Source organism: Hoplias malabaricus, chromosome 5 (genome assembly GCF_029633855.1).
Source record: "Hoplias malabaricus isolate fHopMal1 chromosome 5, fHopMal1.hap1, whole genome shotgun sequence".
Taxonomy (NCBI): domain Eukaryota; kingdom Metazoa; phylum Chordata; class Actinopteri; order Characiformes; family Erythrinidae; genus Hoplias; species Hoplias malabaricus.
In genome coordinates, this window is record NC_089804.1 from 15,882,282 (window position 1) to 16,004,177 (window position 121,896).

General features: G+C 42.5%; 2 protein-coding genes across 4 annotated transcripts; one reads left to right on the plus strand and one right to left on the minus strand.

Annotated features, from left to right (window-relative positions):
- The first annotated feature begins 3,443 nt into the window (after positions 1–3,443).
- syt6a (synaptotagmin VIa) lies at positions 3,444–97,163 on the plus strand. Of its 2 annotated transcripts, none has more exons than XM_066670972.1 (8): positions 3,444–3,600; positions 69,209–69,384; positions 72,063–72,280; positions 76,893–77,451; positions 87,199–87,319; positions 89,699–89,870; positions 92,995–93,145; positions 93,604–97,163. In XM_066670972.1, the coding sequence occupies exons 1-8, from the start codon at positions 3,444–3,446 to the stop codon at positions 93,673–93,675; spliced, it is 1,626 nt and encodes a 541-aa protein (XP_066527069.1). In that variant the 3' UTR covers positions 93,676–97,163. The 2 variants fall into 2 exon arrangements, with proteins under 2 accessions (XP_066527069.1, XP_066527070.1); XM_066670973.1 differs by having other exon boundaries at positions 69,215–69,384.
- Positions 97,164–97,519: 356 nt separating this feature from the next.
- Positions 97,520–121,579, minus strand: olfml3a (olfactomedin-like 3a). 2 transcript variants are annotated; one of them, XM_066672270.1, is made up of 4 exons: positions 109,946–110,359; positions 107,863–108,269; positions 102,673–102,955; positions 97,520–99,304 (listed from the first exon to the last, which is right to left on the minus strand). In XM_066672270.1, exons 2-4 carry the CDS (start codon positions 107,977–107,979, stop codon positions 98,514–98,516), a joined length of 1,191 nt encoding a protein of 396 aa, XP_066528367.1. In that variant the 5' UTR covers positions 107,980–108,269; positions 109,946–110,359; the 3' UTR covers positions 97,520–98,513. The 2 variants fall into 2 exon arrangements, with proteins under 2 accessions (XP_066528367.1, XP_066528369.1); XM_066672272.1 differs by lacking the exons at positions 107,863–108,269; positions 109,946–110,359 and adding an exon at positions 121,551–121,579.
- Positions 121,580–121,896: the final 317 nt, after the last annotated feature.

The following is a 121,896-nucleotide window of genomic DNA, read 5'->3' on the forward strand; positions in this document are numbered from 1 at the left end:
TTAACATCCTCCAAGTGTGATGAATCCAAAAGGTAGTAGGCTCTGAGTTGGGTCGGTGTGCCTGTTGTTCTCATTCCTGTGGTGGGCGTCATGTGAAGTGAAAAAGAAAAAGAGGCCAGTGATTGCTTAATGGCCCTGCCATGGATAAAATCAGTAATTCAATACGTCATGACTCAGTTGTCTCAATGTCTGACACAATGATTTACAGCAAGAGTCACTTTATTAAAGTCCACAGTTATGTCCTGCTGGGAAACCTTCATCTAATAATACCTCGCTATAGGGCATGAGTGCACACTTAAGGAACATAGCAGTAGGTGGCTATTGGAGGTCATCTAGGGTCTGCATTGACACGTTATAGAAAAGAAACAAGCAACAACCTCTTGATTATAAGAGATTGAAAAAGTAACAGTCAGTTGAAGAACTGGTTCTGCCCCCATTAAGCTGTAAAGCAGGGTATAAGAAAGGCAGCAGAAATCTTTATTAGTCAGCAATAGTTTCTACATTTTGCACAACCGATAGAATATCCGCAGAAGCAAGTCTTTGGAGAAGTGCCATTTAAAATTAACCATGCAGAAATGGCTGATTAGACTTGGACACTTGGGATCGCACTGTGTTAATTCTATAGTCTTAAATGCGATTGAATTGTTACATATTTTATCCCAAGTTCCCTGTGAGACTTAAACTATTAAATGAGTGTAGAACATTCCAGTCATAACAAATTGGCGAGTGTGAGTTATCAGGGAATTAAGAAAATAGGAAGGTGTGGGTTCACTTCTATTCTGACAGGAGCGAATAATGAAGTGTTAAAGAAGCATTAGCTGGAGTTCTGATGTGATCCCACGGCTTCAGATGTGGGTATTAGCCTGACGCCAAGCAGAACTAAAGTTCCTGTCAAGTTATAGGTGGGTGGATATTATGCAGGTGTTTTTTGTTTTCATATCATTGATATGTATTTTATGAGTTGACAGATCAACTTTCGAGGTGTTTTGGCATGGATTACTTTTAAAGGTGGCGTTCCTAATTTGAATACTTTTTATAAAGTGCAGATGTTTCCTCAGCATTTGCTTGCTCTCTAATGTTTGGTGGTCTAATGTTTAATGAAAGTGTCAGTAAACAGATAAAAAAAAAAAAACAAAGTGGCTCGGTCAGACGTGCTAGGTTTCCTCTTGCCACTCATGACACAGAGACGTTGAAACAAATGTTGAAGATCCTGAAAAGTGATGAGGACATTGCTTTATTCCTGCTCCATAGGTAGGTTATATACTGATTGTTTTTGCTGCTTCAGATTTTTTAGGTTGGAAGTGTCTCTAAATTCAGGAGAGTGCTAACTTCATGAAAGTAAACACAGACAAAAAGAGTTTCTGTGGTAATTCAAAGAGTGAATAACAACCTACAGACAAGTTTATTTTCAGTTGTCTTTTTCCCCTTCGAACATAACCTCCCACCTTAAAATACACAGAGCTTCGGAACGTAAACAAACCAGAGAGAACTGCACTACCCCACAATCATAGACATTGGTGCACACCAACATGTGTTCTTAAAGCTGTCTCTCAACATGTGTTCTTAGGTTCTCGTGGTCTTGCTTGATGTCATATTCCACGGCTGAAATTACATTCCAGTGCTCAAGGACACAAAGGGAGCGAAACGGTGGTGCAGCCGGTAGGTGTCGCAGTCACACAGCTCCAGGGACCTAGAGGTTGTGGGTTTGAGTCCCGCTCCTGGTGACTGTGAGGAGTGTGGTGTGCTCTCCCTGTGTCTGCGTGGGTTTCCTCTGGGTGACTGTCTGTGTGGAGTGTGGTGTGTTCTCCCTGTGTCTGCGTGGGTTTCCTCCAGGTGACTGTCTGTGTGGAATGTGGTGTGTTCTCTCTGTGTCTGTGTGGGTTTCCTCCGGGTGACTGTCTGTGTGGAATGTGGTGTGTTCTCTCTGTGTCTGTGTGGGTTTCCTCCAGGTGACTGTCTATGAACAGTCTGGTGTGTTCTCCCTGTGTCTGCGTGGGTTTCCTCCGGGTGACTGTCTGTGAGGAGTGTGGTGTGTTCTCCCTGTGTCTGCGTGGGTTTCCTCCAGGTGACTGTCTGTGAGGAGTGTAGTGTGTTCTCCCTGTGTCTGTGTGGGTTTCCTCCGGGTGACTGTCTGTGAGGAGTGTGGTGTGTTCTCCCTGTGCCTGCGTGGGTTTCCTCCGGATGACTGTCTGTGAGGAGTGTGGTGTGTTCTCCCTGTGTCTGTGTGGGTTTCCTCCAGGTGACTGTCTGTGAGGAGTGTGGTGTGTTCTCCCTGTGTCTGTGTGGGTTTCCTCCGGGTGACTGTCTGTGAGGAGTGCGGTGTGTTCTCTCTGTGTCTGTGTGGGTTTCCTCCGGGTGACTGTCTGTGGGGAGTGTGGTGTGTTCTCTCTGTGTCACATTAGTATATGGGAGGGGGGAAATTTTTCATGATGGGTGGTGACCATGGTGGCCATTTTGAAGTTGGCTATTTTGGATCCAACTTTTGTTTTTTTCAATGGGAAGATGGTCATGTGACACATCAAACTTATTGGGAATAAGTTTGATGTGTCACATGACGCATATACTAATGTGCCACAAACAGGAAGTTAATATCACCAACCATTCCAATTTTATTAAGGTGTATCCATATAAACGGCACACCCTGTACATACACAACTGTAAACTGTGATAAATTATGCAGTGAGTATATTACATTACTATAGCAATGACAAGTCTGAACCTTTTTCCCCCTTCTCTGCTTCTCAGAACACATTCACCCAGAAGACAGGGGAAAACAAACAAACACACACCCATTCACACACTCCTACAACAGGCACTCACAGGGTGCTGAGCTCTGGGGACAGGCGCCGGGGGGATGAGGGCACAAAGGGACGGCTTGACCTGAGAAAAACAAGCCCACTGCTGAGGAGGGGAGACCTTTCATTAGGGAGCATTAGAAGGGGAGTGATGGGAGGGGAGAAAGTGTGTGTGTGTGTGTATGTGTGTGAGGGGGTGTGGTAACCAGAGGGGGACACACACTCCAACTTACCTCTGCCCGTGCTCCTAGAGTTGGCCTCATCTGTTGCTTTTGTTTTGCTCTAGATTTGAATGCGATGCAATAATTCTTTCTGAGGAATACCTGAGGGCACAAATGAATCATTAAACACACACACATACATACACACACACACACATGCATATGTAGGGGGCACACACACACTCCATACACGCACAAAGCGACCTCGCAGTATCTCAGTTCAGAAGACTCGCTCAAGCACAGAGCCACCATCATCAGCACGAGAGAGAGAGAGAGAGAGAAAGAGAGAGAGAGAGGGAGGGAGGAAGAAAGGGAAAGTAAGAGAGAGACATAAAGAGAGAGCAATAAGGCAGAGGGAGAGTGAGAGAGAGCTGGCACTTATGTGGATCGGGAACATCCCTCCGGAGCTGAGGATGCGTCTGGGAGCATGAGCGCCGGTGGGAAGGAGCATGACATGTTGTGTCAGAAAGCAGTGGCCCTCATAGCTGACCTCTGCATCCAGGACAGTCCACTATTAGACCACAACACTTGTGAGGAGTTCCTCTTGCTCCTCTCCAACCAGGACTTCAGCCTCAACCAGCCCGGTAAATACAACTCCATTTCTACTGTGTTTTAGTGCTGCCTTTTGTCTGGCTGATTTTCTATTTGCATCACATTTTACTACACATGACTCTTACTCCAATTGACTGGTAGACAGATGTCTCGGCTGGTTTCACACATTGTGAACACTTCAACTCCAAAAAAATCAGGCTCAACATGTACCTTTTACACTATGTTTTAGTGCTGGATTATTATTTGTCTTTAAATTCGTTACTGCATTTCCAATTATATCACTCTTTGAAAACCATAGCTCCAACTAAAGTAGAACAGTGTACTTAGCACTGAGTTGCCCTGCTAATTTAAATTACTTTAACACTCCAACCAATCAGGGTTAAAGCCTAAATAACCAGTTATATATGTCAATGTTTCAGGACTGGCTTGTCCTGCTGCTCCTATTACTGTTACACTCTTATTACTGGACTCTGCTATGTGCAACTGGATTTCATACCCTGTATTATTTCCCTAACTATACCCTACAATGACAACTTTTACTTCCACCACCTTGTAAACATTACATTTAGCCCTGGAAGATCAGATTCTGAACCTCTGCTGTTGCTGATTTTACATTACTGTGATATGTGATGTCAAGTGTAGCCAAGAGCAATACTAGCATTGCCAATTAAAGCTCCCTCAGGAACTGTTTGGTGGGTGGTTCTTCAAGAAACACAAAGCCCCACAGTTAAAGTGTACTTCAAGGTATAGCAAAATCTTGACACCTCTATACTTTATTCTAGAACCTGTCTCAGTGAAGCTGCAAACACAAGAACGGTTATTCAGTGGTTATTGAATAAAGGCCGTTGCTATATTTACAATAATGGTTTCTACATAGAACTATTTGCATGCATAATGCTTTCTTTCCACAGTGAAAACTATTTAAGAGACGGATAGAGAATGGGATTTGAATGTTTCTGTGAATGGTTGTGTGTAGCACCCAAAAGGGTTTGGTTTTTTAGCACTGCTTCCACTTTTCAACAGTAGAAGAACATTTTTGTTGTTCTGTAGAACCATATACAACATTTACCATCTGGTTGAAGACTCGTTTCAACAGGCAAAACCAATTTATACATACAAACTCTTATATACACTCCCTTAAACCTGACTTCTTCTACCACTAGAAGAACCATTCTAATCCTTACAAAAATGGAAGCTTCTTCAAAACTCAGTTGGAAGCAAATGAAATGTTCTTGAAGGAATCAAAATGGCGTCCATATATTCTTTAATAAGAGTTTTATGTGGGTTCTTGAAAAAAATAAGCTGTTTCCTATATAATTATGAGCTTTCATGATACAATTGTTCTCCAGACTGATGGAGAACATGCTGTATATGGTTCTATATATAACATCATATACGTTCTCCATCGTTCTGAAGAGCTGATTATTTATGCAGATGGTTCTATACAGAGCTAATGCCTTTATTAACAACAACCCTTGAAGAATTCTCTTTATGAGGGTAGGAAAAAAGGGTTCTATATGGTACCAGAAATGTTATAACGTTATTAAGAAAATAAACACTTTTGGTGATATCTAGAACTATGTGTATTTTAATTTAGTTATAAAACCTGGTAATCGTTAATGGTGAAGTATCACGGTATTCAAACGGGGCAAGACACGTGCGGGGAAATCAATGGATTAATTATTAATAGAGGAAAGAATGCTAATAAACTGCAGAGACCAGAATTAAAAAAATAAACCAAAACCTTAAAGTAGTAAAGAAGCTGTACATTAAGTTTTTCTCTACGTTTATGGGGTCCTACACACTTGTATTTCTCAGTTGGGAAAACAATGGTTTAAATCTAATTTATAAAAGAAGTTAAACATGAGCAGCTCTTCTATGGCATCAAAAAACCATCTGTGACACAAATGGCACGAAGTGGGGTGCTTTGGAGTGATGGCAGTGTTAGATCCTTAAAGAACCTTTTCCCAGTGCTGAAATGTACAATTGAACCACTGTAAATTTTTAAGGACATACTTTAAATGTTATGTAATGTTTTTAAAGCTGAAACCAAATAACCCAGTACATCTCCATGACTCAAGTGGATCACTTTGTGCTATGCGGTCAGCAAACACAGGAGAGTAGCAGTGGGCTGTGCAGTATACAGCAGTACTGGACATTAAGGGGTTTTTAGGGCAGCGTTACTCAGTGTGTGATTAAGCGCCTGTGTCAGCCGGCCTGATGTTTGACGAAAATGAATTGTGAGGTGCAGCTTTGCGAGGCAAAAGGGTAAACACTCACGTCTGACAGATATGAACTTCTCCGCAGCCTCCTATCACAAACAGAACAAGTCCTGAACCACTTCCAGCTTGAGGAAATGCGCATAAACGAAGCTTCAGAATCAAGAACTCAAAAAAATCTCCAATGGTTGTGCTGAAAAAGCTGAGTTATCTGACTACCCGTCCTTAGGGCGGACAATTGGGGGCTGTGGGTTACACACGGATGGCAACGTTGCACACTTTCTGTCTGGGAGTGAGTCAGACAGTTTTTCATGTCTGTGGGACCTTTAATGGGTTTTCATGTCCTAGGGGCTGTGAAAGAATTGTCGTCTGGAATAAAACAACTTCTTTTTAAATCCTATTCAGAGTGTACAGTGTTTTTGCAACTGTTCTGAGAAATGACTTATGCCAAAGTCGTGAAGAAATTAAATACTAATTTATTTTATATTACTGCTGTGATATCAAACAATTATCACCTGAATTTTTTACACACTAAAGGAAAGTGTTAAACCTGTCTTAGGATGACATCTGTATTAATAATTTAGTTAAAGAGGAATGCTACTTATATAATTCAGACATAGCCTAAATCATTCACTGTGAAATGGTTAATTGCATGGAAACAATCCAGTGAAATTCCTTTGTAGCATGAAAATAAGTGTCATAATATCTACGACTCAGCTTAATCCATGTACAAATGCTGTTTTTTCCCCTCAAACACACTGTTCCACCTTAAAAGACGCTTGGCTTCCAAATGTAAACAAACAGAGAGAAATGTGATTGCCCACATTTGTACCATTATCATTATCTGTAACCCTTATCCAATTCAGGGTTGCGGTGGGATCATTGGGCGCAAGGCAGGAACACACCCTGAAGGGGGCGCCAGTCCTTCACAGACACACAAACACACATTCACACCTACAGACACTTTTAAGTCACCAATCCACCTACCAACGTGTGCTTTTGGACTGTGGGAGGAAACCGGAGCACCCGGAGGAAACCCACGCGGACACAGGGAGAACACACCACACTCCTCACAGACAGTCACCCGGAGGAAACCCACGCAGACACAGGGAGAACACACCACACTCCTTACAGACAGTCACCCGGAGGAAACCCACGCGGACACAGGGAGAACACACCACACTCCTCACAGACAGTCACCCGGAGGAAACCCAGACAGACACAGGGAGAACACACCAACTCCTCACAGACAGTCACCCGGAGGAAACCCACACGGACACAGGGAGAACACACCACACTCCTTACAGACAGTCACCCGGAGGAAACCCACGCGGACACGGGGAGAACACACCACACTCCTCACAGACAGTCACCCGGAGGAAACCCACACGGACACAGGGAGAACACACCACACTCCTTACAGACAGTCACTGACTTTAGGTACTGACTTTATATGGCAAAATGAGAATGTAAAAAAAGACAACAAAGCAAATGTGACTAAAAGCCAGTGTTTCTGCCTCTCAAAAAATGAGTGATGTCAATTAGGAATGTGTAAAGAATCCTGAAGCTGGACCTCCATGTTTGATACTACAGCATCTACCTATAGTACATGCACGACAAACAAGTTTTCATTAGCCATGTTTAAAAATAAACCAGCTGTCGTCTCTTGTAGTAAAATCATGTCGCAGACAATGCTCGAGCAGCTGTCAGGAGAAGGGGTATTTTTGGGGGGCGACTCCATGGCTGTCACTCTCTGATGACCTGAAGACGGATCCCTGTTTGGCAGCAGTCACGCGAGTGTGGACAAAAATCCACTGTCAGCACGCGTTAGGCTCAGCAGGCCGGGTGCGAGGGGGCCGGACAGTGCCTCGGCTAAAGCTGGGGGGGCACTAAATGCCATGATGTGTTATCGGCCCGTCGCTGTGAATCAGCTGTGCCACACAAAGGCTAAACAGCTTCCCTCCTCTTATCGCAGCAGAGATTTACAGCCATGGAGGCAGCCTCGCCTCAGATCACTGGCCACCTGATCCTGAAGGAAATGTCAAAAGTGCTGGAGGTGTACTTTCCTTGTTTTCTCACACGTTTCTGACACAACATCTCACGCTGGGTCTCAAAAGATGCATTTGGCACCGAGGGAAAAATCCAGGCTCTTTTTTAAGCTGAAAAGAACAACAAAAAAGGCCATATATTCTCAGTCTGAGGACCCACACTGTGCAATATATTTATCTGCCGTCTAGCCCTTAGATGCAAGCTTTGTTCATATAGTGCTCAATTTGTGGCTACAATAAAGGGTTGTATCGTTTGTGAGAGCTGATTGAAGTCATTTCTATTGGCTGCGTCAAAGCCAGTGTTTTTCTCTTATCAGAGGCGACATTTCTGTCTGCATTGCATTACAGCAGAGATATGACACAGCCAATTACTTCCTCAAAACAGCCTTTAAAAATATAACCATGGCGAACCCAGTTTCCTTTCAATTTTTGTAATAACAGAATTTGAACACTGTGCCAATCTTGCTAAGTACTCAAAACATGCCACATATAAATATAACCAAGTCTATATTTGGCAGCTGCAAACAGCCCATTTTGATTCCACTGGGTTTGTGACATCACAAGCACAAATACATACACAGCATATGGTATGAAGTGTGTTAGGGCACTTAATTTAAGAGTTTTAGAGAAGGCCATTGTATCAGTCAGAGGTCCTTGATTTGTCAGTGGCAACCAAAACTACTCTTTGTGTGTACACAAAAATGTAGCCCCAAAATAAAGCTCTGTTGAGTCCACATATATGTTTTCAACTGGAATACTTTTAGATCTACAGCTCAAACTGTCAGGTGTTTAGGGACTGGGGTGGTAAATATATGATTAGAAGCTGTTCAGAAAAGGATGAACATTGTCATTCATGTAGTGTGAAAGGCTTCTGTGCAGCTCTGTTAGAGCACATCTGCACTTTGGGAACGAGAGGACACTGCTGCAGGGGAATGATTGATGGAGAGTCCAGTGCAGGTCAATTAACAGTCTGCAGATGTCTATAGACGGGACTCTAGCAACAGAGGCCTAACAAACCTCCTCTAACCAGGGTTGCATGTTTTTTTTTCCAAAGGTTCAACACACTGTAAGTGTACTGCAGCTATGAAAAGACCAACACTCACTTGGAACTCTCTGTAATGGTGTTTGGGCCTGAAATTCTGAACAGAGCCTAGATATAGCCCAAGTACATTATGCCTTATATATATATGTCTTTGCCACTGCTACTAGAGGACTATGGAGATTCTCTTAAATTCCATACTGACCAATTCTCATTAAAGTTGCATGTTATGAATGGTATATTAGATGTTTTTTTAACAAAAATGTTCTCCCTAATTTGTCATTTTGTTTGTAGATTAATACGTACTACTCAGCTGCTTCACAATGTGCTTGGAGAAGAACACTGTTTTTTACTTTAGCTAACAGATACTGGCCACCACTGTGCTGAGTAATGGAGGAGAGGCTGGGAAACATTCTATGCACTTAAAAAAGAGTGAGACCCAGTAAATAAGGAACGTCCCTGGACGTTCAAAATAGGCCTAAAAGTAGTCTGTCCGTCAAGGACATATTTTAAACGTCAATGGACTTCCAAAATCCATCTTAATAAGTTAGTTAAGTGGTGACCAATCGATAACGTCAGTGGACGTCCAAAATGCGTTTTATACAAGTAATTTTTTTCGGGACCAATTAATAACGTCAATGGACGTCCAAAATACGTCTAATAGTCGTCTTTTCAATGTCTGTGTTTGGACGTCTTTTCAACTTTCATTTTCAACCTTAAGAGAACGTTGATTAGACGGCAGTCATTACGTTATTTCAACGTTGAATCAACGGCTAAATGTTTGCTGGGGAGCTATATGTCTTTATCAGTTTAATTGTGAAATATCAACATATTTTTAACCCATGCACAAGGAAGTGCAGAGAAACATATCCATGTAGTTGTTACTGAATATACTGACTGAACATATACTGAGAGATCAGGATCGAGTTCAACTAAACAGATCCCATAGAGTTCACGAAAAGCTGTTTGATGCTTAATCACAGGGGAAGCCTGAAATTGAAGTTACAGCACTGGCGCTTATTAGTGCATATCTCATCTTCTTGGGCTCCTGTTAGATTTTATTAAGCCCAACTTCTTGCTGCTGGTGAACATTAGCATTGCTAGATCATTAATTACACGCTGGGCACCTACTGCTTTGTGTGACGCGGAGAGGACTGTAAGAAGCTGTGCATTGCAGGTAAGATTCACATGCAGCAGAAGTGGAGAATCAAATGAACTGTACAGTGGTGAGGCTCCACAGCCCAATACCCGCACTGTATCGTCAAAAAAAAAAAAGATTAAAAAATCAAAAATATAGTTTTCCATCTTTCCATTAGATTTGGAGTTAAATCCAAGGGAATAAAAACATATGAACACGTATATTAGTTTTAGTTTACCATGGCCCTTATTCATCAACATGCATATGGTCAAATCTGATCGTAAAATGAATAGTAGCAGAATTTAGTATGAAAGCTTGATTTGCAGTTAAATATCCAACAGTTGGTCAGTAGGGGCTGCAGTGCACTTACTGCTCAACCTCTATTTCCAGCTACAAACACATCCATGGGCTCATGAGCCTCAGAATTGAAAAACCTGCTTGAATTAAGCTGTACTTTATGAAAATATTATGTGAATGGGGCACTAGTAGTCTCTTGATTCCGCATGCAGAACCTGATTCATAAACTCGAGTCAAATCTACACATGGATAATGTCTATGGAAGCCCGGTTCCACCACATAAAATAATATAAAAGGCACCAATTTTTTGTCGCTATCTCAATATTTCGAGATACTATCTCATTATGTTGAGATACTAATCAATATTTTGAGATACTATCTCATTATTTTGTGATACTAATCAATATTTTGAGATACTATCTCATTATTTTGTGATACTAATCAATATTTTGAGATACTATCTCATTATGTTGAGATACTAATCAATATTTTGAGATACTATCTCATTATGTTGTGATAATAATCAATATTTTGAGATACTATCTCATTATGTTGTGATACTAATCAATATTTTGAGATACTATCTCATTATTTTGTGATACTAATCAATATTTTGAGATACTATCTCATTATGTTGAGATACTTAGTCAATATACTGACATAGTATCTTAAAATAATGAAATATTTTCTCAATATAATGACTTAGTATCTCAGATGAAGACTGAAGACTGAAATGAGCTTCCTCTTATACATATGAAGAGCTTTATACTCAGTTAAAATATTAGCTAACAGACGCCCATACAGCCCAGAACTACACTGAGTTGTGTTAGATGGTAGAGGAAGGGCCGTATTACCTATTCATATAGCGTAAGACCATCTCTTGATAATAGAACCAAACCTTACCCGGTTAATAACACACACACATTTGCTGTTCGCTTCTTTTATAAGTCCAACCCAGCAGCCAGTCCATCTCTATACACACTAATACACGGGTGCAGCAGTGAAGTGACAGCTAAACAAGTCCAGCAGCAGTAGCTAATTTGCATGATTATAATGTGTCTTGGAGAGACTGGGGTAATTGTTACAGAGTCCACATGTGGGGGATACTGAGGCGGGGAGGGGGCAAAGGCTTTGACACAAAAGAGACATGTGAAAACCAATCTGTCCAATTTAAGTACACACTGCGCTTGATGGGGACATATTAGCTGATTCACGGATATTCTGGTGGACATTGCATGCATATAAATGGACCGAGCCGGCCAACCCCTCTGAGCATAATCCCCGACAACTGGGCTGCCGGATTCTGCAGCTGAGCATGACCCCAGCCAGAAGTGGCTGATAAAAAAGCCAGAGGTTAAATTTAAACACCTCTTCTCTCCAGCTGAAGGGTCAAACTGTCAGGGGATCGGTGGCTGCAAATAATGGTCCTCCGTGTGGAACACATCCTTTGTGAAAATGTGCAAAAGACAAAAGACAAAGAAGAAAACCAATGATTTTTCTCTTAGCAGGAGGCAGGGCTCTCACTTTCTGAGGGCTACTTTTTTTTACAGTTTAATTTGGATGATCAATGCGATTTGGCTATTGGGGCCATTCCTGCTGATTCTCATCAATGTGACAGTACCTCCTCTTCACCTAAGCAGTGCAAAGCAATTTCCCACTAGCACGGTGCTATTATGAATGTGAATATGGGTCCATGATTAAAGTTCCCCTGTATTAAACAATAAAACTCTCTAAAGAATACGTTCACATTTTAAATGAAAAAGCAATGTTCATAAAATTCCGAGGATGTTTCCTCAACATTTGCTAGCTCCAAACTACAGGAAGTGTCTCCAAATTCAAGAGACGGCTAACTGCATTACTGCAAAGTGCTACAAAACGAAACAAGTCGCATTACAAATGATCTTCTGTTGTAATTCACACAGGTTCAACTTCAGCCATGTACAAACAACGGTCATTGTTTCCTCAACACATCGTTCCACCAAGCGTAGCTTCTGAACATAAACAAACCAGAGAAAACAGAATTTCCCCACAATCATAGGCATCGCCTTTAAGCTCATAGACTTGGTTTAATAGCATTGGAACTGCAGATTTTTTTTAAAGTACAAAAAGTAAATGCATTTATATTTTTTGCATATCACCTCACATTAACCACTTCAAAGAAACCAACAACACAACTCTCCTTGATATAAGGTATGTTTGGTGTCATTGAGTTACTTCTCCCTGTATGAAACATCACCCAAGAAAGTCTGCTGTGATTTGGTCATAGCTGCTAAAGATAATTAAAGCCCTGCTGATATTCAGTGACACCACCACCTTGAGTGTGATATTGCTTTATACAACAGTTCTACAAGCACAATTAATTAATTAATTAACAGTAATAAGTGACAACAGATTCCGATTAGTTTTTGATTGAGTTGGCTCTGCCCTCACAGAAAGTTCAGCAAATGAACTGGGGCTATATTGTTGGCAAACCACACTATGTACAATAGCCTGATACTTTGTGTAGGTTTACGTTACCACAGGCCACTGCCTTTTATCATATACATTTACTGTATCTGTATAAAGCTGCATTATATCTGTATAAAGACAGCAGCCCAAAATCAGAGCGTAACCTATGAAATAAAAAATGCATTCAGTGGAGCGAGCGGAGACAGCAGAATCTGCATCATGCCATAAATATAATGCGATTTTGATGGGAATCTGGTCTGTCATCTGAAGACAGCCAAATATTTTATATCTGCTTGAAGCCCAAGGTAGCCACAGATGATGTTTAGCTACTCTTTGTAAGAGCCTCCTGTGGGATTTTGCTGACAGAATAAAGAATATTCCTGAATCAGAAGACCTTGTAGAGGCAAGCATAAGGCATACATTATAATGGAAGGTCATTCTGTCTTTTAAATCACATGAATGATGGATGAGACCTTTCCTTTTTTATTGACAAGCAACTCAGATTTGTTCAACCCGCTGTTTTGAAGTTATTTGTTTCTCAATGTAAATTTGGATACATATTACTGGGATCTCATTGAGAATCTACATTCTTTAGGCAAAAGGTTTTCAATGTTTTGTATTTGCTTCTTTTTGATTAAGCTCCAATGTCGTCTTCCTCTTCTTACAATGACTAACAAGCATAATCTGATGCTGCAAACTCTTGCTGTGTTCATTTGTGCCCCAACGGACTTGCACCTTTTTGTGGGCGTTAATTCAACACAAGGGATTTCAGCGAAGCAGGAGAAATACATTGGCATTGAGGCAGAATAAGTAATTGAGCTGTGCTGCTATACCACAAACAGATCAACATGCTGTGTAAGCCACATGTTGGGGTAGTTTCCATTTGAGCCTGGGATTAGATCACGGGAGCCCCAAGGCAGTGGGCCAGCCAGAGAAGGATCCACCAAAGGACAAAGGCATGATTTAGTACGCTTTGCATGTGCTTGAGTAACGTGTGAAAGAATTAGCAGATATACAATCACTTGTTTAAGAATGAGGAGCAGGCTTAAGATAATCTCATCAGTTCTGTCAGGCTGTTTACTGCTTGAGTTGTCTCTCAGCCCTGCCTGCTCTTCCATAACACCTCAGCAGTATCTGCCAGGCTACACAGCACACGGGGAATAACATAATTTTCTTTGTGGTGGTAAAGACAGCTTTCGAGCCCCAGAGGTCCAGCTTGTTGGTTTTGCTACATATTATATTGATCTTCAGGGAATGAAGCCCATTGGTGCTGGAGCTCCTACACCATGAGAGACAATTATAATCCCAGGGGGGTGGGGGGAGGGCTGGGTCGTGTTCTGATGAGACATTGCATCAGAACAAGACTTCTGCCAACCACTGGACCTAGGCTAACCACACACATCTCAGCAAATACACTCTACTTATCTTTGGAACAAGGCTGTAGGGTGAAAACAAACAAACAAACAAACAAACAAACAAACAAACAAACACCTTAACGACTAAGCTGCTAGTAATTAAAATGATCTAGTACCGCTTGGATATTACATTTAATATAACATAAAAATGTAATATTACGTTAGCGCTAAGCAAATTATGCTCTAAAACTTGCAGAAGTCATTGAAGCTTGTTATGGGTGTATTAACATACCTTGTAGCTTTTTTACAGTAACTACTTCAGTAAAAACCCCTGACACCAAGCGCCCACAGTTGCTTTCTGACTGAAACACACCTCTCAGGCGATCACTCATACTCACACTCAGTGACATACAGTACACAGGACTTAGGTCTAGAATATCTTCTTTCACTTTCAGTGATTTCTACCTGTTTGAAATACATTCTCAGTTCCTAGTTCTGGTACTGGTTAATCTGACAATTCATTTCAACACTGGAATATAGAATATATAGAATAGAATATATTAGATAGATCTGGCTAAGCATATTAGCTTTCAGGGAACACATTAAAGCTGGAGAATACAGGCCAGGAGACAAAGACTTAGACAAAATTCATATTGTGAGGAATCTAGTCCTGGTGAGACACTATTTTCTACTCTATTTGACAGTTTAGTAATACATTTCCTAGCTGTAATTAAATAATTTAATTATTCAGTGCGGCACGGTGGCGCAGCAGGGAGTGTCACAGTCACACAGCTCCAGGGACCTGGAGGTTGTGGGTTCGATTCCCGCTCCGGGTGACTGTCTGTGAGGAGTTGGTGTGTTCTCTCTGTGTCTGCGTGGGTTTCCTTCGGGTGCTCCGGTTTCCTCCCACAGTCCAAAAACACACATTGGTAGGTGGATTGGTGACTCAAAAGTGACCGTAGGTGTGAGGGAATGTGTGTGTTTCCATGTGAAGGACTGGCGCCCCCTCCAGGGTTTATTCCTGCCTTGCGCCCAATGATTCCAGGTAGGCTCTGGACCCACCGCGACCCTGAATTGGATAAGCGCTTACAGATAATGAATGAATGAATAATTATTCAGTGATTGCACCACAGTTCTCATGAGGTGCTAGTGTAAAATACACATTCACTTGTTTTTGACCTTTAAATGGGTCAGATACAACTTGACATCACATCAGCTGATAGCATAAGTTTTATTGATCTGTGCTTTACTCGAGCAGGGAATAGAATCCTAGTCAGGAGACCTGTGCTTATCCCTGAACTCTGGTCTTCTGGTTTGAGATGTTTTCATCCCTTTATTACGATTACCATGATTGTTCTGATATGTGCATCGTGGCTACAACGTCACCTCTTCCTGAGGAACGAAGGCTACTGCAAATCGCAGGCTTAGAGTTCAATGCATTAAGGGGATTATTCCAGTGTCTTTCAACCTCATCCCCACCAGAGCTGACCTTAGTGTCGATAAGTGATCTACACAAGCTCTGCTCAAAAAATAATGAGTCTCACTTTGGGGAAATCTGACAAACAAACCCTTACTTTAAAGAACCAGATGGACACTTGTGCTATAAGAGTGACACTGCATGCCAAGACTTCAGCGTGGATCAAGAGAAACAGGAGAAAATTGCTGCTCTGTCTGCGCTGATTCAGTGCTCTCTGGTAATTCCCAGGCTACAAAACCAATAGAAATAGTGTGAGTCCAAACACCTTCGATGAAAGCTCGAGGGTAATTTCTTGACAGATTAATGAAGGGGACAGTAGTATTTACAACACCTTCTGCACTAATTGGTTGAGAACACTGATGCTTGACCAAATTAGTAACAAAAGACGGCAGAGTTCTAAGGCCATGCACAGGCCAGGCATTTATACGACATTCAGCAGCTGTTCTTTGTTAAGCGCTGTGCTAAAGCATGGAGTGCAGGAACGCTCTAATCTTGTTAAGGAGGTACTATTCAATCGCCTGTAAAATCACCAAATGATTTTCTCTCCAAGTGTCACTCGGTGTAGAAAAACACTTGCAAAAACTGCCACGTAGGCATGATAAATCCTACCAGGTTCATTATATGGCGTGTAATACGTTCAGTGTCAGTGTAATGCAAATGAAATCCATGTTTGGCAGTAAATCCCTTTTGCTTTATGCTGGGGTGAGAAAACAGGGAGTATTTTTATTTCATTTTATTTATTTATTTTCTTTTTTAAGAGCAAAGAATGCATCTACCCCACTAGCGATTTGCCGTCATTAGACACGTTATCGTTTCCAATTTCCTGGAATCTGTTGTGCTTGGGAAGCTGTGTTTTCTTTTAAAGTAGCATTTGGAGACCCCCTTGGGGATCCATCTCTAGAGTAAGATGAACGAGGAGAGAATGAGTGGGAAGCTAAGTCAGGACACAACAGGGCATGAGCTAGACAAAGAGGCATGGCCTCAGAATAATGGTCTATGCCCAACCAAGCAAAAGAAATAAAAGAAAGCGCACATCTGAGGGTAGGGTGGGGTTTGGGAGCTGTTTTTAGAAAATCTCAATCCACAGAAAATCAATAATGGCCCGTCAGAGGCCGGGGATACCTGACAGTAATTGAAAATTGATGGCAGAATTAAAGAGCATGTTCACAGACATTAGTGAGCCTTAAAAAGGCCAGTTTAATTTCATTACATGCATATTAATCTGTTTACTTTTGGCAAGCAATCAAGTCAGATTTCAGATAAGGGTATACTCCATCAAAGGAACAAATTGTCATGATTATTATTATTATTATTATTATTATTATTATTATTATTATTATTATTATTATTATTTTGGCTTAATTCATATGTGATGTGAGTCATTTTGTATTTTAAAATTTCATTGTAAATGAGGTACTAGACAGTTTGTTTATGTTTGATGAGTCTAGATCCACTAGTTTAAAAAATAAATCAAATTCTAGGTGATAAAATGCTTTAAGATGCTTTATTTATAGATCTATAGCTGATAAATTAGCTCCTCCATTGATGGACGATAGCCAGACATGTGCACATACAGATCCCAGCTGAACTTGACTCCTTGCTAAAATTGTACACTAGTCAGTGTATACCGTAATTATTTTTTATTGTGTGAGTGTCAGCTCAATTAGAAACAAACTGGTGCCTTTTTGGCCAAACTGAGTGGGTGGTGGGGGGTGGTCTGTATTAATACAAACTGAACAATGAGATCCTCCATAAACAGCTACTTGCCGAACAGAACTCCTAATCACAGCATTGTAAGTTCTGAGAGCTCCCTCTGTGAATGTCTGTATATGGAGCATCTTGACATATTGCTGCAGTAGAGGGCTGCAAACATTGGATTGCTCTGGTGACTGAATAAGCACGTAAGATAGTTACCCTAACCGTACCCCCTTACCTTATGAGAGTACAAAATCAACCACATACTGTATAATTTTATTACATTTTCTTTAAAATTACACCAGTAAGAAAATACAGTGTAATGTGATTTTTTAAATCTCTAGTAGCACCCAGTAGAGCGTGTCTGATCCGTTCATACCAACACACACACTAACTTACCAGTCAGTGTCACAGCACCCCTGAAAATGACTCTCCACCCAAATCATTCTGGCTCTGTGGTGGTCCTTTGAAGGTTCTGACTATTCAGGAAAAGGGGGCAAACCAATGGTGCTTTTTCCACTACACGGTACCTATTCTACTCACTTCTACTTACTTTTTAGCTCATGGTACCTAGTAGCTTTTCTATTAGAACCACTCTCCCTGAAATACAGCTGATGATAATGCAAAACACCATCTCGAATGACACTCGCAAGCTTCGGAAACTACAGTGAATCCACGTGTTGATGTTGGTATTGTTGTTTGGGACTGAACACAGCTTCACATGAGTTCAGTTTTTCTTTCCTTGGTGCACCACCCATCTCTTTGTGGGGGTCTTTCATCAGCAACAACTTCAAGGAAGCTTTGTAACTATTGAGAAGACCATGGCATAATTTTATGAGCTAAACGTAAAAGTAAATGTGATCTCTACTGTACTTTGGAGATTTTACAAAGGAATAATTTGTGATAGATGTCTGCATTTCATGATTGACAAGTCTCTTTGGCCAAGTGGTGTGCTACCATGTTTACAAGTCACATTTAGTACCTACACGCCTCAGAGTAAAAGTATTTGGTTCCAGATAACAGGTACCAAATGTGTCCAGTGCATTGTCAACAGCTAAACCAGGTCTGAGTCAAAAGAGCAACCATTTGACCAATGAAACACAGACCTCCCCCTCCCTAGCTACCTCCTCCAGATCATCTAGGGGCTATTGAGGTGCTCCCATGCCAGTTGGCACATATAATCACTCCCCAGGGTCTCCTCCACATTGGATATGAGCAAAGAACCACACCAGAGAGGCATCCAGGCTGCATCCAGACCAGACGCCCAAATCACCTGAACTGGATCCTCTCGATGTGGAGGAGCAGCAGCTCCACTCTGAGTCACCCTGTCTTCAAGGGAGAGTCCAAACACCCTGTGGAGGAAACTTAATTCAGTCACTTGGACCCATGATCTCATGCTTTGTGTCATTATTCAAAGCTGATAACCATTGGTGAGGGTTGGGACAAAGCTTTGCTTTTTGGCTCAGTTCTCTCTTCACTGCAACGGACCGTTACAATGTCCTGGCAACGGCGCACCCATCCATCTGTCAACCTCCATCTTTCACCCACCTGTGAACACACCCCCCTACCCCGTGCCACATGACGCAAAGCTCACTTCCAACCTGGAGAGAACACACCACTCTATGTTCTCAGATTCTCCTCCTGCCGATTCTCATCCCCATCACTTCACACTCGGCTGTAAACTGTAAACCAGCTTCATTAAGCCATGTTATCTGCAAAAATCCTGAGAATTTGCTCATGTGAAAAGCAAAAAGGCTGAATAGAGCCTAGCCATGTCGAGTAGGCACCATGCAATGGAGAAGTGCCAGAAGTATGCAGAGTAACAGAAGAGTCAAGGAGCCTGTAACTGTAGAACTACAAAGAGCTCCCGTGTGGTCAGTGGAGCTGTGAGAATAGATAGTGATTGTACAAACAAGGACATATTCGTATTATTATGGCTGATCAGTGTATATATGATAACTGAAAACTACATGCGCACTATTTAGTTTGTATATTGTTGTGTGTGATTTAAAGCCTAATGCTTTCCATTTTAGTGAAAGAGAAAAGAATTTAATAAAAAAATAATATAAATAAAAGAAAGTTATATAATGATAAGACATTTTCTTGCTGTATAAACATATTCTTATCTGGGTTTGTTCTCAACATTAATTTGCAAGTAAACATGGGATATGCATTGTGCAGATGTGTTTCTATAGTTCATTCTTGTGCTGTGAAGGTAAGGCTGGGAGAGGAAAAATGCTTTTAGCATGGCTATTAATCTTTATGTGACAGCCAGTAAACTGACCTCCTGCTTTCTAAACCCCGACTCTTTGTGTGGTTTACAAGGAGCACAAGCCTCAAAGCCGTTAAGTCCACCCTCAAATTCCTCTCACCGCTTTACCTTTACTGCAAGTGACACACTGTTATGTTTCACTCTAAAAGTGCATCTGCTGAAAAAAAGTCAATCATTGTTTTTGTTTTTGGCAGTAGAAAATTTAACAAAAACCTCATCCTTCACTACACTCTCAGATGCTACAATAATGGTACAGTAATAGTACAGGGAGAACACACCACATTCCTCACAGACAGTCACCCGGAGGAAACCCACGCAGACACAGGGAGAACACACCACATTCCTCGCAGACAGTCACCTGGAGAAAACCCATGCAGACACAGGGAGAACACACCACATTCCTCACAGACAGTCACCCGGAGGAAACCCACGCAGACACAGGGAGAACACACCACATTCCTCACAGACAGTCACCCGGAGAAAACCCACACAGACACAGGGAGAACACACCACATTCCTCACAGACAGTCACCCGGAGGAAACCCACGCAGACACAGGGAGAACACACCACATTCCTCACAGACAGCCATACGGAGGAAACCCACGCAGACACAGGGTGAACACACCACGCTCCTCACAGACAGTCACCCGGAGGAAACCCACACAGACACAGGGAGAACACACCACACTCCTCACAGACAGTCACCCGGAGGAAACCCACACAGACACAGGGAGAACACACCACACACCTCACAGACAGTCACCTGGAGGAAACCCACACAGACACAAGGAGAACACACCACACTCCTCACAGACAGTCACCCGGAGCGGGAAACAAACCCACAACCTCCAGGCCCCTGGAGCTGTGTGACTGCGACACTACCAGCTGAGTTATTCATTGTTATAAAAGTGGTAATTCACTTGCTTAAGGAAATGGAATATCACAGTTAGGTGTTCAAAACTGGCGTTTAAAAATGATTGAAAAATACAGCTAAAGTGGTACACACAAATCTGTGTACAGAGTGCTTTAATTTCAAGAGACACTCACTTCAGATCTGAAATAATCTACTGATGTTTGTGCCTATCAATGCACTGAGAGAAGACAACTATGGCGATAACTCACCTACTACAGTTTAGGAGTCGCACCATAAGGGACACGATTTCTAACATACTCACTCACATTTAGAGGCAGATCCGCAAGGGGGTGCTATTGCTCTTAACGTTAGTGCAATTGACACATTTCACATTGATTTTTAAAACCAAAAAGAACTGGTTTCCGTCGAATTACCTTTTATTATCTTTTTTATGAATTGTTTCTTCATGACGATGAAATATTAGCTTGTGTATAATGACCATTTTGAGTGGAAGCTAAATTTTGCTGTACTCATAATGAACTGAGACAAACTTCATAATGTAAAAAGTCTTGTAACAAGTTAAATAATGCATGGAGTCCCACTCTTAATCAAGCACTGGTCCACCTCCACAGAACAGCACAATATCTGTGCAGTATGTCAGCAGAAAATTGCTTGAACATGCAATCATCTTGTATGCTAATTTAGCTCCAAGCTTGATGGTGACCTCTCTTACCTAATCCTGAATGGCTATCCCTTCATTATTATATGAGAGTGACACTGGGTCACTGTAAAATCCCACTTAGAAAAACAGGATCCAGAGAATAAATCATCTTCTTTCAGGTGATTGTCTTTGGGTACAATGTAATCTGCAACGGTGCGTGTAATTAAGTACACGATTAGGAACATTGTTGTCTTTCATTGAGGCTTCGTGCTTCTTAACATGCGGCCACATGCTTGAGAACGGGCGAAAACCTTTGAGCACGAATCTCAGTGTACTTTCAATTAATGACAATGAAGTCAGGCAAACGCTTTTTTCGGATGTGTTTACAGAGCTTAACAACAGAGCTCATTTTCAGACAAAACAACTGTATTGTTTAGCTGGACGTGCGAGGCAGTGCTTCCACAAAAGAGTGATACCTCCCTGCGCTTGTTTGTGTATAATGCAGCTGTAGATTGAATCTGGTTTGGAGAGCACTTGCCTGGCCCACCTCTTTCAGATTGCGTCCGGCTGGATAAGATCAACGAGCGCAAAAGTGTAATTTGAAAATGCCTGATGTGTGGGGGTGCAAATTACAGAGTGAATGCTCAGTCCATTAAACCCCTGAGTGTGAGAGGGAGTGCGGGTCATGTTGTGCATGTTAAGCAGGCGTGAGAGGTCAGCAGGAGCTGAGGGAAAAGAATGCTCTGCTTCCTCCCTCTGTCTGTCTGTTCTGAATGTTTGCCAGGGTGGACAGACGGAGAATCCTGTCCAGCATCCGTCTCCTGTGAACTGGTGTGTAATCCTCTGTGTATGTTTGTAGCTCAGGTTTCTGTGATCTTGTGGCTTGGTTGGGAAAACTTAAACGTAAAACCTTGACAGTTGAGGAGAACAACTGTCCACAACTGTGCACAACTGTACACAACCATCACCTCTGGGATGAGTTGGAGTAGTGTGTGTGATCCAGAACTTACTATACGACATCAGTATCTGACCTCACTAAGGTTTATGTGGCTGAATGCCATCAAACACCTCAGAGAAATGTGTCAATATTTAATCTTGATACTTCCCAGAAGAGAAGTAGCTGTTATTGCAGCAAAGGAAGTAAAAAACGCTCTGTAGCTGTGGGGAGAGTTCTACAGCTCTGTGAAAGAGATACTACTGCGAATTCCCCAGGTCCATTACAGCAGGAGAATTAGACGTATATTAGATCATCCTGCAGGTGTTTTACACTTGGCAGCTCAGGTTAAAACAATTGATTTCTGCTGACCACCACTCGCCTGTGTTTTCAGTGGAAGGAAAAACACTGTAAATAAACAACGACTTGAATCAACCACAAAAGCTGAAATACATACTGGCCCACTCTAAAGCTGTTGGAAAGCTGTGGAAGGATGAGTAAGATTGCTGGCTGAGAGTATCATGGTCCCCTGTGTCTCTTGGAATTCTTTTACCAGTGAGAAGTCCACTGTCAGTTGTCCACTGCTGCAATTTGCAGCCTGTCGTCCTGCCTGCTGCCTCACAGCCGCTCTCGGCGGGGAGGCTCGCAGTTCGGTTTTGCTTTATACGGTCAGGAGAAGGAAGACAAAGAGCAACTGTCGAGAGTCAAGTGTCAGGAAGAACATGATGGTGAAAATAAACAATATTTCTCCAGGGCTTTGGTGGGACAGATACTACCAGTGCTTACTGGACAACAGTACCACTGACCTAGCCTTAGACTGCACACAGTACACTGAAGACAGTATAATTGCAGTGTCCATCTAGGCCCAGATTCCACCAGTAAATATGGTATAGTAAATTTGAAGCGAGACAAAATGTGTCCATTTTAAAGTCCTATCATTTCTTTCTGCAGTTTTGAGGTCCACCTGCCTTATGTCGACTTCATACAGGAATAGTATAAACATCATTATGAATACTTCTAGACTTCAGATGCTATGTGTACAAAAGGCTTAGAGGGCACAGCTGACCATGATTTCACATGAAAAAGAAAAGAGGATAAAGTCTAAATGACATTCAAAGAGGGCATGGATGGCCCAGGCTTTAGTCACAAAGACTGTAGGCCAGTGATTCAAACGGAACAGTAATTAAAGTGACATCAGCTTTAAGATCTATAGGAGAGGCATGAGTAAAGAGGGCTGTAATCGGTGGTCAAAAGCATTCAGTCAATAATTATGAATGTTGTACATTAGATAAAGGGAGATAAATGGAGAAACACAAGAGCCACTGTTTCTCAGGTGACGGATAATGTCAGTGCAGGATGTGATTAGACTCTCTAAGTAAAAAACAATCTGTCAACGTCTACAGAGAGGGAAGTATTATAGTATGATTGCAGTGTATAAACTCCTCACTGCAAGATCAAAGGCACGTTTGAAAGTTCACTGGTGTAAAAACCATAAGTGCTGATCTACAGAGAGGTGGAATGAAGCGATGTGATCAGACGAGTCAACAACCACGATGTCCTTGTGTGGTTTACACCAAGAGAATTGTAGTGGTGGGCGGCACGGTGGCGCTACAGGGAGCGTTGCAGTCACACAGCTCCAGGGACCTGGAGGTTGTGGGTTCGATTCTAGCTCTGGGTGACTGTCTGTAATGAGTTGGTGTGTTCTCCCTGTGTCTGCGTGGGTTTCCTCCGGGTGACTGTCTGTGAGGAGTTGGTGTGTTCTCCCTGTGTCTGCGTGGGTTTCCTCCGGGTGACTGTCTGTGAGAAGTTGGTGTGTTCTCCCTATGTCTGCGTGGGTTTCCTCCGGGTGCTCCGGTTTCCTCCCACAGTCCAAAAACACACGTTGGTAGGTGGATTGGCGACTCAAAAAAGTTTCCGTAGGTGTGAGCGAATGTGAGTGTGTGTTGCCCTGTGAAGGACTGGCGCCCCCTCCAGGGTGTATTCCCCACCTTGCGCCCAATGATTCCAGGTAGGCTCTGCGGATAAGCGGTTACAGATAATGAATGAATGAATGAATTGTAGTGGCCTGAAAACTTAACCTACACAGTGGGCACTTCCAGTATTTCTATAATGCCATGAGAAGGATTTTGAGGCATGCTTTCGGTCGTTTTGTCCTCATAAAGGGACAGGTAACTGCAAGGCAGTACATTTCTTCTGAATGATCACCTTTATCTTAAGGAGAAACCTTTCTATCATGATTGGAGTGATTTTGTAAGAAATGGCTCCACTCACAAAGCACTAAGAGCCACTGAACGATTTGATGAGAATGAAAATTATGTAAATCCTATGCTATGTCCTTCACAGGTACTAGTTCTCAACTAAACCGAATACCTGTTGGAAAGGTTCAGCGCAGGTGGGTGATCTATCTGCTTATAATATCTATACTAAGGCACATTGAAACCTCTGACAGAATATCACCGATAGGTCAAGTGTGGTTGTTTATATAAAAATACTCATCCAAAAGCTAAATATACACTGCCAATTGGTTTTTTTGGTCAGAAACAGTCGCCTAGAGGATGACTAAAACAATAAAGTGGACAGTGAAGGTAACAAATAGCACTCATTTTGCCATATCAAGAGAAATAGAGAAAATGGCTGCAATCAAGTGATTACAAGCGATTTTCTGTCTTCTAGTAATAGTACCATAATCCATCTGTTTACTCGCTGGGAAAATGACTGGCCTTTGATTGCGAAGCCATGAGTGTTTGTTCAAAGTCCATGTGGAGACAAACAAGTCCAGGCTGCCGTGCTGTCAAATCCCTGCAAAGGAGTGGAAGAGGACTTTAAACACCCCACTGCAGTGCTGCTATATGAACTGTTTCTCATGCTGTAATCTTCCCCGTGGTGCTTCAGCACTCTTCAGAACATCCTCATTTAAGTGTGTCCTCCATGTTCCTCGCTCTTTTCTGGGAGAGAGTGCTGGCCTGGGCCAGCTTTGTCATGGGATTGACGGATTTCGATGGGCCCTAAGCCTCCTCGAGGGCAGCCTTTGAATACGTGAGTGGATTCCGATTGAGATTTTTCGCCTTTTATTTCTAACTCGGTCCCTGAAGGACCTAATCTCTAACCATGAGTTCTCTGCCTTTGAACTGCTTGGCTCACAAACCCTATATTAGGGTTCAGTCAAGTAAATAAGACAATGGCATTAGAAGAACTACTTTGGGTTCCCTAAAGAACCATTTAATGAAGGGTTCTTTGATGAATCTACATTCAACTCCTTATTATAACGGTGTTAATTTATTTATTTTAACTCAATATTCTCCATAATTTTAGTCACTGGCTATTCCATCAGATAGATATAGATTCCCAATCACATGATGCTACCAAGCTGAGAGGGTGAAGGCAAACATCTGAGACAGGTGAAGCCAGCCAAAACTCTTTTTCAAACTACCACTAACACAAAATCACAGGACCTCAGCACACTTGGAGCAGACCATTCATTTATTCCTTCATCTTCAGTAACTGCTTCATCCTGATCAGGGCAAGGCAGGTAGACAACCGGACAGGGCCCCAGTCCATTACACCATCACCAACTCAACACTGAATGTCAATTCCATTATGCTGACTTACAAACACCCAAACTGGATCAAGGCCCACCCAGTCAGCCATAGCTAATTCAATGTGAGCTTCTACACACTGTCCTCCCTGGCTGTTTCACACAAATATCCATCAGTCACACTCAGGGCTGGAGTGTGAGAGGAGCGCAAAACACACTGCCACTTCTTCATGTGAACCATGAAGGAACCTTAGTTTAAAATATTAAACGTGCAGGGTCCACTGCCTAAAATGGTCCTTGTTGACGATATACGATTCTTCAGCAAGATGAATTATGCTCAAACATGTCTCCAGTGGAGCCTGACCCTCAAATGTCTGTATTTATTCAGAACACATCTTCCTTCCAGCTTGCATGCTGGCAACATATTGGCTTTGCTACAGGGGGGCTTTAAAACAAACTCTCACGCAGCCTTCCTTGAAGTCAATAAGTGGAAAACTTCAGATCGCCCTTCTTTGATTTAGTAACCTTTTTAGCCAGCATGGGCAATGCGATGAATAGCCCCCATGCATTGGGCTGACATTTATCAAACAAGTCTTGCTTTCACACGCTCTATGAGGCCTGACTGGATTCCATAGTGACCCATGAGTCATCCCAGTCAAAACACTACGGTTGCTGTATTTGTCATTTAGCTCTTAAACGGCATTTCATCTTTTAATATATCAGTCTGACTTCAGTAGAAAAATCAGTAAATAATCTGATATTTTGAGATGTGTCATTGGCAGCATCAGAAAGATCATGATATAGTTAGTTTACTTTGGTATACTTGCACAACATAGTACAAATATGAAGTAATCTGAAAACCAAAACCTTAACAATTGCAAGTCTGTTGGTTTTTCTCCCAACTGTGAAAAAGCTAACACAAGCCAGTAGCCTGCAGTGAGGTGGTAATGGACAGAAAAAAATAGCTCCTCAATATTCGCTCTGCTTGTGAAGGCAAAAAAGTGCAGGAAGTGCTCCTTTATAGGAAAAAAAGTTATAAACAAGATGCTTTTTTTCACTGAGGCAGTTTGCAATAAATCACCTCACATGCTTTTTTCCGTACTGACCTGAAGCCCAGGTTTTTTGAGGTAGCGTAACTAAGGATTGGAATTTGTACAGCAACAATTAGAGGAAAATTCATTTTTGCTTTGATGCAGTGTAGAACTCAGTTTTACATGCAATGCTGGGCATTTTCATTTACAGCTTGTGAATAACTCAGAGACATGCGGGATGTGTACACCTGGCAACGCTGATAACAGAGAGTGCGGATGTACCAACGAGAACAAAAAGTGTCTTAATGTGACCACACTCGGCAGCCATGATGCTTCTGGAATTAAAGGTTAATTTACTAAGACCTTGTGCCACATAATAATGTAAAGAGGGCTTTAAAAAACTTTCACATGAGCATGCTACCCCAGCAGAGCGTAATAACACCTCTTCACTGAAGCCTACACTCCCATGAAAACAGTCACTCTGGCGTTACACTCAAGGGCACATATTCAGTTCATTAATTAGGGATCGTAATTGTACCATATTCTGCGTTAAATTGTAGGGAATAATATTTGAAGTTACGTTGACTGGATACGCCTCAATTAATTTCTAGGACTTTATAAAAATATGTAAACATAGAACATATTTAAAGATTTGTCTGGTCGGGGCACAACTGTGAATCTAGTGAAAGCCTATTAAACACTAAATAAAATGCTGTTCCATGGGTGAGAAATTAATTAAAAACTAATTAACTTTAAAGAATTCATTAATTTTCCTTATGAACACTTTCTTGGACAAATATAATCATCTCCTCTGGGGTCCACTGAAAATGTAAGAGAACTGCATTCTGTAAAATACTGAGGCTGTGCAGACCTTCTGCAGTTTTGAATTTGATTTGATATTGGAGACTTCAAACTGATGTTCTCATGAGAAGTTGGGTGGTGTTACATCTGACCATTATTCCCTCTGAGCAGGGAAGGTCAGACTGCTTTAGTGGTGAAGTATGTGTTTTTGGAAGAGTATATTGTTGTAACAGCTTTAAGCTACATTTTCCTTATCTTTTACATGGCTTACATTCTTTTAAATATTTGAGAGTGTCCATTACAAAAGCGTAAAAACTAATGTGGCTCTGACTGAAAGCTGCTCATGCTTTTGGAGAAACACTGGGGCATTATATATAACATGGTGCCTGTGGTGAATTTGCACAGCGTGTTCTGTATTCTTGCTCAGCAATCCAGGACAATATTGACGTTTTTACCCCAGTAAATTCCCACTAATGACGCCCCTGCATTGCTGCATGAAACATCTTGTTTACCATTAAAAAACACAAGAAACGATTAAACCATGGCATTTTCACACCCAGTGACCAACAACCATGTTAAATGGTGTGTTTCATGATGTTAGACCAGACCAAAAAATAACTTAAGTGTCAGGGCCGCTGGGACCGACGGAGGCGGATGCACTCGCTATAACACAATACTTTCATTTATACAAAAGATAACACCACAAGGACAGACAGATTTGGATCACACAGCAGGATACTTAGACAAAGTGAGCTAAAGAGGGCAAACGGGACAAGACAGAAACCACAAGTACACAAAGCACAGGAAAGGAAACACTAACAGACCAAAGAGAGAAATAGACAAACCGAGTACACGCAGCAAAGGAAAACAGACCAGAGAAACAGACTAGAGAGACACAAACCAACTTGATAGGGATGAGAATGGGGAACCGACAAGACAAACAGCCCAGAGACAGAGGAGTGCATGTGGAATGTCCAGCAACCACACACAGAGACAAGGAACACCTGGGACAGCAAATGAGGGGCAGGATTACAAATGAGACACTGATGAGGAGGAGGAAGAAAGGCGGGACTAGGGCAGAGACATGAACAATAACAAACAGAGCCATGTGCAAGAGCACATGGCGGGGAACAACAGACATGACAGGACAAGGGCGTGACATTAAGAAGCCTCTTTAGAAGGAGTCCTTGGACACTGAAAGATCAGTAGTTGGCAAACAGAGGTTACACTGCAAAATGTTATGCTCTCATTTTTCAAGAAAACACAAGAAGGTAAAATGACCTGGCTTTGTCATGGCATCTTCCTGACCTCAAGTGAGCAGGCAACTAATATAACTGATATAACAAACACTTTGCATGCTTTATTTCAAGGACTTCTAGAAAATACATACTATCTGTAATTTTATTTGATTGTTAATAAACATAAATAAATCCCTTCATACAATGTATTAATTTCACCTTTTACATTGTTACGTATGTTTTGAATTCCAAATACATAACATTGTTACATGTATCTTTTACCCCCCAACACTGCATAAATACACACACACACTGACAGATACAGGGGTTGGACAATGAAACTGAAACACCTGTCATTTTAGTGTGAGAGGTTTCATGGCTAAATTGGACCAGCCTGGTGGCCAATCCTCATTAACTCCACACTGCACCAGTAAGACCATGTGCATCCAATGGTTCAAGCATTGTGTCCTGAAGGCGGTGCCGTGTATCAGGACGACAATGCACCAATACACACAGCAAGACTGGTGAAAGATTGGTTTGATGAACATGAAAGTGAAGTTGAACATCTCCCATGGCCTGCACAGTCACCAGATCTAAATATTATTGAGCCACTTTGGGGTGTTTTGGAGGAGCGAGTCAGGAAACGTTTTCCTCCACTAGCATCACGTAGTGACCTGGCCACTATCCTGCAAGAAGAATGGCTTCAAATCCCTCTGACCACTGTGGAGGACTTGTATATGTCATTCCCAAGACGAACTGACGCTGTATTGGCCGCGAAAGGCGGCCCTACACCATACTAATAAACTATTGTGGTCTAAAACCAGGTGTTTCACTTTCATTGTCCAACCCCTGTAGATAGATAGATAGATAGATAGATAGATAGATAGATAGATAGATAGATAGATTACAGTCTAAGTGATGGCGGCACATTGAAACACAGGAGGTTCTGATATACAGGCTGACAGACCTCCATAATTCAATTCATTCAGATTACAGAAAATTAAAATGTGGAAAACAAATTACGACTAGATTTGTTGTTGTTTTTACTGTTGCCTTGGTTACAGCACTGTCTATTAAACATACGTCAACCCTGTTTAGTTACAGGAGCTGATTTTTTTCCCAGCTCATTCTGTCACATATCTTTAGAATCACGAGGGTGAGTTTAATATTTACAATTGAATTAATACAGCGTTTGAAAAACTGAGCTCAGTGCATTGTGACATTTCAGCAATTCAGCTTAATGAAAGAGTAAAGTTTAACTCAGTTAAAACATATTGTCGTGACCAAATTACCCTTTAATTGACGAGCATGCAGAAACCCAGCTTTCATCTGCTTTGTCATTCCTTTAGACACAAGTTTTAAAAAGGAGCAGTGAAAAAGGAGGCATCAACATGCTCAAGATAAAAAATTAAATAAATAAAAAGGAGATTATTGGGTTTCGCCGACGTGTGTTTGCAGCGTTAATAAGTGAAGCTGGTTCCTCACTAAAACCTTCCAAAGGGGTGTGATTTTAATCAAGAAAAGGACAGAAGAATTGTTCCTCTGCAAAGAAACAGATCATCACTGCAAAGACACACACTTTCATTTTATTTGACAAATTTGCCTCCATATGTTTTGAAAGTGGACAGCACATTGTTTTTGTATTCAAGTGCATATTGTACATGGGCACGTGGTACAAAAATATCGAGCCTATCTGGCCAAGAAGCTCTCTAATCGCAAGAGAGAGAGCATGGTCTTCACGGATCTGTGGGTGTGCTCTGCTGAATGCAGTAGATGGAGTGATGGTAATCACAGCAGAGGAAGGCTGCGGGAAATGGGGGGTGGGGAGATGGCGGAGAAGGGAACCGTGGCCTGAAATATTTTTTCTGTCCCCCTGTGGACTAAAGCAGAACACACCTAAATGCTATTACTGGCGCTTTCCTGTACATTTAATTACAGTTCTTAATTGTTTACAATGAAAATGCATGATTACGTACCTATGTCCTTTAACTGCAGCTACTCTTTTGAATGCGAAATTATTATTAAATTACATTAAGTTTTTCCTATAAGCAAAATGTCTGTGGCTTCTTTTTACTGAATTACACTTCGGTAAAAATCCATATACACACTGAGGTCCTGTGAAATCATGAGCCACTATGTATTTGGTGTTAAGTCCTGATCTAATCTGTATTCTCTATGAAGAAAATTGAAGCTATATTTCATTTCGTTTACCACAGGAAGTGAGGCCAAGTTCCTTATTTGGAAATAAAGCCTCCTATAAAATGAAACCTCCAAATCAGTCCAGTTGTATACACAAACACATATTACAACAGTTGTTGTCACAAAGCAACTTTACAGTCCTAGCCCCTTGTGAGCAATCACAGGCAAGAGTCGCAAGAGAAAACCCCCTCAGAGCATTAGGAAGGAAACCTTGAGGGGGACCAAGCCTCAGAATAAGTGTACATTTGTGTACAATGCTCGGCATGTGTTTAAGGCTGGGATAAAAAAGAACAGTCTGAAGCAAGTGAAGAGTGAGCGGTTCTGATTAACGACCGGTCTCAGTTGTCAATCTGTGACATGAAGGTGAGACACACATGCAGAAGACTCCATGAGAGATGAGAGAGAATGAGCAAATCTTGAAGCATATCCTGGGGAACATGTTGGTGCTGTCTTATGATTAAAGCAGGCCAGAATGACCAGCAGGTTAGAAAACTGGGTGAACTCTATATGGATAATTAGTGTGACCAGCACACTACACATGACCATGTGAGAGCAGCAGGACGACAGCACTGACATCTCAGATTACCACAATTCTCTGTGTCCATGAACCTTTTGAAACCCATTTTAATAAACTGCTTGACTAAATAAGTATGTTTTTAACATAAACGTAACATAAACAGAACTGTGATTGAGTCTTTAACGCAGTGTGGAATGTTGTCTCAAAGCTTGAGAGCTCTGCATGAAAATGCTCTTCCTCCTGCAGTAAATTTAATTATAATCGACACAGGCAGCCAGCGCTTTGTGATCTAAGTAGGTGAGATGGTTCATAATACAAAATTAGTTCATTCGAGTACTGAGGAGAGAGGCCATTTATAGCTGAAAATTTCAATAAAATAACTTTCGGATTTGGTGGTACAGTGGTGCAGCAGGGAGTGTCGCAGTCACACAGCTCCAGGGACCGGGAGGTTGTGGGTTCGAGTCCCGCGCCGAGTTACTGCCTGTGAGGAGTGTGGTGTGTTCTCCCTGTGTCTGCGTGGGTTTCCTCCTGGTGACTGTCTGTGAGGAGTGTGGTGTGTTCTCCCTGTGTCTGCGTGGGTTTCCTCCGGGTGATTGTGAGGAGTGTGGTGTGTTCTCCCTGTGTCTGCATGGGTTTTCTCCTGGTGACTGTCTGTGAGGAGTGTGGTGTGTTCTCCCTGTGTCCGTGTGGGTTTCCTCTGGGTGACTGTCTGTGAGGAGTGTGGTGTGTTCTCCCTGTGTCTGCGTGGGTTTCCCCCGGGTGCTCCGGTTTCTTCCCACAGTCCAAAATCACACGTTGGTAGTTGGTTGCTGACTCAAAAGTGTCCGTAGGTATGAGTGTGTGAGTGAATGTGTGTGTGTGTGTGTGTGTGTGTTTCCCTGTGAAGGACTGGCGCCCCCTCCAGGGTGTGTTCCTGCCTTGCACCTAATAATTCCAGGTAGGCTCTGGACCCACCGTGACCCTGAACTGGATAAAGGTCACAGATAACGAAGGAATGAATGAACTTTTGGATTGGTAGCCAATGTACGGCTGACAGTATTAGTCTGAAATAGTCAGATTTGCTGCACAGAAGCTTTCTGCACCAACTGAAGCTCATTTAGGCTTTTAGTGGAACATCCAGAAAGCAGGCTTTGCAATAGTCCAAACTAGAAGTGAAAAATGCATGAATTAATTTTTCAGCATCCCGCATTGACAGTGCATTTCTTAGCTTAGCAATATATTGAAGATGAAAATGTAATTCCATTAATATTGTTATATGTTCACAAAAGGACAAACCAGAGTCCAATTCTGATACCAAGGTTTTTCACTGATCTGCCTGATGAGAAATTATTCAAATGTGGCACCAAGTGTTTTTTTCACTGCACGGTTATCTACTCCCTAAGTCCATGCTCGCTGTGTTCCTGTAGGTCCAAGTGAGCTGAGTAGTGACCAAACGTGATATTTAAACGTTGTAGAGTGCTGACCAGTCAGAGGGACTTGTCAATCATAAGAAAATGCAAACCTCCAGCACAAACGGATTGTTTGTGAAATCTTCAAGTTACAGCAGCAATCACATTTGTTTTGATCTGACTTGCAATGGCAGCTCAGAAAATTGCACCATGGTCTTTTGAAGCGGTATTAATAGCCGTTGGATTGGTAGCCGACAAAAGACTTCAGCGAGAGCCGGATGTGCAACAAGGAACAAAATACTCTACTGATCTGTCTGAACTGATGCACGGAACTATGTTCTGTCCTCCCCTCAAAAAAATAAAAAATAAGTAAAAATAAAAAAGAACACAATGCTTCATATTACCACTGCTGTTGTTGTGGTTTTCAAAACTCGTGGTTCCCCTTAGTGATCTTTTTGTCATTTTACCAACTATATTTCAGGGGCAGCGGTTCTAACGGAAAAGCCAGGACCAGAGATAAGACAATTGTGTGTAACAGCAATGGAAAGCATTAGATTGTTTTTTTCTAGTACCTTTTGGGCCAAGAAGAAGAAACAGTTTTTATTTCTGAGGTCCATAATGTTGCATGTAAAATATATAAAAAATTTCAAGCAAACACTGAGTAGTCATTTAGAATATCTACAAAATATTCTCCAGATTAACAGAGAATCACTTCAAGAAGAGTATATAAACAACTCACTCATTCTAAATGGTATATTCATTCATTCATTCATTCATTATCTGTAACCCTTATCCAGTTCAGGGTCACGGTGGGTCCAGAGCCTACCTGGAATCATTGGGCACAAGGCAGGAACACACCCTGGAGGGGGCGCCAGTCCTTCACAGGGCAACACAGACACACACACACCTACAGACACTTTTGAGTCGCCAATCCACCTGTTGTATGCTGGGGTACGGTCTGGAGCTGGTGAGGCTGATCACTGAGTATAGCCATGCTGCTTTTGTTGGGATTGGCACTACAGCTTTCCCTACTGCCGACCTGCAGCCTGTCATTTATGTTTCTACTAGCTCTGCCCATGGTCAGCTGTGGTGCTCTGGCCTGGTTTTCCTGGCAAAGGTGTATCTGCGGGTTCATTCGATGTATGAAGTATTGATTTGAATGTAACCACCATTTCAAGGGCATTAACCAGGAGTGTGATCCTTTTTTTTGCTGCAGTAAGAGTCCACAGTCTTCGGGGAAGGCTTTACATTAGATGTTGAAGGTTTGCTGCATGCAGCGCACGCTCTTTAACCAGCCCACAGGAGCACAAAGCCAGGGGAGCACACTCACTGTTTCATCTGCGCAGGCTTTCCCTTCATCTCATTCAGCACCTTTTAAAATAGTACAACAAACATAACTGCGGGACCCTTAGGTGACCCCCCCCCCCCCCCCCCCCCCACACACACACCTTAGAGTTCATAAATGCTCTTGAAATTCATGAAGGTATTTGGGGTTTAACATGGATTGCACCAAACTTATGCAGATGTAGCAACACGTGTTTCTCTGTTGCAGCTGGAGCAGCCGATGCTGCATTTTTGCCTCCATCGTGTGTAAAAGATCTGTGTGGTAGCACAACGGGGACTGGGAGATATCTGTGGAGTTGTGCATGTGCTCCCCCTCCAGACGTTTGCAGTATCTCTCTCTCACACACACACACACTGCCATAGAAACAGAGAGAGAGAGAGAGAGAGAGAGAGAGAGATTAGTGTGTGTGAGAGAGACAGAGAGGAGAGTCTGTTTGTGTGTGTGTGTGTGTAAGAGAGAGAGAGAGAGAGAGAGTGAGTGAGGGGGGTTCATTCTAGTCCAGCGATGCGAAGAGCAAGGGAGGGAGAGACTGAACGGGAGGAAGAAGGTGAGAAAGAGAAAGGGAGAGAGGAGGAGGCAAAAGTGTGAAAGAGAAGAAAAGCGCCGGTGAGTACACGTGTTTCGACTGCTCACAGTATTGTGCCTTAGCTCACACTAGATGTTTGGTCTGGAGAGGGAAGTGTTGCAGGCGAAGCTTCAGAAAAATAAGCAACAGAAGAAAGACTTAATGTTTGGGGCAGAAGTATAGAGAGACAATAGGGGCACGTGTATTTTCTCTTTGATGCTTTATCACTAATTGCAAATGTCACCCACATCAAAGACAGTGGCTTGTGGCTTGAGCTTTCTTCGCCTGCATTTTATCAGTTCAGACACTTTGCAGTGAGGACACTAAGAGCTGTACGGCTGTGTCTACAACCACAAAGTAATCTGTACTAATGTGTGTGTGTGTGTGTGTGTGTGTTTGTGTTTGTAGCCCTAACATAATACTGATTTTGAAATGCTTTTCATTATAAAATGATATCAGATTTGGATGCAGTCAATGACTTATTTGCGCGCTAACATTGTCCCTCTCTACCCCATTCATAGAGAGTGTTTACATATATCTTCAGAGGCTTGATGTCCATACTTTAATGTTGAGTGGGTAATGTATTGATTGAGATGGTTAGGACTAGTTTGAGGTGAAATCCTTTAATAAAATAATATTCGGAATAATTCATAGCAGTGGTAATAGGAACTAGACATTTAATGCTTTAAAAACCTGTAACACGTAAAGCTCATGAATCTTTTCCCTGAAACACGGTTTTATAATAGTTTTAAGAAAGGGGTTTAGTTCTGGAATCTTTTTACAGTGGAGAGGTACACGCAGGGCATTTGAAGATAATAAATCTCAAAAGAATATGTTCAGGTTCAATAGACTTTTCCATGGTCATTATTATTAAACATAAAAAAGTCAGGGTTTACTGATTGTTTTATTTTGATATCTGTGTCCTATTTATTGCGACACAAATGTACCACTTCACATTAAACCACTTTGACTTCATTGGTTTATGCTGAAAATTTGAAAAGTTGGTGGAATTCCCCTCTGAGTTGTATTTGTTTTTTTTTTTAAGTGTAAGTGCAGTGTGCACCTTGAATATCTTTTATCATTAAGTCCGTCAGCTCTATTGATTCACTTCAGTGCAGGTAAATGATCTGTGATTGATCTGTACCTGAGCTCAGAGATTGTGTGGCAAGGATGGACTGATCAGACTGAACTGTGGCCAAGAGAATAGGGAAGGCTCTGTGTGCACTTATAAATGTGTGTGTGTGTGTGTGTGTGTGCTCTTCTTATGGCAGTGCTGTTCCTGCTGTGAAGTGATGGCTGATTCACTGTCCATGGTCATCTCCTGACCTCTCACCCTGCAGGGGATGCCTGGTTAGAAGTCACAGTTATCACAGGTGAAACTAGTTTAATGTTAATTGATGATTAATGCATATTCCCCAATGATACACCGTTAACTATTTAATTATACCAATAAGTAATAAGAAAGAATAAATAAATAATACATTTGCAGTCGATTTACAATCTGTTTCGTCAGGTCAGTGCTTCTGACGTTCCTGTGTCTAGGCTTCATTCAGGAGTCAACTCCTGTATCAGACTCAAACAGAAAAGTCATAAATGTAGTCAGTTAATGAAGTATTAGTGAAATGATACAAAATCAACCCTAGTCAGATCAGCGATGAGATCATGAAGGGAGTTTAAGACACGTTACATATGACTACTGTCAGGACCAAGATATTAAGCTAATTTAGAATGCTGTCTAAATGTGGGGTGGTGCAACAGATAGGTGTCGAAGTCACACAGCTGTGTTCTCCCTGTGTCTGCGTGGGTTTCCTCCAGGTGACTGTCTGTGAGGAGTGTGGTGTGTTCTCCCTGTGTCTGCGTGGGTTTCCACCGGGTGACTGTCTGTGAGGATTGTGTTGTGTTCTCTCTGTGTCTGCGTGGGTTTCCTCCGGGTGACTGTCTGTGAGGAGTGTGGTGTGTTCTCCCTGTGTCTGCGTGGGTTTCCTCCGGGTGACTGTCTGTGAGGAGTGTGGTGTGTTCTCGCTGTGTCTGCGTGGGTTTCCTCCGGGTGACTGTCTGTGAGGAGTGTGGTGTGTTCTCCCTGTGTCTGCGTGGGTTTCCTCCGGGTGACTGTCTGTGAGGAGTGTGGTGTGTTCTCCCTGTGTCTGCGTGGGTTTCCTCCGGGTGACTGTCTGTGAGGAGTGTGGTGTGTTCTCTCTGTGTCTGCGTGGGTTTCCTCCGGGTGACTGTCTGTGAGGAGTGTGGTGTGTTCTCCCTGTGTCTGCGTGGGTTTTCTCCAGGTGACTGTCTGTGAGGAGTGTGGTGTGTTCTCTCTGTATCTGTGTGGGTTTTCTCTGAGTGACTGTCTGTGAGGAGTGTGGTGTGTTCTCCCTGTGTCTGCGTGGGTTTCCTCCGGGTGACTGTCTGTGAGGAGTGTGGTGTGTTCTCTCTGTGTCTGCGTGGGTTTTCTCTGGGTGACTGTCTGTCAAGGGTGTATTCCCGCCTTGCGGCCAATGATTCCAGGTAGACTGTGGACCCACTGCGAAGGGTTACAGATAATGAATGAATAAATGTATATGTATAAATGTGTTTGCATAGGCTTGCTGTTACATAAGTGGGCTAAATTAACTGATTCTTAACCATTTCCATAGTGCAACCCCTTTTCGGCGATGACACATTTCACTACCCTCCAATTTGCTTAAGAAGAAAGCAGATAAGGCTATAATCTATTGTAGGTCTATGGCAGCAGTAGCCAATGTATGTACATTGTTACAGGTCAATATTACATTGGTTAAAAAAAGAAAATCAATGGGAGACCACATCGTTCAGTAATAAAAGCAGCATTTAGTCAAAATTATTATGTGGCGTCAGAAAAAATGAAGAAAACCTGAGGTGACATGAGGTTAGTTGGATTTTGCTGTTGAATCGTGTAAATAGGGAGCTCAGCAGGGATATATATCTATATATATATATATACAGTCTACACAGCATTAGTTATATGGGTTGTGACATTAAACAACACCCTCATTCACCCCCCACCACCACTGTACCACTTAGAGCCTTCCAAGAGTGTTGTGAACACCGGGTTAAAAATCCTCGATACACCCTGACCATTTTAATACTCGGAAAGGCTAACTTCATAGACAAAAACCATCAGGGTTAGGTATGATGCGTGTAATAAACTGGAACGTGTGTGTGGAGTAAATGTGATTATGTTTGCTAATTTTAAGAACGTAAACACCTAATAATTCAAAAGGAAATAACATCTAATTAAATACACAACTTCTAAAACGGTACGCGCGGTCCCATAGCTGCTGTGGCATGCGTGAAGTCAGTGGGGGTGAAGTTAGCTGTGTGTTTGTTAGGTGGATGTGAAGTGTGATGGTGGGGGATCAATGCTGTTGAATAATGCATGGTCTCTAAAGCTCAGCGCCGTGGTGGTGATACAGTGCAGGTGTGTGTACTGCGGCTCTATAAAGCACTGTGTGAGATTGAGTGCGCTGCTGCTGCTGCTGCTGCGTCTCTGAAAGAGTTTTTCACCTGCTGCATGAAAACGCACCCACCCTCACACACCTGCGGGGTCTCGGTGAGGGACAAACCCAATCAGCCTCGCTGCTGCCCTGCCGTACACACAGCGCAGATTACAGCACAGCACTGACATGATGAGGGCTGATCAGCCTGACCATGGGGTCAATATCCCTCTCTCTCTCTCTCTCTCTGTATTGCTGTTGTTTTTCTCTGACTCTATCTCTTTCTCTCTTACTTTCTCCTCTATACCTCTCTATAATTGTTTCTCTTTCTCCTTACTTCTCTGTTATTTCTCTCTCACTGCTACAGTTATTTCTCTTCTTCTGCCTACTGCTCTGTTTCCTCTCTTCCTTCTGTTCTGTCACTTTTCCTATTTCTCTCTCTGTTTCTCATTTTGTCTCTAGTGCTTCTATGTTCCCCCTCTGTCTACAGTTCCCTGACTGCTCCTCAGTGTTTCTTCTCTCTGCTGTCACTTTCACTTGCTCTTTTCCTCTTTCTAGCCCTCCCTTTTCTCCACACTACTTCCATCTGTATTTATGTCTTTCTGCCTCTCTGTTTTTTCCATTTCCTCTCTCGCTGTCACTTTCCCCACTGTCATACAGTTCCCTTCTGTTTCTCTCTTGCTGTATCTGGTTCTGGTTCGTCTGATTTATTTATTTATTTCTTCCTTTGATGTGTTTTCTTCCACTCTACTTTTCATTCTAAGTTCTTTCTACTCTTTCCCACTCTTTCATTTCCTGTTTCTCTCTCTCTTTCCTGTCGTGTGTATTTTCTCTTCTTTTTGGTGGGCTTATCTGTATTGTTTCTCATTGTTTTCCATTGTTCTCTTTTTCCTTTTTTCTGTCCATTTGTCTTTCACTCATAGCTTTGTGCTTCTGCTCTGTTTTATTTGTTTATTTTTTTGGGGGGTATAATTCCTATGTTTCTCTCCTTCTCTCTCTCTCTCTCTCTCTCTCTCTCTCTCTCTCTCTCTCTCTCTCTCTCTCTCTGTCTTTGGTCTTCTCTCAATCTCTCTCTCTTTCTCTCTCATTCTCTCTCTCTCTTTCTCTCTCTCTCTCTCTCTGGCTTTGGCCTTCTCTCAATCTCTCTCTCTTTCTCTCTCATTCTCTCTATCTCTTTCTCTCTTTCTCATTCTCTCTCTCTTTCTCTCTCTCTCTCTATCTTTGGCCTTCTCTCAATTTCTCTCTCTTTCAGTCTCTCTCTCTCTCTCTCTCTCTCTGTCTTTGGCCTTCTCTCAATCTCTCTCTCTTTCTCTCTCATTCTCTCTCTCTCTCTCTTCCTCTGTGTTCCTCTTTCCAAGAGTAGGACAAAGTCACAGAGAAAGAAAGAGGACATCAGAGACAGACTTCTTTCTCATTCATTCTGAGTGAATCTAATCCATCACATGGATGTATTCTTCATGTTTTTACCACTTCCTGTGGTCCTGCGGCATGATTTGGGGGCTTCATTAAAATGCCACCAGAAGCAGAGCTGCTGTGGTGGGCTCCCAGGCGGTCGCCGTGGAGAAGTGTGAATGTGCTGAGCCCTGTAAAACCTCCGTTGGCAGCTTATAGATGAGTAGACACATGAGTGGGTTGCATTGTGAGCGTGTGTGTGTGTGTGTGTGTATGAGAGAGAGAGAGAGAGAGAGAGAGAGAGAGAGAGAGAGAGAGAGAGAACTCCCCAATGCCCTCGTAAGCATCCAGCCCATGTACTATAAAGCATGTAGTGCATGTCCACAGTGCTGTCCCTGGATCAATCCCCAAACAAATTACTCTCAGCTCTGTGAACCTCAACACCGAAGAACATTTGAGCTCAAGCTTATCGCCTTGCACCAGAAATCTACACAAGTTGAAGAAAACTGGAGCTGATGCCGTCCTTGACTTTGTGATAAAGGTTTTTGCTTAAAGGTGTTTTGTAAGACACATCTTTTATTTATTTGGTACTTGCTGGTGCAGTACACCCTCCAGGCAAGGAAAGAGTCAGGTACGTGTCAGTCTAGAGTTTGCAGATCATCAGCACTGTTCCGCCTGTCTTGCCCAGTTCTCTGATCTCAGATAAGGCTTCAAATGACAGCTCATCATTCTCTTATTAATCCCAAGAAATATTATTCAGTGACTGCTATAAATCATTTATAAACTACTAGCACTGTGATATATCCATCCATCCATTATCTGTAACCGCTTATCCAATTTAGGGTCGCGGGGGGTCCAGAGCCTACCTGGAATCATTGGGCGCAAGGCGGGAATACACCCTGGAGGGGGCGCCAGTCCTTCACAGGGAAACACACACACTCACACATTCACTCACACACTCACACCTACGGACACTTTTGAGTCACCAATCCACCTACCAACGTGTGTTTTTGGACTGTGGGAGGAAACCGGAGCACCCGGAGGAAACCCACGCAGACACAGGGAGAACACACCACACTCCTCACAGACAGTCACCCGGAGGAAACCCACACAGACACAGGGAGAACACACCACACTCCTCAAAGACATTCACCCGGAGGAAACCCACGCAGACACGGGGAGAACACACCAACTCCTCACAGACAGTCACCCGGAGGAAACCCACACAGACACAGAGAGAACACACCAACTCCTCACAGACAGTCACCCAGAGCGGGAATTGAACCCACAACCTCCAGGCCCCTGGAGCTGTGTGACTGCGACACTACCTGCTGCACCACCGTGCCGCCCCCGTGATATATCATTTATTAGTTTTATACTGATACTGAAGTTTGCAGCATTGATATCACAGAGGGTTATAATATATACATCAATCAACCACAGCTTTAAAATGACCTCCTTATTTCGAAACTCATTGTCAGTTCCCTTGGCTACAATTACTGACTGCAGACATTGTTAACCCTCTTTTACCCTGTACTTTAATGTTGAGGACCCACACAGGACCACCAGAGACCAGACGTTATTTGAGGGTTGGATCATCCTCAGCGCTGCAGTGACACTGACACTGAAATAGCCGCATATTTACATTTTAGGGCTCTACTGAGTGTCGCATGTGAGTGTCCGAATCATAAAGTGTACAGTGTCTACATTTTCCCCACAATGCACTCGTAATTTACATTAAACATCATAGCTCACTACAAAAGCTGAATGTAGACCACAATGTCCTGTGATTTTCTTTGTTACCAAGCAACGTGCTGTGAAAATGTCTGAATTCACCAATGACTCTTGCACTTCTTAGTGAACTAAACAGTGCTTCACTCTATAGCACAATACTAATGAGGAGCCATTACTGTCAGTCACGGTGTCCACCCTCTGTTCACTCTATGAGACACATCCACACTGTTAAAAATAAAGGTGCTACAAAGTGTTCTTTAAGAAATGCCATAGAAACATTTTTATAAATAAGTTTGTAAAGAACCTTTAAATCAAGTTGAAGTTAAAATATTTAAAAAGAGCTTTCACACTCACATCTCATAAAACAAAGAACACGGTTCATTATGTAATCAAAGTGGTTCTTTATAAGGCATTGCTGAAAGAACCGTTTGTAGCATCTTTATTTTTAACAGTGTACTGTGTTACTCCACCTTGTAGATCATCTCTTGCTGCTTTATGCTGATCATCCTCTAATCGTACATTTTTATGTACTGTATATTCTCAGTCCAACAGTGACTCTGAAGTGGTTAAAAACTCCAAAAGCACTGCTACACTACTGTGTTCTCCCTGTGTCTGTGAGGAGTGTGGTGTGTTCTCTCTGTGTCTGCGTGGGTTTCCTCCGGGTGACTGTCTGTGAGGAGTGTGGTGTGTTCTCTCTGTGTCTGGGTGGGTTTCCTCTGGGTGACTATCTGTGAGGAGTGTGGTGTGTTCTCTCTGTGTCTGCATGGGTTTCCTCCGGGTGACTATCTGTGAGGAGTGTGGTGTGTTCTCTCTGTGTCTGCGTGGGTTTCCTCTGGGTGACTGTCTGTGAGGAGTGTGGGGTGTTCTCCCTGTGTCTGCGTGGGTTTCCTCCGGGTGACTGTCTGTGAGGAGTGTGGTGTGTTCTCTCTGTGTCTGCGTGGGTTTCCTCCGGGTGACTGTCTGTGAGGAGTGTGGTGTGTTCTCCCTGTGTCTGCGTGGGTTTCCTCCGGCTGACTGTCTGTGAGGAGTGTGGTGTGTTCTCCCTGTGTCTGTGTGGGTTTCCTCCGGGTGACTGTCTGTGAGGAGTGTGGTGTGTTCTCCCTGTGTCTGCGTGAGTTCCTCCGGGTGACTGTCTGTGAGGAGTGTGGTGTGTTCTCCCTGTGTCTGTGTGGGTTTCCTCCGGGTGACTGTCTGTGAGGAGTGTGGTGTGTTCTCCCTGTGTCTGCGTGAGTTCCTCCGGGTGACTGTCTGTGAGGAGTGTGGTGTGTTCTCTCTGTGTCTGCGTGGGTTTCCTCCGGGTAACTGTCTGTGAGGAGTGTGGTGTGTTCTCCCTGTGTCTGCGTGGGTTTCCTCCGGGTGACTGTCTGTGAGGAGTGTGGTGTGTTCTCCCTGTGTCTGCGTGGGTTTCCTCCGGGTGACTGTCTGTGAGGAGTGTGGTGTGTTCTCCCTGTTTCTGCATGGGTTTCCTCCGGGTGACTGTCTGTGAGGAGTGTGGTGTGTTCTCCCTGTTTCTGCATGGGTTTCCTCCGGGTGATTGTCTGTGAGGAGTGTGGTGTGTTCTCCCTGTGTCTGCATGGGTTTCCTCCGGGTGACTGTCTGTGAGGAGTGTGGTGTGTTCTCTCTGTGTCTGCGTGGGTTCCTCCGGGTGACTGTCTGTGAGGATTGTGGTGTGTTCTCCCTGTGTCTGTGTGGGTTTCCTCCGGGTGACTGTCTGTGAGGAGTGTGGTGTGTTCTCCCTGTGTCTGTGTGGGTTCCTCTGGGTGACTGTCTGTGAGGAGTGTGGTGTGTTCTCTCTGTGTCTGCGTGGGTTTCCTCCGGGTGCTCTGGTTTCCTCCCACAATCCAAAAACACACGTTGGTAGGTGGATTGGTGACTTAAAAGTGTCCGTAAGTGTGAGTGAATGTGCGAGTGTGTTTGTTTCCCTGTGAAGGACTGGCGCCCCCTCCAGGGTGTATTCCCGCCTTGCGCGCAATGATTCCAGGTAGGCTCTGGACCCACCGCGACCCTGAACTGGATAAGGGTTACAGATAATGAATGAATGAATGACTACTGTATGAGTGTCACTGCGGTGTTGAGAATGATCCACCATTCAAAAATCATCTACTCTGTGGTGTTCCTGTGTGCGTCATGGCCATTGGAGAACAGGGAAAAATGGGGCAAAGAAAGTATGCAACAGATGAAGTACATTTTGTAATTGCAGCACAAGAAAATGCATCTGTATGGACAGCGAATGTACAAATACACTCTATTGTAAAAAGTATTCATTCACCGATCCAAATAATTGAATTCATGTGTTCCGATCACTTCCTTTGCCACAGGTGTATAAAACCAAACCAAACATGTGTGGCATTACATTTCCTCGCTACTAAATAATCCACAGTCAAGTCTCAGTGGGATTATAACACAGTGAAAGTGACTGGGAACGACAGTAACTCAGCCATGTATTGGTAGTCCACGTAAAATGACAGTGGTCTTAGTGAATGCTGAGGTGCATAGTGTGCACTAACTTTCTGCAGAGTCAATCAATACAGACCCACAAACTCCCAAACCTCATGGGGCCTTCATATTAGCTCAAGAATGGTTTGGGAATGGCTCCTTCCTGTTCCAAATGACTGTGCACCAGTGCACAAAGCAAGGTCCATAAAGAGATGGGTGAGTGAGTTTGAAGTAAACCTCATGCCCTAAAGTTTGTAGACCTCCCTTACAATAAGTGAAGTCAGTAACTTTAAGAAACATATATTATGGACACAGATGTTCAATGCTGCAAACAATGCTTGCAAGTTCTCTATAAGAGAAAAAAAAGGTTTTTAAAATCAGCAGGTCATGAGCTTAAGGTCACCATTTAAATAGCCATAGCATTGGGCTTCAGAGCACTGACAATATTTAACAACATAATTATTCACAATAGGATAGTGTTCTTATAATACTAGAGCTATCAGAGTGAGAGACCGAAGTGTACAGCCACATACGGGCCCCTCCTCATGGAAGCAGAAGTCAATATTAAAATCATTTTCAATGAACTTCCTTACATTCTTGCAGTGCACAATCCACTGCTGAGCTGAACTGAAGACACACAGCCTCCAGGAGGGCATGAGTGTAACAACTCCTGATGAAACACCGTTTGCAGCAGTGGGGTTTTTACAAATGCATCTGCATTGCTGATCAATAGCAATTGATCAGTGTTTAATGGGCTGAGGCCAAGCAAGGTGTTCAGTGGTGTGTGAGGGTGGCGGAAATAGACTTCATTTAGACTTGTTGGATTCCAGTTTGTATGTATGTAGGAGCTTCAGAGAGGGGTACAGCATTGTCCATCTGTGGTACCTAAGGTCCAAGGTCTAGCAGAGTCTGGTGATGTCCCTGAAGTCCTTGGGTTGAACTGTGTTTGAACGCAGACGTCTGCAAACAGTGGTTGTATATGGCTAAGAACCGAACAAAAGACACTGTGTCCTGGAGAAACACTATACGTATGGTTGCCAGAAGTTAAAATCGACATTTAATGATAATTCTCAATTAAGACAAATTAAGGAAATACCTAAATAAATTAACAAAGAAAGAAAACGACCCTCCAGACATGAGGTATGTTTACACAACTATGCTCTGTAGCATGTTCAAAGAATTCTGAGCAAGCCAACTGAGTTTGATTTTGAATCAAAATGTGCCTTATTAAAAATTGATAGCTGGGTAACTGTCTGTGAGGAGTGTGGTGTGTTCTCCCTGTGTCTGCGTGGGTTTCCTCCGGGTGACTGTCTGTGAGGAGTGTGGTGTGTTCTCCCTGTGTCTGCGTGGGTTTCCTCCGGGTGACTGTCTGTGAGGAGTGTGGTGTGTTCTCCCTGTGTCTGCGTGGGTTTCCTCCGGGTGACTGTCTGTGAGGAGTGTGGTGTGTTCTCCCTGTGTCTGCGTGGGTTTCCTCCGGGTGACTGTCTGTGAGGAGTGTGGTGTGTTCTCCCTGTGTCTGCGTGGGTTTCCTCCGGGTGACTGTCTGTGAGGAGTGTGGTGTGTTCTCCCTGTTTCTGCATGGGTTTCCTCCGGGTGACTGTCTGTGAGGAGTGTGGTGTGTTCTCCCTGTTTCTGCATGGGTTTCCTCCGGGTGACTGTCTGTGAGGAGTGTGGTGTGTTCTCCCTGTGTCTGCATGGGTTTCCTCCGGGTGACTGTCTGTGAGGAGTGTGGTGTGTTCTCTCTGTGTCTGCGTGGGTTTCCTCCGGGTGCTCTGGTTTCCTCCCACAATCCAAAAACACACGTTGGTAGGTGGATTGGTGACTTAAAAGTGTCCGTAAGTGTGAGTGAATGTGCGAGTGTGTTTGTTTCCCTGTGAAGGACTGGCGCCCCCTCCAGGGTGTATTCCCGCCTTGCGCGCAATGATTCCAGGTAGGCTCTGGACCCACCGCGACCCTGAACTGGATAAGGGTTACAGATAATGAATGAATGAATGACTACTGTATGAGTGTCACTGCGGTGTTGAGAATGATCCACCATTCAAAAATCATCTACTCTGTGGTGTTCCTGTGTGCGTCATGGCCATTGGAGAACAGGGAAAAATGGGGCAAAGAAAGTATGCAACAGATGAAGTACATTTTGTAATTGCAGCACAAGAAAATGCATCTGTATGGACAGCGAATGTACAAATACACTCTATTGTAAAAAGTATTCATTCACCGATCCAAATAATTGAATTCATGTGTTCCGATCACTTCCTTTGCCACAGGTGTATAAAACCAAACCAAACATGTGTGGCATTACATTTCCTCGCTACTAAATAATCCACAGTCAAGTCTCAGTGGGATTATAACACAGTGAAAGTGACTGGGAACGACAGTAACTCAGCCATGTATTGGTAGTCCACGTAAAATGACAGTGGTCTTAGTGAATGCTGAGGTGCATAGTGTGCACTAACTTTCTGCAGAGTCAATCAATACAGACCCACAAACTCCCAAACCTCATGGGGCCTTCATATTAGCTCAAGAATGGTTTGGGAATGGCTCCTTCCTGTTCCAAATGACTGTGCACCAGTGCACAAAGCAAGGTCCATAAAGAGATGGGTGAGTGAGTTTGAAGTAAACCTCATGCCCTAAAGTTTGTAGACCTCCCTTACAATAAGTGAAGTCAGTAACTTTAAGAAACATATATTATGGACACAGATGTTCAATGCTGCAAACAATGCTTGCAAGTTCTCTATAAGAGAAAAAAAAGGTTTTTAAAATCAGCAGGTCATGAGCTTAAGGTCACCATTTAAATAGCCATAGCATTGGGCTTCAGAGCACTGACAATATTTAACAACATAATTATTCACAATAGGATAGTGTTCTTATAATACTAGAGCTATCAGAGTGAGAGACCGAAGTGTACAGCCACATACGGGCCCCTCCTCATGGAAGCAGAAGTCAATATTAAAATCATTTTCAATGAACTTCCTTACATTCTTGCAGTGCACAATCCACTGCTGAGCTGAACTGAAGACACACAGCCTCCAGGAGGGCATGAGTGTAACAACTCCTGATGAAACACCGTTTGCAGCAGTGGGGTTTTTACAAATGCATCTGCATTGCTGATCAATAGCAATTGATCAGTGTTTAATGGGCTGAGGCCAAGCAAGGTGTTCAGTGGTGTGTGAGGGTGGCGGAAATAGACTTCATTTAGACTTGTTGGATTCCAGTTTGTATGTATGTAGGAGCTTCAGAGAGGGGTACAGCATTGTCCATCTGTGGTACCTAAGGTCCAAGGTCTAGCAGAGTCTGGTGATGTCCCTGAAGTCCTTGGGTTGAACTGTGTTTGAACGCAGACGTCTGCAAACAGTGGTTGTATATGGCTAAGAACCGAACAAAAGACACTGTGTCCTGGAGAAACACTATACGTATGGTTGCCAGAAGTTAAAATCGACATTTAATGATAATTCTCAATTAAGACAAATTAAGGAAATACCTAAATAAATTAACAAAGAAAGAAAACGACCCTCCAGACATGAGGTATGTTTACGCAACTATGCTCTGTAGCATGTTCAAAGAATTCTGAGCAAGCCAACTGAGTTTGATTTTGAATCAAAATGTGCCTTATTAAAAATTGATAGCAGTTTCTGATAGAGTCTCCTATCAGAAACTGAGCATGTGAATGCACAATGTGATAACACCATGTAAGACAGAACAGTGTGTTCAGCACTACTAGAGGGATACTTTAGTAAGCCTGCAGTGCATCAACCACACATTACAAAAAATGAAATGCATTTCTAGGACTTCTGTGGTGTAAATGGTCAGAAGAATAAGCCTTCACCCTATGATCCACAAGTGATTAAATGTATGTGCACTATACATGAAAAGGCACAGGCCTGAATGGTTCTAGACCCATAGAGGATCCCTCCAGATATCCCTTTGCCAGTATCTCTGGGAGATTATTCCTGTCTTCAAAGAGGACTCTCCATCTAAGCCCATTTTTAGATCATTTTCATTCTTATGTTTCAGTTTAAAGAAGTGCAAAAATAGAAATCTCTGCCTTCCAGAGCCACCAGCGGACACCCGTGGTCTAAACACTAGCTGCTAGCGGATCATACAAAGGCATTGCGCTTGCTCACCACACACGTTCCTTGTCACACCTAATGCAGCGTGATGTTCGCCTCATTGGATCCTGCTGTCAGGCGAAGTCACTGGGCGGCAGAGTGATGCGCCAGAATGATGTTTGTGGCCGAAGGCCATGGAGGAAGTCAAGGCATTCAGCCACCGCTAGAAGTGATTAGCCAGCCGTTTGGACGCTCACTAACGGGATTTTCACATGCCGCTCTAGCAGGTTCAGCAGCTCAGCTTTGAAACATGGGCATGGAGGGCAGCCCCAAAGCTGCTTCATTGAAGAGATGTTGGCTTTGACATATCGGAATCGACAGTACTGACAGCAAGAGCTGTGACAGGCAGAAATAGTGTTTGGTGGCACAAGGAAAACATGTGACCACTTTTGCAGCCTCTATGCCAAGTTTGAACACAAGAATAAATGTCAAGTTCAAAATAACATTTCAGTCTTAGGGAATATGGAGGTTTCACATGAAATCCATGGCATGTTGAGAACTGCGGGTTGAGCCAGACTGGGCAATTTAATTTCAAAGTGCCATCCAGTGCAGATAACCTGATTAATAACATGATTAATGAGCAGAAATTACACAGAGATCTGAAAGATTTCATAATTACTGTTATTTCTCATTAGTGATCACCTTTTGTCCTTCTTTGGGTCATATTTTCTCATGTGTCTTTCCCAAATATTTCGAAATATTCCGACAAGCTGTGCCCTTGTTGTGGATGTTAATGTAATGTAATTCATTTGATCATTCCTAAATTTCATCAGGTATAATACACGGCAGCTATTAATTCTTTGCCTGCTGCATGTAATCTATTACCCTGTGATGGAATTGCATATAGATCCACCGACTATCGAGCTGATTACAATCAGTTATAACAAGACATTTATGAGATCCTCTATACTGTTATCAGGTGTTTCCAACACACTTTGACATTGCAATATTACAAATACTCATTCATTCATTCATTCATTATCTGTAACCCTTATCCAGTTCAGGGTCACGGTGGGTCTGGAGCCTACCTGGAGTCATTGGGCGCAAGGCAGGAATACACCCTGGAGGGGGCGCCAGTCCTTCACAGGGCAACACACACTCACACCTACGGACACTTTTGAGTCGCCAGTCCACCTACCAACGTGTGTTTTTGGACCGTGGGAGGAAACCGGAGCATCTGTAGGAAACCTATGCAGACACTTGTGCACAAATAACTTATGGGAGCCCTGTGAATACTTGTGAACAACTATCATTCGAGGTAGAAAGGAGATTTCTAATTTTAACAGACAAAAAATTGGAACTGCCCCTCTCATCAGTGTCGCTGAGCTATGCTTCCTCAGTGTTATCCAGGATTTGCAAACCTTCCTGGAGTGAAAGGTGCAGAGCTACTAGCTTTGAATTAGAATTGTCCAGGGCCCAGTTAAACATCATCCAAGCCCACTGACAGTTTGTTTCCTGGGAAAAGATAAGGACAGTGTCGGAATCCGCCTCACAGTCTTGATCAGTACATTTCTGAATGTTGTCTGCCATTCTCTTTGTTGCTGTTAGGTTCTTGCTGTTTGATTCTCCAATGTACTCCAAAAACAAGGGTGGGAACACGTGAAATTTATTCAGCTCAGTATTCATTATAATTGTTTATAATGTTTTAAATGGTCTGTTTACTGCCCTCTTTTGTTTACACAGATTTTATTAGGTTTATGGCATGTCAGATTCATGTACCGAACACTTCTAATACAACCGTGCCTGGTTTCCAGTCTATGGCCACTTTATCCCTTAGAAACTACTAGAGGAGGACCTAGGCTGAGCTTGCAGATTAACTTTCAATCCATACCATGTATATTTGTAAGCAGAATAGATGCTCTGATTTGTTGTGTGTGGAAAGAAGAATCATCCTACACTTTTCCGACAGGTTTTGTCACTTCAAATCAAAAGATCTTGAATTTGCCAATACAGAAATTTACTATGCAACTAGTCATGCAGTTAATTACATAATATATATAACATAGTATAATTCCTCTTTAATAGCGCATAGCAGAACAACAATAATAACCCCAGGTTAACTATCTGTTTAAACTGGACTGTTATTATAGAGTTCTGTTTACGCTTCATTTAATACCAATTGAGCCAGGGCATCTCATAAAAAGGACATGTGTCAGTAACCCAATAATAGTCGCTGTCAGCAGCTCCACTCCTCTAGGATCTAGGATCACCCACGGATTCAATCAAAGCATTTGGATGCAATCAAAAGCGATGCCAAAACATCCGCCTACGCAGCACAAGTAGTATACCATAAAATATCATTCTCCACCAGTGAAAACGGTACTTATCCAAGATGCATTAAAGCCTATCAGAGGCATTTACAGGAAGCTAGTTTTGCTTTGATGATCAGATCACACGCATTTGGGCAGGCAATAAAGCCAAGCAAAATGTTAAATGGACATAATGTGCTTTTACAGAAAATGTTAAGTGATACCTTATCAGATTAAGACACCAATAAATTGGCAGAGGGTGCCCAAGTTACAGTTTCAGAGACAAGAACGCTAAAGCTTACAGCATTACACCAACTCTGATGTTGGGTGTTCTCTGGAATAATTAATCACGTTCCACAACCTGGCAGTCTGATGAATGAGTCCGAATGTGGCGGATGCCAGGAGAACACTGTCTAAGAAAATGCATAGTGGCAAATGTAAAGGCTATTTTTCACAGTTTGGTTTGGGCTAATCAGTTCCAGTTCTACAGTAAACTTTTTTTTATTATAGAAAACGACTTGCTCAGAGCTAGCAACATTCTGGATAAAGCCCTTTCCTTTTTTCAGTATGACAATGCCCTTATGCAGAAATTGAGGTCAATAAATAAATGATCATCAGGTGGATGAACTGAAAGTCCAAATGCAAGTCAAGCCTTGACATCTACTACCTGTAGCTGACTTCACTAAAATGTAGTTGAAAATCTTACCAGAACAACATTGATCATTGCTGCAAAGGGAAAACTGATTCTGTATAAATCGATTTGGGGTTTTTATAATGAGGTGTGCAACAAGGTCAGAAGCATGTGGAATGTAGGTGTCCAGATATTTTAGGTCATCTTGTGTGCCTCCCTCGAAGTCCGCCACATGAGAGTCTCTAGCCGTCTCATATGCTTCCCAGCTTAATAAGATATACTTGCTAAGTAACCTTTGCATTATTGCCAAGATTCATAATGTGGGAGGATGCTGGTATTAATTTCAGTCACGACAGGTTCATTTTGCACAGCTGTAGGTGCAGTAGTGGGCAGCAGAAATGTGTAATAAGTCTACCTTTCCCCCTCTCTTTTCCTTCAGCTTAATTGGCATACTGGAATCTGCTCAAACATAGAGGCGTGTAACTAGTTCATAAGATGGACTAGAATGACCATATTTAATAACCGCACACAGAGTCTTTGTAGACTTTATGAATATAATGTCACTGTCTTAACAAACCGTCTGTGAGGAGTTTCCTGTGTTCTCCCAATGTCCATATGGGTTTCCTCCCACGTTGGAAGGTGGATTGTCTACTCAGCAGTGTCCATAAGTGAGAGTGAATGTGTGAGTGTGTGTTGCCCTGCGATAGACTGGCGTGTGTTCCTACCTTGTGCCCAGTGATTCCAGGTAGGCTCCAGACCCACTGCGACCCTGACCTGGATAAGTGAAAGAATGAATGTCTTAACAATCTTTATTTTTGAGACATTTTAGGAGAAGCACAAATAGACTTGAATCATATATTTTGAGTTCATTCATCACGAAAAAGGCAGCATTTAACTTTATTAAACTCTTTAGTTCTTTCGTAATGACCCTACATTGACCTGTAGTGTGGTGTGTTCTCCCTGTGTCCGCGTGGGTTTCCTCCGGTGACTGTCTGTGAGGAGTGTGGTGTGTTCTCCCTGTGTCTGCGTGGGTTTCCTCTGGTGACTGTCTGTGAGGAGTGTGGTGTGTTCTCCCTGTGTCTGCGTGGGTTTCCTCTGGTGACTGTCTGTGAGGAGTGTGGTGTGTTCTTCCTGTGTCTGTGTGGGTTTCCTCCGGGTGACTGTCTGTGAGGAGTCTGGTGTGTTCTCCCTGTGTCTGCGTGGGTTTCCTCCAGGTGACTGTCTGTGAGGAGTGTGGTGTGTTCTCCCTGTGTCCGTGTGGGTTTCCTCCGGTTGACTGTCTGTGAGGAGTGTGGTGTGTTCTCCCTGTGTCTGCATGGGTTTCCTCAGGGTGCTCCGGTTTCCTCCCACAGTCCAAAAACACAGGTTGGTAGGTGGATTGGCGACTGAAAAGTGTCTGTACGTGTGAATGTGTGAGTTTGTGTCATCCTGTGAAGGTCTGGCGCCCCCTCCAGTGTGCGTTCCTGCCTTGCGTCCATTGATTCCCTGTAGGCGCCAGACCCACCACTGAATGAATGAATAGTAAGTAAATTGAAATAGTTAAGAATACTTAAATACTGCCTGACTTGATTTCCATCTTAAAAAAATTTCATATCTGCACATCTGTTTTATTTCCAGATTGTTTTTTGACAGGAATTGTGTAGAAAAATATTTAATTTACTTAGAAATAAAGCAGATTTAGTTCATCACGTCTTCAGTGCAAAGGGGAAAACATACATAGATATAAGTGTGTATCTCCATAAAAATTTTCTCTCTCAGCAAGAGTAAGGCTCAAAATTTCCTGTGTCTTTAATTGACCACAGGCTAGAAGCATTCCACCCTTGATCGAGCAGCAGCAGCAGCAGACATTACAGCTGAAGGGCTCACACCTGCAGTTCCTGGCCTACAATAGGCCGTCCATATGCATACAGTGATAACAATGTGTCAATTTGTGGTGAAGGTAAAGCAGCTGCCCCAGAGCCAGGGTAAGAATTTCACAGAGCAAGAACCAGATTTCAGCCTACAGTCCTCATGGCACAGGGTACACGTGTGATTGTGTGGGCGTGTTGTTACTAGAAGGTCTGCAAATAATACTGATGATTGTTTAATATTACCCTAGTCATAAATCAGTCAAGGCATTTTATTTTCTCATTATGAAATGGTTGCTGGAGAACACTTAGCATCAACATTCAGAATATACTGCCCAAGAACAGCTAGCACTACAGCCTGGACTTGTCAACAAGCTTTTAATTTATGAACCTCTTTCTTTCTGCATTTGTGCTGTACTCAGAGCTGCCAGTTTTTAGATGCGCTTACCTTGTAGCTATGCTCACTGGTCATACAGGGGAACTTGGTGGTTCTGTGATGGAAGCAATAACCGGCAAAAAGAAATAACAAAGGAAAATAAAATAATTTAAACATCTCAGTTTTTATTTAAGATGTGTGTTTGAGTAATGAGTAAGTACCCAATATGGTGGCTACCATATGCAGTGACGTCACCTGCAACACAGGGATAGGCATAGATATCTGTAGACCAGAGGCGATTGCTCTAAGACTGCAAGGGAAGCTCAGCTTCCCCTAAAATGTAAAAAAAATAAGTGATCAAATATATACTGTTGTGTGTACATGTCAGTGAATAAATATGCACTACAACGCGCTCAACTTTTGTTCAGAATCAGCTTCTTATCACTGGTAAAGACGCGGCTTTCCTCTCAATCATTCCCGCAGCTTCACAGTGCTTTAAACAGTTCAATAGTGAAGCAGCGAAGTGCAGAGAAACTAAACGAGTAATTGGATAAATGCTGGGCTTTGTCCCGCCCATCGGACGCTCAGCGTCTCTGGGGGTCTGTGGGGCAGTGGGCTGGCCTCGGCTGGCCCGGACGCTCAGCTTCTGCATGATGATTGGAGGATCTGTCTGAGGATGAATCCCTTTTTGATTGACAGCTAAATGAGCGAATTAGCGATCCTTTGGTGTAAAGATTTGTGGGAACACAGGTGGACACACTTCACATGGGCCAAGGCCGTTTAAGCAGCCTAGCTCTGCTGGCCATTGAGAGGACACTAGTCAAGTCCCTGGAAAAGACGCCTTGTGGGTACGACAAGGTCACAGACCATTTTCTTGAAAAGAAACGGAGGGTAGAATTTAAGTATAAATAAGCCGATACATTTTATGATGTAGGCCGCAATTGAGCTTCCCCTCCTTGAAAGACCAGCATCCACCACTGCTGTAGACATAGATCTGTCTGATCCACTGGTACCAGTATGGCACACTGCCCTGTCAGTATCACTGCAGGGCTTAGTCTCTCTCAAATATCTATGGTGATTTCCATCGTTGAATGGGGTATGCTAATATAAAAAATTGAGATCTTTATGTAATGTGGGTTTAGTGGTGCATGATGAGTGGTTGACTAGCTCAATGAGTATAAATTGACCAATAAGAAGAAAAGAGTAGTTGTCCCTAATGAACAGAAGCATCTCTTACTCTCTTTTAAATGATGTCACTACATCACCAACAGTGTTTTGCAAATAGCTTTGTTGCATTTCTAAATGACATGGCTGGTGAACTTTTGCTCAAGCACAGTCTGAGCACTGGAAGTTCTGGGCTATGTTATGCCTACAGTTTCTCAGCATAAACATGCCACATGAGATTCACACCTGATAGGTATGGCGTTGACACATTTTGACTAATAGGCAGTGAGTGTGAGAACTTGCACCAGAGTTCTTCTTGCTGTGTATCACCTTTTTTAGCAAGGACAACTTACTGATGGATTTTAGATACAGGGATGTGCCTAGATCAATGTACACACATTATATAAAAAGCATTTTAACTGAAGTTAAACTATTACAGGTCATGTAAAGTTTCATAGTCATACACCGCACCCCCCCACACACACACAACACACACACCAAGAGTCAGAGTCATCAGTCAACAGTCATCGGCTGCAAAGCTTTGACATACAAGCGTCACCGGAGGAAGGCAATGATTCATGTGGGTACAAAATATACATCCTTCCATCTAAAGTCCAAGAACACATTGTGTTTGTATGTGAACTGGTTTGGCAAAAGTGTACACAGGTGGGAATGTTTGAGTGAATGTGATGGAGTGGCACCTTGTCTAGGTTGTTCCTTCATTGCACCCAGTGATTCCGGGTAAGCTCCAGACCCACTGCGACTGGAAAAGCATGAATACATAGATGTTTTATTAAAACCAATTGCTTAAAACATGCTTTTGTTGATCATGCTCTTTTAAAAAATGTGACGCTCAAGTCAGGGTTGATAAAGAGCTATTTAGTCACTTTAATATAAATTATCTACTTAGTGGTGGGGAAGTACTTGCTTACGGTGGGGAAAAATTAATCTAGTGATTACCTTACTCAATTAACTCTGTAACTGCTTATCCAGTTCAGGGTCGCAGGGGTCTGGAGCCTACCCGGAATCACTGGGTGCAAAATGTAAAATCTACAAAGGCTGGGGTAGCTCTCTAGCTGTTGGGCCAAACAATTAACACAGATGAGCATGAACTTTCTACCAGTGTTGTAGTTTAAAAGCAAGACCCAAGGCAGAATTGACTCAATTATCCAGTTTGAACTGCAAATTTGCTGATACTACAGATGGCATGCATTAGTAAATGATCTGAGTTAGGCTAATGTAAACCTGCTTGTCAGTAGTGTTCATACTGTCGAGACTGTTTGAAAGCACTAAAGAGATGTTTTCTTTTTCTACATATTGTTTATCCTAGGAGATCCCACAAATTCCAAGGTTGTTTAGCAACTGAATTATGAGTTAGCTTATACGCTAAAACTAAGCTAATACAAAAAATGGCACCGAACAAAGACATATAACAGCTAGCCTAAAAAAGCTACTACTGCCAAAGCAACTTACCACCATATTAACAACAAACTTTGATGGTATTTGTGGGTTATATTAGTTCAGTGTTCTGCAGCATTAGCTTGCTAATATCTTTAGTTGTATTACAGTTTCTTAACAGCTTAGGAATTCTAATTAGCCAGTGTTTATATATATATATATATATATATATATATATATATATTTGTGGACAGTTGGAACTTCACTGACATGCTACAGAGCCTTATTGAGAAACATGCATAAGTAATAGATGTGACTTTGACTAACAAACAAGTTTACAATTAACCCAGTGTTCATTCTGGCAATACACTTGTATTATTTCTCAGAGACCATGTTGTAATATTGCCTGTAGTTGCCTGTTTTTATGTTTGCTGTTGTTGCCTACTTCACTGGAACTGCTATCTCTATGCTCTATTGTTTTGTAGAGATATTACTACAGCAGAAAGCATTTAGTCATTTTTTAAAGCCTTTTTATAGACTCCTGTGGTGTCTTCTGCATCGGTTTTTGGGTAATATACAATCCACCAATTCAATTTAACAAGAGTTCACACATCTAGCCGCACAGTGCATTGGACACAGCCAGCGCTCCAGGCTAACACTAGTAGTTGCCATGACAAATGGAAGATGTCTGGGGCTCCAGACTCCAATCAACCAACTACAATCCCATTCTGAAATTGTGTTGTATTTCATTTGATGCCCCTTCATCGTTTTTGATTCATGCATTGAATTGCAAAGACCTGTATATAACCTAGACCGAGGGAAGTGACAGGGAAAGTGAGGTTTACTTATCTCTCAGGTTTTAATGACCTTGTAAGACAGAGTGCTGTGGCCTTTCCACATGACATGAATATTGACACAGCATCTCAGGGAAACCTATAATTGAGCAAAGTGCCCGTCCCTTTTTCCTCATTCTGAAAAATAGAATGAAGAACATGACTTGAAAGCAAACTTCAAGATGAAACTTGTCAAGAGGGGAAAAAAATATAGGAAAAGGAAATGCCTAAAATGTCATACAACTCTATTAGAAATAAAAGCTACAATACGTCAGATGATGCGTTACATGGGCGTTTTACACATTATCACTTATGTTTTCCTCTAGATGTTTATCTTTTGTCTGTGAGGAGTGTGGTGTGTTCTCCCTGTGTCCGCGTGGGTTTCCTCCGGGTGCTCCGTTTCATCCCACAGTCCAAAAACACACATTGGTAGGCTGATTGGCGACTGTGTGAGTGAATGTGTGTGTGTGTGTTGCCCTGTGAAGGACTGGCGCCCCCTCCAGGGTGTATTCCCGCCTTGCGCCCAGTGATTCCAGGTAGACCCTGAATTGGATAAGAATTACAGATAATGGATGGATGGATGAATGGATGTTTATCTTTTGTATAAAAAGCTTAATGTGCTATTATTTCTAATATGTAAAAATCAACAAATAAACAGAAATGGTGCACTAAAATTAGCAGCAAAAGTCATATTTTGGTGTAATTCTTTGTAAAGTCTGCTCCAATCTTTGCATACCATATTTGTAAACTAGTTTTACACATGATTATATATGAATCCTTAAATGAACCATATTGTTTGTTGGTAAATAAGTTAAAGTTTATATTTAGGATTTAAATGTGAAATCTCAGGCTTGCATTTCTTTTTATTTTTTTGTATAGTCCACTCAAAACGCCTGTGTTACACTGAAATGGACACAGAGTATTCGTGAGGCTTCAAAGCTGAAATTGCTCCTTCAAACAGTTCTTCCTTCAGCCTTGTTCTCAGCACAAAAGTTCCATCTGCTGACGGAGTTATCTCACACAGCATGACATATTGGTGCTTTGTAGTAAATCACAACATGCAAATATGTTCCAGACTGTACATTTCCTTTGATATTAGTGCGGTTGTACCACTTACAGCTTCTCCTTGGTTACCTTGGCTTGATCGCTGTGGCTGGGCACATAGTGGGCCTTAAGCATTCAGGGATCTGGGGGATTAGGGGATTTGAGATTACAGTGCAAACAGAGCCATGAAATAGAGCAATCTGAAAATGGACCAGGTGTGGTGTGGAGATTTCCTCACAGTGCTGATATGTTCCATCACTGTGAAGAAAGCAGAGCGAAATGCTGTTGTGCCTGGGTTTCCTCACAGCAGCAGCAGCAATCAAAAGAAGACTGACCCTAAGGCTCCGTTCCAAATCCATCATTTGTCCACTCCCCGCAGCTTGCTGCTCCGAATGCCACCGCCACACTTTCCTTGTGGCTGTGAACAATGTCTGATTTTTTTTTCTCTTCGAGGCCCGCGTGTCCAAATTAATCTGCCGTGTAACGCAAAATTACAGCAAGAGTGTTCCAGCAATTCATGAGCTGCTTATACTGAAAGGCCGTTTTGAATATGAACGGGAGCACTGCAATGATTAGACTTTAAGAACCATAAAATCCATTTCACTTGTGCATAGGCCTCCTACAAAATCAGAAACCTTAGAAGTTGTAACTGATTAACATTGGTGTATGTTGTTCTTCATCATTGATTATTCATACTCTTTTTGGTCCACATCTGGTTGCTCCAGGTTCACCTCAAACCTCATGAACACAATTAGTAGGCGCTACTATGTACTGCTTTTGTGATTAGTACTGATTTAGTAAACAGAGTGGCAATTTCAGCTGTACAGCAAGCACGTATTTGCATTGTGGTTACTCACGCATGTTCACTGGGACAATTTCCTAATTCATACAGGCTATTTGTCACAATGAATGGGTTTGTAATAGAGATTTACAGAGGAAATACATAATGTATGTATGCGACGCCAGGCTGCTATGTTCTGTGTAAATATCAGCTGCCATAAACGCAGGCGGGAGGATGGACAGGTGATTGATGGCCAAAAAGCAGGGATAACACCCGGAATTTCTGTCATCCAGCAGGAGAGCTATTTGTGCATGCACAACACTGGAAAATATTGTCTGTGGGCAGTGAGTGCAGCAGGAATTCATGGCAGTTATTTTAATGCAACAGCCCTTTTTACGAAAAAACTAATATGTTTATTTTTTGCTATTTATTTTGTAAGAAGGGTTTCAGCCTTCACAGCGTTTAATTAAACCTCACAGGGGAGTTTGTTTATTGCTGTTTGACCATAGGCTCTTCACACGTGTTAGCGAGCTAGTCTGCTAGTGTGCTGCCCCTGTGCGCTTGTGACAAGCCTCTTCTGGGTTTACTGCTGATGAGTTGATTCACAAGCGAGCGGGCAGGGCGCACATTGCGTCTAATGGCCACGTTTCTATGGAAACCAGGTTCTGTTTGAAGACACTTGAAGAGAAAGCCCCCTCGGGCCTCGGGCTGCTCTCTGACTCTGGCTTCAAAAACAAAGCGTAATTAAATTTGCAGGTCCTCTGAAACGGCTCATGTGGCGCTGGTTCCACCCCAACAGAGGGCAAACCAAACATCTCTGAAGGACAAGGAGAGGGGAAGGAATTAACAGCTCTTGCCTTTCATTTGTTATCTCGCCCTCCGAAGCACAGAGATTAATTTGGGCTGCAGATCTGGCTTCGTCAGGCCACCGGGCCGGCCTTCTGCAGAACCCATTTATTCTGGCGTCAATCATCTTGGGGAATATGTAAACGGAGTTATATTTTTGTTCAGCGATTACATCAGTCCAAGGTGCTAGACCCCCAGCAGAGCTGCTGCCAAAATCATTGTGCTTGGGAAATTGCTGCTCAGCTGTCTGCGTATATTTCTGCTCTGTTTATTTCCATTTGTTTTACAAATACAGCCGGGTTGGAAATCCTGGATATGTCCCAGTAGAAGGGTTTTTTTTTTCAGATTATTTTAGTAATGTATTGTATTTTCTATAGGATTTCATTACGTTTTTCACATGAGCAGACCATTTGGGGTCTAGAAGCTATTAAGCCCTCAGCACTGGGCCGTGGAGTGACGTGACTGCATTCTTTGGAGCTCCATTCAATACCTTTGGGATGAATTTGCTTGATGTTTGTGATTCAGAATCAGACTTTACTAATGCTTTTGTGGCTAAATGCAATTAAATACATATTTACATATTCAGATATTCATGTCTCAAAATGTAGTATAAAGCAGAGGTTGATTATGCAGCAAACAGGGGAATAAGATATTTATTTATATCTTTAATATCAGACAATGTTGCATTAGCTGGGGTCTACACACTTTTAATCGTATAGTGTATATATACAGCAGGGAGAAACGGTCTCGTTTAAAGAGTTTAATAGCTGTGTCAGTGGTCGGAGACGTGGCCATATCTCATTTTAATCATGATAAATCTAGCTCTGGAGATTAATATATCTAATTTGTCCGTTTATGTTTTTGTTCTCTTCAAATATTGGAGGATCATTAGCTGGATCAGGTGCTAAATAAGCTCATAATTCATCTTTCCCATCTCTGTGATGCGTGATCGCTTGGCACAGCATCTCAGGGCCCCTAATTTGTGATTGCTTTCTAATTAGAATAAAGTTGGTCTTGAATGGGGGAAGTAGGCCTGTGGCTGGGCCATTTATGTCCACCAGGAGAAGGCAGGGAGCTGCTTCGCCCTGATCAGGGGCAATGGGCAGCACCTTTTCCACTTCCTACATAAGAGAGGTTCACCTTGGCTCCAGACATGCTGTTTGTGCTTGTCTCTAGACTAGCTAGTAATTTAGTTTCTCTGTCCCTGCTCCTGGGTTGCTTTCTTGGCTTTTGAAACCATCCATCCATCCATCCATTATCTGTAACCCTTATCCAATTCAGGGTCACGGTGGGTCCGGAGTCTAGCTGGAATCATTGGGCACAAGGTGGTATTACACCCTGGAGGGGGCGCCAGTCCTTCAAAGGGCAACACACACACTCACACATTCACACACACACTCACACCTACAGTCACTCTTGAGTTGCCAATCAACCTACCAACATGTGTTTTTGGACTGTGGGAGGAAACTGGAGCACCCGGACCCGGAACACACCACACTTCTCACAGACAGTCACCCGGAGGAAACCCACTCAGACACAGGGAGAACACACCACACTCCTCACAGACAGTCACCCGGAGGAAACCCACGCAGACACATGGAGAACACACCACACTCCTCACAGACAGTCACCCGGAGGAAACCCACGCAGACACAGGGAGAACACACCACACTCCTCACAGACAGTCACCCGGAGGAAACCCACACAGACACAGGGAGAACACACCACACTCCTCACAGACAGTCACCCGGAGGAAACCCACACAGACACAGGGAGAACACACCACACTCCTCACAGACAGTCACCCGGAGCTATCTGAGGTTGAGAGTCCTAGAACGCCGGCTGGATGGGTGTCTGTTAGCAGATGTGAAAGATCTGAGCAGTTGGTGCTGTCTTGCAAGGCATTAAACTGGAATTGCATTTGGCCGTTTGAAATACATTGTGGCTTGTTTTGCGGGTCCTGGAGGATGGTGCTAGTGTATTGGCTAAATGGTGAATTTGGAAATGAACAATTTGGTTTTCATTTAAACAACAACAAAAAAGTAGCAGGAAAAGAAAGGAAAAAAAGAAAGGAATCTCCAAAAATAGCAGATGATTACAGATGAATGAAAGACTTCAAATCTCAGAAAACGCTGTCACTGTGGTGGTACCCTGCAACTGCGAATATTCAGTACCTTTTTAGTTAATGAACCTGATTATTATTATTATTAATATTTGTTATTATTATTTTTTTTTATTATTATTGGTGGGTTTTAACACTTTGGGGGTGGGGTCAGGAACGTTACTATTGGCTGATGTCTTCGAGTTATGTTCTGTATAGGTTCACCACTGTAATACTATGTATCGTTGTTTAGAGAACACCCTCTATACTTCTTTTTAAATATGAAGTAACACTTGGAACTTCTTTATTAATTACCACCAACCCATACAAACATAGTTAACAAATGCCCAACAGTCCTGTTATTTATTCAGTCTGGAAATGGTGGATAGAAGGGTCTTTAACATATATTCTGTAGAGGGTATATGTACTTAGGCCGTATTTCTATATTTACTTGTTTTCTTAATATACACACAGTTCAGTGTAAGGTGATATTGTACAGATGTTTTATGCATGGAAGAGTTCAAAGAGGCTCTGACCCAATGTGCTTTTGTTTTGTAGCCTTTATAAAGTCTTTTAATTAACTTGAATCTTTTGTAAAATGGTTTTGCTCATTATGGTATATCATTTTGTGTTGCTGTGCAACAATAGCCTCAGTAACTCTGGGCCTATACCCACCCCCAATCACATTCTTCTGTTAATGAGAAGAGAAATAATGGATATATTTTCTAAATGGTAACAAAAAAATCTGAAGATTTTATTCAGGGTTATTTTTACACACCCTTTTTCTGATGAGGTTTGTAATGATGATGACGGTAGGATTTTAATTTCTAAAAGTATATTACTGTAGTCCGTAATTTGTGCACTCTTGTGAAAAGTGATTTCTGAACTTAAGTCATTTAATTATTGAGACCACACCAAAGATGCCTAAATATTACACACTGCAGTTTGAAGACTCATTTGTATTTGAAGCGAAAACTCAGTCGTTCCCATTCAGGGCACGTCATCCAAACACACAATTTGTGAACAGGTGACCCTCTCATTCCACTTTAATGTCATCAATCAAAGCTATGTCAGCCTTATTGACCCTGCTTTATGTTTTCAATGCAGGACAAGTACGAAGGAAAATCCCTGTTAACTGATTGGATTTGGGAAGCACACTCATTGAGTGCTCAAATCCAGGATAAGCTGAGTTCCCTGCTGGAGGGCCGATCAGACCCAAGGGGCCCTGGACACACTCTCTCTCTCTCATGCCTGTGCTCCATTACCCGTGCCTCCCTGGGTGGAAGGCCACATCAGCATCCCCCTCCACTTGCTATAGACACGTCTTACACTTCAGTGGTGAATTCTGTGGCAAAAACAAGTCATGCAGGAGAATGGAGACATGTTCTTTCTGCTTCACTTATTTTAAGTTACCGATGATGAGATGGGGAAACTGTATCCACTAGTCTGCTTAATGAGTTTTTAAATGGTGGCATTAAATATCCTATGATTCAGGCTGTAATGGGGCTCCAGTAGGTGATGCATCCACAGCAAACGCTACAAAGTTGCTGGCTGAATATTTAAGTAACTGTAGTGAACTGAAACTAGGCCTTCAGTTGGACCAGTTTGAACATCAAAATCACATACTGCTAGTTCCCTAAAGGGAATTCATTAATGGTAACACAAAGAAATACTTTTAACAAAATATATTGCATGTCAGGGCGGCTCGGTGGCGCAGCAGGTAGTGTCGCAGTCACACAGCTTATGAGTTCGATTCCCGCTCCGAGTGACTGTATGTGAGGAGTTGGTGTGTTCTCCCTGTGTCTGCGTGGGTTTCCTCAGGGTGACTGTTTGTGAGGAGTGTGGTGTGTTCTCCCTGTGTTCCTGTGGGTTTCCTCCGGGTGCTCCCGTTTCCTCCGGGTGCTCCCGTTTCCTCCCACAGTCCAAAAACACACATTAGTAGGTGGATTGGTGACTCAAAAGTGTCCGTAGGTGTGTGAGTGAATGTGTGAGTGTGTGTGTCACCCTGTGGAGGACTGGCGCCCCCTCCAGGGTGTATTCCTGCCTTACGCCCAATGATTCCAGGTAGGCTCTGGACCCACCATGACCCTGAACTGGATAAGGGTTACAGACAATGAATGAATATTGCATGTTAATAGTGGAGGGAGGCTCTGACTTCAGTACAGTACTGTTAATGATGTTGCTTTTGACAACTGTGTTGGTGCGTCTTGCAATACATCTCAGAGATAGACCATTATTGAAATATCACTGTGGTCAAAACCTGACCAATTTCTGTAGCTTGCACACGACAGGTTAAAAAGCCTGGCTTCACATACACTGAAAAAAAAAACATGCCCATGGGACATGTTCATCCTTTTTTACTTTCAAAATTCAAAAGCAGTGAATGTGATTGGCTCAGAAGGTGCAGCTGCTACACAGATCCAGAGAACTCTGATCCTGGTTTCAGTCCTCGCCTCTGGTCACTCTCTGCAAGGACAGTATATTTCATGTTTGTGTGGGTTTCCTCCAGGGCTCTAGTTCTTATCCCACCATCCAGAACCACAGTAGATTGCCTATGTAAACGTCTACAGGTGTGAGTGTGTGTAATGCCCTGTGATGGACTGGCTGTACCTGTTTTGCAATGATCAAGATGAAACAGTTATACAACAAACAAACAAACAAACACAAATTATCTGTTCACAATAAAGTGCACATTTATTATACAAACTGAAATGGATGACTATAATGGACAAACTGATGGTTTCTCGAGGGTATTTTAGATTCTAACCGGTTTGTACTAGGTGGAAAACAAACTCAGAGCTAATAAAAAATAATCACTCTGGATATTAGCTTCTTTTAAATGTCATAAATGTAAATGTCAACAGTAGCTATAGTATAAATATTTTCTGTCATGGAGGTTTTCCAGAAAGCAGGATTTCTCAATTTAGTCAGTTAACTTAAGCCCAAAGTCATGCCTGTCCAACAGGAACAGTGCTGAGAGAGATTTTCGAGGTCTAGAATTTAGCTAAATGAAAAACCCTGCTTTGTGGAATACCCCCTGGGCTTTTATTATTTAAGTTTGACTGAATCTAGTCCCTTCATGTCCCATATATTAGCTCTGTGAATAGTTTCATTTCCATCAGGGTTGAGAATGAAATTAAAAGTTGACTTGGGTGGTAATGTTTTGAGCATTTAATGTCTTTCCATTAACTATTCATCCACTTTGCTAATGAGAGATCTCACAAATATGAAGAGTGGATTTTAAGTGGCTTATAAAATATTAATAATAAAACGCCTCTCTTTAAAATTAAATAAATTAAGCTAATTTGGCCCTGACTAATGAGATAGTGGAACATTTTGTATAATGATGGAAGTAAATCCTCGTATTTCAAAAGGTTTACAAGAATAGAAAAGTTAAAATAAAGTGGTTTTTGACCATCAGATCCCTCCCTACCCACCCCTCACCACCACCACCCCCTGCCCTCCCGCCCCCTTTCTGATTTAGCATCACTTTGTACTTACAAAGCCATGTTTTTAAATGTTTATTCTGCTCAAATTAAACATCTAAATCAAATAAAGCATATTATTTAAAGACAAACATGAAGTGTTAATGAAATTGGTAGAATTTGCAAAAGGTGTGATCCAGACAGCTAACAATGTATATTAAAATGTTGGAGTCTGGTATTTGTCCTCTCCAGGGCCTGTTCCTGTCTGATGCTTCTGGGATGGCTCTGCACGTACTGTGGCACTGACCAGTATACAGAACCCATTACAGAAAAGTAATGAATGCACTGGATTTTGGAGTGGACTGTCTTTTTCACACCATGAACCACAGTCTTAAGTGCTCTCTAAGCAGCTCTTAATAAGCTGGTCTAAAGCCCCCCTCTACAGCTGAGCTGACAGCAAAGCTGAATCCAAAGTTGACAAAGGCAGGGCTGTCAGGGGCATGCTGTGTACTGCAATTTTGGACAGTGAGGAAAAGTCATGGAGTGGGGTTATGGTTCAAATCCACTGGAAAAATAAATCCATGGTCCTAGAAATCCCTTCTTCAACCAGGATAAGCCATAAGGCCTATGAACTGGACACTCCCTTTATGAAAGTCTCTGACAGGGAGGCTTACAGACTCCAAAAAGGGAAATTCTGTACAATTATAACTTGGTGTGCTAGATTTCATAACATTCTGAAACTGATGCAGCAGCAAAAGTGTTCTGGAGTGTGCCATGAGGCCAGTGCAGAGTTCCTCTGTAATGGCTTATGTACTGAATTTATGGCACAAACATTATGTCAGATGTGCTCTGATATCTAATGCATTGTAATGCAAGCATGTCAAACCAAAATGTGTTTCTCTATCTAGGCATAGGCATATGAGGCTAGTTCATAAAAATGTGCATGCACTGTGAAAGTGACCTTTTTCTACACAATTAATTAAACGTTTGAACAATTGGAAAGTTCACCATGTGTTACTCAAACTTTTACATTCAGTCAATCTTCCTTTCGATTGTCTGTTCAGTTATTGTAACTGATTTGTCTGTATCAAGTTCAGTGTGGGGCTAGACTCTACCTCGAATGATTAGGTACAAGACAGGAACATACAGTCAATACCACCATTCATATTTGGACTGGGGAGAAAACCCATACAAACGCCTCAGAGAGTTACATGAGATAGGGATTGAATCCAGGACTCCAAAATCCTGGATCAATTAGAGCCATTTTAACACTAATATCAGACTAGATACTAGACTTATAGACCCACAATAACACAATGAGATGAGCACTAAAGGGGAGATGGTGTTTTATTGAGACCAAAAATGATAAATACGACTATGTTTTCCATTCTCAAGATGCTTTGTGAAAAATCTTAAACACAAAAAGGTTTTCTTAGGAAAATGAAGATAAAGCTCTGGGTTAATTTATCCCACATTCATGTCAACTTCATATTTATTTGGGTGTGTTAGGTGTTCCTGTCCTTGTCCCACACTTCTGCGTAATGCTAGCCAAGATGATTTATCAGATGATGAAAGAGAACTGGCAATTAGTGTTGTCTTCTAAAGGTGCTGAGCTCCAATGCTCATTTTACAAAGCTCAGAAGCATCTCGAGGGATATCTAGCTAATGGGTGTGATTAGGCTCAACTCAACTGGGGTTAAACTGGGTGAATGTCCACAAAAATTAACTCAGGAATCCAAGGTATGAAGCTGCATACAGAAGTTACTTTTTCAAAGAAGTGCTAGCCCTGTGCAGGTGAATAATACCTCCCAAATGGTTTGTGTTCCACATTTTTAATTTTCATTCTTTTAGTCTTCAAACCTTTGTTTTGTGCTGCTGTACAATAACCTTCAAAAAAAAAAAACACACAATACCAGAGACAAGAATAAGACAAATCTGAGACTGACAAATCAGATTAGGCTCTAGCTGCCCCAAGCCGTCTAGAGATATGTTCTGTCTGAAGTTGATCACACACTTACCTTTTTCCACAGAGCTCAGGGAGTCCTCAGCGTGCGTTATTGCAGATAAATCAAACTAATCAAACCCAGTGGGGCAATAGAGGACCTTGGCTAAAATCAAAAAGAAATAAAGTCGTTCCTCACCAGGCTAACACATCTCAGGTAGGGGGCAAATAATTACCCCGCCCAGAGTATTCACATAAACCTGCTGTTAGAGCTCCCAGCAGTAAACGCATGTCAGATCCCTCTCCTCATCTACCTTTTCATTTTAAATGAATGTTTGCACTGTGCTTGTCAGCACTCTTGGAATCGTTCCAGCTCATGGTATTCCATTTGTTTATTTTCTAGGGTGCTCTGTTATAGTCAAGGAGGAAAATAGGAATTTGGGCCACGTCTCTACCCACTTACATTGGCGCCGCTCACAAATGGAATACGCATGAAAGCGCATCGTCTTACAATGGCATTTTTCCTTTTGAAAATAAATTACAAGCCTACAGTTATACTGTATCAGCGATAACATTAATCACATTGCGGTGTATCTGCAGAGTATGTGTACGGATGGTGTGCGTGGGCATCTGTGTACGAAGGCTAGCACTTTATAGTTAAAACAACAAAATAAATAAATAAATAAATAAAATCAAAAAAGCATTTGACCCAAAACAGCATGAGCTGCACAAGCACATGTTTACATTCACAAATTACATATCACAGTGATACCGAAATGCAGCACTGAAAGATTTCCGTGATATTTACATTTTTTACAACATTTACATACTTTTCTAAGTTTGGAGAAGGGTTTTTGCTTTAAGCAGTGAGACAGTACACTAGGGTGACCAGATCTGAGATGGTGAAAAAGAGAACACATCTCTGGGGGGGTGATGGGGGGGGGGGGTGGACGACTACTGACGTGCAGACTGACCAATTAAATGTTTACAGAGAAGGTTATCAACCAATAACGGTAGCTCTACAGTCAGACCGTCCAATCAGAAGATTCTAGGCTACTTCACCACGCCCCCTTCTCACTCAAGCGAACCAATCGGAGTAGGGGAGGGGGCGACTAGTTCGTGAACGAAATGCTTCTCGAAGTTCTATGTAAGCTCTAGAAAAACAAAATCCCGGACGTTTGTGAAATTCCGCCCGGACATTTTTTTAAGTCTAAAAAAGAGGACATGTCCGGGTAAGAGAGGACGTCTGGTCACCCTACAGTACACTGAATTTTCATCATTAGCTCATATTCTGAGATACCAAATTGCAGAATACAATAAATAAAAATATTACATAAAAATGATTAGATCACTCACCTTTTTTTTGTCTCAAATAATTCTCCAGAGGCTGTTATTTGGTTTTTGTACATGGAATATTTGAACAGTGGTGTTTTGAACAGTGGAATATTTAAGTTTGTCTGTGTAAGTGTTTTGTGAGTGCTTCTGCATGTGTCCACACCTGAGAAAACTTGTGTAATTGTAGATCTGAGTCTCTCTCTCTCTCTCTCTCTCTCTCTCTCTCTCTCTCTCTCTCTCTCAGATTTCCTCATTTACCTTATGAATGCACTTAGGAGCAACACTAGCACACATGCTAATTGCACTCACTAGCATCTTGCGTCAGAATTAAGAGGATAACCAAATATGGATAAATAAACTTAACTACAGCTTCGCAGTTTTTTATGACATGACATAACGAGACACGTGGCTATTGTGTTTGTAGTCTCTTACAAGCTAAGACAACATGAGTGAACTAACATATTTACTGAGGATTCTTGATGATCTGGATAACTCACTCAGATTCGGTCACATGGACAGAGAAATGTACTGGAGTCTAATATGCTAACAAGATCGGAGGACAAATATCCTAATATAGTTAGCAAAATATATTCTCCTCATTATGCTTCACTGTGGTTACCTCCCTGACTCAAAGAGGCTGTAAGCTTCTATGCTTTGAATGCTCTAAGACTCATTCCAGCGCTAAGAGAGGAAAAAGATATCTTTCTAATGGGGGAGGGGGAACTACTCTGCTCCACATATTGAGCAGTATTACTGCATTTAACCCTTTTGTGCACAGTGTCAAATGTAGAGAGTTAAATAGTCCAATAACTAAGCGTACTCTATTTTTGTGATTGTATTTAAATAAGTGCTAGGTAGTCGCTACAGCTCCAGGATCTTGGATTTGTGGCTTCAGTGTCTGCTTTGTGTCAGAGTCTGTGTGGGTTTACCTCCGGGTGCTCTGGTTTCCTCCCACAGTCAAATAAAAAAGATCAGTGGATTGCCTGTAATAGTTCCATAAGTGAGAGCATATGTGTGATGCCCTGCAATGGGCTGGTGCACTGTAGAGTGTGTGTTCCTGCCTTACACTCAGGATGTAGCAGTCACAGAAAATGAATGAAAAATTAATTTTGCTTAAGTAGATCTCAGCAGACCAACTCGGAACATGGACTATGGGATAAAATGCTGTTCTAGTACTTATTCACATAATGCCAGTGTAGGTGTAAAATGCTATGAAATATAGGATTATGTACAAAAACTAGTACATATTATATTTGCTTGCTTTTGAGGTTGTGTTCACTGTAAAAATAAAAAAATACATGACTTTGTACAAACCTTTGTGAGTAAAGTCTATATCAGTGACTACTTAGGTCTGAGTATAAATATAATTGACTGAATGACTCCCTGGATCTAAACTGGACCTAATGTGCCTGTCTCTCTTCTGTCTCACTGTTTCTGCCATCTGCTTGCCCATATTGCCGAACCTCCCTTCCGCCCGATCTCCCGTGCCTAGCTTCAGACGTCACCGTTGGACTCCCCGTTGGTGTGCTGGTGGCCTGCGGCCTGGCTCTCCTGCTGCTGCTAGTGTTAGCATCTTGGAAGCTGTGTTGGGTGCCTTGGCGCAAAAAAGCCATTTCCTCCGGCTCTGCTCTCTCCCCGGACGAGTGCCCACACTCCCTGCAGCCAGAGGTGAGTAAAGGAGATGAAACCCATTTAAACCCACATTGTACATTTTTAGAAAATCATGTTCTGTGGTGACACTTCACACTGCATGTTGTTTTTCAATGAAACCATTCCATTAAAAAACAAAACAATGTGGGTGAGAGTGTGATACAGCAGCTAGACAGAGTGCACAGTGTGTGGCACAGCTGCTTTTCATCACTGAAAATCACAGATGTATGTGGGTAGGACAATTCATTCATTCATTATCTGTAACAGCTTATCCAGTTCAGGGTCGCGGTGGGTCCAGAGCCTACCTGGAATTATTGGGCGCAAGGCAGGAATACACCCTGGAGGGGGCGACAGTCCTTCACAGGGCAACACACACTCACACATTCACTCACACACTCACACCTATGGACACTTTTGAGTAACCAATCCACCTACCAACGTGTGTTTTTGGACTGTGGGAGGAAACCGGAGCACCTGGAGGAAACCCACGCGGACACAGGGAGAACACACCACACTCCTCACAGACAGTCACCTGGAGGAAACCAACACAGACACAGAGAACACACCACACTCCTCAAAGACAGACACCCGGAGCGGGAATCAAACCCATGACCTCCAGGTCCCTGGAGCTGTGTGACTGCGACACCACCTGCTGCACCACTGTGCCGCCCACGACAGTTTAGTCCCCCAATATTCGATTTGGTAAACCCTGGATTCTTTATTTTTTTCCCATTTATAGCACGATTAAGACTGATTTCCACAAGCCGAATAGGGCTCATTCCCAGTTTGGTAGGCACACCATGCTATACCAGTGACAATCCTTAAGCCATTTTTCTTACGGTATATTAACCAAGTCTGTAATGAGATAAACAATCCTTGTGAAAGAATGTACACTACACAATAGATCATCTGTCTATAAATGTTAACAAAAATGTTGTACAGCTGTGTACATGCGTTTTGGTCAACCCGGTCTCACACCTATTCGTGATATAGTCACATATACAGGGGACTGCAATTCGTGACATAGTCAAATATTTTCCACATTTTATGTAATTTTCAAAAGGTTAATACTGAAAATTACATTTTTCTAGTCTTAATTAGCTCCGATATTTTAGTAAATAATGAATTAGTAACGTTATATTTTCCGTATACTCCGGGTGCTCCGGTTTCCTCCCACAGTCCAAAAACACACGTTGCAGGTGGATTGGCGACTCGAAAGTGTCCGTAGGTGTGAGTGAATGTGTGTGTGTGTGTGTGTCTGTGTTGCCCTGTGAAGGACTGGCGTCCCCTCCAGGGTGTATTCCCGCCTTGCGCCCAAAGATTCCAGGTAGGCTCTGGACCCCCGCGACCCTAAATTGGATAAGCGGTTACAGATAATGGATGGATGGATATTTTCCGTAAATAAAACTAAGACGGTGGTTTTAATGGATGGTAATGACATCTTAATGAGGAGGAGTTGTCACGTTACTGTTGCATAACACGGCGCACGGATATGACGGTTTCTATGGTAACTACACATTCACTTATGATCGTGACGTTGTCGCATAAAATGACGAAAATATGCGACTATGTCATGAACTGCAGTCCCCTGTATATGTGACTATATCACGAATAGGTGTGAGACCGTGTTGTTTTGGTACAGAGCTAGGGATAGAGTTGTGGGCTTAAGTCCAGTGCATTTGACTCCACAGCTTTCAGGAAGAATTTGTTTAAATTGCATTACTTCCCTTTTTACACCCCACCCAGTTAATCCCAATATTTTGTTGCTGATGCCAAACTAGGTAAAGTCACCTACCAACGCGTGTATGTCTGGGTTTAGCACATAGCAATATTGCTAATTGCTGCTGACATATGAAGTTTAAAGAGTGGGAAGCAGGATTTCATAGCCAGCAAAAAAGACTGGGATTACAACACAGAGATGAACCCAAGGTATAAAGATCTGGGGCTTTGCTAAGAACATTCTGGGCTTAAGCCCCATAAGCCCACTCCTGGTGCTCCTGGTGTTTACTTCCACAAAATATTGACTCAGGTAGAAGTTAAAGTAGCCGAGCGCAGAAGCCAACTTTTGTATGTCGAACTAACTTCACAAATAAACTGCAGTTGAAGTGCGTAGCATATGCCGCAAATCTCAGCACAGGGACTGAAGTGTGTACAGCTGTTTTGTTAGTTTGTTAGTTTTAGTTTTGTTTTCTAGAATTCCTAACAGAGGTTTGAGTAGGTCAGTTCAGGTTTTGTCAAATAAACAGAATAACATTAAACACAAAGGATTATTTACTTAAATAATATATAATAATTTAAAATGGGGAAGGTAAGAGTGCAGAACAGTTCAACCCATGGTGAGCTCTGTGTTGTGTAGAATATCGTTTGCACATGTTTTTATTAATAATCAATGATTCTATGGGTAAATGTCTTTAAAAATATTTTTACCTAAATTTTTGGGGTCAAGTTAAATTTTTGACCACTTTTCTCTTTGTTTGTCACTGGCTCCACAGGATAGCTCATTGCACACGGAGGAGAACGTGTTCACATTGGCTTCGCTCGCTAACAGACGTGTGCCATTTCAGCTTAATTTCCTTTGATTTTCTTGTGTCACTGTTTTGTCCCCCTTTTTTGCCTTTTATCTCTGTGAAGCAGTTTATATGCAAGTGAAACTGCATTATAGCTTATTATTGTTTTACTCTCCCCTCGTCCCACAGCCTCCATCCCTCCTGCCCAGTCCCCAGCAGCCCCTGATCATGGCCGCAGAAAAGGTCAAGGACTCCTTGTCACCTGTGGGCTTCCTGGAGGCAGCGGTGAAGATCAGCCACACATCGCCCGACATTCCGGCTGAAGTGCAGCTCTCCATGAGGGAGCACTTCTTGCGGCGCACACAGCGCATGCAAAGACAGACCACAGAGCCAGCATCTTCTACCCGGTAGAAAACACACACATACACACAAACAGAACATGGAAAAGTCTATTTTAGTCTTTCTTCTCATATCAGTTACTAAACACATGTAATCAAACAGTACTAAATATGTCAGTACACTACATGAAATTTGAAGACGTCCTTATTACATAGTGAATTTAACTGCTTTAAGCTGCACCTATTATAGAATACAAAGCCCATTGCTAGACTGTAAAGCAGTTAAACTCCGTTCTTTGGAGAGGAGCACCCTCCAGTATCTTGGAATGGGTTGGAGTGGAGTTTGTGATTCAGAACAGATCTTGAGACATTAATACCTGACCTCGCTAAGATTTATGTATCTCAGTGATGTTAAATTCTTACAGTAATGTCCCAAAACCTGCTGTAGCAGCAGCCGGGTGGTGATGGGGTTGGGGTTGGGCAAACTACTTCCAGTTTTAATACTTGCTCCTGTTGTGCTTAAAAAAATATTTAATTAGTTAATCACAGCAGCACAATGGTGCAACAGGTAGCGTCGCTCTCCTGCAGCTCCAGAGTCCTGTGGTTAGGGGTTCGATGCCCTGCTCTGGGTGACTGTCTGTGAGGAGTGTGGTGTGTTCTCCCTGTGTCTGCGTGGGTTTCCTCCGGGTGACTGTCTGTGAGGAGTGTGGTGTGTTCTCCCTGTGTCTGCGTGAGTTTCCTCCGGGTGACTCTCTGTGAGGAGTGTGGTGTGTTCTCTCTGTGTCTGCGTGGGTTTCCTCCGGGTGACTGTCTGTGAGGAGTGTGGTGTGTTCTCCCTGTGTCTGTGTGGGTTTCCTCCGGGTGACTGTCTGTGAGGAGTGTGGTGTGTTCTCCCTGTGTCTGCGTGGGTTTCCTCCGGGTGACTGTCAATTTAGACACTAATGTGGCATTGCTGCAGGAGAGCTATGCTGTACTTACTTATTTTGTTTTGAAATATATCTTTAACATGGACACAATAAGAGCCCCTAATTGTGTGTCAGTTTGTTAGAAACAGCACCCATCTTGGCACAGTTCTTAACCATGGGTGAGTTAGTGACATGTAAGTGCCAGGACATGCTCCACCTGTCTGAAAATAAACTTCAGTACCAGACAGAGGCTGTTTGTTTAGAGACAGATCACTACGCAGCACCAGGTGACTGTTTACTCCACACTGTTACCAGGGTCCATCACAACTGCCAGTGAAAAGAGATCTATAGCACTCATGTCTGAAACCTGACAAAGTAAAAAGGCCTTTGGGAGCAGACTAATGCCTACACGTATATTATACTGAGTGGGTTTAATAATCCACTCGTAAAAAAAACATCAATTTCAATGGCAGAACAGTTGGATGTTGATGACACCATAAACTTTTAGAGGCATTAGAAAAACATCAGAGTATGTTGTATTGCAGGGGATAATGGTGCTTCATATCACTTCAAGGCTTGTGGTTAAATGACCTTGTAAGATTGTTGCAATTAAAGTTTACTTTCAGGCTCGTTATTAAATATTCATAAATCAGTGGCAGAGTGTCATTAGCCAACACTTGTCCCTTTTGCTTATTAGCTTGTTTCTATATTGGCTTCTCAGTCACACTGCTGAAATATAGCAGGTTTATATGGGCACAGGAGCGTAAATCTATACTAAGTAAATGTATTGTTACTTTAAAAGCATCAAATCCAACAAGAATCAAATACCACAGCATAGTTCTCCCCCTGTTTAAAACGCCCTGGTCAGAATGACCAGTTTCAGCTCCTGCTGTTATGTAATGAAAAGCCCTCATTTTCACGTTTTTCCTGTGGTGTCCTGTGCAGATTTCTTACTTTGCTCGCACTTTGTCCATTTTTGCTCTGTTCTCTTAGTTCTCCGCTCTCGTGTCTGCTCTGTCTGCTTTAACTTTTGAGTCCGTCTTTTGCACTCACGCATGAAAGTGACTCCATCGCTGTGGCTGGACTCACTCACTCATTTCGATGAAGGAACACTGCAATATTTATGACTTCCTTTCTGATGTCAGAAGTGGAGCCATCTTCTCTGAATAAGACAGCACACAAGAAAACTCACAGGCTTGGTCGTTGTGCAGTGTGTGTTTGTGGGTTTATAGGCTAAAAGTAAATGTGCTTTCTGAAAACAACCTGAGTAGAAGAACAGAAGCAGCTCAATAAACTACTTAAGGATCGAGGATTTTACTTGAATAAACGTTACTAGGTTCTACTCACCAGAAAGAAGTATGCACACCTTTTAAAAACATACAAAAGTTGTATTTGTGTTATCAACAAATCCATGAAAATAGCACAATGGCCGATTCTTGTAATGTCCTACTGTTACTGTGAACTACTTTGATGTCTATAATCCCAGAGCAAGTGCTGGTTGTGCATGTTCAGTTAATTGGGAGATGCTTAATCCTCCCTGTGACTGAATTAGAGCACTGTTCTTGTATCCACCCCCCATCCCCTGAAAAAAAATATTTGCTGTACTTAATTTATACATCAAAGCACAACATCTGACTTAGCCTCATCCTGCTGCTCCCTTCAGTGACTTCCATGTTACTAAGACTGTGATATCCTTCACTTATAAATGGCAATGGAAAGCAACTGGGGCAAAATTAATTACATCACCAGTGGCACCAGCAGTGCAGATAACAGTAACTGTTAATTTTTAAATAATAATCATTCATATCACTCATTAATATCTGGTGCTGAATTCTGAAATATTATGCAAATTATCATTTGATGTTGCTTCAACTGCTCTCTCTGTGTGTCTCATTTGCACCATCTTAGTGTAGATGTAGCTCTGGCAGTTCTGCCATCTGCTTACTGCTTGGTCTTTTCCCGTTGATCAGTATATGACACTGAACACAAATCAGAGACAATACTTAATTTGATTTTTGTCAAAGCGTCCATTAAGAACAAGTTCATTTATCAGAAAACATGCCAAAAACTGCAGGAAGCCCACACAGATACAGAGAGAACACCCCACGTTCCTCACAGACCTGATGTAAGGGACAGACCCCACAGCTGTATGGCGTTTTATAAATGACGTTTTTTCAGTGTTGTGTGTTTGTCCACATTTGAGCTATTATCATCATCACTTTCAGAGACTTCCTTCCAGACTTTCAAAGAAATATTCACACCTCCTTTTTTGTGATTCTCACAGAGGAACGTCAAACACCTTCAGTGACGGTGAGGTCTGGGCTCAGGAGCAGCTTGTGCAATGATCTGTGAATCCGTCTTTTCCCAGTGAGGGTTTCATAATAGCTTCATGTACTTTCAGACCCTTAGAGTTGATGAATTCTCACAGTGGTAAACGAATAGAAACTCAGATCTGAATGAATAGAATAATGTGTTTCTTCTTCTTCTTTTAGCCTCTGCTTTTGCCAGTGAATTACCTTTTATCTCCTGAAATATGTCCCGGAAAGTCAGGCATGTTTGATGCATGCCTAAAGGCTGCTTTGACAAAAAACTGAAATAAATGGTCATTGAATTTTGCAGAATCCCGTATGCAGGGCCTTCACTGTACAGGGAACAGCAATGTTAATCCACAATATGAGTAGACAAGCTCGGATTTAGAAGATACAGCAATGGTATTCAGAACAACTTGCCATTCAGATCATCACTGCGTGAGGTTTCAGCTTCTGATGCGAGACGGCACACAGATTCCCTAGACGACTCTGATGTCCCCCTCCTCTCTTAGCACAGACACAGTTCCTTCAAATGTCACCTGCATCTATACCAGCCAGAGACAGGTTGGCAGTCCAGAACGGTAAAGTTGCAGATACTTTCTGTCTCTGGAGAACATGGCTACATGTTTTACACAAACTACTATATAATGGCCATGTTGTTGAAATATACTAAAACTGCAGCATACCTTTCAATATACTACAAACACACTGATCAGCAGTTGATTAGTTGAACTCATAGATTAGAAACGGTTCTGAATAATTATGGATAACGTCACGATTGAAGGGAGGATGACGCACACACAAGGGATGACTTTTATTAACAAAATTAACGCACAAGCAGAAAGGAAACAGAAGCTAGAATAAACTGAACAGAACAAAACAAGAAACAACTGGGAACTGATGTTGACATGAGCAAACGTAAGACCTACACACAACACCAGACAAAGGAAGACTGAAACCTAGCAGTATATAAGCTGGAACACAGACAAGGAACACCTGGGAAGGACCACAAGAAGGCAGGAACACTGATTAAAAGGCGGGGCTAAGACGGAGACAGGAACCAAAACCAACACAGAGCCATGTGCCACATGGTAGACAAGGGAATTCAAAACACAGAAGTGTAACAGATAATCACAATTAAAATAGGTTTTTTACTATATATTTATGACTTTTCTGTGTCCTGATCATTAACTCCAGTACTGGGGTTACCTTATTTAGACATGCAGCTCTGAGTGTCATGTGGAGTCTGTATTCTACCGGGGACCTCTGCATTCTAGAGAAAATAGAAAAACCTATTCACAAACTGGATAGCATTTGTCCGATTAGGATTCAGAACGAGTCTTCCATCATTACACAGCAGGGACTCAGTCTCAGATCCAAGATGATCCACAGATTCCCCTTACAGACCAGTGATGTCTCACCTACCCTCTCTCTTTTTTCTCTCTCTTTTCCTTGGCCTTTCCACAGGCACAGCTCCTTTAAACGACACCTGCCTCGTCAGATGCAAGTGGGCAGCTTAGATCTTGGCAACGACTATGTAGACGTAGATGAGCAGCCCACAAGCATTGGCCGCATCAAGCCTGAACTGTATAAGCAGGCCACTCTGGAGAGTGAGGAGTCTGCCAAGAACGGAGGGGGTAAGACCTGCGGCAAGATTAACTTCTCGCTCCGCTACGACTATGAGAATGAGACGCTGCTGGTCAACATCCTCAAAGCCTTCGATTTGCCAGCCAAGGACCTGTGTGGAAGCTCAGATCCCTACGTCAAGATCTACCTGCTGCCTGACCGCAAGAAGTTCCAGACTCGGGTCCACCGCAAGACGCTAAACCCTACGTTTGACGAGTCCTTCCAGTTCCCGGTGCCCTATGATGAGCTCCCTGTCCGGAAGCTCCATCTCAGCGTTTTCGACTTTGACCGATTCTCTCGACATGACATGATCGGAGAAGTCGAAGTGGACAACCTGCTGGAAGTGTCTGATCTCTCCCGGGAGACTTCCATCTGGAAGGACATTCAATATGCTACGTCTGTAAGAGTCTTTTCTTCTTCTCAGCATGTTTTCACTCTGCCCTTAGTTGTCTTATGGTGCAGTATGGTTGCCTTAAAGGAATTTTCCAATGATTTTAACTAAATCTTTATCTGCTTCAGTTGCAGAATCAGGTCAATTATCACAGACACTTTGAAGAGTTTCCATGATTTTTATTCAAAGATTTTATCAAATATTCATTGGGTCCTAAGCTTGGAATTGAAAGTACATTTCAACTGAGGAGCAAAATGTGTGTTTATGCATGTGTTGTTAATTGGTGAGGTTTTGTTTGTGTAGTGTTTAAGTGCAAACTTTTGTCTTGTAAGGATGGTGGCATGGCAGGTTACTGTTGCAGGAGATTGTGGGTTCAAGTCCTGCTCTGGGGGACTGCCTGTGAAGAGTGTGGTGTGTTCTTCCCGTGTTCACATGGGTTTCCTCCGGGTGACTGTCTGTGAGGAGTTGGTGTGTTCTCCCTGTGTCTGTGTGGGTTTCCTCCGGGTGACTGTCTGTGAGGAGTGTGGTGTGTTTTCCCTGTGTCCACGTGGGTTTCCTCTTTGTGACTGTCTGTGAGGAGTGTGGTGTGTTCTCACGTGTTCGCATGGGTTTCCTCCGGGTGACTGTCTGTGAGGAGTTGGTGTGTTCTCCCTGTGTCCACGTGGGTTTACTCTGGGTGACTGTCTGTGAGGAGTGTGGTGTGTTCTCCCTGTGTCTGCGTGGGTTTCCTCCGGGTGACTGGCTGTGAGGAGTGTGGCGTGTTCTCCCTGTGTCTGCATGGGTTTCCTCCGTGTGACTGTCTGTGAGGTGTGTGGTGTGTTCTCCCTGTGTCTGTGTGGGTTTTCTCCGGGTGACTGTCTGTGAGGAGTGTGGTGTGTTCTCCCTGTGTCTGCGTGGGTTTCCTCCGGGTGACTGTCTGTGAGGAGTGTGGTGTGTTCTCCCTGTGTCTACTCCGGTTTCCTCCCACGGTCCAAAAACACACAGTGGTAGGTGGATTGGTGGCTCAAAAGTGTCTGTAGGTGTGAGTGCATGTCGCACTGTGAAGGACTGGCACTCCATCCAGGGTGTGTTCCTGCCTTGCGCCCAGTGATTCCGGGTAGGCTCCGGACCCACCGCGACCCTGAACTGGATAAATGCTTACAGACAATGAATTGCGTTCTGTCTCCATATTCAAATTTTATGCGTAAAACTTTTAACATAATCCAGTCTATAGATTCATAAGCTATGCAAAAGTAGCTTAACAAGTGGTGGTTTAGCAGCTAATGCTGAACACAAACAAACTTTCATAAATCAGGGACATGTCTAACTGGTTGAGTTTGAACTGGGTTTGAAACACAAACACAGAGTGGAAAGTGCATCAGTGAGTCTCATCTGTGAGTACAGTTAATTAGTGCTGCACAAATCCACTTCTGGCTTGGCCACTAAAAGCCCCACTTAACCTGACCACTGATGGTGATAAACATTGTATATGTTCAGCAATTTGAACAGCTCTACTGGATCTGATTAATTTTTTAACATTTAGACCATTTTAATGAATGCTGTTATTTACAAAACTGCATGGTTCAAGACACACACTGTCCCTTAATCGAAAAGCAGAGCACATTTTATTGATCTCAGTGGGCTATGTGCATGTGCTTTGTTTTGATAAGAAAACCCATTGACTTTCAGCGACACATCTGAATCAGATCTATTGAATTCATTGGTGTCAGGGAGTGGATGCTCAGGGGCATGGAGGATTATTGGTATGAACCTTTTAAACTCTTGCCTAGCATTCAGCGCTTTGTGATCTCCCTCGGGAATAGTGCACCACAAGCCTAATTAATGTCAGGTCAGATTCTGTCCTCATCATCTTCTCTCATTTAATGATATAGTCGATCTTGTTTTTCCAGGAATAGACTTACAGCACAGTGCTAGAATTGCCCTAAATGTACAACGGCTTTAGACACAGTAGATTTTAGAACACACTCAGGGCTCCAAATAAATTTAAACTGATAATCCTGCATCTCAAAGTATTTATAGATTAACATTACTTCATTGCATTTATTCGTGCATTTTTTCAACTCTCATAATGTCATCAGCAACTTGTCTTATCTTGACTATGAGTATTTTGTGTCTATGCACTGGTTAAAGACAAGCATTGGTATTTGAGTAATTAAGCATCATACTTATAAAATTCTAATGTATTTTCAATTAATACACTTATTTCCACACAGTGGGCGGCACAGTGGCGCAGCAGGTAGTGTCGCAGTGACACAGCTCCAAGGATTCTATTCCCACTCCGGGTGACTGTCTGTGAGGAGTTTGATGTATTCTCCCTGTGTCTGTGTGGGTTTCCTCCGGGTGACTGTCTGTGAGGAGTGTGGTGCGTTCTCCCCGTGTCCATGTGGGTTTCCTCCAGGTGACTGTCTGTGAGGAGTGTGGTGCATTCTCCCCGTGTCCACGTGGGTTTCCTCCAGGTGACTGTCTGTGAGGAGTGTGGTGTGTTCTCCCCGTGTCCACGTGGGTTTCCTCCGGGTGACTGTCTGTGAGGAGTGTGGTGTGTTCTCCCCGTGTCCACGTGGGTTTCCTCCGGGTGACTGTCTGTGAGGAGTGTGGTGTGTTCTCCCTGTGTTTGTGTGGGTTTCCTCCGGGTGACTGTCTTTGAGGAGTGTGGTGTGTTCTTCCTGTGTTTGTGTGGGTTTCCTCCGGGTGACTGTCTGTGAGGAGTGTGGTGCGTTCTCCCTGTGTCCACGTGGGTTTCCTCCGGGTGACTGTCTGTGAGGAGTGTGGTGTGTTCTCCCTGTGTCTGCGTGGGTTTCCTTCGGGTGACTGTCTGTGAGGAGTGTGGTGTGTTCTCCCTGTGTCCGTGTGAGTTTCCTCCGGGTGACTGTCTGTGAGGAGTGTGGTGTGTTCTCCCTGTGTCTGTGTGGGTTTCCTCCGGGTGACTGTCTTTGAGGAGTGTTGTGTGTTCTCCCTGTGTCTGTGTGGGTTTCCTCCGGGTGACTGTCTGTGAGGAGTGTGGTGTGTTCTCCCTGTGTCTGCGTGGGTTTCCTCCGGGTGCTCCAGTTTCCTCCCACAGTCCAAAAACACACGTCGGTAGGTGGATTGGCGACTCCAAAGTGTCCGTAGGTGTGAGTTTGTGAGTGAATGTGTGAGTGTGTGTGTTGCCCTGTGAAGGCCTGGCGCCCCCTCCAGGGTGTATTCCCGCCTTGCGCCCAATGATTCCAGGTAGGCTCTAGACCCACAGCGACCCTTAACTGGATAAGGGTTACAGATAATGAATGAATGAATGAATTTCCACACAGTGTAATTATAACTACATAGAACAAAACAGTTCAGCAGTACGTCAGAGTCTTTTGTGAGAAGTACACTGTGGAAAGGACACCTGCTCTCTCTGTATATGCATCAGAGTTATATGTGAAAAAAAATTTATTGTCAGTGCTGAAAAAAAGGGCAAGGTCACCTGTTACAGACGTGATTTTAATCAGTAAATCGTGCAAAGCTAATATAAACAGGGCCCAAAAAACGAGTAGAGCAGAAAAGAGTAGGTACCGTGAAGTGGTAAAGCACCGTGACTGGATAGCAGCAGTGTTATCAGATTTGCTTAAGAAATCGCTTTGCTGTGGCTTGCAGTATACTACAAACATTGGGTAAACGCTCATTGTGTTAAGAATTAAAACTGCTGCAGTGCTCAGTTGGGAGAAAAGGCATCAGAAACACTGCATTCAATTCTGATTTATAATCTAACTATTTGTACAGAACGTACTGTGCCCTTCCTCCAATCTGAAGACGAGAATGCAGTAAAGAAGTTATGATATTACTTTTGGGTACAGATACTGGGTAATAGGATATTCTGCTAAAAATGTAATATATACAACACAGGCATAATAGGTAAGATAGGTGCAAAAAGCCTTGGCCTCTTGTTCAGGTCAGCTGCACAATCATAACTCCTATGATAGCATAGACAGAGCATTGTGAGGGATTATGATTAGGTTGTGATTATGATTAGGTTGGCAGCTGATACACTAATATGGTAGAGCCCTACTGGAGAAGATTCATGAATAATGCTGACCATGACATGCAGCTACAATCACAATAAAAAGCCAAACATTAATTTCTGAAATTAGCAATACACATTTTAGGCTGTGTATCTTAACATTTACTTCTGTTGAGTCGGTCGAGAAGATCTGAGATCTGTATACAGTTAAAGAGAGTTTCAGAGCTTCATCGACGGCTCTCATTCGTCCATCTCCAAGTCTCAGCTTCTGCTCCAAGGAGCAGGTCGATAAACCTTCTTTTATTGCTTCGGTGGCAGAGGGCTGTTTGCCCCTTGAACAATGCACACATTCTCTTAAGCCAAGAAGACCCTTTGGTGCCAACAGCACACTGCTGACAGTAAGTGCTTACCAAAGGACGCAGAAGCATTCCCGTTCTCTGACAAAGAATGAAATACAAGATCTGTGCAATGGCCCAGAAGACACTGCTGAAATGAGCTGTTTACACTCAATTAGTCACTAAATGGGAAGAGCTCAGGGATCAGGTTGAGGGATTGCTCTGACAAGTCACTGCCATCATGAGTTTCTAAATGATGCCTCGATTCAATACAAGTAGAGTAAAGTCTGGAAATCACCACTTCTCGTTTGTTGAAACAATGTGTAGGTACCTTTACACTCACAGAAATTGTTTTGCAAAAAAATATGATTACCTCCGTTTCCCAATGTGAGCTATGGAGACAGGAGTGGTGTTAATAATTTAATCTCTTTCACCGCGCCCCCTAGTAGTACTTTGGTGTTCGAATGGAAATCATCTGCTTTTTGTCCTGGTTTAAATGTGGTGATTATAGGAGTGTCAGTGCATGCACATTCAAACTGCCCAGGGTGAAATAAATCTGAGTAGAATCTGCGCATTCCGGGTGTTTCCCTGTCACTTTTAAAAGATGTTCAGAGTGTAGTGCCGAGCAGTAAGAGTTTATCCCTGTTTTGCTTAACCGGATTAGCAATGCACACAATTGATGTATTAATCATATACAATTATTCTGCCTTTTTTGTTTGTTTATATTTTTGAAAGTCGTTTATCAGTGACATATGACATATTACAAACAGAGTTAACAAGCTGTTTTACTTGCGGTAAGGGACATTATTTACTGGCTTAGTACTGTGTTCAAAATCATGCTCATGCTACAGTTACCAAATTAGCATTTGCTAATTTTTAGGTTTAAAAAATGTAAAGTAAATAGCCAATGTATTATGGCCAGAAATTTGCATACAACTGCTTATAGGCAACACTTCCCTAAATGGAAATGGAAAGTGACTCCACTGCAGTGCTGCTACTTGTCCTGGACATTTTGTTTCCAATAAATCGAGGCTAGCAGAGGATAAAAATGTCAACAGCTTTGGTTCATTCAGTTATGAAATAGAAGTAATTGTAGCAATACAAGAGATACACTGTTGTATATGAAAGAGATAGGGACAGTTCTAGGGAAGGCTGGAGTGAGATGCTTTGTAGAATTCCTCATGTTAATTACAGTCACTGCTTCATCTCGAATCATTGCATTGACAAGCTGGGAAGCTAATGTATCTGGCATTTCCAGCCTTAAACAAAATAAAGCTCCAAGCACACTTTGCTTCACAACACACTTTTTGGTACATCTTCAGTCAATATTAACAGAGAAAATAATTTTGTCAAATTGATTGCCATTATCATTGTAACCCGAAGTTTCTCAAAGTGTGGGGCGTGTAGGTGTTGCAGGTGGGGTGCAAAGAATAAGGAGAAATGAGCCTTTCTTTATTAATGAGCCTGTCTTTATTAATGCCTTTGTGTTTTGCCTATAAAGCTTACTCAGTAAAAAGCACGTACTCATAATGGATTCATTAATAGCCCTTAAACATAAGGAAATAACATTATATAGGAGACCAGAGATATTTAGCTTGCCTGGAACCAAAATATGCTTTTATTCGCAAACTTTTATTTTGAAAATGGAGAAGGTGGGTCTTCTTTCAGCCTTCATTAAGGCGTCTGTTCAAATGTAAAGCTGCTCCAATCATCAGCTACACTGACCTCTGATTCACCGTCAGAGTCTGGTTTATAAAGTTAGTGTTTACCAGCTCTGGGCTTGAGGTATATAACTTAGCGAAACACAGAAGGATCTGAGAGTTAGTTAACGTTAATATTAATTGTGGTCATGTTGTGAGAGAGCGCTGTAAACTTGCAGTAATTAACGTTAGTCTCAGGCCGTGTCCCAAACTACACACTGCTGCTCTGAATAGTATGAAAATACATATATAGATTAGGGTGACCAGATGTCCTCTTTTGCCCGGACATGTCCTCTTTTTTAGACTTAAAAAATGTCCAGGATTTTGTTTTTGTTTTCTTAAATAGAACTTCGAGAAGTTTCGTTCACAAACTAGTCCCGCCCTCCCCTACTCCGATTGGTTCGCTTGAGTGAGAAGGGGGTGTGGTGAAGTAGCCTAAAATCTTCTGATTGGACGGTCTGACTGTAGAGCTACCGTTATTGGTCGATAACCTTCTCTGTAAACATTTAATTGGTCAGTCTGCACGTCAGTAGTCCTTGTTTACGTCAGGCAAAGCTCAAGTTCTCGGATGAAGTAAAAAAGTAATTCCCATGTTTTTTGTAGCTAATAAAGGTGTAAAGGACCTAAAAGCACACTTAGGTTCAGCTAAACATACAATTTTTTGGGTAATATTGGGACAGGTGGGGCGTGGAAACTCCACTTTGTCTGAGATGGGGAATGATAGGAAAAGTTTGAGAACCACTGTTGTAACCACAGGCAACTGATGCCCTCAAAGATCTGGACACAAACATTGCTACCTGGGTTAATTTTAATATTATTTTGCATTTTCTCTTGTCTAGACACATGCTTCCATCTCGAAATAACTCTGTTCCCTTATAAAATTATGGACAAGTATTTTTGGAGCATCTACTGTTTCAAAAAAACATTGCACATAGTATTGTCTGCGTATATTATTTTATATGTATGTCTATGTACTATATATATATAACATAAAGTAGGTTTGCTTGGAATATTAAGGATACAATTTTTGGTTTCTTTTTATGGTTTAATAGATCAGCATATTAAAACCCTGGAGGCAAAGACCAGCACTGAACTCGGTCCATACCAATCATGGCTGAGCAGACTCTTTCATGATTAAAAAAAAAATCATACCAATTTTAAAAAGTAAGAGTAAGTGCTTTCCAAGATGTGTCCTCTATAATTAACTATAATTCAGGGTGAAGTTCTAGATACCTCCATGTGTCTAAATCAGTATATAAACATAGATCAGAAGGGAACCCGCAGGTCAAAGAAAGGCTCATTTGGATTTCTTTGATATAAAAAATGAATCTGTTTCTTCTGATGTAAAGCAAGAGAGCAGTTACTAAACATGAATGAGAAATAGTGCTCCTTCCTTATTATGCACTTCCTAACATGAGTGAGTGAGGTACAAGCCAGTATGTTTTTTTTTTTTTGTATAATGTTTTGGTTAGAGACTAAAGGGTTAAATCTTGACATGCTGAATCGGATTTTCATTCATTCATTCATTATCTGTAACCCTTATCCAGTTCAGGTTCGGGGTGGGTCCTGAGCCTACCTGGAATCACTGGGCGCAAGGCAGGAACACACCCTGGAGGGGGCGCCAGTCCTTCACAGGGCGACACACACTCACACATTCTTTCAATTCATCTATTATAACTATTTTAATAAAAGAGGAAAACACTTTTTAGGCACTTTGCCCCTAAACAAGTGCTCATTCTCAAGTATAACATTTGGTGCTTCCATCAAACAGTTTAAACGGTGTCCCTGGGTATTACAGCTGCAGTAAATCACCTTAGAGTGTGGAGAGATGTTAAGCTGCACGAGGAGTGGAATCAGGGGAGCTGTCCGTCAGGGAGCGGCTTAGTCGGCTCATTTAAAGTGATTAGACTTTCCGGCGGTCTTAATACCGTAGCGAGGATGAGACTAGCTCAGGAACTACAGCCCGATACCGACACTGTACCCTGATCTTAGTGGCTCGAGCATCCAGACAGAGTGGGCCAGCTCAGCCTCCGAACCTGTGGCCGTCACGCAGGTTCACGTCGTCCTCTGCTTCTTTGACCTGACTCCAGCTGTCAGGGCCTGGATTAGCTGAGGAAACCTGCGACTGATTTGCAGAGGCTGCAGCCTGACGACAAACGTTTGGGAGCGCTGACGTTTAATTAGCGGCAGGGTAGAGCCATGTCCAGGAGAGGAGCTTTTCTTAGAGAAGCATAAAAGCTAATTGGCTGTGGTGGCTATGCCTGTCCAAACAGCCCAGTGCTCATCCCTCGGACCTCAGCGCTGAGTCATGGGCTTATTAAATTCAACTCGGTCATCACAGCCACAAGTGCCAGGCTACAGGCTCAAATACCCATTCAAGACGTTTCCTAGGACTAATCATTTGACCCTAGGCCTTAGCATGTCCAGAGATGTTGTGTGTGATGTCTGAATTCTGATTGGTCTGAGACTGGATCTATTAAGTCAACAAACAGTATTGAATATAAATCATCTGTGTTGGTATTGCTGGTTCAATTACGGGAATAAAGCGGCGAACTTCTACACACAAAACATTGCAAGCTGAGGAAGGGGAGGTTCAAAACACACACCTCCACGATGTTCAAGAGATTTTCTTTGTCACCAAATCTGCTACAGCTTTGGACTAATCCTCAGCACCTGCTGTGGCTATGAAACTAAGCAGGCCTTTCACTGCATCTCTCAGAGTCTGCTGTTCCTCCAATCACAGCGCTGGACCCATGTCTTCCTTCTGGTATTTTGAACAAAGTGATAGATGTTTCACAAAGTGGTAGAATATGTCCTTTTCATTTTAAAATCAAAACATCCTTCAAGTAGAAGAGAGTTCTGAGGCATCACACCTTCCTTTTGGGTCGTGGCTGGGTGTGGGTTCACACATGGGAATGCAGTAGGACCTAGATAGGCTGCCTGTACGGGACTAATGTGACCAGTAAAGTACCTCTCTAGATTTTGGGGCCACACAAGGCCATAGTAAAGTTATCTTAGTTTAGAGTGAGTTTGTTTTCAGGTGGGCTGTCCATATATCCCACATGTCAAACCCATATTGCTCCCATTACTGACCCCGACAAGAGAAAATTGAGCTCCGTTTTAGCTTCAGATCTGCAGGAGTTTAAGTCCATCTTTGCACTGCGAGAAGACAACTCGACAGTATGAGTGGCCTTTGATTGACCTATCCATGCCATGCCCACACACGCATATTCTTTAATAGTGTCTACTGCAAGATTGGCCAGACTTACCCTCTGGTTCACAAATGTATTTGCTACCAGAGTGCTTTAGAATTGATTCCGAGATCATTTTATTGATTTTGAAATGCCCTCATCCTCTTGCTCCACTGTACCTCAGTGAATTGATTGCTACACCTGTTTCCTCAGACAAAACAAACAGGAGTATGGTGGCTACTTCTGCTACCAGGTGAAAGTGTGGTGTCCACAAATACATCTACGGGTTTCAGTCTTAGAAATGAGCTAGGTTTTCTGTTTGTTTCTTGTCTCGTTTTGTGCAGAGGTATTAAATGCAGTGGCTTGTGCTTTGTTTGGAGGCATTCAATGCAGTGCTTATTGTTGTGGGTGGAGGCATTACTTGCAGTATTTTGTTATTCTGAGGGGAGGTGTTAAATGCAGTGCATTTATCTTTTCAGTTTTTCTACCATGGTGTACTGTTGATACACTCATGCATGTGTGTGTGTATATCTGTGTGTGTATTTGTTTGACAGGAGAGTGTGGACCTCGGGGAAATCATGTTTTCACTATGCTACTTGCCTACTGCAGGAAGACTCACGTTAACCGTTATCAAGTGCAGGAACCTCAAGGCCATGGACATCACTGGATATTCAGGTAGTGTGATACATGTGAGTTCTGATAAATGAAGAGAGCTATAATTCTACTGCATTGACCTATACTTACCACAATGTAATGTGAAGGAAGAATGTTCAAATCCACTTCTCACAGCATGTTCACCTACTGCCAGTAACAATATTCAAATAGGGCGAATTCTACTCTGCTACTTTCCACCTTCAATAAAATAATGTGCTATGAGCAAAAGCCAAGTGACATTTTAAAAATGGGCTCAGAGTGATGAAGAATAATGAACGTTTTGTCATTTCTGTACTCAAAGCAGTGCTGGGTTTTACTACAGGAGACGTTCCCCAGCCGAAAAAGTAAACATTTCACAAAGCTGGGAAACTAAATTCGCATGCAGTAAATCTTAGCTATTAATATATGCCCAAAGCACTTTTGATGCCAAGGTAAAGTCTCCTCATTTGTTCCACTTAGTCTGGAAGTTAGTGCCTGACTAATGCATAGACGTACAATGTGGCCAGAAGTTTGACACTCATTCACCCAACATTTCTCCTGAAATGAAGGGTATAGCCCCACATTTGTTGCAATAAGGTTGCATTTGTGGCTTTAATGTGCAGCACCTGAAACTACGGATACTGGACGCCTGTGCTAGCATTTCTCCTGCGGTGTTGCTATCAGTGTGTGAAGAGTGGGAGAAGAGGGTTGCATTGACAATCCAACACAATGGGCAGCACTTTGAACACATTTTATAAGGGGTCAGATACTTGTAAATAACTCATGAAAGAATAAAGTTATGTTAGAACCAAGCACACTATTGTTTTTCTTGTGAAATTCCCATTAAGTTTGATGTGTCACATGACCCTCTTCCCATTTGAAAAAAAAAATGTTGGATCCAAAATGTCCAACTTCAAAATGGCCGCCATGGTCACCACCCATGTTGAAAAGTTTCCCCCTCCCATATACTAATGTGCCACAAACAGGAAGTTAATATCACCAACCATTCCCATTTTATTAAGGTGTATCCATATAAAAGGCCCACTCTGTAGAACACTGAAGTGGAGCTTTGATAGCATTCGGCCACATTAACCTTTCTGAGGTCAGGCACTGATGTTGAATTTTTTTTTTGTGTATCACAAACTCAGCTCCAACTCATCCCAAAGATATTGAATTGAACTCCATCACTCAAGAGAACATAGTTCAACTGTTCCACAGCCCAGTGATTGTGGACTTTACCCACCTCATGTCAATGCTAGGCACTTGGCATGGTGACCAACGTGCCATTTGTCCTGGCATTGCTGCAGTGCTTCTCAACAGTAAATTATACAAACTATGTATGCACAGTAACCTTCATGGCCAAAAGTGCTGGCACCCCTACACTTCTTTTAGAAAACACAGCACTGCTCCCAGAGAGTTGTAGCAATTACAAATGCTTTGATATTAATCTAATAATTCCTTCATCTTCTATAACCGCTTCATACCACTCAGGGTTGTGGTTGGTCCGGATCCTACCGGGAATCTGTTGTTCCACCGCAAGCAAAAGAAAATGAACACTAAAGCATTTGTAATTGCAAACTTTTACTGGGAGAATTATTTCCTTTGAAAGATGTGGATGAAATGCCAATATTTTTTGGCAATGACTGTAAATTCCTGTGTGCGATGGTGTCTACACACTTTGGGACATATGCTAGTGAGCGGGAAATCTGAATATCAGCATGCCACAGCAACTATGGGCTGAGTTTTTTTTTCTGTTTGGCTCATTAGGGTTAGGGTTAGCACTCTGTCTCTACGGCTCCCCCTCAAATATTAAGTTGACTTATTGGCAGAGACTACACTCAGTGCTTAATATATAGATGTTTTAGATTGTTAACATTGGCAATGTGCGTCATAACATACGTAGACCTGCTGTGTTAGACTCAACCTGTCTGTCTGATTCAAAGCTATTAGTCTGGGTGCCATCCTGTTTAGTCACAGTGCTCTGCACTCCCACCTGCCAGTGCACACATTCAAAATAAATTTCCATATTTGCCTACATATCATGGACTGGCCCTTTCCTCTTCATTTATCAAGGCGCAAAAACCCAACCCACACCTATCATGTCATATAAAAACGGTCCCATTACTCACTTCCTGAGCAGAATGCATGTATGCTTTGCCAGGCCAGTTAGTGGGTTATGGTTTCCATATGGCTATAAATAACCAGCTCCTGTCATGGGCAGAGCTAAAATGCTAAGTCGTGGTAAAGTATTAATCTTTGTTTCCACATATCCTTATGTAAATCTGTCTATCTTTTTCCCAATAAGTAAATTGCTTGCATGTTCTGCGGACTATTTATAGTCAGTCCTTTATACACAGGCCAAAGCTTAAGACCTGAATGGCGGTTTGCATTTTTTCATATGCTGAGTCCTTGTTTTCACAGATCCTTATGTAAAAGTGTCCCTTATTTGTGACGGGAAACGATTAAAAAAGAAGAAGACGTCCATCAAAAAGAACACACTGAACCCCACCTACAATGAAGCCATCATCTTCGACATTCCCCCAGAGAACATGGACCAAGTCAGCCTTCACATCTCCGTCATGGACTATGACCTGTACGCATCTCATACTCTCTGGGGTTGTGCCAATAGGGCATTACTCAAAAGGTTGTTTGGGTCTGAACCTGAGTCAGAGTCTTATGGCTCTTTTTCACTGTATGGTCTCAACTCTACTTGGTTCTACTTGGCTCTTTTGCTTTTCCATTAGGCAGATCTGGGTTTTCCTCATTCCAAACAAGATGGAATAGAGACTCAATGTGACGTTTAAACATTTTAAAGCACTGAGTAGCAATCACATATTATTATATTTGATTATTTGTTTATTATCCAACTCATAACAGAAGCTCATAAAAATTACACCATGGTCCTTTCAAACTCTCCTTGGACGGGTGGCCAATGAAAGACTCCAGCGAGAGCTGGAACAAGGAATAACAACAACACTTGAGCAAACACAATGAGCAAACAATGCACAATGTTACACGTTATAATGCCCCAAGTATTCACTCGTCTGCCTTTTCATGACATCCCATTCTTAATTCATAGCAATCAGAGTCAAGCAGAACTGAGTATAGTCCAGGAGTGTAGTTGCCATACAGTGGAAAAGCACCATTAGCCATGTCTTCATGTTAAATTGCTGATAATAATCAAGAGGTCATGGTTAAGGTTTTCCCAGGCAGTTTGGCTCCAGTAAGACTTAAAATCCACAGAGGGTGTATTATTTCAGTATCTTTTATTATTCTGTGTCTTTTGCACCCAGAGCTTGATAATGACCTTATAATGTAATAGCTGTAACATATCGGTTTAGTGCACTTAGCGTATTGTCGTGCTTGGACTTAACATGTGCTGTGACCTTTTATTTTATTCTGCTCAGAAGAGATAATGCCTCCAGTCAGAGGGATGCTCATCCTAGACTTAGAGAGAGAGAGATAGAGAGAGAGAGAGAGAGAGAGAGAGAGAGAGAGAGATAGAGAGAGAGAGAGAGAGAGATAGTTGTATGGCACATGCACTGAAACCCAGTGTCTGCACAAGAGATGTGGTATGCCATGCAGTCACAAGTGGGTGGAGAGGGAGGTAGGAAAAGGTCAGGAGGCGGAAGGCTGAGGAACACACAGTGAAACCGGAGCAGTAGGGAGTCCCTGTTTCCGCTGCAGTTAAAACGCTACTGCAGTCCCCAGGTTCACATACTGTTTGGTCTCAGATGTGAGCATCAACACAGCAAAAGAGCATGTAGCATCTGGAGAATCTCTTGCCTTTTTCGTTCCAGATAATAAGACGGATTCTGACTCGCTTCGAGGAACACAGACATGTTGCAGTAACTCACTAGTGACCTCCTAAATGTGTTCCCATTCCCAGAATCACTGGAGTTTTTCTCCAAACATTAGTTTTGCATTTTCAGGGAGTGGGCCAATACGTAGTGAGCTTCCTTTCCCCCTGCCTGCTAGCGGACAGCACATTTAAAATATGAGGGAAATATATACAATAGACAATGTTGTAGGTGGGAGTTAACTGTGAGGCATTTATAACTTTACCAGGGAAACTGCAGCATCCACCTTTTAAGTGTAAAGGCTTGTATGGAAGCCCATCCACTGGTGGTGCAGTGTGTAATTAAAGCCATGGTAACTGAAGAAGAATTGAGAAAAAGCTCTAAAATCTGTTGTGGGAGAAAGCTACAAAGGAGACAGTCCTGTCACGTCTAACATTTTGAGCTTAGAGTTAGGGTTAAGAATATGGTTAGGATCAGGTGTAGATTTATAGTTGATTTATACTTCTGCGTTGATTTGACTCAGAACCTGCGCTGTAAGCTACACAAGAGCCCTACGCTGTGGTGAGCATTTATACTGCATTGGTGTCTGCTAGAGGTGGGCGGATCGATCCAAATATTGATATTATCAATACCAACACTGGTATTGGTATTGACCAATACTCGTGTAAAAAGATCGATACTCAAGCTTTTTTTTCTCTCCCGCTAAGTCTGTGTGTGACTCAGCACAGAGCAGCATGCACACCCCCCACCCACCTCGTCTTTAGCTGTAGCGCTTGCACCCCAGCCCCCCCCCGCAACCCCACTTTTGTTATTGCGTGGTCACGTTGCTAAGAGTACGCATAACCACCCCCCCTTCTTTTGCTGCTGCACCAGCACATGGCTAAGAGTAGCGTTAGCATTAGTGGTATCAATATCAGCAATGCTGGCCCTGTATTTACTTGGTATCGGATGGATACCAAAATTCCCGGTATCGCCCACCTCTAGTGTCTGCATCGCTCTGCAATTACACCACCACACCACTAGGGGCTGAATCTCAATCTCAGCTTCCTCTACACCATGTAGTACACAATGTAGTGTAGTAGAAATACTTTTAAAAATCTTTAAAGTGCACTATTTATGAAGTAGGTTGTTGTTTGGGACAGAGCATAGTGTACATGAGGTGCCAGGAAAATAACAAATACAAAGCTGGCATGTTTTTCTGCGTAGTCCCTCTTCTCTTTGAGTTATTTTTCTTTTTGTTCAAGGAGATGTCCGTATTTCTCCTTTGTTCAACCTTTTTATACAACGTAGGCTTTTCCTTGACGTGTTGCGTATGTTGTAGATTCAATGCAGAAGTATAACTTTGACGTTAGTGTTATGGTTATGATCGGGGATAGGGGTATAGTTTAGGGTTATGATTCAGGGGTATGACCAGGTTTAAATAAGATATTTTCATGCTTTATAGACATTAGAAATTTACATGTACAGTCACATGAGTGGACTATATTTTGTACACATTGCATGAATCCTGGAATTGTTTTTTGGGGGTAAATTACGTATGAATTCCCAATGGGACTGGGCTGTGTTACTGCTGGATATTTTGTTCATTTTTCTGCAGATGAATATTGGCATCTAATCTGTAAATTTTCTTTATGCATCAAATAGTGTTTAAAAAAAGTTAAAACAGAGCATGCAATTTGCCTTTGGGGATTCATTCCCCAAATTCATTCAGTAACACTGCATGCCAGGTTTCATAAATAAAGGACAGATTTAGCTATTTTAGCCACCAATCCCTCAGTTGTCTTTCTCATCTGATCTCTTGAGAAAAGGGTCGTTTGAAGATCATTGGTGTTTGTGTTTGTAAATTAATTAAATGAAGGGTGGTCTCTGACCTTTGCGCGAAACTGTACAGCCACACTAAACATCTTCTCTCTCCAGGGTGGGCCATAATGAAATCATTGGCGTGAACCGTGTAGGGTGTGGAGCAGAGGGTCTGGGCAGAGATCACTGGAACGAAATGCTGGCTTACCCCCGCAAACCCATTGCACACTGGCACCCTCTCCTGGAGTCCAAGAAATCAGAAAAAGAGGTTAGCGGCTTTTCTGAATTTCCTAGTAGAAAATCCTGTAGGCTTAAAGTGACTCCAGCAGAGTCTTAGAGGGAGGAACCTGATTAACTTTCTAACTCAATGTTTACACTGAGTAATGCGAAATGTATTCAGACAGAAATATAATCTGTCGTTAAAACCCACCCCAGCGCTGATTGCTAGTTCTTTGAAACATCTTTGCATCTCTCTTGACTCTTGTCTAAACTACGCTGGTGAATAATTCATCGAGGGAAGTATGATAATGCTGATTTATATATAGACATAGGGGATGTTATCTTCTTCCTGATCTGTTCCGAAATGGGAATCACTGAAAGGCTTAGTGGGAGTAATCCTGCAGCACGCTCACTATTTATGGCCTTCTTCCCTTATGGGGAAATTACTCCACTTCTTTTGTCTTGTATCTCACTGATCTGCTGCTCTTTTTTTGTGTTGTATTACAGTGGAAAACCAGGACAGCAAGTTTTGATAGTCAGGGGTCTTGTCCCTCCCCTAAGGCCCCCGCCAGCCCTTGAGCAGACGTACGTTACCTAGAAGGCCCGACACCCTTTTCCCCCCTGACTGTCTGTGTGCTCAAGGAATAAAGAAGAAAATACAAACTAGAAAACCACAAAAACAGAAAACGACTCCAGGTTTTCCTTGACGGGAGGTTGCTCCAGGGGCTCCCAAGTTCTGATCCGAGATCAGTTTCCTGCTGTGTCTTGTCTTGACATCTCTCCGGAGTCTGGGCTAATTTACCGTCAGTTCTCGTGGGCCTTGTGTTCCCAGAGTTCCACTTCTCGTGCTCTGAAAAGGCCAGTACTGTTTGGTAAAGCTTGATATTGTCAGAAGATGGACTTTCTATATTGTCTTTTTTTTCTCTCTCTCTCTCTCTTCACATGTTGAAGTGTATCTCCAGAAGCGAATGAGCTGAATGAAATCTGAGCCTGTCGTTCTCAGTGAAGACAGGTGTTGTTGTTGTTGTTGTTGTTTTTTTTTTATTCAGCGCTCACTCTTTGAAGACCGCTTCTCAGAAAAGGAGGATCAGCTTATCTTCCAGAGCCAAGGGGTCTGGGCAGTTGTTGGGATGAACGGCTAGCACCAAAGCACCGCTGACTGAGGGGAAAGGACTCAATCAAAGCTCTGTAGCATTTAAGGGCCGATAGCAGAGGAAGCAAAAGGACGGCCAAGATGTGTTTGGCGTGAATGGGACCTATTCCTGTCCTGATCTGTCTCGGAAAAGCCAACTCGAATGAGTAGGAATTGTGGAGACTTCTACAACAAAACACATACCTGTCTGTTGATGTCGTAAAAGAAGTGGTGTTAGTACGTCTGCCTATCTCAGCACATCACAAACAATCTGAGTGCTTTTCTTTCCTCTTGAAGGACTTATCCAAACAGAGATATATTAAGACTCTTAGGCTTTGTTGGATATATTTGTAAATGATAGAATGGAATATGTTTACGTAGTTATTATCCTGGGCATTCACAAGTTTTAAAGTAATTCGATGTAACAAGTCCAGAGTTTATTTTTTGTGTTAGCATCAATCTTTCTTTATCTAGAACATTTGGTTTGGTATTTAATGTGCTTCTAAGCTTTACTCACTTTTTCACGAGCCTCTATTTCTTGGACTTCATGATATACTGCTGAAGTAGTTCAGATGTTAACTCATTTACTGTCACTTACTCTCATTATTCTGTTATTCACTGTAACATGGATTTGAAACAGAACCTGTAAGAGCACAAAAAGAATTGCTGTTGTCTCGTAGAAAAGAAAGAACCATGCATACTGTAAAGCTGGGTTATACAAGTACAGAGAACAGCAACTATATCCTACCCCAGTAAACAATTAGCCGTTGATTCAACGTTGAAATAACGTAATGACTGCCGTCTAATCAACGTTCTCTTAAGGTTGAAAATGAAAGTTGAAAAGACGTCCAAACACAGACATTGAAAAGACGACTATTAGACGTATTTTGGACGTCCATTGACGTTATTAATTGGTCCCCACTTAACTAACTTATTAAGATGGATTTTGGACGTTTAAAATATGTTCTTGACGGACAGACTACTTTTAGACCTATTTTGAACGTCCAGGGACGTTCCTTGTTTACTGGGACATGTCCAAACATCTGTGGATACCCTATTCGTCAAGGTTTTCATCTGAAATCAAGGAGATCAATATGTAGTTTGTTGTGATAATAGCAGCTTCTACTCCTCTGGGAAGGCTTAACACTAGACATTTAGAACATATCTGCCACAGTAGTGAGATCCGGTAAAAGTTGGATGATTATTTCTAGGTCAAACCCCACCCAACTCATTCTAAAGAGAATAATCAGAGGTTAAATATCCATCCAGTCCACTCTTGGCATTGAGAATTGTGTTGTCTCATGTGTAGCTTCTCCAGAGTGTCCTATTTCATTTTATAGATGCTACATGTGCACAACTGAACATTTAACAATAGAAGTAATTAAGTATGAAGGGTGTTGTTTACAGACTTTTGGACATACTCTGTATTGAAAGTACACCCAGCAGTAAGCATTTTCTGAACACGTCTCTATTGTTGAGTATTTGAACTTTTGAGATTGAGGGATCTGCATAAATCTGTAAAAGAAATTAATAAATATATATATATATATGAACATGAAGAAGCACACCTGAGCAGTCAGGAGACCATTATAAGAGTTTATAAAATTACAGTGAGGCACAAAACACTGCACTCTGCCAGTAATGTGACCAAAAAAAGCACAGGTGATAAAGGGATTTGTTAATTGTTGTTGTAAAAGCACTGCTGCCCATTTGTTTTCCCAGTGCTTCATTGTAATTCCACCATTTTCCCCCCCAAAATTCTGCAGGATTACATTCAACTGAGGGGCAAATATCAGGGAAATTGGTTTGATGTGAAATGCTCCGTTCTTGAGAAACTTACCATTTCAGAACACTCCCAAACACTGGTTGTGACAGGAAGCAGACGTCTAAGGACTTACTTTTAAGAGGTATGTAACATCTGTATGATGTCTTTGAGAACAATGCCCTACGAACACCAAATGGGTGGAGAGTAATGAAAAAAACAATCAAAAGAAAGGTCTATGGGATTTATTTCTTTGTAATACTAGTGCAATCTTGCAAATCTGTTTTGTACTTTACTGTGGGCCATCAGTTGACTGTTCAGAGTTTCTCAGAATCCAGACTAGAATTCTTAGAATACTCCATTTAATTAATTTTTTCCTTCTTCCATTGATTTCCATGTTATTTTTACAATAGTACAGTAGGGTAAGATGCTGTTTATATTGTTCTTCACTGTTCTGAAACATAATGTGGCATCATCATTGTAGTTTTTTATGTGTGTGACACATTTTTCAAATGTTCTTATATAATTTTATTTACCAGCAGAGGTTCTGGAATGGAGAATATATGGGAACTGCATTAGAATCCCATTCAATATGGTACTCTATTGGGATTTGTAATTGAGAGAGGGTCAGTGGGGGGATACCAGACTCCATTTAATATCTGCAAAAGACATGAGATGTGAATCTGCTCAGATACATCTGCCCCGGTATAGAGTATAGTGCTCTAGACAGGGCCTAGATCCCACCGCATTCCCAACAAAATCCAGATGTTACCGTCTGGAAATAATCACAACAACTAGGTAAACACTCATCCCTCATCACACTACAGTTGTTTACACATTTCTACGTAAGTCAATTAAACTAATATTTTGTCAGATTTATAAACAACTCCAGGTAACTCTAAGACTTGACTCGATGTCCTTTCGTTTTGTTTGTTTGATTGTTTGGTTCCTACCTGTTCCAATGATGTTTATGATGTCCTCAGGCTCAGACAATGTAGACACTAAAAACCTGTTTCTGTCATACAGTGGAATCTGTGAAATGGGTACAAATTACTTCATGGTCTGTGTGGTTTCTCAGCCTCTTTCTCCTGTGAATTTGACAACTTTCCAGTTTTATATTGAAGATTTGTACTTGTAATAAAATGTTGAGCAACTGTTCTTGTATTTCAAATGTTCGGAAATAAAGCTGTCAGTTCAGTCGTTTAAATTTTTGCACGTGGGTCTTGGCACATTCTTTTTATCAAAGAGACTCACCTGAAAGGAAAGGAAAGGAAAGGAGGAATTTAGATTTGTCCCAGAGGACCAAGCATTCATATGTGAGTTTACAGGGCAAGTCCAGATTGGTGTTAGTTGTTCTTCTCTACTCTTTATCACTATGAGTGCAGTAGATGGGTGTGGGCTGTGTGTGGGTGGTGGTGTAAAACAAGAGCGTAAGGGAGGTCAGGTACATGTGCTGGATGATGAGTTTATTAGTAGATAAATTAATAATAGATGAAGTGGTCTAATAACACCACTCCAACTCATCCCAAATGCACTACTAGACAGTGTTCCATTACTCTAGGGATATATGATAACGGGTCTAATCCAGCCGTCCAAACAGTGCTTAGTACTGAGTATTGTGCTTGTGCAGTTGCTTCAATGTGTCCCATTTGATTTCAGGCATTTTCAGTGAAGACGGATGCACAGTAAAGGAGTATCTGATTACAATCCTCCGAATGCGTATCACAGGAACCTGCTGATCGAATTACACATAGTTTACACTTAATTTCCTCCTAAACCCAAAAGCAGTAGATAAGCAAAGACATGTCTGGCACCCAAAGGGGAAAATAGAAACAAGTTCTGACAGTTTGCAGTGTGTAAACTAGAGGTTTTGATCAACACACACTTGTCTCAAATGAGAAAAGACAGGATTATTAATAAAATCAATCCCACTACAGCTATGGTTGGGGCAGCATGGCGCAACAAGTAGCATCCCTCCTACACTGCCCTGGGGCGTGGTTTTATCTTTGCTTCATGTCAGGTGTGGGGTTTACTGTGTTCTCCCTGTATTCAAGTGGAACACCTGGAGGAACCACTCATTCAGTCACTAATTTTGATGAGCAAATTCCATACGATTTACCAGCACCATGTGCAGTAATTGTTCCTGCTGTGTGCCCATTGATTCCAGGTAGGTTCTGAACCCTGATAAGGATGAATGAATGGTGTTAGATTTGCACGTTACTCGTTTCATTTCAAGCTTCCATTACACTACTATATCTGTGTCAAAATAAAGAAGCATGCTTTGAAAACCAAAGGATGTTGTGTGAATTACAATATTAAAGTTTGGATGTTGGAAGAGTTTGAGGCTGTAAGACTTAGCAGTACATTACCCACACATTCATAATGACATTATGATATACTTTACTTCATTTTACAGAGGCTGTGACACAATCATAGTTGCATTTATGAAGTTGAGTTAGTACAGTACAATCTTTTTGGTCAGGCATTTTTTCAGTCTTATGTAAGTGCTCCTTGTAGTAGCAGTCATTCCTCTGGTGGGGGTGCTATAGCCCACAGCTTCTTTCTCAGAGCCAGCCTGTAGAGGATCTGATAACCATCATCCCAAGCATATACCTGCCTCTCCACTGGGTTGTACTTGAGGCTGGAGTGAGCACCGAAGCGCCTGGGAAAGTACAGCAGTGGTGCTTCTCCACTGGTCGTCATGTCGTTCACGTCAAATACACACTGCAGCCTGGAGCGGCTGGAGGGCCTGGTGTTGTACACCACATACACCGTACCACACACAATGAAGGCAGCTTCAGCATTGGTCCTGGGACACAGCGTGTCCCACATCTGCTCAATATCCAGAGTCTCAGCGTCCATCTTAGCCAGGTTGATGGTGTCGCCAGCAGGATACAAGGCCCATAGCCCCTCCTCATCTGCTATTAGGTCCACAAGAGTCTCAGGATTGAGGCTGTAGACCGGGATTTGGCCTTCCACTGGAAGTACAGCGCTGTCTGCGATGGAACCATTCTTCAGGTCATATTTGATCACCTGTAACTCTGATCTCTCGCTTGTGTAATACAAGAAGCCATCGTAAACAGCATGACCAGTCCCAGTCCAGGCAGAAGGGAGGGTAATCTGTTTGCCCTTAGATACGCCTGCTGATGCTGAGAGGTCTTTCACTGAGTTGAACTCATACAGTGTATCTTCTGAAGTTCCATTGAAAATATAGACCTTGGCAGTCTTGGAATCTTTCGTCCAGACTCCTTTGGGGCTGCCTACCCTTTTCAGGATCTTCATGGCTCGGATGTTTGACACAATGTCAATGCAAACTGAAAATAAATAAATAAATCATTAAGGTTCAGGAGTGAAGATACCAGACGGTTAACCCTTAGTGGTCATAATCTCTGTTTCGCCACTCATAGAAGTGGGGAAACCACATCAAAAGTGTGAATTCTAAACTTTCAACTGACACCACATTAGTGTTTTTTATCCTTTACCTTGAGATGAAAGAACTCAGCAATATTTAATAATTCAGGTCACTTCATACCTGGAAAATATCCAGAAAACACTGGATATTTGATGATTTTTTTCCTTCTTCAGTTTCTCGCACATATCTTGCCCGAGGCGGCAGGTTTTTTAGTGGAAAGCAACAATATAAAACTTCCTTCCTGAAAGTTTCTACCCAGAATAAGGGAGAGGGAGAAAAGTATTAACCTAAAGGAAATGAGGCCAAGATGAAAGAGGGATTGATGCCGGCCGCAAACCACTGCCAGTAGGTTTCACAGCAACTCCAGCACGTTTCAGAGACGCTAGCTTTGAGTACAAGAAGGAGACCAATTTTTTTTAAATAATGGGATGGGGCACATTTGACACTTCTGCTAGTTGTGTTGGGTTGCCAAAGGCAGCTGTTGCAAAGGTGTCACAATTCAAGTGATTTATGACAGTTAAGTGGGGAAAAAGTGAGTATACATCCTCGGGGAATGGTCTGACTCACTGCAGCTAGTGCTCTTTGTTTTGTCTCTAATCAATAGGATATTGCAGCCTGAAGGTACACAGCATCTGCTTCCTACAAGAGGGACCCAACTCTGGACAAATGACAGAGGACTTTTTTAATGTGAGCTGAGATTGAACAGAACCTCGACTGACCTCAGCAGTCAAAAGAACAGTGCTCCAAGCCACACCACAGCACAATGTCTCAGAATAATAGGATATAATTGGGCCTGTTCCTCAAAAACACACAGACATGCTCTAACACGGCACATGGCCTGAAAAAAGGTGGAGTGATATCAGCTTGTTAAGTTTTGCGTGACGTTTTTCCATTTCCGGGTCCAAACATGTATTCTAATGAGCTGTGCTATCGATTATCTAAAATAAAGTAGCTAAGGTTTGTACAAGAGCGGCATGGTCTGTGAGGAGTGTGGTGTGTTCTCCCTGTGTCCGTGTGGGTTTCCTCCGGGTGACTGTCTGTGAGGAGTGTGGTGTGTTCTCCCTGTGTCTGCGTGGGTTTCCTCCGGGTGACTGTCTGTGAGGAGTGTGGTGTGTTCTCCCTGTGTCCGTGTGGGTTTCCTCCGGGTGACTGTCTGTGAGTAGTGTGGTGTGTTCTCCCTGTGTCCGTGTGGGTTTCCTCCGGGTGACTGTCGGTGAGGAGTGTGGTGTGTTCTCCCTGTGTCCGTGTGGGTTTCCTCCGGGTGACTGTCGGTGAGGAGTGTGGTGTGTTCTCCCTGTGTCCGCATGGGTTTCCTCCGGGTGACTGTGTGTCAGGAGTTGATGTGTTCTCCCTGTGTCCGCATGGGTTTCCTCCGGGTGACTGTGTGTCAGGAGTGTGGTGTGTTCTCCCTGTGTCTGCGTGGGTTTCCTCTGGGTGACTGTCTGTGAGGAGTGTGGTGTGTTCTCCCTATGTCCACGTGGGTTTCCTCCGGGTGACTGTGTGTGAGGAGTGTAGTGTGTTTTCCCTGTGTCTGCGTGGGTTTCCTCCGGGTGACTGTGTGTGAGGAGTGTGGTGTGTTCTCCCTATGTCCACGTGGGTTTCCTCCGGGTGACTGTGTGTGAGGAGTGTAGTGTGTTTTCCCTGTGTCTGCGTGGGTTTCCTCCGGGTGACTGTGTGTGAGGAGTGTGGTGTGTTCTCCCTATGTCCACGTGGGTTTCCTCCGGGTGACTGTTTGTGAGGAGTGTGGTGTGTTCTCCCTATGTCCACGTTGGTTTCCTCCGGGTGCTCCGGTCTCCTCCCACAGTCCAAAAACATGTTGGTAGGTGGATTGGCGACTGTGTGAGTGAATGTGTGTTGCCCTGTGAAAGACTGGCGCCCCCTCCAGGGTGTATTCCCGCCTTGCGCCCAATGATTCCAGGTAGGCTCATTCTTACAGAATCATTTCTGTACAGAAAGTAGCTAGATTTTTTCTTCTTCTTAATAACTCATTAGTACATCTGAAAGGTCACTAAATTTAGCGGCAAAATCACTAGTTTGGACCTGGACGTGACGTTTCACAAGATCTATATGTCACGACTTAACAAACAGGTAGTAGGGGGAAAAAACTACATCACATCACAAAGACAAAAAGGTGAACTGCCTCTCTGCTCCCTCATTAGATTGTGATGTGTTGGTCAGTCAAACAAACAAACCTTGGTTGATAAAGCTGAAGTACTTCTTATTTGTAGTTGTAGACATTTTGTTGTTGTACTGTTAGCTGCTTTTGGACATCACTACGGTTGATCAACTGACCTGCACACTCAACCTGGTACAAGTTTTCACTGGTTGCATTTGGAATTCTGCAGCAGCAACATCACTGCCTTGCCACCATCCCACATTTTGAAAAGTAATTTTTCCTCAGTATCTTTGTCATTTGACTTTGCAGGAATGGCTAAACTGTGAGAGCTAACGCTAGCTGGGCTGTTTCTCATTATGGTTTCTTGTGTGTTTTACATCCTTGGGTTCTTGATTGATGTAATCTTCCACTGCTCGAGTTATTATCCCATATTCAAGAGCACAAAAGCCAAGAATAGTTAATGTACCCAAACATTGTTCTTGATTTTCTGTCCCACCTTTGCCTCCGAGCCACCTTAAGTAATATAAATCATTGCATTGTAGTGGTTTATAATGAGCCAACTTCACTGTCATCAAACCGCTGCTACTCAGTGTGTCAGCCAAGTTTGGCACTGTTCTGGGGACTGTGCTCCATTTGTATTAGGAGTATTTTTGATGTGGAAGGAAGGGACAATATTAACACTGATACAGAATACACTGCTTCTTTGATTTATTTAAAAGAGCTGTTGTTGGCAAGCAGTGGAGCACACCAGGTCACACACGACCATGAATAACATCATGTCTCTGTGGATCTATGTCAACAGAATCATAGCCAAAATGTTATTTACGGGAATGGTCTCTGCTCTGTTTTGGCTTTAACAATGTGCCTATAAAAAGCAAATTATAATCAACGCAGTGTTTGCTCTCAGTTTTCCAGTATAGTGATCGATTTTTCCATAGAAACTGCTGCCAACACTACTGTAGAACTTAATGAGTTGTTAAATATAGCCTGAGGTTCATGTGCCAGGAACCTTTCAGGACAGAACCCGAAGGTACGTGACCAAAAACAAACAGCCGACTCTTTGAGCCAGGCCATAGCAGCCCTTGTTCTCTTCAGTGTTTGCCCCAAACACAAGCCCCCTCTCATCAACCCATTTAAAGCCCACTGTGGCTCACCAGAGAGTTCAAAGAACTGCTCCTTCTTCTTCTGTTCGACCACTGCCTCTTGCTCCACCATCTTGTCAGCTGCTTTAATGCATGGTTTGGGTGGGTTCTTGGTTTCGATGTAGTCCATCTCTCGCTCCACACGGTCCACCTTCACTCCTGCCCCCTCCAGGTCAAGCTTCAGTTTGGAATGCTCCTGGCTCAGTTTCTCCAATAATTCCGAGGCCTGCTGCTTGAACTTCTTCAGGTCTGAGTTGTAGCGGTCATTCTGCTCATGCCATAGAGCAATTCGTTCCTGGAAAACAACAAAGAAGACCCTGATGGCGGCTAAAGTTTTATTTCCTCGGGTCCGGTCAGTTCAACATTCAATTATTTTAAATTCAAATTAAGAAGTGTACCGCATTATATTCTATTACATAATCTTAATTACATCTTAATCTTGACTCTGTGTGGCACAGATAGCAATATTTAAAAAAAATAATAATCCACAAGGGGTTGAGCCCATCCTTCAAATTTGACAATGCAACTCAGTGATATGTCAATATGAGATAAATCATGGAGATAAACCTAGGACCCGCTGCTGTTTTCAGAAGCAAAGACTGCTCAAAGACCAGCCTTTCAGTTTGCACAGAGCACAAAATAAACGTCCTCTGGAACCTCAGCTGGCTTTGGTGTGGTTAAGTGCAGTGGAAGAGCCAGGTTTAAAAACCGGGTATTACCCTAGTGCTATCTAGAAATAGAGAAAATGTTTCGTCTGGCTCTCAGCGCTGGTGAAAGAGAGGCATTTGAAATTGTATGGTGAACATAACATTAAGAATGTTTTTAAAGGTCATTCTAGTTCTTGGTTTAAATGTTCTACTTAGAGCTCAGGTAAAATAATTGTATTGAGACAAAAGAGTAATCATTTACGTAAGTAAGCAAGACATTTAGTCCTTTTTCTGACACATCTTTTCAAATCTTAACCGTCTTAGAAGCAAGAGAAAATAAATAATGTAAACAAGATTTGGGCTTGTGTTAGTTGAGCTCCGCTTACCACCACTTCGAAGCAGTGTCAATGGGTCAAATGTTATTTAAGCCTACATGTATAACACTGTATATTTACACTGTAATATATCACACCAAATGCCAGTGAGAGAATATTTAATCTGTTCACTTCAGACACGTTTAAAGAGGAATCCGTTTGGGAAGGTCCCTGTATTTACCGAAATGATAGTCATTGTACAACTGACCCACTCGAAAAAGCATTTTCTCCAGTGCTTCTCCCTTTACATGATGACACAGCAATTGTACGGACACCTAGTGCCCTGGATGTATCACACATTCTCTATTAGACCTATTTTAAACATGGCCACCCCCCCACCACCACCCTTGTGGGGTATCGCATGAGCTTCAGATTTTGGAAACACGTTTTGTTACATGTTCGTAGTGACGTAAATAAAGAAAGAAAAACGCTCGGTGGCGCAGCAGGTTAGTGTCGCAGTCACACAGCTCTGGAGATCTGCATGTTGTGGGTTTGAGTCCCGCTCCAGGTGACTGTCTGTGAGGAGTGTGGTGTGTTCTCCCTGTGTCTGCGTGGGTTTCCTCTGGGTGACTGTCTGTGAGGAGTGTGGTGTGTTCTCTCTGTGTCTGCGTGGGTTGCATCCGGGTGACTGTCTGTGAGGAGTGTGGTGTGTTCTCCCTGTGTCTGCGTGGGTTTCCTCCGGGTGACTGTCTCTGAGGAGTGTGGTGTGTTCTTCCTGTGTCTGCGTGGGTTTCCTCCGGGTGACTGTCTGTGAGGAGTGTGGTGTGTTCTCCCTGTGTCTGCGTGGGTTTCCTCCGGGTGACTGTCTGTGAGTAGTGTGGTGTGTTCTCCTTGTGTCTGCGTGGGTTTCCTCCGGGTGACTGTCTGTGTGGAGTGTGGTGTGTTCTCCCTGTGTCTGCGTGGGTTTCCTCCGGGTGACTGTCTGTGAGGAGTGTGGTGTGTTCTCCCTGTGTCTGCGTGGGTTTCTTCCAGGTGACTGTCTGTGAGGAGTGTGGTGCTTTTAATAACCAAACCATATATTAAATAATCAAAAAATAATTCTATCTTTAAACTTTTTTTCTGAATTATTGTGATAAAAGTAAAGCATTTAATATACTTTATACGTCAGTGAACAGTGGACAAGGCTTTAAAGTCACGTATTACATGACTCATGAGTACAAAACGTGTGGGCTATGCGTTATGGATGGATGCCAGTCAATCCGAGTTGCAAAACCTCATTTCAGGGAGGTACCCCCGGACCCGGACCTCGACAACAACCCCCTCGCGCTCCCACCACAAAAATCTTTTACATTTTGATAGAGGTCTGTTTATAACAGCGTTTTCCACTCACTCAGCGAACCGCCCACACTAAAAACTGATTGGCTGACTGACAGACTCTGTGTAGAGAACAGGCCAATCAAAACCCTCCCTGTTTTGCATGCGCTTCATGAATATTCTCAAGAGGGGAAAGCGTTACGATAAGGAGGTCTACTACAGCAAATACGGCCTTTCTGTGTAGACTCCTGGCCGCTCGTTCTATATTCCGACCACGTAGTGTTTACAGCGGCGCTGTAATGTTAATTGTTGTGGTTAATTTCGCACCAAACGACGTCAGGGATGGCACAAACACTGTCATTATCTGTCTGTCTGAAGCTGCGGGTCAGAGGAGAGGTTTTTAGCATGAGTGCTAACCGGAGAAGGAGGGGGGAGGGGCGGAGGGAGGGGCGAGGCGGGAGCTTGTGCGCGCGGATTAAATCGGGGCAGAATTCTCACAGGAACTCAAATAAATGCCCGTCAGATATCAACACACTTTTGGGGAGAATTGATGACAGAGAGGTTAATTTTTATTTTTAAATATTGATGAATGAGGGAGAAAAAATGGGCTCCAGCGGAAAGGGGACTTTTCAATTCCAGGGCAAAGGGCAGGTGCTTGAGCACCACTAGGGGTCTATCTGCACGTGCATTCAACCCTCACAAAGTCCACAAAGGGGGTGACCAGGCTTCATAGAGACACATAAAACAATGACAACTGAGCATGGCTAGTCAAGTTACAGAGTTTGTTGATGTTTAAGGTGAAAAGAAGGAAACAACCTCTGCAGCAAAAGTTTTTTTTCCAGAAATTACAATCTGAAAATGTACATGAAGCTAAAAAAGACCAGAAGGAAACTGTCATTGATGTAAAGCACTGAACAGCGCCCCCCAGTGAAGAATTTCCTGAACATGAGACAGTTCCATAAGGTGCTTTACATATTAAAACCTATATTTGGGAAATGTGCAATTGTCTGAAAACCCTTCCAGCTGTGAATCTGTAGAATGTAATGAATTGGTTATATCTGAGGTGACTTGATAGGACTGGATAATTATTCACCGGACGGTTATTTAGTACAGAATAAGATTTAAAACAAATCTCTGTCTTCAATGCTAGCCCCAAAATATAAAACCAAATCAGAAAAAGGCCCTCCATTGGAATGTTTCAGACCAAAACTGGTCAAATTGAAAACAGAAAACCAAATACATGTAACACCAAAAATCTATAACAATATCATCAAGATAATCTGAACTCCAATGAGAATAAGAAATAAGGATTTTAAGGATATCTGTATAATTAGGGTGACCAGATCTGAGATGAAAAATAGGACATGTCTCCTGGGGTGGACAACTATTGACGTGCAGACTGACCAATTAAATGTTTACAGAGAAGGTTATCGACCAATAACGGTAGCTCTACAGTCAGACCGTCCAATCAGAAGATTTTAGACTACTTAACCACGCCCCCTTTTCACTCAAGAGAACCAATCGGAGTAGGGGAGGGCGGGACTAGTTTGTGAACGAAACTTCTCGAAGTTCTATGTAAGCGCTAGAAAAACAAAATCCCGGACGTTTGTGAAATTCTGCCCGGACATTTTTTTAAGTCTAAAAAAGAGGACATGTCCGGGTAAAAGAGGACGTCTGGTCATCCTAAGTAAATATTACTCAGCAATTGGTTAGCATTCAGTTACCAGATTGCATGATGGCCACCATTTAGTATCTGTTAATATAGCTGATAGTATCAGGTGCACACCAAATAGTATCTGGTGCTCACCAGTTAGATTATGGCACTAATTAAACAGTATCGTCTGCTCACCAAATAGTATCTGATGCTCATAACATACATTTTGTTCTATTTGCTTGAAATTCAGCCATGTTCATTTAAATATCTTACACAGTCATTTCTAAGAGTAAGTAAACTGAAAGACAGTAATTGTGTTGGTGTAAAATATCTGATTTGTTTGCGGTTGATGCACACGTTCCATATTATTTCTTATTGCACTCTTACACTTGTTACAGGGAAAACAGAATTAATGCTGAGCCCAGTGCAGCTCGCTAAACAAAATAAAGGGAATGGAAATGAAGCACTGAGCTAGGGTCTAATTGTTTCGTTCTTTGAAGGTGCAGTTAGGGTGATGAGTCTGGGAGAAATCACAGTAATTGGAGAGCCTTAGTCTGAACACGCGGAATTGGAGTGATTGGATATTAAAGAAACACCAAAGGCAGAAATTTACAACAAATCTCAGGCATAGCCTGCACTTCTGGCTGCTGAGTGCACTTAGCCAACTGTGAGGATTCTCTTAATGCCCTGCTTATTTTTCTGGATGATTCTCTGTACAAATATTCATTATTCATTCTCAGAGAAACTTTTAAATCACTCCAAATAGAGCAGGACTACCCACAGCTCTGTGGCTATAATGGTGGTCACTTTCGTTTGCACGCATGTCCAATGCAATAACACGTAACATTTCTCCTAAAATCAGGGGGAGTAATAGGTCATTTGTTCCCCTTTGCCATTGCAACAGACTGTTCTTCTGCAAGGGCTTTTAACTAGGTTTAACTTTCCTTTAGACACCGTCATATATATATAAACCCATGTGGCAAACAAAGAACATAAACAGGTGAGTAAATCATGCTCTGTTTTATAGCATAACAGTGTAGGGGGAAGATTTAATGACTCTGCATTTCTCCTTGACATCCTTTGAGAATCGATGCATTCTCTTGCACAGTAACAAAGTTAAAGCGAGTATTATCTGCCTCTCTCATCTCATCTGGAAACGTGAAGAAGGCTTAAAAACTGGTGTCACAGCAGAAAGCAATGGAAACTTAAAGCTTACAGTTTGGCTTTTTTGTGTTTTTCCTTCTTTTGATGGGATACACAGAGTTGTTCTTACCTCCATGGCAAGCATTCGACTTTCCAGGTAGTTCATCAGACCCTGGTAGTGATACTGGGCTTCAGAAAGTTCAGCCAAAAATCCGAGGAGGAGAGAGAAGAGGAAGCTTACTTCCATGTTGGGTTCAGTTTGGGAACACTTTGGGAACTCCGCAAAATGGTCTCAAAAGTCCCTGTACGCTGAAAGCCCTCTTGCACAGCTCCAGCTTCCGCTGGGTTTGAGACCTCCTCTAAGATTGGGAGTGCGAGAAAGAGAGCGCAGGAGAGAAAGAGACGGGAAGTGACCAAGAACAGGGGTAGCGTCTTGGGTTTCGTATTTTCTGGCTCTCTTTCTTGGCTGGAATGTTTTTATAAACACTGAAGGAGGAGCCATGTGTCTACGGCCTCTCTGTGGCCTCTGGGGTGAAGCTGTAGAGTAAAAACAGGTTTAAAATCCATGTGACTACGTTTTTAAATGATGTGAGACTAACCATCAGTGATAGAGTAGACTAAACTCCATTTTACACTCCCTAAAAACAAAAAACAACTAGAGCAGAAATAATAAAGTAGAACTTAAAACAACCAAGTATCATCTTTATTTTTCCACTCATAATACAGCAAAAAATAATGACAATAATAAAAATAATAATAATGAAACCAATGCACCCCCATCCTGATTGTTTCAACTGAATTCACAATGTAACAGTGTAATATTATTTTCATGTTTTTTTCAGTGTTCAATGTGTGTAATATAAAGTAATAAAGACAATTAGCATTACTAGCATTGCTCTAATTCTTAACTTGTTTATTGCACAAAATCAGAGATACTATTTTTATTCAGCACAACTTTTGCATAATGTTTCTTCTTAGGAAGTAACTAATTAAATGAATTCCATTCTCTCCACAGTAATGTGGCTCTAGAGAGAGCTACTACAGTAATATGACAGTTTAAAAAAAACATGGCTTGCTAGCGGTAGCTATCTGTCTTCCGTTAGCATTCATTAGCTAATGAAAACAAAATGTATTTTAAAACACTTAGTTCTCAAACATAGATTATTACTGGCTATGGTTAAGACACAGTATCAGAAGGGCTTTTTATTCTAGAGACTCAACAGCAAGTATGCGAGTTAGCATGTTTACATCAACATGCTAACTCGCAGAAGTAGCACTAGTTAAATCTTTATTTAGGCCAGAGTGTCCATTGAGCTGTGATGCTTGTTAAAAACAGAAAATTCAATAGAATAAGATGTAAATGTGATGCCTAATACCCAGTAATACTGAAAGTGACAATATGTAGTTATTTAGATGTATTTCAGTTTTTTTAATGCATAATAAATGAAAAAGAAGAAAAAAGAAGAAAAGTCCTAAATGAATCATTTTCAGTAATATGTGTTTTATTGTGTCTTATCTGCTATAACCCTAAGTAAGCCACAGTGTAATTAAAAGCAGCTAAATCTGTCCCAAAGCAACTACAGCTCATATTTTCAATTAACCAACTGTGACAGCAGCGAGGCAGACACATGACGCCCACACTAAATCTGCTTTATTAAAGAGCATATTGGCTGTTCCCAAGCTCTAACTGCTATGTAACTGGCCAGCACCTCCACTGACAGAGACAGACCATAATCCTGACCAAACAAGAATCACAAAAAGCGACTTTTATTCATTTTGTTCATTCAATTACCTAAAAAAAAGACTGTTATGAAATAAAGAGCAATATTTGGACTTTGGAGACATCTCTGCTGGAAATGTGTAATTGCTTACAATGTGTGAATGAACATTTCCACTGGCTTTGGTTGTGCCTCAGATCTAAAACATGCTAAACCCCTGCTTCTTCTGTACTGTAACATCTGTGTAAGTGTGGTTACAGATTGGAACCTACCAAGCTAGAATTTACATAACAGACAGAGGAGCTGAAATCAGTGTTTATTAACACATACTGCTCTGTTGGCCCCATCATCTGGAGATTGTGAATTTGATCCTGGGTGATGCCACTGTTGTCTGGGGCTAGGAGTCCTAGACCATGTATTTGGCTTCACTCTTTCTCAGTGAGTAGGATCACCTTCATACCCCTCTTTACCCCTCATCAAAAATACAATGCTTACCAGAACAGGTGATTGTTAGAGGGCATAAGAGGTCTGAACAGTTGGTGTTCTCCTCCAAGCATGTTGAGCTCTCCAGTAGCATCCAGTGGAATCACAGGCCTTTCGTTCACACTCTTAGGTTAATGGAACTGAGTGTTACCAGAAGAGCCAAAGTTAACCATTGGAATTTTTGATGACTTAATAAGTGAATAATGAACAACACATCTTCAACATCTCCTAGAAAAACCATCAAGGCCACCACCATCATCCCTGTGCTAAAGAAGTTCACAGTGTCTTGCATCAACAACTACTGCCCCAGTGCACTCACTTCCATCACCGTGCAGTGCTTCAAGAGGCTGATATTGAGGCACATCAAGACCCAGCTGTTGCCTTCACTGGACCCCCGACAATTTACGCCCAAAAATGACGCCAACACCACTGCCCTTCATCTGGCCCTCACACATGTTCCGTCAAATGAGAATGACCCACAGCTCAGTTCTCCGTGAGTGTTGTGTGTGTGCTTTACTCTGTTTAACCTTGTTTTTTGGTTCAGCTACGTGATTGGTGTGACTCAGATGAGGAGGCGGGACAATTTGAAGTCTTAGCACTCTGTGTAAGAAGCAGAGCAAAATCAGAATGACTCTGAGATGAGATTGTTTCCTCTTTTTAAAGTTCCCTTTTAAAGCTAATACCTAAAAGCATACTACCAGTTTGTCTCTGGAAGAGAAAAACGAGAGATTGCAAATGCCAGTGTGGATTTGGGTGGCACGGTGGCTTAGTACGTTCACCTCCCAGAGCTGGGATCCTGGGTTCAAGTCCCATCTGGGTGGAGTTTCCATGTTCTCCCCGTGTCTGCGTGGGTTTCCTCCCACAGTCCAAAAACATGGAGGGTAGGTGAATTGGCTTCTGTCTAATAACTGTCCTGGTGTGTGAGTGAATAAGTGTGTATGTGTGAGTGAATGTGTGTGAGCCCAGATATGGATTGGCACTCTATCCTGGGTTAAACCCTAGTGTCCAATGCAGTCCTCCAGGTGGACGGTCGTTCCTGGTCGAGAGTACGCTGTGCGCGTTTGGCTGCCGCTTCTCACCAGTGTGTGTGGACTGAGTGTTCTGAGCAGTGTGAATTGTAAAGCGTCCTTGGGTGTCTAGAAAGGCGCTATATAAGTGTAAAGATACATACACACATTTAATAAACATAAAAACAAACACGAAAATCCATAAACTACAAACTACAAAAATTAATGTCAACAAGGAATACCTGTGAAGTGGGTCACCTGACCCAATGAGGCTAACACACACCACATGACACTTCAGAGGAATCATGTCACATGACCAAACAAGGACAAAAGCATGACACGGTTGAATCCACAGTCCAGCAGCATCAAAAAACACGTAGCAACAGGAGCCCTCTAATGCCCTTAATTTTCCATTTTAGTTTTTTAATTTATTGGTTAAGAAAGCAATGCAAGGACTATATTCTTTATAATGTATTTGAATTCCGCTTCCTTCTGCTCTTCTTTTTCCAAAATAATGGAACATCCATTTTACTGACATCTGGTGTAGTGTCTGTCAGGAACCTAAACAGATTTTAAATATGTACTGCCCCCATGTGCAAGACGGGTTTATTCAGGAACCACAAAGTGAATCTCATGCCAGACAAAATGTAATGTAATAATAATAATTACAAACCTTAATATCGCTTGCAAATTTTTGGTGGTAAAACGTTTTCTTCCTTTTTTTAATGTTTGTTTTGTAATTGTACGTGCTGCCCGAGTCGCGTTAAACGATAACTCTAAGTGTATAACCAGTTGTATCCACAAGGTGGCAGCACCATCAAACACGTAGCTACAGGCAGCCCTTAACGCTTTTAGTCCACCATTTGTAACGGGCTGTTTGTGAAAAATAAAATAAAATAAGCAACGAACGACTATTTATTTTACTATACTACAGTTTAATATGATAGTCAGCTTTATTTGTTGTGTTATGTGACAAAATGTACCATTTTCTAAGCTTTGTACCAGCTATGTAAATTTTCTCTGTGGGAGTCAGTAGTCAATATGGAGCCCCCCTCAGAGCAGCAAATAAATACCTCACTGTGCCACTCACCCCCTCAAACATAACATGCCCCAGAAGCCAAACATATATGAAAGCAAACATTTTTTATTGGCTCAAAATAATGATGGAGAGGGTCAGAAAACCCGACCACCTAGTTCACGGTCATATAACCAACCAGGGCCGCACCAAAGCAGCTGTAAATCCTTCGGCTTCTTGTAAATAGCTTTAATACACCCGAGGCGCCAAATCACTTGACCTGCGTTAGCCTCTGTGTTCGGGAGCTTTCTGCTTGACTGAGTGCACTGGAGCCAGCCTCTCCCTCCTCAAATTCTCCTGCTGTCAGTTCAGCTTAATAGCAGACGTCTTATTAGCAAGACACTGGCTCTGCCACACTTTTTTTTCCTTTTTTTTTCTTTGCCTGGCTCCAGCCCTTGGGGCGCTTGCATGCTTCATTTATGGTTGGGAGTCCGGTCATTCACCTCTTTGACCTTCACACTGTCCTTCCCTTTCTCCTTCACTGGCCCCGACTTTGTGCACAGCTCCTAAAGCTTGCAGGTACCTTGTCGCACTTCAACAGGTCAAGGCCTGGTTTAGCACACGTGTCAGAGGACAAAGAGCAAGTTGTAGAACAGACTTTCAAGTGAGTTTCTGTCAGTCTTGCTGCTTCTGGGAAGTGACACTTGGGCTTTGTAAACACATTAGATCGGTTTCGAGCAGCAAAACAGAATGCGTAGAGGAAACAGAATTTTATAAAAAGGGCTTTTATTTTAATCAAAATTTTAATCGCCCTTTTTTGAGGGATTTCATCAATGTTAAAGTTTTCCAATTGAGAAAACATACTCACCTAGAATGATCTAGAAAAACACAAATTGAAATGGGACCCTCTGGATCAGCCGCACAAGGTTAAGGTCGCCGTACTCAATGCCAAGCATCAGCGAGGTGGGTTTTAAGGCTCCAGCAGCATTGGACCGTGAAGCAGTTTTCTCTGAATGTAACTGCGTGATTTTGTGCTGAAGGAGAAACGTTGTTGCGTGGCATCTACCGCATCCATTTTGAGAAATGTCATTACACCACTAATTTACAAGCTCCTCTGAGTGTGTTAGCTCAGCACCATACACATCACTGCAGCGACAGACAGCTGCAGTGCTTGGAAAATTCCTGACAAAGCAGCATTCATGCTAGCGGGGTGTACTCGGCCTAGAAGCCTAGCCACTGGAAATATAGACACAGTCTCTGGGCACCACTGCCCTTCAGCCAGTCCACTCCACAGCCGCCCACTATGCCATGCCCCCCATACACATACACACACATAGCTGCGTCATTGCCCTCCCTCAAAAACAAACTCTGCTCATCAAAGCGCAAACTGTCCTCACACTCCCGCCTCCAACAGTGCAGAGCAAGTGGGCTGAAACGGGTAAAAACCAACAGAAGGCTTTCCTGAGTGTGTCACAGCTGCAATCCACTTGTAAGTTGGTGTGGGGAAGTGTTTAGTGACTGAGGCCCAGTGCTCAGCCTTGGTCCTATCAAGCCTCCATCCTGAAGCATCCTATTTTTATCATAAGACAAAAATGGTGGCATCCAAGACTGAGTGAAATGTCTAGATTGTGATGCTAATGCTAACATTCACATCTCCACTGAGACATAAATGGGAGGGGGTGTGTCTGTGCATAGCATTAACCACAGCAGGCCTTAATTACAGCAGCACCTCCCAGGCCCAGCAGGGCACAGCAGCCAAACATGTCGCCTCACGCTCTGGGCCCGACTGCCTACTCACTCTCACACACACACACACAGGCTTTGGATCTCCGCTCTACTTCCAATATGACTAATTTACCAAGAATTCTTCATAACTCCTGATCAGTCAGTGGCTTGTGTACAGTGGGAAATTGAAGAGTGACAAAGGCTTGAACACACTGACACTCTCAGGCTCAGAGAGATGACAAGAAAAATGGTCCTCAATCATCAGTGGCATAATGCACAAAAATTTGATAAATAGTGTGAAACAACAATAAAAACCTGTCAGCGTTCATTAAGACCTTTGTTGTTTTATGTTAAGTACCCATTTTACCACTTCATTATTGTATATACTTCAACTACTTCAGTGTATTTCTTCACATGCCTTCACATAAACAGGTCACTAGTTAACAAAAGACGTAAACTGAGATTGACTACAGTGTTTTCAAGTGTAACAGGAGCCTAGAAATGAGTAGAAATTTCTGCTCAAATGTCTGCAGAGTCAACCCGGTCTCACACCTATTCGTGATATAGTCACATATACAGGGGACTGCAATTCGTGAAATAGTCACATATTTTCCACATTTTATGCGATCATAAGTGAATGGGTAATTACCATAGAAACACTATGCGACAGTAGCACGAAAACTCCGCCTCATTACAGGCATCATCACTCATAACATAGAAAAAGGCATAATGCGAATTACATAACAGAGGTTCTTATTCCAACAAAGGCATAAAGTATTTTATTATAATATTTCTCCTAAGCAGTGCTTATTATTGGTGTCCTACTTTAGCTTTAACTCTAACCAGAACATTTTTTTCACTTAACGTTATTTTGACTAATTTTCAAAAGATTAATACTGAAAATTACATTTCTCTAGCCGTTATTTGCTTCGATATTTTAGTAAATAATGAATTATTTATGTTATTTTTTCTGTAAATAAAAATAAGACCGTGGTATTAACGGATGGTAATGACGTCTTAATGAGGAGGAGTTTTCGTGTTACTGTCGCATAACACAGCGCACGGATATGACGGTTTCTATGGTAATTAACGTAATTACCCCAACTTCCATCCACTTTAATTACAATATTGGAAATCTTAGCTAACTGTAAATAAACAGAAGTACTTTACTCACTCAAATCAACATTTTCAGGAGTCATATGTGTGTAGATTAATGTCCAAGACTTGCTTGACTTTGAAAGAAAATATGTTTTTAGATAAAAACCCTTTGTTTAAGTATGCGCCAATGCGGCTAAGATTACTAGCGCCCCCTAACTTTGACCACCTCCCCTGCTTGTGACAGTCAAACGACACGGTTGCTACCACATTCAGTGGTTTTGAGAGGTTCACAATGAGATTGCGTTTGTCCTGTGTTGGTATCCGTACTCTACATGTCAGGATAACAATGGCGGTAGATCTTCCCCTCAGAGAAACGGAATCTAACCACTAAGCTAACTTTTACACTGAGGAAAATATCTAAATGGAAATGTTTTGTGTTCCACATGCAGTTTTGAACACAAAGAATTACAACACTGTTAGAGATACTTAAATATTGTTTTAATTTCTTGCAAGACTGATGTTTAAATGCCCTGCTAAGGCTTGATCTGATGTTTTATTGTTTTACCCAATGCGATTGGCGAAGAGAGAGAGTGGAATTGCACCATATACAGCAGTGGCCGGAATTAGGGGACGAAAATGTCGAAAATATGCGACTATGTCATGAATTGCAGTCCCCTGTATATGTGACTATATCACGAATAGCTGTGAGACCAGGTTGGCAGAGTGGACAGGCAGTCTTCACTACCACTTAAATCCCACCTGTGGCCACTGGCAGTAGACACTGAGGAGCAGACTTTTCGACAGGACATGTCTACAAATAAGCTAGCCTCAATTAGCTAATTAGCAAGGTTTCCAGAACCCCCTTGTAATACCTGAATTTAGTTTTCCACAAAAATTCCCCAGAAATGGCCATTAAAATGGGATGCTTTGGAGCAGATGCATATGAGCTCACCATGCTCAATGCCAAGAGTCTGCCAGAGGGGTATACAATTTCCCAGCACTGGGCTGTTCTCTGGATTGATGGAGCTTCATCCAATACCTTTGAGATGAGTTGGAGTGGTGTCATGTGACCCTAGACTAATCCACTAAGATCCAGGAATACTAGTGTAAAACATTCTCAGAAGAGTTAAAACAGCAAAGTGAGACTCTTTCACATTTTTTTCTGAACTTGTGAAACACTAAATCCCATTCTGGGCTTCACGGTGGCGCAGTCACACAGCTTCAGGGACCTGGAGGTTGTGGGTTTGATTCCCGTTCCGGGTGACTGTCTGTGAGGAGTGTGGTGTTTTCTCCCTGTGTCCGCGTGGGTTTCCTCTGGGTGACTGTCTGTGATGAGTGTGGTGTGTTCTCCCTGTGTCCGCGTGGGTTTCCTGCGGGTGACTGTCTGTGAGGAGTGTGGTGTTTTCTCCCTGTGTCCGCGTGGGTTTCCTCCGGGTGACTGTCTGTGAGGAGTGTGGTGTGTTCTCCCTGTGTCTGCGTGGGTTTCCTCCGGGTGACTGTCTGTGAGGAGTATGGTGTGTTCTCTCTGTGTCTGGTGGGTTTCCTCCAGGTGCTCCGGTTTCCTCCCACGGTCCAAAAACACATGTTGGTAGGTGGATTGGTGACTCAACAAGTGTCTGTAGGTGTGAGTGAATGTGTGAGCCACCCTGCCAATGACTGGCGCCCCCTGCAGTGTGTGTTCCTGCATTGCATCCAGTGATTCCGGGTAGTCTCCAGACCCACTACGACTTTACCCTGAACTGGCAATGAATGAATGAATGAATGAAGAAAAAATGAATAAATCCCATTCTCAGGACAAACCTATCAACTAGCAAAACTCATTATTGAATGAATCTCTCTTTTCACAAAAGCGTAAACATCATACTTTTCAGTTCTGTCACACTGCTGTTAACTCGCAACAGGCAAAAACAGAAAGCTACAATGCGGTAAAGTATAGAGGAACACAGCTCAGTGCAATGCTCCATCAGTAAACTAGACAGAGTTCAGAACAAACGGTATTAGAGGAAATTTGCTATTTCAGTTTTACTGTATTTAACTCTCTAATACTCTGAAGTGTCCTCTATTTGTAGAATTCAAAAACGGCCACATGAGAGTGCATGAAAAGGTGTGTTCTCACAACAACAGGAGACTCTCATTGTTTATGTGGTCTGTCTGAATAAAGCATGTCGACTGTGTGAAATATAATTCTGTATTATTGTAGACAAGATCAATTTTAATGGGTATAGCTCTGTAGCTGTACAGCTGTACTCTAAATTGCAGTACATTATACTGTATGTAAAGATCTGTATGTCAAAAATTCAGTTGTGTTCTAATTTCATTGTGAGTCCATGGAGAGGCTATGTATATATCTGTTTGTTGTGAATGTAGCTTTGGGTTTTGTGTTTACTGTTTTGAAAGAAGGGGAGGAGATTTCAGGAGAAGTGTTTTAGCATTTCAGAAAAACTCTGATCTGGTTTCACATTTTTGTCTGATACAATGTTTTTTGTTTTGTATTTTTTTAACCAGACTAACAATCTGAATCCCAGCGTCCAGAAAAATCTGACCAACAGTGGGATGCTGGAGACTTCTCAGTTTCTTTTCAAATGCATTTCACAGACCTCAAACATGCAATGTTTCTCAAGCTCTGGTGGGAATTTGTAATTATTGGCTATAATTAAGCAGGATTTAAGGGTTGGATTGAGGCCAAAAATGAAGTCAATAGACCTGCAGTTCACATGCGAACCCACACTGCAGAGATGATGTGCTACCAACATGCCTTAAAGACTGATAGTGTGACCTGGACATGGCTTACAGCTCCGTCTCTGTGGTTCCACCTTATCACATCTGTTCAAATCAGGGTCCTGTGTGTGCATACACGAACCCCAGAGACAAGAGAGGCCTGTCAGCAGCTAGGTTTGTGTGTTGCAGGGCAGGGAGGAAAGCAGCACCTGAGACCAAGTGACTGGAAAGTTTCAAGTGTTCTAGTTTGTAGTTTGTAATAGTGCAAATGCTCTATTATTATTATTATTATTATACATTAAACAATCAGATAATAACCTTTTCTTCTGCAAGTCGTAAATCTAGATGTTTAGTATTTGTTTGAGAGATAGAGAGAGAGAGAGAGAGAGAGAGAAATGGTGAAACCGATAGAAGAGAAATGTGTGCTGCATGTGACAGAGATGGAGTGGTAGAAAAAGAGGGAGGTAGAGAGAAAAGGAACACAGAGGTTTGTGAAGAGAGACTGATATGTGTTGTATTTAAAAGTGTGTGAGAAAGCAGCGAGTCGGGCAGAGAAAGAAGAGAAGGTTAAAGAGAAATGGCGGGTTGGGAAAAAGACAGACAGAAAATGAATGACAGAGAATAAGATCCAGTGAGAAAGAGAAAGTTAGTGAAAGAGAGAGAGGGAGAGAGAGAGAGAGAGAGAGACGTGCTGCCACGGTCAGACTGGCTGGCTACAGCAGGATCTGCACCACACAGTGTCATATGATTCCAGGGGTCAGAGGTTATCCTCACTGATGAATATCGCACTGAGGCCGGTGGCGCTCGCTGAAAAGAAAGGGAGTTGTTTTCACTCCCACAGTCTGGAAAGTTTATTTCTGGAATTTTCCTCTGCCAGCACGAGACTGTAAACCTGTCCTGTGCCCAGAGAATTATGTCCACAAATATTGGGTTTTTTTTTTCAAAACAGTATTATCTTGCCACAAAAAAAAGTATCTGTACTCTCTTAAGAAAATAAAGAAACAAAAAGGGGGTCACTAAGGCTCCTGAGGAACCACTAAACAACCTTTCAGTGGATAAAGTGTGCAACTGTTAAGGGCACTTTAAATTTTAAAGGAACCCTAGTGTCTTAAAGGTTATTTCAGTGATGGCAGAGAAAAAACACTCTAGTTTAACGCAAGCCAAATGTGAAGAACTGTTTTAACATTGAAAGAATGACGGTGTAGTTAAACTGAATATAATGTAAAGATCTAGCTATCTTTGTACAGGGCGCTCAAATATGAATCAAAGAGGTCCACTTTCCATATTCCAAACATTTTGCAGGACCTTGCCATCACATTACTCCTGATTCCTATAGAAAAAAACCCAGGAGAGTCATAGCCTGTGTCCCCAACAATATGGTTGTCAAGACTACAGCTGAGTTTGCTGATAACTTGATTTCAATTTTTAATAAAAGGAAAATTGTGAATTTCCACCCTTTTAAGGACTTATCTTCCATCCGTCTGTTGTCTATAACCGCTTTTCTAGTTCAGAGTCACGGTGGGTTCCAGAGCCTACCCTGAATCATTGGGTGCAATGTGGGAACACACCCTGGAGGGGGCGCCAGTCCTTCACAGGGCGACACACACTCACACACATGCCAGTCCATGTACCAACGTGTGTTTTTGGACTGTGGGAGGAAACCGGCACATGCGGAGGAAACCCACACGGACACAGGGAGAACACACCAAACTCCTCACAGACAGTCACCCGGAGGAAACCCACACGGACACAGGGAGAACACACCACACTCCTCACAGACCTCTGGGTGACTGTCTGTGAGGAGTGTGGTGTGTTCTCCCTGTATCTGTGTGGGTTTCCTCTGGGTGCTCTGGTTTCCTCCCAAATGCACGTCCAAAAACGTACGTTGGTATGTGGATTGGCGACTCAAAAGTGTCCGTAGGTGTGAGTGTGTGAGTGAATGTGTGTGTGTGTGTGTGTTGCCCTGTGAACGACTGGTGGCCCCTCCAGGGTGTATTCCTGCCTTGCGCCCAATGATTCCAGGTAGGCTCTGGACCCACCGTGACCCTGAACTGGATAAGGGTTACAGATAATGGATGGAAATAATTTATGACTATATTTTTGGTGCGTAAATCCTTTTAAATTGTACTTTAGTTGTAGAACCCTTTTAGCACCTTCTTATCTAAGTGTATAATTAAAAAAAAAAAGAAATGCATTAAGGTATAATACAGGTTGGTACAGAGAGAGGGTGAAAGTGTAGTTTCTGGTAAAACACCTCCAGAGGATTGTACTACTTTCTAAGGATTAGTGGGGAAAGTGTGTGGTGTGATTCTTGAGCTTGGTTTTTAATTCAAACACTGCTCTAGTCTTTCTCCCTCAACGGCACTCCCCTGACGTGTAAACATCTTTAATAGAATTATCTCAAAGACATTTCAAATAACACCTTGTGCAGGAGTTCGCAGGGAAAGCCTTTCAGGAGATTATAAACGTGTGATATGACGAGGTGGAACAAATGATGGATAAAGGCCGGCATAACACTAACTATGATATATCCAGGGACCCATTATTTTCCTATGTTCATCTGAACGTATCAGCTGCTTACATTATGTGAACTGTTGGACCGAGAGAATGGTCTAAAATGAATGTATTAATAATATGAATCACATTCGGATTTAGGAATGTTTGTTTCTTCTCTTGCCAAGTTAAACTTTTAGAGGTTAACATGTTTATTAGACAGCGACTTTATACACAGCACCGACCGCTTTAATATCACATTCAGACTGGAAATAACTATTCTGTTCTTTGGCAACAAAAGCAAAACAAAAACCCAAAAAACGTACTGAAGCAAAGCTGGAGCCTGGCCACACCGTTGCTTGCGGTATGCAAGTAATTTGCATTTCCACTGCAAAAGGTCAGGGAGTTAAAAGGTGCACAAATTACAAATTGTGACAGTTGTGTGGTGGAGCATATATCATTTGCCTAATCAGCGTGTTTTCACTGCTATTCTATCCCTCATAGCCATGCACACACTTTCCTTTCTGCTCTGGTCTTCAGTGCCCCCCCCCCCCCCCCCCCCCCCCCACACCTCTCTCTCTCTCTCTCTGTTCAAAAGTTTGGAAAAAATTTTATATATGTGGTGGCGCAGCAGGTTAGTGTTGCAGTCAAACAGCTCCAGGGACCTGGAGGTTGTGGGTTCGATTCCCGCTCCGGGTGACTGTCTGTGAGGAGTGTGGTGTGTTCTCTCTGTGTCTGTGTGGGTTTCCTCCGGGTGACTGTCTGTGAGGAGGGTGGTGTGTTCTCCCTGTGTCCGCGTGGGTTTCCTCCGGGTGACTGTGAGGAGTGTGGTGTGTTCTCTCTGTGTGGGTTTCCTCCGGGTGACTGTCTGTGAGGAGTGTGGTGTGTTCTCTCTGTGTGGGTTTCCTCCGGGTGACTGTCTGTGAGGAGGGTGGTGTGTTCTCCCTGTGTCCGCGTGGGTTTCCTCCAGGTGACTGTCTGTGAGGAGTGTGGTGTGTTCTCTCTGTGTCTGTGTGGGTTTCCTCCGGGTGACTGTCTGTGAGGAGGGTGGTGTGTTCTCCCTGTGTCCGCGTGGGTTTCCTCCGGGTGACTGTCTGTGAGGAGTGTGGTGTGTTCTCCCTGTGTCTGTGTGGGTTTCCTCCGGGTGACTGTCTGTGAGGAGGGTGGTGTGTTCTCCCTGTGTCCGCGTGGGTTTCCTCCGGGTGACTGTCTGTGAGGAGGGTGGTGTGTTCTCTCTGTGTCTGTGTGAGTTTCCTCCGGGTGCTCCGGTTTCCTCCCACAGTCCAAAAACACACGTTGGTAGGTGGATTGGCGACTCAAAAGTGTCTGTAGGTGTGAGTGTGTGAGTGAATGTGTGTGTGTGTGTTGCCCTGTGGAGGACTGGCGCCCCGTCCAGGGTGTATTCCCACCTTGCGCCCAATAATTCCAGGTAGGCTCTGGATCTACTGTGACCCTGATTTGGATAAGCGGTTACAGATAATGGATGAATGGATGGATATGTGTGTATTGTAACATAATCTGGTTTGTGTTCTGTTTTGTATTGCTTCTTGTTTGTGCTCACCTCGTCATGTGATCTTCTTGCCCTCATGTTCTCACTGATCAGGTGATCCCCTTCCCTTGTGTTTCTAGTGTCATGTGTCTTAATTAGTTCCCAGGTGTGTCTTGTCTGTGGTGTCTTTTTATAGCCTACGTCTGTGGGTCATTTGTCTGCTGTCAGTCCATGTTCCTTGGTTCTAGTGCTAGGAGCCTGTATTTATTATTTATCATCTCTGTTCAATGTTTAGTCCTTGTTCTGAGTTTAGCTCTGTGTGTTTAATGTGTTGTATCTCAGTCTCTGTGTTTAGTCTCTGTTTAATGTTTTAGTTTTAGTCTCATTTGCACTCTCTCTCTCTTTGTGCCTTGTTCTT

What these genes read in the sequence shown, in the direction of transcription:
- syt6a (XM_066670972.1), top strand. Translation starts at nt 3,444, where the DNA reads ATGAGCGCCGGTGGGAAGGAGCATGACATGTTGTGTCAGAAAGCAGTG. An exon ending in GGACATCACTGGATATTCAG is followed by an intron (nt 87,320 to 89,698) that starts GTAGTGTGATAC and finishes TTGTTTTCACAG; the next exon opens with ATCCTTATGTAAAAGTGTCC. An exon ending in TCCGTCATGGACTATGACCT is followed by an intron (nt 89,871 to 92,994) that starts GTACGCATCTCA and finishes TTCTCTCTCCAG; the next exon opens with GGTGGGCCATAATGAAATCA.
- olfml3a (XM_066672270.1), bottom strand. Translation starts at nt 107,979, where the DNA reads ATGGAAGTAAGCTTCCTCTTCTCTCTCCTCCTCGGATTTTTGGCTGAA. An exon ending in GTCGAATGCTTGCCATGGAG is followed by an intron (nt 102,956 to 107,862) that starts GTAAGAACAACT and finishes GTTGTTTTCCAG; the next exon opens with GAACGAATTGCTCTATGGCA. An exon ending in GCAGTTCTTTGAACTCTCTG is followed by an intron (nt 99,305 to 102,672) that starts GTGAGCCACAGT and finishes ATTTATTTTCAG; the next exon opens with TTTGCATTGACATTGTGTCA.